Source organism: Tachyglossus aculeatus, chromosome 21 (genome assembly GCF_015852505.1).
Source record: "Tachyglossus aculeatus isolate mTacAcu1 chromosome 21, mTacAcu1.pri, whole genome shotgun sequence".
Lineage (NCBI taxonomy): Eukaryota > Metazoa > Chordata > Mammalia > Monotremata > Tachyglossidae > Tachyglossus > Tachyglossus aculeatus.
Genome location: NC_052086.1, coordinates 10,769,512 through 10,909,322, shown reverse-complemented (window position 1 = coordinate 10,909,322; position 139,811 = coordinate 10,769,512). Strand labels below are relative to the sequence as shown.

Here is a 139,811-nt window from a genome sequence, read left to right as displayed (position 1 = left end):
CCCTCCCCACTGGTCCCTGACCCAAGTCCTCACACACGACTCTGGTGCCAACCCTCCCTGGCCCCACTGCCAACCTCCCAGTCTCCACCCCGCTCACCCACCCTCCGGTCTCTGCCAAACAGTGTGCCGGCCGGGACCCGTCGCCTCTGTCCTCGGCTTCTATACCGGCCTCAACCAGAGTCACAGCCCTTCCCCTCCGCCGCCTGCGGCCTCCTCCGGGCCTCCGTGGCCCGGCGGGGCTCCGGGCGAGCCCACGGGGGGGCCCTTCTGCCTGCGCAGCCAGCCGGTGGTGCGTGAGGACTTGGACGTGGTGTCGGTGCGTTTCCGGCTACTTGACGGGCCCAGCGTGGCCGTGGAGGCCGGGCTGCCCACACTGCTGCTGCTTAGCCTCCGCTCCGGCATGGACAGCGGCGGGACCCTCGTCATCAGCCTCCTGCTCAACCAGGTGGGGGCCCGGCCACGGCCGGTCTGGGCCACGGGGCCGGGGGCTGACGGGGACCGGAGCCGACCAGGGCCCGGCACGTCTGGCGGAATTCAACTTTCCTTCACTCTGCCCCTGTGAGCCACAGCCTGGGCAGAGGAAGCAGAACCTGGGAAGAGACAGACATTAACATAAATGAGCAATTTATGATAATAATAATAATACTAATGGCATTTATCAAGCACTTACTATGTGCAAAGCACTGTTCTAAGCGCTGAAAGGTACATATATGTAAGGGCCGCGGTGTTGAGGGTGGGACGGATATCAAAATGCCCAAAAGGTCACAGATTCAAGTGCATAGATGACGCAGAAGGGAGAGGGAATCAGGGAAAAGAGGGCTTAATCAGGGAATGCCTCTTGGAGGAGACGGGATCTTAACAAAGCTTCGAAGGTGGGACGGTGGTAGTCTGGCATACATGGATGGGGAAGGAGGTCCAGGCCAGATGGAGGACATGGGAATGGGGTGAGAGGCGAGGTAGTTGAGATCGGGGAACAGTGAATAAGCTGAGGCTAGAGGAGCAAAGTGTGAAATCGGTGAGGTGAGGTAGAAGGGGGTGAGCTGATTGAGTGCTTTAATGCCAATAGTGAGTATCTGTTTGATGTGGAGGTGGCTGGGCGATCATTGGAATTTCTTGAGTAGTGCGGACGTGTGAACTTAACTGTTTTTTAGAAAAATGATCTAGGCAGCAGAATAAAGTATGAACTGGAATGGGGAGAGACAGAAAGCAGGGAGGTGAGCAAGGAGGCTGAAGCAATCATCAAGGCAGGATAGGATAAGTGCTTGGATCACCATAGTAGCAGTTTGGATGGTAGAGGAAAGGAAGGATTTTAGCCATGTTGTGGAGGTAGAAGCGACAGGATTTGCTGACATTGAGTGTGTGGGTTAAGAATAATGGTAATGATAATGAAAATACTATTGGTTAAGCGCTTACTATATGTGTCAATCACTGTTCTAAGCCCTGAAACAGTTACAAGGTAATCAGGTTGGACACGGTCCTTGTCCCATATAGGGCTCACAGTCTAAATCCCCATTTTACAGGTGAGGTAACTGAGGCACAGAGAAGTTAGGTGACGTGCCTAAGTCACACAGCAGACAAGTGTTGGAGCGGGGATTAGAACCCAGGTCCTCATGACTCCCAGGCCAGGGCTCTAGGCTTTTGAGATACAGAGGTCGGCGTTGTCTACAGTGATGGGAAAGACAAGGGGAGGCCTGGGTTTGGGTGGGAAGATGAAGAGTTCTGTTTTGGACAGGTTTAGTTTGAGGTGCCGACGGGCCATCCACGCAGAGGCTGTGGAGAAAGAGAGAGATCAGGGGCTGGAGATGTAGATTTGGGAATCATCTGCATTAAGATGGTAATTGAAGCCGGGGGAGTGGTAGATGTTCCAGAAAGGTGGGGTCTGGGGAGGCCCCGGTGACCACTGGACGTCCCCCGCAGACTTCCCTGAGCGAGGCCAATGCCACCGTGGTCGCCTGTGTGAGTGCCGGGTCGCCTGTGCTTAAACTCAACACGACACACAACTGCACCACAGGTGAGGTCCGGGATGCGACGGTGCAGCCGGGGTCCGGGTGGCGCGGGGCAGGCCCCAGGTGGTTGCTCCTTGCGCCACCGTGGGTCCCCTCCCAGGATTTTGTCACCTCAGGAAGGGGGTCTCCCCACCACCTGGGGAGGGAAGGGGCAGATGACCCAGCGTGAGGTGCCTAGGCATCCCGGGTCCTCTGTCCTCCCGGTGCCCCCCACCCCCACAGCTCCACCCCATCACCCCCCTCCCCGCCCAGCCTTCTTCCAGGGCCACCCCCTGCGGCTGGACGCGGCCTCCCCCGAGGCCACGCTGGCCGTCCCCTTCCCGGAGACCGACAACTGGTTCCTCAGCCTTCAGTTGGTCTGCCCCGAGAACCCGAGGTGAGTGACCGGCCGGCGGGGCGGGAGGGACCCGGGTGGCGTGGGGAGGCCGCTCCCCGGCCGCTGACCCCGCCTCCCCGCCCGACAGCGGCTGTCCCACGGCACGGGCCCGCGTGGTGGCCGGGGCCTACCTGACTCCGTGCCTGGACGACTGCGGCCCGTACGGCCAGTGCAGCCTGTTGAGGCGTCACGGCTTCCTGTATGCCGGCTGCAGCTGTAAAGTCGGTGAGCGGCGCCCCCCGCCCCCCTCAACGACACCCACAAAGACGCACACACAGACCCCCTTCTGCCGGCCCACGGAGCCCGTCCGGCCCAGACCCCGGGGGAACGGGAGGAAGTGGGGGGACATCCCGTCCGGCTCGGCATCCGACTCACCTTTCCGCGGCAGCCCGGGGCTGGGCGAGCCCCTCCTTCTCGCGGCTCCCCCGTCAGAGGGGGTGGGGAGGACACGGAGACGCCCTACGCCCCAACTGTCACCCCCACCCCATCCGTTGCCCCGCAGACTTCTCGCATTGCCGGGCTCAGGGCCGGGCCAGGGGAGAGGTCCCTGCCGGCCGGCCGTGCCGTGCCGGCCCGCGACCCTCCCCGCCCCGAGCCGAGCCTCCATCCCTGGACCGGCCCCCGGCCCCGTCCCGCCCCGTCCCCGCAGGCTGGCAAGGCTGGAGCTGCACGGACGACACGCGGGCCCAGTCCGTGGCCACACAGCAGGTGGCCGCGCTGCTGCTCACCCTCAGCAATCTCGTGCTGCTGCCGCCCATCGCCGTGGCCATCCACCGCTTCCACTTGGTGGAGGCCGCCGTCTACACCTACACCATGTTCTTCTCCACGGTGCGCCACCACCCCGACCGACACGGGGGCGGCTAGGGGACCCCGGGGGCCGGGTGGGGGCCGGGCCTTTCTTCGCTTCGGGACTCACGGCCGCCGCCCACGCCCCGCAGTTCTACCATGCCTGCGACCAGCCCGGAGTGGCTGTCCTGTGCATCATGGACTATGACACGCTGCAGTACTGTGACTTCCTGGGCTCTGTCGTCTCCATCTGGGTCACCGTCCTGTGCATGGCCCGGCTCAAGCGCCTGGTGAAATACGTGAGTTCGCGGGCCGGACGGGGGGGGCCTCGATTCCGGGCCGGTGACTGGGGGTGGCCTAAGGGTAATGTGATGCGGGTGGGTCCGAGCACCAGGATCGTGGTGTGGTCCAGGGTTATAGACTAACAGACAAGGACTGGGGTGGGCTGAGGGGCTTGGACTTGGGGTAGGCTTAAGAATGTAGCCCCAGGGGCCTGTGGACTGGGTGAGGATCCAGGGGGCACGGACTGGGTGAGGGTCCAGGGGTTTGGACTGGAGGTTGTGGACTGGAGGGGGGTCTGGGGGTGTGGCCTGGGGGCGCGGACCAGGGTTCGCGTTGCCAACCCCACTAGGCCCGGCATCCGGAGTGTAAGGCCTGTGGAGCTGGGGCTGTAATTCTGGGGGGCAGGGGGGTCCAGATGTGGGGGTAGGCCCCTAGGCCCCCTCAGACAGGGGTTCAGGAGCAGCGGTTCTAATCCCAGCTCCGCCACTCATCTGCTCTGTGGCCTTGGGCAAGTCACTTAACTTCTTTGTGCCTCAGTTACCTCATCTGTAAAATGGGGAGTAAGAGTGTGAGGTGTGAGCCCCTTGTGGGGCAGGGATTGTGTCCAACCTGATCTACCTTAGCACTTAGAACAGTGCTTGGCACATAGTAAGCGCTTAACATGTACCATTACTATCATTATTATCAGTGGCAGATGCTCTGTTCGGTGTTCAGGTCCTGGGGGGCTGAGACCATTCCTCTGAGCCACTTGCTGATGGTCTGAGATTCTCCCTCCAAGTCCCTCACTGCTGGTCTGAGATCCTCAGTGCAGATCTCCCCCTCAGTTGCCCCTCCCTGTGACCCCTCTCTGTTTTGGGGAGGGCTGCAGTGGGGCGGAGAGCTTTTTTCAGCCTCTCTCGTGAGAAGAAAGGGGCATGACACTGTGGGAGACCACAGCTGATTCCCCTCTCCCCTCCCCGCTGCTGTGATCCCCCACAGGTCCTGTTTGTCTTGGGGACCCTGGTCATCGCCATGTCCATGCAGCTGGACCGAAGGGGCATTTGGAACATGTTGGGACCCTGCCTGTTTGCACTGACCATCATGATCTCTGCATGGGTGAGGAGAGAAGAGACCCTCATTTTGGGGAGCCTGCCCCCATGGCAGACGGTTTTGCAGGGGGTGGCAATGGTTAGCTGCTTGCTGAGGTCCCCGTGGTGGCCATGACCCATGCCAGGGGGTCGCCTGTCTGGGAGGCGGCCTGGCAAGGGATGGGAGGGGGGCCGAGCTGCTGGGGCCCGGGTGGGTGAGGGGAGAGAGCCCATCGTTCCTGGCAATGTGGGGCAGGACGGGACAGAATGACCGGTCTGGGCTAGGGAAAGCAAAGCAACGGAGCCTGCCTGGGCCTGCCTTGACTAGGGGTGGCACCCCCCTGGGCCATCAGACTGGCAACAGGGAGACCGACCTTCCGGGCAAAACCACGCTTTCCCCAGACTCCAAATCTCTCCACTGCCCTGGTCCCCTTTCTCCGCCGCTGTTGGGGAGTTAGCCAAGGCCCTAGGCATGGTCAGGCCTAGTCTCAGGAGGTAGCCGGCTGACTCCGACTCTGGCCTTTCCTCTGCCTCCCCAAGGGGAGCCCGGCCCACCCCTTCCCCGGCATTCCCCTGTGGCCGCACCCGGCTGAGGCCCGAGGAACCGGTCTCGGAGGGTGAGGGCCCAGGTCGGGGGCTTTCCGGCTCCTTCAGGTCTTTCTGGGGCTCCTGCCTCCCAACCAGGCTGGGGTGGGGTGGATCCCGTGTCCGGCGGGTGGGGCCGGGGCTCGCAGGGGGCAGAGCCTCCAGCCTCCGGACCCCAGCCCCGGGCCCTGGAAAGTTGACCGATGAGGTTGCAAAGCGACATTCCAGGGCGGGCAGGTGCGGGAAGGGGGAGGTGAAGTCAGGGGCCCCGGACTGGGCCGGCAAGGTCGTGACCGGCGGCCGTCCCCTCCCCCACAGGTGTACCGGGGCGCCCAGCGTCGGAGCTGTTACCCCAGCTCCTGGAAGCGCTGGGCCTTCTACCTGGTGCCCGGGCTGGCACTGGCCCTGGTAGCCGTCGGAGTGTACGCCTTCCTGGAGACCAGCGCCAACTATTACTATACGCACAGCATCTGGCACGTGCTGGTGGCCAGCAGCGTGGCCTTCCTGCTGCCCCCCCGTGACGAGCTCCAGGAGCCGTGGGCCTGGCCCGCCAAGCTCACCTGCCGCTACCAGATCTGCAGGAACGACCGCGAGGAGCTGTACGCCGTGACGTGAGGCCGTGGCGGGGGCCACCGGCCCGGGGGACGCGGCCCGCTGCTCCTAGCGGAGACTGAGGACCCGCATTCCCGTTCCTCCCCACCTCCCGCCATTCCCCTGCCTCGATGCCGGAGGAAGGGCCCACGCAGACTAGAGTCCAGGCTGAATAAAGCGGCCCTGGCACGGTCTTGGTCTGGAACGGAGGGCGGGACGGTCGCAGTCGGGTTCCACTCCTGCCCGGCTGCGCTGCTGCTGGACTGAGCGCGGTGAGGGAGGGCTCCTGTTGGTTTGGGGTGCCTGGCCGTTATCGCCGCGGAGGCCGCGGTCACCCACTGGCGTGCCTGGTTGGGGGGCAGCGATCGGCTCCGGGTCAGGTGCCCAGGGCAGGGTCAACTGGAAGCAAAGACGCACTGGGCCGATGACCACATCTGGACATCTGGGCTTGTCCCTGCCCCTTTTCTGCCCATTGCTGGTGTCCCGGATTGACCCCGGTGTGCCCAGCGCCTTCTCCACTACCATCCAGTTGGACTCCAGACTGAGGTACCTCTCAGTGATGCTTGCCAAGTCCTGGACACCTGCCTGTCTGGGCACGGACATTTGATCCCTCTCTCCCCGCTCCACCTCCCCTGGGCCTAGCTGAGTGGGGGAGGCTCCGTCCTGGAGGCTCCAGGGTTCTGGGGGCCTGGGATCTGGGCCTTCTGGGATGGGCATGTCCTGGGTTCTTCCCAGGTCCTGCAAGCGTGAGTCAGGGGGTCCTGCATCCCTCCTTCCTCTCCCCATTGCATCCAGTGTCCCCCCAAGGGTGAGTGGGCTTAAGGAAATCGGGCTGAGGGACAGAGAGGAGGTCTCTGGGATCCCTGTTCAGCTCCCTCCGGCCCCAGAATCCTCCGCCCATGTCTCAATCAATCAATTAAATCAATCACTGGTATTTATGGAGCACTTACTCGGTGCAGAGCACAGAGTACAGTAGAGTTGGTGGACATGATCCCTGCTCTGGCAGTCTCACGGAAGGGGCAAACATTAAAATAAATTCCAGGTAGTCCCTGAGTCCCTGCCCCTGGGATTTGGAAGTCATGGCTTTTTCAGCTATTGGCCAGGTCCTTCCCATTGAAATCAGTTGGGCCAGGGCTTGGAAACCCCTTCCCCATGACTTACCTGTCCCCCAATTTCCTCCCCATCCCACCTCCCCCTTTGGCAGTCCCTGGAGACCCCTTCCGAGGCTGACCTGTCCCCCGCCCCCGCCTCTAGTATGCTGCATAGTGTACTTGGTAGACAGCAATAAATGTCCCTACCCTTTTCCAAGCAGGCTCTGTGAGTTACAGAGGTGGATGGGTACAGAAGACTAGTTTTAGATAGGACAAATCTTGATTTTTTTTCCAATGGTCTTGGCTGGAGGGAAGCAGCTGGCAGAATTTGCAGGGCTTTCCTGACTTAGCCACGGGGTGTGATTAAATTTAAATTATTTTATAGGATGCATTCTCCAGACCATTCTAAGCAGGCTCATGATTCCTCTCTGGTGAGGGGCTGGGAAATAAAGGATGAATTGGGCCTCTGGAGTTTGTTCTCCATTTTTTTTTATTTTAATGGTATTAAGCACTTACTTTGTGCCAGACACTGTACTTAGCACTGAGATACAAGCCAAGCAGGTTGGGCTGTAGGTTTGGGACAATCCATGCCCCACGGTCTTGATTTTCAGAAGAGGGAACTGAAGGCCAGAGAGGTGAAGTGACTTGCTCAAGGTCACACAGCAGACAAGCGGTGGTGGGATTAGAACCCAGGTCCTTCCGACTCTCAGGCTTTTTCCACTAGGAAGGCCTGATTTTGGAAGGACATGGGCCGGGGGTCGACGGCGGGACAGGTGAGAACGAGGCGGCAGCAGAGGAGCGGAGGGTGCGGGCTGGGCTGGAGAAGGAGAGAAGGGAGGTGAGGTAGGAGGAGGCAAGGGGATGGACAGCTTTGAAGCCAATAATGAGGAGTTTTTGCTTTATTTCCTAGGTTGACAGGCAACCATTGAAGATTTTTGAGGAGGGGAGTGACGTGCCCAGAGCGTTTCTGTACAAAGAAACACTCTGAATTAGAGGAGTTGAAGTGTGCTGGCTGGGTTGTAGTAGGAGAGTAGCGAAGTGAGGTAGGAGGGGGCGAGGCAATTGAGTGTTTTAAAGCCAATGGTAAGGAGTTTTTGTTCGATGCGGAGATGGATGGGCAACCACTGGAGGTCTTGGGAAGGGGCAAGGCGATTGAGTGTTTTAAAGCCCGTGGTAAGGAGTTTTTGTTTGGCGCGGAGACGGATGGGCAACCACCGGAGGTCTTTGAGTCAGAGGACCTGGGTTCTAATCCCAGCTCTGCCGCTTGTCTGCTGTGTGACTGGGCAAATCACTTCATTTCTCTGTGCCCCAGTTTTCTCATCTGTAAAATGGGGAGTCGTTTCCTGCTTTTCCTCCCTTAGTAATAATAATATTCAATCGGAGTTATTGAGCGTTTACTGTGTGCAGAGCACTGTACTAAGCGCTTGGAAAATACAAGTTTGCAACAAATAGGGACGGCCCCTGCCCAACAGCGGGCTCACAGGCTAGAAGGGGGAGACGGACAACAAAACAAAACACATTAACCAAATAAAATAAATAGAATAAATGTGTACACGTAAAATAGAGTAATAAATCTGTACAAACATATATACAGGTGCTGTGGGGAGGGGAAGGAGGTAAGGTGGGGGGGATGAGGAGGGGGAGAGGAAAGAGGGGGCTCAGTCTGGGAAGGCCTCCTGTACACTATTTATTCATTCATTCATTCAATCGTATTTATTGAGCGCTTACTGTGTGCAGAGCACTGTACTAAGCGCTTGGGAAGTCCAAGTTGGCAACCTATAGACGGTCCCTGCCCAATTATTAATCATATTAGTTATATTAATATTAAAGAGCCCGTGCTCTTTCCACTAGGCCACGCTGCTTCTGTATCTTAGTACAGTGCTCGATGTGCAGTAAGCGCTTAACTAGTACTACAAATACCACAAATACTACAAAATAAAATTTAAAAACCCATAAAAAACAGGGTGGAATGTTTCCTTCAGTTGTGGACTTTGGCCTCCAGGGTAAACATGAGCCCCACCCCTGCCCAGAAAACCTCCTGCGAGGTGCGGGGAGGGGTTGCATTGTTTCCCTGCTCACCTGAGGTCAGGTGAGGGATGGGGGGTGTCGTGAGGGACAACAGCTCTTCGAGGAAAGTAGGGTGGTCAGGTGTGGGCAGGGAGTGTGTCTGTTATATTGTTATGTTCTAATAATAACATTATTATTATTAAGATAGGACAAGATAGGAGGTCTTCCCAGACTGAGCCCCTTCCTTCCTCTCCCCCTTACCCCCCTCTCCATCCGCCCCATCTTACCTCCTTCCCTTCCCCACAGCACCTGTATATATGTTTGTACATATTTATTACTCTATTTATTTTACTTGTACATATCTATCCTATTTATTTTATTTTGTTAGTATGTTTGGTTTTGTTCTCTGTCTCCCCCTTTTAGACTGTGAGCCCACTGTTGGGTAGGGACTGTCTCTATATGTTGCCAATTTGTACTTCCCAAGGGCTTAGTATAGTGCTCTGCACGTAGTAAGCGCTCAATAAATACGATTGATGATGATGATGATGATTGAATGAATGAATGAAAGTAAGCGCTCAGTAAATACGATTGAATGAAAGAATCAAAGTAAGCGCTCAATAGATATGATAGAATGAATGAATGAAAGTAAGCGCTCAATAAATACGATAGAATGAATGAATGAAAGCGCTCAATAAATACGATTGAATGAATGAAAGCAAGTGCTCAATAAATACGATAGAATGAATGAAAGCTCAGTAAATTTGAATGAATGAATGAAGTAAGCGCTCAGTAAATACGATTGAATGAATGAATGAAAGTAAGCGCTCAGTAAATACGATTGAATGAAAGAATGAAAGTAAGCGCTCAATAGATATGATAGAATGAATGAATGAAAGTAAGCGCTCAATAAATACGATAGAATGAATGAATGAAAGTAAGCGCTCAGTAAATACGATTGAATGAAAGAATGAATGAAAGTAAGCGCTCAGTAAATATGAATGAATGAAAGTAAGCGCTCAATAAATACGACAGAATGAATGAATGAAAGTAAGCGCTCAGTAAATGCGACTGAATGAATGAATGAATGAAAGTAAGCGCTCAATACGATAGAATGAATGAGTGAAAGTAAGCGCTCAGTAAACACAATTGAATGAAAGAATGAATGAAAGTAAGCGCTCAGTAAATATGAATGAATGAAAGTAAGCACTCAATAAATACGATAGAATGAATGAATGAAAGTAAGCGCTCAGTAAATGCGATTGAATGAATGAATGAATGAAAGTAAGCGCTCAATAAATACGATAGAATGAATGAGTGAAAGTAAGCGCTCAGTAAACACAATTGAATGAAAGAATGAATGAAAGTAAGCGCTCAGTAAATATGAATGAATGAAAGTAAGCGCTCAATAAATACGACAGAATGAATGAATGAAAGTAAGCGCTCAGTAAATGCGACTGAATGAATGAATGAATGAAAGTAAGCGCTCAATAAATACGATAGAATGAATGAGTGAAAGTAAGCGCTCAGTAAACACAATTGAATGAAAGAATGAATGAAAGTAAGCGCTCAGTAAATATGAATGAATGAAAGTAAGCGCTCAATAAATACGACAGAATGAATGAATGAAAGTAAGCGCTCAGTAAATGCGACTGAATGAATGAATGAATGAAAGTAAGCGCTCAATAAATACGATAGAATGAATGAGTGAAAGTAAGCGCTCAGTAAACACAATTGAATGAAAGAATGAATGAAAGTAAGCGCTCAGTAAATATGACTGAATGAATGAAAGTAAGCGCTCAGTAAATACGATTGAATGAATGAAAGTAAGCGCTCAGTAAATACGAATGAATGAATGAAAGTAAGCGCTCAGTAAATACGAATGAATGAATGAAATTAAGCGCTTAATAGAACGAACGAGCTGCAATTACGTAACGTTACCCTCTTGCGAGGTAAAGACCCCTGACAGGAATCCGAGAAAGAAGCAAGGCGCATGCGCCGCCACCGCCTTCCCCCCCGCCCCTTTTTCTGTCCGCGGCCCCGCCCTTCCGGTTTCCGGCGGTCGAACATAAGGGGACTTTGCAGACGGTCCCTGGGGGAGGCCGCGATCGGGCATTTCTCTCGGTCCCTGAGGCGGGGGCGGGCCGAACGGGCAGGGGGCGGAGACGGACGGGTGTGCTGGCCAATAGGAGGCGGGAGAGGGGCGAGCGCGCGGGCTGCCCCGGCGCGCGACTTCCGGTTGCGGCGGGCGCGCGCGCGCTCTCAAGGCGCGCGACTTCCGGTCGCGGGGGCTGTGGAGGAGAGACGCGTCAGGTAAGAAGGCGCCTCTCCTCAGTACTCTACTGAGCGCTCAGGGGCGTCTAGTAGTAGTAATAGTCATCATCAATCGTATTTATTGAGCGCCTACTATGTGCAGAGCACTGTACTAAGCGCTTGGGAAGTACAAATTGGCAACATATAGAGACAGTCCCGACCCAACAGTGGGCTCACAGTCTAAATAATAATAATGATGGCATTTTATTAAGCGCTTATTATGTGCAAAGCACTGTTCTAAGCGCTGGGGAGGTTACAGGGTGATCAGGTGGTCCCACGGGGGGCCCACAGTCTTCATCCCCATTTTACAGATGAGGGAACTGAGGCCCAGAGTATAATAATAATAATAATAATGGCATTTATTAAGCTCTTACTAGCTTAAGAACCCGGGCTTTGGAGTCAGAGGCCACGGGTTCAAATCCCGGCTCCGCCACTTGTCAGCTGTGTGACTTTGGGCGAGTCACTTCTCTGGGCCTCAGTTCCCTCATCTGGAAGATGGGGATGGAGACTGTGAGCCCCAAGTGGGACAACCTAAATACCTTGTATCTATCCCCAGTGCTTAGAACAGTGATTGGCACATAGTAAACACTTAACAAATACCATTATTATTATTATTAATTAATGAATTCATTCATTCGATTGTATTTATTGAGCACTTACTGTGTGCAGAGCACTGTACTGAGCGCTTGGGAAGTCCAAGTTGGCAACATATAGAGACGGTCCCTACCCAACAGTGGGCTCACAGTCTAGAAGGGGGAGGCAGAGAACAAAACATATTAACAAATTAAAATAAATAGAATAAATATGTTCAAATAAAATAAATAAATAGAGTAATAAATATGTACAAACATATATACAGGTGCTGTGGGGAGGGATTATATATAAATATGATTGTTATCAATAATAGTGATAATAATGGGTATTGAATCTCCATTTTTCAGAAGAGGGAACTGAGGCACAGAGAAGTGAAGGGAGCCGGGATGAGAAGCCAGACCCTCTGACGCCCGGGCTCTTTCCACTAGGCCATGCTGTTTCTACTGTGCTTTGAGATCCCGGGATCAAGGGTGGGGATGGGGCTTCTGGTTGACCCCCCCTGCCAATCTTCCTGCCCCGTGCAGACTGACCCTGTGCCTTTTACTCTGGCAGGACCGGGCTGCCCGCCCCTCGTCTCCCCTCCGTCCCCCATGCCTCTGCACAAATACCCCATCTACCTGTGGAAGTCCCTGAAGCTGAAGCAGGGCATCTACGCCCGCCTGCCAGCCCACTATCTGCGCGAGCTGCAGGACACCCGGAAGCCCACCCCGGTGCACTACCAGCCCCACGGCACCAAGTACCGGCGCAACCCCAAGAACGGGCAGCGAGAGCGGGTCCAGGATGTTCCCATCCCCCTCTACTTCCCGCCCGAGTCCCAGCTCGGGCTGTGGGGCGGCGAGGGCTGGATCAGAGGCTACAGATACGCCAACAACGACAAGGTGCGTGCCCTGGGAGGGGCCCGGGCAGGCAGGTCGGAAGGACCAGCCGGGGTCCGGGGAGAGGGTGGGACTCCCCGGGCCTCCAGCCGTGCCCACCTTGGTCCTCGAGTCTGGAAACTCCCTGTGAACAGGGAACGTTTTTACCGACTCGGTTATGCTGTCCTCTCCCAAGTGCTTAGTACAGTGTTCTGCACACAGAAAATGCTCAGTAAATACCTCTGATGAGTCGTCATCATCATCATAGCGGTATTTGTTAAACGCTTAGCACTGTACTAAGCCCTGGGGTAGAGAGGAGATTGTCAGGTCCTTCATGGGGCTCCCAGTCCAAGTAGGAAAGAGAACAAGTATTGAATCCCCATTTTACAGATGAAGGAACTGAGTCACAGAGAAGTGAAGTGACTTGCCCAAGGTCACACAGCGGGCAAGTGGCAGAGCTGGGAGTGGAACCCACGACCTCCGACTCCTAGGCCTGTGCTCTTCCCATTAGGCCATACTGCTTCTCCCATCAGTGGTACTAGCTGGGAGAAGGAGCAAGGCCTAGATGTCAGAAGGACGTGGGTTCTAATTCCGGCTCCGCCATGTGCCTGCTGGGTGACCTTGGCCAAGTCACTTCACTCCTCTGGGCCTCAGTTCCCTCGTCTGTAAAATGGGGATTGAGTGTGAGTCCTTTGGGGGACAGGGACTGTGTCCAACCTGCTTAACTTGTATCTACCCCAGCGCATAGTAAGTGCTTAACAAGTACTGTAATTATTATGTGCAGAGCACTGTAATAATAATAATAATGGTATTTGTTAAGTGCTTACTATGTGCTGAGCACTGTTCTAAGCTCTGTGGTAATAATAATAATAGTAATGGCATTTATTAAGCACTTACTATGTGCAAAGCACTGTTCTAAGTGCTCCAAGGTGATCAGGTTGTCCCACATGTGGCTCACAGTCTTCATCTCCGTTTTATAGATGAAGTCACTGAGGCACAGAGAAGTACAGTGACTCTCCCAAAGTCACATAGCCAACAAGTGGCGGGGGCAGAATTAGAACCCACGACCTCTGACTCCCAAGCCCGGGCTCTTGCCACTAAGCCACACTGCTGGGAGAGTACAATACAGCAGAGTCTACAGACACGTTCCCAGCGGTTTATTGAGTGGCTCTGTCCGAGGGGCCACCCTAGGAAGGGACTGCTAAGCTGGTAGCCACCCAGGCTAGAAAATTAGCTCCTGGGCCCTGGGCATGAAACCCTGGGGGCTCCAGGGAGGGCACCCAGCCCCCAAACAGGGCCCTTGGCCTGCCTGGGATGGGTGCGGCGGAGGAAGACAGGGAGGAGGCACTGTACTGACATATATACAGTAATGCCCGCCCCGCTGCCCAGAGAGCCCAGCGGGTCTGCGTTCATACTGGACCACCACGACCCCAGGGCTGATACCATTCCTGCCTACAAAGCCGTGATGGACAGCAAGCCCCTATTGGGCACCAAGCCCCTCGTCGGTCTGTCAATTGTATTTATTGAGCACTTACTGTGTGCAGAGCACTGTACTAAGCCCTTGGGAGAGTATAATATAACAATAAACAGATACACTCCCTGTCCACAACGAGCTTACAGATGGGGAGACAGACATTGATAAGTGCTGTGGGGCTGGGAGAGGGGATTCATTCATTGTCATATTTACTGAGTGCGGAGCACTGTAGTAAGTGGCTGGGAGAGTACAGTATAACAAAAAACAGTCACACTCCCTGCCCACAACGAGTTTACAGTCTGAAGGGATAAATAAAGGGAGCGAGTCAGGGCGACCCAGAAGGGAGTGGGAGAAGAGGAATGGGAAGGCCTCTTGGAGGAGATGGCCCTTCAATAAGGCTTTGGAACAGGGGAAAGTCATTGTCGGATTGGAGGAGGGAGGACGTTCCGGGCCAGAGGCAGGACGTGGGCCAGAGGTTGGCGGTGAGATAGATGAGATTGAGGTTAGCATTAGAGAAGGGAAGGGTGCAGGCTGGGTTTACAGTAGGAAGTGCCTTAAAGCTGACAATGAGGATTCCCCCCACCTCGGACCCCGATCCTCCCCACCCCAGCTCTCCAACCGTGTGAAGAAGGTCTGGAAGCCCCAGCTGCTGTCCCGAGAATTGTACAGTGAGATCCTCGACAAGAAGTTCAGCGTCACAGTCACCAGGCGCACGCTGGACCTCATCGACGCCGCCTACGGCTTCGACTTCTACATCCTCAAGGTCAGGGGGGCCGGGGCCCGTGCAGAGGGAGGGAGGGAGGGGGCGGCTGGAAGCCCTGGGGACGCCCTCGCCTTTCCTCCCCGAGAAAGGGCAGCAGCTCAGCCCCCGCTGGCGGAGGGGCGGGGGGAGGGTGTCTGTCAGGAGGCCCCAGAGGAGCATCTGATCCATCTGGGGGTGGGGGGCGTCTCTCTTCAGACCCCCAAGGTGGACCTGTGTTCCAAGTTCGGCATGGACCTGAAGCGAGGAATGCTGCTCAGGCTGGCCCGGCGGGACCCCCAGCTCCACCCCGACGACCCCGAGAAGAGGGAGGCCATTTTCCACAAATACCGGGTGGGTAGCCGGCCGGGGGAGTTCTCAGGCCCTGGTGAAGCCCTAGTTAAGGGGGAGCAAAGCCAGGAGTGGACAGAAGTGGGTAGAGGTGGAAGAGGCGGATTTCCTAAGAATAATGATAATCTTGGTGTCTGTTAAGCGCTTACTATGTGCCGGGCCCTGTACTAAGCATCGGGGTGGATGCAAGCAAATTGGGTTGGACACAGTCCCTGCCCCGTGTGGGGCTCATAGTTTCAATCCCCATTTTACAGATGAGGTAACTGTGGCCCGGAAAGGTGAAGTGACTTGTCCAAGGTCACGCAGAAGACAAGTGGCGGAGGCAGGGTTAGGACCCATGACCTCCTGATTCCCAGGCCGTGCTCTATCCATTGCACCATGCTGCTTCTCAGGAGGGCTTTGGAGGCGGGGAGAGCTGGGGAAGCTCCCCGGCAGAGCAGGAGGCTGGGGACAGTAGGGAAGGCATTGTTGGAGAGAGAGCCTTGGGATTGACGGAGAGTCAGGAGGGAGCCTCCATTCATTCAGTCGTATTTATTGAGCACTTACTGTGTGCAGAGCACTGTACTAAGCGCTTGGGTAGTACAAGTTGGCAACATAGAGAGACGGTCCCTACCCAACAACGGGCTCACAGTCTAGAAGGGGGAGACAGACAACAAAACAAAACGTGGACAGGGGTCAAGTCATCAGAATAAATAGAAGTAAAGCTAGATGCACATCATTAACAAAATAAATAGAATAGTAAATATGTACAAGTAAAATAAATAGAGTAATCAGTACAAACGTATATACAAGTGCTGTGGGGAGGGGAAGGAGGTAGGGCAGGGGGGATGGGGAGGAGGAGAGGAAAAGGGGGGCTCAGTCTGGGAAGGCCTCCTGGAGGAGGTGAGCTCTCAGTAGGGTTTTGAAGGGAAGAAGAGAGCTAGCTTGGCGACTGTGCGGAGGGAGGGCATTCCAGGCCAGGGGGAGGACGTGGTCCGGGGGTTGATGGCGGGACAGTTGAGAACGAGGCTCGGTGAGGAGGTTAGCGGCAGAGGAGCGGAGGGTGCGGGCTGGGCTGGAAAAGGAGAGAAGGGAGGTGAGGTAGGAGGGGGCGAGGGGATGGACAGCCTTGAAGCCCAGGGTGAGGAGTTTTTGCCTGGTGCATAGGGTGATTGGTAGCCACTGGAGATTTTTGAGGAGGGAAGGAACATGCCCAGAGCGTTTCTGCACAAAGATGATCCGGGCAGCAGCATGAAGTATAGACTGAAGTGGGAAGAGACAGGAGGATGGCAGATCAGAGAGAAGGCTGATGCAGTAATCCAGTCGGGATAGGATGAGAGATTGAACCAGCAAGATAGCGGTTTGGATGGAGAGGAAAGGGCGGATCTTGGCGATGTTGCGGAGGTGAGACCGGCAGGGTTTGGTGTCGGAGGGCTCCGAGGTGCCCAGGGCCCGGTGGTGGGGTGCCACAGACCGTATCCCTCATCATCACCCCCCAACCCCATTCCAGGAATTCGTGATCCCCGAGGAAGAGGCGGAGTGGGTAGGGCTGACCTTGGAGGAAGCGTTGGAGAAGCAGCGCCTTTTGGAGGCTAAAGTGAGTACAGTGCTGAGCTCCCAGCTGGCTCAAGGCAGGCAGCGGGCGGTGGGCCCGCCTGCCAAGCTGGGTTAGAGGCCCAGGCCTGCCGTCTGCTGTCGGGCTGACCTCTGGCTCTTGCTCTGCCCGGTCCTTCGCGACGGACTGGCATCCCCAGCATGGGCAACTGGGGCCGGGGCTGATAAGAGGTGAGGTCCGGGTCACCCAGCCCCGGAGGAGACCGTGACCCAAACTGGGACAACGCCAGCGGGGGGTGGTTTCCTGTGGGACGGGCGGGGGTGGAGGTCAGTCGGGGTTGACCTGTGAGGGGCCCTTCTGAAGCCGCTGCCCCCAGAACCAGGAGGAGAAGAAATGTGGACGGTGAGGATTTTCAGGAAACGCGAGCTGAGCGGCGGGATCCTCGCTCTCGTCGGCTGTCCGTTTCCCTCACGGCTCGCCTCTCCCCTCCTAGGACCCCACCCCCCTGTTCAAAGTCTACGTGGACGAGCTGATTCAGCAGCTGCAGGTCCAAGCCCTCTCTGAGCCGGCCGTGATGTCAAAGACAGCGTAGAGGCCCAGAGTAGCCGCCTCATTTGCCTCCCACGGACCGCCCGGGCAATTCAGTCCTGCCAAGGCCCTGCCGGCACCAGAAACCAAGCCTTCCTGCCGGGATTCCGGCCGGGCCCCGTTCAGAACTCCGATAAACGTCCCGCTGGCCTCCTGTTCCGCTCTGTACCCAGCCAGCCGAGGCCCTGCTGGCGGCAGACACTGAGCCTTCCCGCCGGGATTCCAGCCCAGCCTCATTCAGAGCCACAGTAAATGTTCTGTGTGCTGCTCACTCGCCCGGCCTCATGCTCTGCCTTTCGCCCGACCCGTGGTTGCGGTCGCCGTGGTCGCCCCCACGGGTCTGGGGAGTCTGGGGAGCCGCGGCCTCCGCCCCCACCCTGGTGGGGATGGGGCCGGCTCTGCTTGGTTGAGGCAGAAAGGAAGACGACAGGTTTTGGGGGTCTGATCTGAGCGCCGCATTTGCTGCTGGGGTTGGCGGTGGTGGTGGTGGGGTCTCACCTGGCATAAAACGTGGGGGAGAAAGAACTCTCCCCCAGTACCACTGTACTCACTTTAGCCTCCAAAAGGTGCTGCTTCTCCAACACTTCCTCCAAGGTCAGCCCTACTCACTCCGCCTCTTCCTCGGGGATCACAAATTCCTGGAATGGGGGCGGGGGGGTAATAATGAGGGATACGGTCTGTGGCACCCCACCGTCGGGCCCTGGGCACCTCAGAGCCCCCCATCACCAAAACCTGCCAGTCTCACCTCTACACCATCTGTGAGCCCAGATGGGGGTCTGCCCAACTCCCACCCCAGCCTTCAGCCTCCCCCTAGTCATGTAAGCATTGTCCCTGGTGGCTGTGCATATTGCCCTGATCACCCACACACAGAGAGGTTGAGTGCTTTACCCAAGGCCACACAGTAATTATAGCCCCCCCCCCCAACCCTTCTTCCAGGCTGGGGGGACAGTGGCCCTTTTCTGCCTGCCCGAGCCTCCAGGGAGTTGACACTGAGACCTAGAGCTCTCGGATTAGCAGCGTGGAAGGGCGGTGGTGCCGTCGACGGTGATGGGAAAGTTTGGGGGAGGACGGGGTTTGGGTGGGATGATAAGTTCGGTTTTAGCCATATTAAGTTTGAGGTGACTGGAAGACATTCAAGTAGAATAGCCCTGAAGGCAGGAGGGAATGTGAGCCTGCAGAGAGGGAGAAAGATCAGGGCTTGGAGGTGTAGATTTGGGAATCATCCGCATCGAGGTGGTTGTTGAAGTCGTGTGAGCGACTAAGAGAGTGTGTGTAGTTGGAGAAGCTTGACCCTTTTAGACTGTGAGCCCACTTTTAGACTGTGAGCCCACTGCTGGGTAGGGACTGTCTCTATATGTTGCCAACTTGTACTTCCCAAGCGCTTAGTACAGTGCTCTACACACAGTAAGCGCTCAATAAATACGATTGATGATGATGACCCCTTGCTCTGTTCCAATTAGCCCACTTGTCCTTGCTGTCCCCCTCCCCTAACAAGCTCTTTCTGCCCCCCACAGTTGTTATGATGGCATCTCTCTCTAGTAAAGTGGCCACTGTCTTGTAGGCATCAATCAATCAGTTGTATTTAGGAAGCACCTCCTGTGTGCAGAATACTATGCTAAGCACTGAGAAGTCATTCAATTGTATTTATTGAGTTTACTGCGTCAGGGCACTGTACTAAGCACTTGGGAGTGTACGATGCAACAATAAACAGATACGTTCCCTGCCTGCAACGAGCTTATAGTCTGGTGGAGGCAGTGGGGGGGAGAGACGGGCATCAGTACAAAGAGATCCGGACAAAAGTGCTGTGGAGCTGGAAAGAGCAAAGAGGACAAGTCAGGGTGACCCGGAAGGGAATGGGAGATGAGGAAAAGTGGGGCTTAGTCCGGGAAGGCCTCTTGGAGGAGATGGGCCTTCAATAAGGCTTTGAAGGGCAGGGGAGAGTCATTGTCGGATTTGAGGAGGGCTGGCCTGCAATGGCACCAGTTCCTCACGATGGCCTGAAGTCCCTTATTCATTCATTCTAGTGTATTTATTGAGCACTTACTGTGTGCAGAGCACTGTACTAAACGCTTGGAAAGTACGGTTCGGCAGCAGAGACAATCCCTACCCAACAACGGGCTCTTGGTCTAGAAGAGAGGAGTCAGACAACAAAACAAAACAAGTAGGCATCAATAGCATCAAAATAAATAAATAAAATAGATATATACATATTAATAAATAGAATAATAAATATGTAGAAATGTACACAAGTGGGGTGGGGGGGTAGAGCAGAGGGAGGGAGTAGGGGCAATGGGGAGGAGGAGCAGTGGAAAAGGGGGGCTCAGTCGGGGTCCCTTAGCCTTCAGTAGCATCAGCTCCCTGCCAGGAGATGCTGGACTTCAGCCCTGCAATAGCCCAGCGCTTAGTACAGTACCTGGCGCATAGTAAGCGCTTAACAAATACCAGTTATTATCAGATCCCTAAGGGGGGAGCTGGCCCTTTCTCCTGTGATAATAATAATAATAATGACATTCAATCGTATTTATTGAGCACTTACTATGTGCAGAGCACTGTACTATGCACTTGGGAAGTACAAGTTGGCATTTATTAGGCACTTACTATGTGCAAAGCACTGTTCTAAGCACTGGGGAGGTTACAAGGGAATCAGGGCGTCCCACGGTGGGGGGCTCACAGTCTTAATCCCCATTTTACAGATGAGGGAACTGAGGCCCAGAGAAGTTGTGACCCGCCCAAAGTCACACAGCTGACAATTGGTGGAGCTGGGGTTTGAACCTCTGACTCCAAAGCCCGGGCTCTTTCCACTGAGCCACGCTGCTTCCCTAGTATCAGCTTCCCTCTTTGAGAGGCACCTGACCTCCGCTTGCAATGCCATCAGTTCCCCAGCAGAGGGTGCTGACCCTTTGCTGACCCTTTGACGCTTAGTACAGTGCTCTGCACACAGTAAGCGCTCAATAAATACGATTGATTGATTGACTTTGCCTGCAGTAGCCTCAGCTCCCCGCCAGGAGGCACTAGACATCATTCATTCATTCAATCGTATTCAATCACCCTGCAATGCCATCACTTCCCCAGCAGGGGGTGCTGACCTTTTGCCTGCAGTAGCCTCAGCTCCCCGCCAGGAGGCACTGGACCTCCCCCTGCAATGCCAGCAGTTCCCCAGCAGGGGGTGCCGACCCTTTGCTGACCCTTTGACGCTTAGTACAGTGCTCTGCACACAGTAAGCGCTCAATAAATACGATTGATTGATTGACTTTGCCTGCAGTAGCCTCAGCTCCCTGCCAGGAGGCACTGGACATCATTCATTCATTCATTCAATCGTATTCAATCACCCTGCAATGCCATCAGTTCCCCAGCAGGGGGTGCTGACCCTTTGCCTGCAGTAGCCTCAGCTCCCCGCCAGGCGGCACTGGGCCTCATTCATTCATTCATTCGTATTTATTGAGCGCTTACTGTGTGCAGAGCACTGTACTAAGCGCTTGGGAAGCAACATAGAGAGACGGCCCCTACCCAACAACGGGCTCACAGTCTAGAAGGGGGAGGCAGACAACCAAACAAAACGTGGAGACGTGTCAAGTCGTCAGAACAAACAGAATTAAATCTAAATGCACATTCATTTATTCAATTGTATTTATTGAGCGCTTACTTTGTGCAGAGCACTGTACTAAGCGCTTGGGAAGTCCAAGTCAGCAACATAGCGAGACGGTCCCTACCCAACAACGGGCTCGCAGTCTAGAAGGGAGAGGCAGACAACAAAACAAAACATGGAGACAGGTGTCAAGTCGTCAGAACAAACAGAATTAAAGCTAAATGCACATTCATTCATTCATTTATTGAGCGCTTACTGTGTGCAGAGCACTGTACTAAGCGCTTGGGAAGTCCAAGTTGGCAACATCTAGAGACGGTCCCTACCCAACAGCGGGCTCACAGTCTAGGAGGGGGAGACGGACAGCAAAACAAGACATATTAACAAAATAAAATAAATAGAATAAATATGTACAAGTAAAATAAATAGAGGGGTAAATATGTACAAACATATATATATATATATATATATATATATATATATATATATATATACATACAGGTGCTGTGGGGAGGGGAAGGAGGTAAGGCGGGGGGATGGGGAGGGGAGAGGAAGGAGGGGGTTCAGTGTGGGAAGGCCTCCTGGAGGAGGTGAGCTCTCAGTAGGGCCTTGAAGGGAGGAATCAATCAATCGTATTTATTGAGCACTCACTGTGTGCAGAGCACTGTACTAAGCGCTTGGGAAGTACAAGTTGGCAACATATAGAGACAGTCCCTACCCAACAGTGGGCTCACAGTCTAGAAGGGGGAGACAGACAACAAAGCCAAACATATTAACAAAATAAAATAAATAGAATAGATATGTACAAGTAAAATAAATCAATAGAGTTATAAATATGTACAAACATATATACATATATACAGGTGCTGTGGGGAAGGGAAGGAGGTAAGAAGGGGGGATGGAGAGGGGGACGAGGGGGAAAGGAAGGAGGGGGCTCAGTCTGGGAAGGCCTCCTGGAGGAGGTGAGCTCTCAGTAGGGCCTTGAAGGGAGGAAGAGAGCGAGCTTGGTGGATGGGCAGAGGGAGGCCATTCCGGGCCCGGGGGAGGACGTGGGCTGGGGGTCGACGGCGGGACAGCCGAGAACGAGGCCTAACGGTGAGGAGATTAGCGGCAGAGGAGCGGAGGGTGTGGGGTGGACTGTGGAAGGAGAGAAGGGAGGTGAGGTAGGAGGGGGTGAGGTGACAGCCTTGAAGCCCAGGGTGAGGAGTTTCTGCCTGATGCGTAGGTTGATTGGTAGCCACTGGAGATTTTTGAGGAGGGGGGTAACATGCCCAGAGCGTTTCTGCACAAAGATGATCCGGGCAGTGGCATCAAGTATGGATTGAAGTGGGGAGAGACACGAGGATGGGAGATCGGAGAGGAGGCTGATGCATCCTGCAGTGCCATCAGTTCCCCAGCAGGGGGTGCTGACCCTTCATTCAATCGTATTTATTGAGCGCTTACTGTGTGCAGAGCACTGGACTAAGCGCTTGGGAAGTACAAGTCGGCAACATCTAGAGACGGTCCCTATCCAACAGTGGGCTCACAGTCTAGAAGACTGCCAATGGCCTCCTCTCCTCTCCAGGAGACCCTAGGCCTCAGCCTGCAATGGTGCTCTTGGGTGAGAAGAGGGTGGCAATCCCCTAGGGTAAGTGCGGTTTGCCAGCTGGCTGGGGCGCAGGTTTCAAGGTACCAAAAGCTCGGCCTGGATAGTGCCAACCTGGGGACTCCCCTCCCGTCCATGTGTATGTGTGCATGCACATTCGTTCATTCAACCGTATTTATTGAGCGCTTACTGTGCGCAGAGCACTGTACTAAGCGCTTGAGAAGTACAAGTCGGCAACAGAGACGGTCCCTACCCAACAACGGGCGCACAGTCTAGAAATATGCCTGAATATGTGTGCCCGCTTGCTTGTATCTGCAGCATGGAGTTCTTGGCCCTGATAAGAATGGTGGGCCTCTCAGTGGGCATGCAATGTCCGGCCTGGGGACAGGAGTGGGGACCCTCGTGAGGGTGGGAAGAGTGGGGCAGAGCGTGGAGACGCTCCGGCCGCCGGGGACACCAGCTCTGCTTGCGCTCCTGCTGACCCCCTGTGCTTCCTCGTTGCCCACAGTGTGGAAGTCACCGGGGGACCTGCAACTTTGAGCGGGGGCCGGCAGATCCGGGGCTCAGTTGCTGCGTGATTGGTGAGGTAAGACCCGGAAGGCTGGGAGGCGGGGATGGGGGGTCCACCCCTAGTCCCCCGGAGCCCCCCACCCAGGCACAAACACACCCACCCACGTGCAAACCCAAGTACGGGCAGCCCCGCTCCAGCCGAGGCCAACCTCGGTGATCCGGAGAGCCGTCGGACCACAGGGGGCCAGTCCACCCGCCCGCCGCGGCCCTCCGAAGCCAGTTGTCATGGTGACGGTGGGCTTCTGAGGCCCGTCATCTGGTCCTCGCCCCAGCCAATCGGGGAGGCCGGCCCGAGCCGCAGGATAAAGTCAAGAGTCTCGGATCCGGCCCACGGTTCCCAAGCCCGGCCCGGTGTCGGCCCGGGCAGTGGGTGGCCACGACGGGCCCGGCGGGCCAGGCCACCCGGACCCCTGCAACGTTGGCCACCCGCCCGGCCCCCCACCGCCGGCCGCACCCCGGCCTCCCGCGCACATGCGCGCGGACCTCGGCCCGCCCCCCGCCGGGCAGCCCGAGGAGGGGGACACGGGCGGGAGACAAAGCCCCCCGCTCGCTCGGGAGAGGCAGCACGGCTGGCTCCGGCCTTTCAACATGAATTTTGCAAAGGAGCGGCATCAAAGACCCCCCGCTGGGCGCCCAGGCCTCTCCCCCCCACCGGCCCCCCGGGCCGTCCCCCACCCGGCGGTCGGCTGCTCTTTGTGGAGCCCATGGAGCAGGGAGCGCGATGGGCCGGGAGGAGGATGACCAGGAGGACGATGACGACCAGAGGGGACCCGCCCAGACATTGAGTCCGAGGGTCCGGCCCGCGACCCCGGATCGGTTCCCCGGCGATGACCTGAGCGTCCGCGATGCCGAGCTGCTCTCGGCCTAGGCCTGGGTCGGCCGGGGGCTCTGGACGGGGGCAGCCTGCACCGGGAAGCACTGGGGTGCCAGGGCGTGTGTGGTGTGGTGTTTGTGTGTGCACGTGAACGTACGTGTGTGTGCATGCGTGTGTACGTGTGCCTGTAAATGGATGTGCATGTGTGACTATGAGTGTATCTAGGTGACTATGCATGTGTATGTATGGGGGGGGCAGCCTGACATACAAGCAGGGGTGAGTGTGTGTATGTATGTGGACGCGCGATCGTGTGGGTGGAAGTAGATGGATGTGAATGGGGGATTAGGTGTGTGTGTGTACGTGTGTGTATGTGGGTAAATGGGTGTGTGAGTAGGGGTGTGGAAGGGGCTGCGTGCGTGTGGATAAGGGCGGGTGGGAGTGGATGTGTACGTGAGTGGGTCTTGGGGAGGATGTGTTTGTGTGCCTGTGTGTGTGCACGGTGGCGCCGTAGGAGGCTGGGTACCCTGGCGCTGTCTAGCCGGCACCTGCTTTGGGCGTCCCTCGGGGTCCCTTTGGCAGCATCGGTGGCGTGATTGCCCAAGCTGAGGGAGTGGTGGGGGGCATGACAGCCTGAGATGTCGGGGGCTGGACGGCGGGCTGCAGAAGCCGCTGGCCACGGGCAAGGGAGGCGGCGGCGGTGGCCAGACAGCCCACCCTCTGTGCCGCCCCAGGAGAGAGGAGGTTCCCACGCCGGGCCCTGCCACACGTCCTTCCTCCTCCCCAGAGAGGCCGGAGAGGAGGCCCTCTCATCCATCCGTCCATCCATCCGTCCACCCGAGATTCGGTGGACCCCGAGGCCGCTCGGCTCCCAACTCTTCTGGCCTGGGTGCGGCCCAGGGGAGAGGCGGAGGCCACGATAGGCCACCCTCGGCCCCTCCCCAGATCTCTATTCCGGGGGCAGGATGGGAGGCCGGCGTGTCCGATCTGCCGGCCGGCTCGGCGCCGGGAGCAGATGGCGGCACCCCGGGGGTGCCACTTTGAGAACGCGTCCCGGTGATTGTCCCGGTCTTAGGGAAGAGGCGAAGAAGCGAAGCTCTTAATCCGGTGTGGCTAATCCGGCCTTCTCCTCCTCCGCTGCCACCTCCACCGTCACCCCGCAGCCTGGACAACAAAGGCCCCGGCCCGAGAGGGACACACAATGGCGCCCGGAGGCCCCCGCCCCACGGCGGGAGGCAGGGAGAGCCCTGAGTGCCCGCGGAACAGAGCCTGTCGGGTCATGGGGTCGGGGCGGCCTCCAGCCGGGGAAGGCCCCGAGTCTTGGTCCGGGAAGAGCCGCCAGCCCTGGACTCTTAGCAGAGCCGGTCCCTGCGTACCACTGTCCCTTCCAGGGGGGCATTCCCTCGGGCCGGGGAGGATGGTTGGATAGAGAGGAGGACACGGGCCCTGGATGGCCTCCAATTGAGACTCAAACCTGGCCAGGGAGACCAGAAGAGCTGGTCTCTCTCTCGTTCTCTCCCTTAACCCTGGGGCCTTTAGGCCAGGGTAACCAGAGGGCTGGGCCAAGCGGTCATTCCCGAGTGTCCTCACTCACAGCCCTTAAAGCCCTGCTCTGGAGGACCTGTGAGCTCTGGGTCACCCTCGCCAACCCAGGACTGGGCACCCTGAAGCCGGCCGCCCAGGTAATTGGAGTTCGCCCCAGCCAAATGCTTCCCGGCTGGGGCCAGAGTAGCCTTCCGACTGCCAGAAACGCCACGGTGAGTAGCACCCCGCGGGAGCGGTCAAGGGGGAAGCGGGGTATCATCTGCATAGAGGTGATAGTTGAAGCCATGGGAGTGAATGAGTTCTCAAGGGAGTGGGTGTAGATGGAGAATGGAAGGGGACCCACAACTGAACCTTGAGGGACTCCCACAGTTAGGGAGTGGGAGGCAGAGGAGGAGCCCAAGAAAGAGACTGAGAATGATCAGAGAGGTGGGAGTCGAACCAGGAGAGGACAGCGTCAGTAAAGCCGAGGTTGGATAACGACGGCAGTGTCGAAGACAGCCGAGGGGTCAGTGAGGATTAGTAGAGGCTGTTGGATCTGGCAAGAAGGAGATCATCGGTGACCTTTGAAGAGGGCCGTTTCTGTGTGGTGTGAAGGGGATAGAAGCCGGATTGGAAGGGGTCAAGGAGAGAACCGGAGGAGAGCAACTTGAGGCAGCGGGTGTAGACAACTCGCTCAAGGGGTTTGGAGAGGAATGGTAGGAGGGAGATGGGGCGATAACTGGAGGGAGCCATGGAGGGAGTGTTTTTTTAGGATGGGGAGACACGGGCATGTTTGAAAGCAGTGGAGAAGAAGCCATTGTAGAGTGAACAGTTGAAGATGGCAGTTAGGGAGGGAAGAAGGGAGGGAGCAAGTGTTTTCATAAGGTGTGAAGGAATAGGGTCAGGTGTGCAGGTAGAAGGGGTGGATTTTGAGAGGAGGCAGGAGATCTCCTCCAAAGATATTGCCGGGAAAGATGGGAGTGTCGAAGAAGGGGCAGGAGTGGGGAAGGACAAGGGAGATTTTAGGGCGATTTCGTCTGATGGTTTCAATTTTCTCAGAAACAGTACGTGGCCAGGTCACTAGGGGTAGGGGGAGGGGGCAGGGGGACAGCAGGTTTGAGGAGGAAGTTAAATGTCGGGGGAGAAATAATTTTGCTGGTCAGAGGAGAGGGCAGAGTTCAAGCACACAAGGGTAAATTGAAGTGAACTGAGGTCAGCCTGATATTTAGATTTCCACCAGCAGCGCTCAGGCCTCCTGGAGGAAGTGAGCTCTCAGAAGGGCTTTGAAGGGAGGAAGAGGGCTAGCTTGGCGGATATGCGGAGGGAGGGCATTCCGGGCCAGGGGGAGGACGTGGGCCGGGGGTCAATGGCAGGACAGGCGAGAACAAGGCACGGTGAGGAGATTAGCAGCAAAGGAGCAGAGGGTGCGGGCTGGGCTGTAGAAGGAGAGAAGGGAGGTGAGGTAGGAGGGGGCAAGGGGATGGAGAGCCTTGAAGCCGAGAGTGAGGAGTTTTTGCTTGATACGTTGGTTGATTGGTAGCCACTGGAGATTTTTGAGGAGGGGAGTGACATGCCCAGAGGGTTTCTGCACAAAGATGATCCGGGCAGCAGCATGAGGTATAGACTGAAGTGGGGAGAGACAGGAGGATGGCAGATCAGAGAGGAGGCCGATGCAGTAATCCAGTCGGAATAAAATGAGAGATTGAATCAGCAGGGTAGTGGTTTGGATGGAGAGGAAAGGGCGGATCTTGGCGATGTTGCGGAGGTGAGAGATGGGGCATGATCAATTCAGAACATTGGATGGGGTCAAAAGATCCAAGGGCTCTGTGGGGGAATAGACAAGATCAAAGTACAATGAATAGGTTGTCATTAGAGGGGAAGGTTCAGGGGCTGGTTTGTTGTAGGAAATCAGGGAGGTAAGTTAGGAGGGGGCAAGGTGATCGTTTAAAAGCCGTTGGTAAGGAGTTTCTGATGCAGAGGTGGACGGGCAACCACTGAAGGTTCTTGAGGAATGAGGAAACATGGCCTGGATGGTTTTGTAGAAAAATGATCCGGACAGCAGAGTGAAGTATAGACTGGAGTGGAGAGAGACAGGAGGCAGGGAGGTCAGTGAGGAGGTTTGTGTAGTAGACAAGCCAGGATATGGCAAGTGTTTAGGTCAGGGTAATAGCAGTTTGGATAGAGAGGAAAGGGTAGTGCCTAGAGATCTTGTGACTGTTGATCTGACAGGATTGGGTGACTGATTGAATGTGTGGGTTCAATGAGAGAGGAATCAAGGTTAAGGCCAAGGTTTGGGCTTGGGAGATCGAGAGGATGGTGGTGTTGTTCTCAGTAATGGGAAAATCAAGGGGGAGGACAGGGTTTTGGTGGGAAGATATGAAGTTCTGTTTCAGATATGTTATCTTTGAGGGGTAAGTGAAACATCCAGGTAGAGATGCCCTGAAGGCAGAAGGAAATGTGAGGCTGCAGAGGAGAGAGATCAGGGCTGAAGGTGTAGATTTGGGAATGATCCACATAGAGATGGTAATTGAAGCCATGAGAGAGAATGAGTTCTCCGAGGGTGTGGGTGTAGATGGAGAATAGAAGGAGAGCCAGAACTGAACTCCGAGTGACCCCACAGGTAAGGGGTGGGAGGCAGAGGAGGAGACTGCAAAAAGGACAGAGAAGGAGCAGACAGAGGGAGAGATAGGAGGAGAACCAGGAGAGGACAGTGTCAGTGAAGTCAAGGCTGCGCAATGTTTCCAGAGAAAGGGGTGGTCAGCAGTGTAGGAGACAGCTGAGAGGTTGAGAAGGATTAGAATAACAATAATAATAATAATGATGATGATGGTATTTGTTAAGTGCTTACTGTGTGTCAAGCACTGTTCTAAGCAGTGGGGTAGATAATGAGCTAATCAGGTTGGACACAATCCCTGTCCCACGTGGGGCTCACAGTCTTAATATAGGTGAGGCAACTGAGGCACAGAGACGTCAAGTGACTTGCCCAAGTCATACAGTAGACAAGGGGCGGAGCCAGGATTAGAACCCACGTCCAGGCCCGTGCTCTATCTACTAGGCCAAGCTGCTTTGACTAGATTAGATTAGAGTAGAGGCCGTTGTATTTGGCAAGAAGGAGATCAATCAATCAATCAATCAATCGTATTTATTGAGCGCTTACTGTGTGCAGAGCACTGAACTAAGTGCTTGGGAAGTCCAAGTTGGCAACATATAGAGACAGTCCCTACCCAACAGTGGGCTCACAGTCTAAAAGGGGGAGACAGAGAACAAAACCAAACATACTAACAAAATAAAATAAATAGAATAGATATGTACAAGTAAAATAAATAAATAGAGAAATATGTACAAACATATATACATATATACAGGTGCTGTGGGGAAGGGAAGGAGGTAAGATGGGGGGGATGGAGAGGGGTGCAAGGGGGAGAGGAAGGAAGGGGCTCAGTCTCAGTCAGAGATCATTGATGTCCTACTATATCCAGAGTGCTGTACTGGATGCCTAATTTTTAGAGTGCTATGCGATATTGGGTACAGTACAGTGCTCTGCACACAGTAAGCACTCAGTATATACGATTGAATGAATGAATGCTGAACTGGACACCTTTTGTGTGCAGAGTAATTTACTGGACACCTACTGGACCTCATCCATTAAGAGTAAAAGAAGTGGTTTCTGTCTGCAAGTTGCTCACAACCTGCAGACAGAGGGGAGACAAGGAGTCACAGATGGCTGAACATTCACTAGGTATGAAAGGAGCAGAGATTAAAAAACGACAAACATAAAAGCAGAAGATGAAACCTGTCCCTAAGCCAATCTCCAAATGACTACTAGTGGCAGTTGATTTGATCACTTGGCCCGAGAGCTTGGGATTAATCACTCTGGAAGAAGGAGCTTTTTAGGAGGCCTTGAAGGTGGGGAGGAGAATGGGGAACATTGAGGAGAGAGTTAGTGGAGATCCTTGCAGCTGGGAGCCCGGGCCTAGGAGTCCGAGGACCTGAGTTCTAATTCCTGCTCTACCACTTTCCTGCTGTGTGACCTTGGGCAAATCACTTAATTTCTCTGTGCCCCAGTTCGCTTATTGCAAAATGAGGATTGGATACCTGTTCTCCCTCTTACTTAGACTGCGAGCCCCACGTGGGGCCTGATTATCTTGTGTCTACCCCAGTGTTTAGTATAGTGCTTGGCACATAGGACTCGCTTAACAAATACCACAGTTATTGTTATTATTATTTTGTATGGTATTTGTTAAGCACTCACTATGTGCCCGGCACAGTACTAAGTGCCGGAGTGGGTAGAAGATCATCAGGTTGGGCACAGTCCGTTTCCCACATGGGGCTCACGGTCTTAATCCCCATTTTAATAATAATAATAATAATGGCATTTATTAAGCACTTACTATGTGCAAAGCACTGTTCTAAGCGCTGAGCACTAAGTGCTGATGAGGTAACTGAAGTACAGGAAAGTTAAGAAACCTCGGTGTTATCCTCGACCCCCCTCTCTCATTCAACACGCATATTCAACCTACCACTGAATCCTGTAGGTTCAACCTTCATGACATGGCTAAAATTCTCCCTTTCCTCTCCATCCAAACTACTACCGAGTTAATCCAAGCATTTATCCTATCCTGCCTTGATTGTATTTGTTAAGCGCTTAATATGTGCCGGGCACTCTACTAAGAACCAGCTGATCCAAGTTGGACACAGTCCATGTCCCACACGGGGCTTACAGTCTAAATTGGAGGGAGAGGGATTTAATCCCCATTTTACAGATGAGGTAACTGAGGCCCAAAGAGATGAAATGAAGCGACTTGCCCAAGGTCACACGTTAGGCAAGTGGCAGAGCTGGGATGAGAGCCCAGGCCTGTGCTTTATCCACTAGCCATGTTGCTTCCACGCTTCTCTTTCTGCTGACCCAATCTGGTCTGCTTCTCTCCTCCCCCATTCCATGAATGCTGAAGCCCCCACCCTCACCCTCTGATCCTAGGCTTATTCATTCAATCGTATTTATTGAGCGCCTACTGTGTGCAGAGCACTGTACTAAGCGCTTGGCAAGTACAAGTTGGCAACATATAGAGCTGGTCCCTACCCAACAACGGGCTCACAGTCTAGAAAGGTTCTGTCACTTGTCTGCTCTGTGACCTTGGTTAAGTCACTTCACTTCTCTGGGCCTCAGTTCTCTCATCGGTAAATTGGAGATTAAGACTTTGAGCCTCATGTGACCTTGGTTAAGTCACTTCACTTCTCTGGGCCTCAGTTCTCTCATCTGTAAACTGGAGATTAAGACTTTGAGCCTCATGTGGGACACGGGCTGTCTCCAAACAGAGATTTTGTATCTACCCCTGAGCTTAATACCGCGCCTGGCACACGAAAAGTGCTTAACAGGACTGTAAGCTCGTTGTGGGCAGGGAATGGATCTGTTATATTCTTATATTCATTCAATCATATTTATTGAGCGCTTACTGTGTGCAGAGCACTGTATTAAGCGCTGAGGAAGTACAAGTTGGCAACATATAGAGACGGTCCCTACCCCTCAACGGGCTCACAGTCTAGAAGGGGGAGACAGACAACAAAACAAAACATGTGGACAGGTGTCATCAGAATAAATAGAAGTAAAGCTAGATGTACATCATTAACAAAATAAATAGAATAGAAAATATGTACAAGTAAAATGTTCCCTGCCCGCAATGAGCTCACGTTTTAGAGGGACAGGGACTGTGTCCAATCCAATCACCCTGTATCCACCCCAGTGCTTAGTATAGTGCCTGGTACATACTAGGTGCTTAACAAGTACCTCAATAATAATAATTATTATATTATAAGTCTATTATATATTATTAATATATTATTATATTAATTATATTAATTATATATTATTATATATAAGTATATTATTACTATATACAAGATCATTATACTGGACATGTGGGGCTCATAGTCTTAATCCCCATTTTCATTCATTCAATCGTATTTATTAAGCGCTTAGTCTGTGCAGAGAACTGTACTAAGTGCTTGGGAAAGTACAATACAACGATGAAGAGTGACGATCCCTGCCCACAACGAGCTCATGGTCTAGATAGGGGGAGATAGATGTCAATACAAATAAATAATATGACAGTTATATACATAAGTGCTGTGGGGCTGGGAGAGGGGGGAAGAGCAAAGAGAGCAAGTCAGGGCGATGCAGAAGAGAGTGGGAGATGTATTCTCCCAAGCGCTTAGAACAGTGCTTTGTACATAGTAAGCGCTTAACAAATACCATTATTATTATTCCTACTACCATCATGTCCATGTATGTGTTATATTGTGGTATTTCTGAAATTGATTATGTCTGATGTCAAATCTGGAGGTAAATTTGTGAACACAGTTAATGTTATATCACTCTCATCCTGTTCTTCAGTAAGCCAGTATCTTGGGATTTTTCTATTTCCTTATGCTAAGGCTGTTTGTTATTTACTCACTGATGGCAATAGTATCCACATGTTAAATGCAAAAAATGTGCCTGATCGAAATACTACTACAAGTAAATACGATTAATAATAATAATAATAATAATGGCATTTATTAAGTGCTTACTATGTGCAAATAATAATAATAATAATGGCATTTATTATGCGCTTACTATGTGCAAAGCACTGTTCTAAGTGCTGGGGAAGTTACAAGGTGAACAGGTTGTCCCACGGGGGGGCTCACAGTCTTAATCCCCATTTTAGAGATGAGGTAACTGAGTCCCAGAGAAGTGAAGTGACTTGCCCAAAGTCACACAGCTGACAATGGGCAGAGCCGGGATTTGAACCCAGACCTCTGACTCCAAAGCCCGGGCTCTTTCCACTAAGCCACGCTGCTTCTCTTGTATCGAATTGAAGTGAAATACCAAAAAATAAAAATAAATCGATTGAAAACAAAGAAGGGGACGAATTAGCGCCCAGGGACTCAGTGCTCCCAACAGGCTCCCTTTGTCATCATCAGTCGTATTTATTGAGCGCTTACTATGTGCAGAGCACTGTACTAAGCACTTGGGAAGGACAAATTGGCAACATATAGAGACAGTCCCTACCCAACAGTGGGCTCACAGTCTAAAAGGGGGAGACAGAGAACAAAACCAAACATACTAACACCTCGTCCACCTTGTCCACCTCGTCCAGTTGGTCACTGGGGAGACTCGCCTCCCAGAAGAGTTTATTGGACTGGCACGACTTATTAGGGACCGTCTCTATATGTTGCCAACTTGTAATAACAATAATAATAGTATTTGTTAAGCGCTTACTATGTGCAAAGCACTGTTCTAAGTGCTGGGGATGTAGCAAGGTAATCAGGTTGTCCCACGGGGGGCTCACAGTTTTAATCTCCATTTTACAGATGAGGGAACTGAGGCCCAGAGAAGTGAAGTGACTTGCCCAAAGTCACACAGCTGACAGATGGCGGAGCCGGGATTTGAAACCACGACCTCTGACTCCAAAGCCCGGGCTCTTCCCACTGAGCCACGCTGCTTCTCCAAGCACTTAGTACAGTGCTCTGCACACAGTAAGCGCCCAATGAATACGATTGAATGAATGAATTCCAACCCCCACTTTTGGTCGGGGGGTCGGGACGGCTGGGAGAAGTCCATGTCCCACATTTAATCCCCATTTTAGAGAAGCAGCGTGGCTCAGTGGAAAGAGCCCGGGCTCTGGAGTCCGAGGTCAGGGGTTCAAATCCCGGCTCTGCCAAGTGCCAGCTGTGTGACTTTGGGCAAGTCACTTCACTTCTCTGGGCCTCAGTTCCCTCATCTGTAAAATGGGGATGAAGACTGGGAGCCCCCCGTGGGACAACCTGATCACCTTGTAACCTCCCCAGCGCTTAGAACAGTGCTTTGCACACAGTAAGCGCTTAATAAATGCTAGTATTATTATTATTATTAGGGAGCCGGGGCCCAGAGAAGTGAAGTGACTTGCCCAAGGTCATACAGCAGACAAGTGTTGGGGTCAGGATTAGAACCCCCTCCTCCCCCTCTCCACCCCCCCACCTTACCTCCTTCCCTTCCCCACAGCACCTGTATATATGTATATATGTTTGTCCGTATTTATTACAATATTTATTTATTTTACTTGTACATATCTATTCTATTTATTTTATTTTGTTAATATGTTTTGTTTTGGTTTCTGTCTCCCCCTTCGAGACTGTGAGCCCACTGTTGGGTAGGGACCGTCTCTTTATGTTGCCAACTTGGACTTCCCAAGTGCTTAGTCCAGTGCTCTGCACACAGTAAGCTTTTAATAAATACGATTGATGGATTGATTCTGGCTCCCAGGTTTTTTAATAAATGGCATTTATTAAGCGCTTACTATGTGCAATGCACTGTTCTAAGGTCTGTGTTCTATGGAGACTGTGAGCCCCACGTGGGACAACCTGATCACCTTGTATCCCCCCAGCGCTTAGAACAGTGCTTTGCACACAGTAAGCGCTTAACAAATACCATCATTATTATTATTATTATTATTCCCTGCACGGTTCCCTCATCTGTAAAATGGGGATGAAAACGGTGAGCCCCACGGGGGACAATTTGATCACCCGCAGTTCCTACCTCGGTCGGCAGGGGCGCGGCTGAGCGCCGTTGATCGCCGCTCTCCGCAGTTCCTTAGCGCGGCCGGCAGGGGCGCCGCTGAGCGCAGTTGATCGCCGCTCTCCGCAGCTCCTAGCGCGGCCGGCAGGGGCGCGGCTGAGCGACGTTGATGGCCGCCGGGCCACAGTTCCTAGCGCGGCCGGCAGGGGCGCGGCGGAGCGCCGTTGATCGTCGCTCTCCGCAGTTCCTAACGCGGCCGAGCGCCGTTGATGCCGCTCTCCGCAGTTCCTAGCGTGGCCGGCAGGGGCGCGGCCGAGCGCCGTTGATGGCCGCCGGACCACAGTTCCTAGCTCGGCCGACAGGGGCGCGGCTGAGCTCCGTTGGTGATGGCCGCCAGGCCGCAGTTCGTGGCGCGGCCGGCAGGGGCGCGGCTGTGCTCCGTTGGTGATGGCCGCCGGGCCGCAGTTCGTAGCGCGGCCGGCAGGGGCGCGGCCGAGCTCCGTTGATGAGGGCCGCCGGGCCGCAGTTCGTAGCGCGGCCGGCAGGGGCGCGGCCGAGCTCCGTTGATGAGGGCCGCCGGGCCGCAGTTCGCAGCGCGGCCGGCAGGGGCGCGGCTGAGCTCCGTTGGTGATGGCCGCCGGGCCGCAGTTCGTAGCGCGGCCGGCAGGGGCGCGGCCGAGCGCCGTTGATCGCCGCTCTCCGCAGTTCCTTGGAGCGGCCGGCAGGGGCGCGGCCGAGCGCCGTTGATCGCCGCTCTCCGCAGTTCCTCGGCGGGGCCGGCAGGGGCGCGGCCGAGCGCCGTTGATCGCCGCTCTCCGCAGTTCCTCGGCGGGGCCGGCAGGGGCGCGGCCGAGCGCCGTTGATCAACGCCGGGCCGCATTTCGTAGCGCGGCCGGCAGGGGCGCGGCCGAGCGCCGTTGATCACCGCTCTCCGCAGTTCCTCGGCGCGGCCGGCAGGGGCGCGGCCGAGCGCCGTTGATCACCGCTCTCCGCAGTTCCTTAGCGCGGCCGGCAGAGGCGCGGCTGAGCTCCGTTGATGACGGCCGCCGGGCCGCAGTTCCTAGCGCGGCCGGCAGGGGCGCGGCTGAGCTCCGTTGATGACGGCCGCCGGGCCGCAGTTCGTAGCGCGGCCGGCAGGGGCGCGGCTGAGCGGCGTTGATGGCCGCCGGGCCGCAGTTCCTCAGCGCGGCCGGTAGGGGCGCGGCCGAGCTCCGTTGATGACGGCCGCCGGGCCGCAGTTCCTAGCGCGGCCGGCAGGGGCGCGGCTGAGCTCCGTTGGTGATGGCCGCCGGGCCGCAGTTCGTAGCGCGGCCGGCAGGGGCGCGGCTGAGCTCCGTTGATGATGGCCGCCGGGCCGCAGTTCCTAGCGCGGCCGGCAGGGGCGCGGCCGAGCTCCGTTGATGAGGGCCGCCGGGCCGCAGTTCCTCGGCGCGGCCGGCAGGGGCGCGGCCGAGCTCCGTTGATGAGGGCCGCCGGGCCGCAGTTCCTCGGCGCGGCCGGCAGGGGCGCGGCCGAGCTCCGTTGATGAGGGCCGCCGGGCCGCAGTTCCTAGCGGGGCCGGCAGGGGCGCGGCTGAGCTCCGTTGGTGATGGCCGCCGGGCCGCAGTTCGCGGCGCGGCCGGCAGGGGCTCCCCTGTCCCGGCCCCGCCCCCCGCCCCCCGCCGCCGTCCCCGTCCGCCCCGGCTCCGGTTCCCGTGCGGCAGTACCTGTCGCGGCCGGCAGGGGCGCGGCGGTGCCCGTCCGCTCGTTCGCTCGGTCGTTCGGTGTCCGGTGCCCGCGGCCCGGGCGGGAGCAGGTCGGGAACCGTCGCCGCCGTCCGTTCCCGGGCCCGCCGCGATGGGGGCCGCCCGCCGCCGCCGCCGGCGCCGCCGCCCGCTCCCCGCCCGCACGCCGGGCCGGCCCTGAGCCGCGTGGGCCGGGACCCCCGCCGGGAACGGGTGAGGAGTCCGCCGGGGCCGCGCATTCCTCAGGGGGGCGGGGGCCGCGGCGGGGACCCGCGCTAGGCCCGGACCGGGGGCCACGGCAACGGGGAGAGCCTCCGGAGGGGACGGGGGGAGGGGAGGGGAACGGCGGCCGACGGGGACCTCGGGAAAAGACACCGACCACCGACACCGACACCGAGAGTCCTGCCCGCGGGACCGGGCCGTACGGGCAGGAGCCGGGGCAGCCCTCGCCGAGACGGAGCAAGAGCGGGGAGGGGACCGGGAGGAGTGAGAATAATAATAACAATAATAATAATAATAATGCCATTTGTTAAGCGCCTACCATGTGCGAAGCGCTGGGGGAATCACGCGATCGGCTCACGTGGGGCCCACGGTCTGTCCCCGTTTTCCAGGTGAGGTCACTGAGGCTCACAGAAGTGGTGACTTTTTTTTCATTTGATGGCATTTATTCAGCGCTTACTATGTGCTAAGCGCCGGGGGAATCACGTGAGCGGCCCAAGCGGGGCCCACGGTCAGTCCCCGTTTTCCAGGTGAGGTCACTGAGGCTCAGAGAAGTGGTCACTTTTGTTTATTTGATGGCATGTATTCAGCGCTTACTATGTGCGAAGCGCTGTTCTGAAAGGTGGGGGGATATCAAGCGGTCAGCTTGCCCCACGTGTTTCAGGTGAGGTCACTGAGGCTCAGAGAAGTGGTGACTTTTTTTATTTGATGGCATTTATTAAGGGCTTACTATGTGCGAAGCGCTGGGGGAATCGCGTGATCGGCCCACGTGGGGCCCACGGTCAATCCCCGTTTTCCAGGTGAGGTCACTGAGGCTCAGAGAAGTGGTGACTTTTTTTTTTATTTGATGGCATTTATTCAGCGCTTACTATGTGCTAAGCGCCGGGGGAATCACGCGATCGGCTCAAGCGGGGCCCACGGTCAGTCCCCGTTTTCCAGGTGAGGTCACTGAGGCTCAGAGAAGTGGTCACTTTTGTTTATTTGATGGCATGTATTCAGCGCTTACTATGTGCGAAGCGCTGTTCTGAAAGGTGGGGGGGATAATCAAGCGATCAGCTTGCCCCACGTGTTTCAGATGAGGTCACTGAGGCTCAGAGAAGTGGTGAATTTTTTTTTATTTGACGGCATTTATTAAGCACTTACTATGTGCTAAGCGCCGGGGGAATCACGTGATCAGCTCAAGTGGGGCCCACGGTCAGGCCCCGTTTTCCAGGTGAGGTCACTGAGGCTCAGAGAAGTGGGGACTTTTTTTTTATTTGATGGCATTTATTCAGCGCTTACTGTGTGCGAAGCACTGTTCCGAAAGCTGGGGGGATATCACGCGATCAGCTCACGTGGGGCTCACAGTCAATCCCCGTCTTCCAGGTGAGGTCACTGAGGCTCAGAGAAGTGGTGACTTTTTTTATTTGATGGCATTTATTAAGCGCTTACTGTGTGCGAAGCACTGTTCTAAAAGCTGGGGGGATATCACGCGATCAGCTTGCCCCACGTGTTTCAGATGAGGTCACTGAGGCTCAGAGAAGTGATGACTTTTTTTAATTTGATGGCATTTATTAAGCGCTTACTATGTGCGAAGCGCTGTTCTGAAAGCTCGGGGGATATCAAGCGATCAGCTTGCCCCACGTGTTTCAGATGAGGTCACTGAGGCTCAGAGAAGTGGTGACTTTTTTTTATTTGACGGCATTTATTAAGCACTTACTATGTGCTAAGCACCGGGGGAATCACGTGATCGGCTCAAGTGGGGCTCACGGTCAATCCCCGTTTAACAGGTGAGGTCACTGAGGCTCAGGGAAGTGGTGACTTTTTTTTTTATTTGATGGCATTTATTCAGCGCTTACTATGTGCGAAGCACTGTTCCAATCGCTGGGGGAATATCACGCGATCAGCTCACGTGGGCTCACAGTCAGTCCCCGTTTTCCAGGTGAGGTCACTGAGGCTCAGAGAAGTGGTGACTTTTTTTTTAATTTGATGGCATTTATTAAGCGCTTACTATGTGTGAAACATTGTTCTGAAAACTGGGGGGATATCAAGCGATCAGCTTGCCTCACGTATTTCAGATGAGGTCACTGAGGCTCAGAGAAGTGGTGACTTTTTTTTATTTGGCATTTATTAAGCGCTTACTATGTGCGAAGCACTGTTCTAAAAGCTGGGGGGACATCAAGCGATCAGCTTGTCCCACGTGTTTCAGATGAGGTCACTGAGGCTCAGAGAAGTGGTGACTTTTTTTTATTTGATGGCATTTATTAAGCACTTACGATGGGCGAAGCGCTGGGAGAATCGCGTGATCAGCTCAAGTGGGGCTCACGGTCAATCCCCATTTTCCAGATGAGGTCACTGAGGCTCAGAGAAGTGGTGACTTTTTTCATTTAATGGCATTTATTAAGCGCTTACTACATGCGAAGCACCGTTCTAAGCGCTGGGGGGATATAACATCATCAGCTTGTCCCACGTGGGGCTCACGGTCAATCCCCGTTTTACAGGTGAGGTCACTGAGTCTCAGAAGTGGTGACTTTTTAATTTAACGGTATTTATTAAGCGCTTACTATGCGCAAAGCACTGTTCTAAAATCTGGGGGGATATCAAGCAATCAGCTTGCCCCTCGTGTTTCAGATGAGGTCACTGAGGCTCAGAGAAGTGGTGACTTTTTTTTATTTGCAAAGCACTGTTCTAAGTGCTGGTTGTCCAAGGTCACACAGCAGACATGCAGCGGAGCCGGGATTCAAACCCATGACCTCTGACTCCGAAGCTCGGGCTCTTTCCACTGAGCTACGCTGCTTGGGGCAACCGACGGGCGAGGAAGGGAACTGGAAGCATGGAAGAGACGGGTGAGGAGGCCCAGTGGGGTGGGGGTGTGGGGGGGGGGGGGCTTTGAGGAGACTGGAATAATAAAAATAATAATAATAATAATAATGATGGCATTTATTAAGCACTTACTATGTGCCAAGCACCATTCTAAGCGCTGGGGAGGTTACAAGGTGATCATGTTATCCCCCTCGGCAACCCCTTTTATAGATGAGGGAACTGAGGCACGGAGAAGTGAAGTGACTCATTCATTCATTCAATTGTATTTATTGAGCGCTTACTGTGTGCAGAGCACTGGACTAAGCACTTGGGAAGTACAAGTTGGCAACGCATAGAGAAGGTCCCTACCCAACAGCGGGCTCATAGTCGAAGATAATAATGATGGCATTTATTAAGCACTTACTATGTGCAAAGCACTGTTCTAAGCGCTGGGGAGGATACAAGGTTATCAGGTTGTCCCACTTGGAGCTCACAGTCTTAATCCCCATTTTACAGATGAGGGAACTGAGGCACAGGGAAGTGAAGTGACTCGCCCAAAGTCACACAGCTGACAATTGGCGGAGCCGGGATTGGAACTTGTGACCTGTGACTCCAAAGCCCGGGCTCTTTCCACCGAGGAACACTGCTTCTCAAGTGACATGTGAAGAGGCTGAGGGGAGGAAGAGGTGTGTGAGGACACTCGGGTGGTGGAAGAGACCCTGTGAGGAGGCGGAGGGGTGCAAGAGAAGCGGCCTCAGGCCTCTGAGGTGTTTGAGGGGTTCAAGAGAAGCGGCCTGAGGCCTCTGAGGTGCTTGAGGGGTGCAAGAAAATCAGTGTGAGGCCTCTGAGGTGTTTGAGGGGTGCAAGAGAAGTGGCGTGAGCTCGCTGAGGTGTTTGAGGGGTGCAAAAGAAGCGGCGTGAGGCCTCTGAGTTGTTTGAGGGGCGCAAGAGAAGCGGTGTGAGGCCTCTGAGGTGTTTGAGGGGTGCAGGAGAAGCGGCGTGAGGCCTCTGAGGTGTTTGACGGGTGCAAGAGAAGCGGCGTGAGGCCTCTGAGGTGTTTGAGGGGTGCAAGAGAAGCAGCCTGAGACCTCTGAGGTGTTTGAGGGGCGCAAGAGAATCGGCATGAGGCCTGTGAGGTGTTTGAGGGGTGCAAGAGAAGCGGTGTGAGACCTCTGAGGTGTTTGAGGGGTGCAAGAGAACTGGCGTGAGGTCTCTGAGTTGTTTGAGGGGTGCAAGAGAAACAGTGAGAGGCCTCTGAATTGTTTGAGGGGTGCAAGAGAAGCAACCTGAGGCCTCTGAGGTGTTTGAGGGGTACAAGAGAAGCAGCGTGAGACCTCTGAGGTGTTTGAGGGGTGCAAGAGAAGTGGCGTGAGGCCACTTAGGTGTTTGAGGGGTGCAAGAGAAGCGGCGTGGCTCACTGGAAAGAGCCCGGGCTTTGGAGTCAGAGGTCATGGGTTCAAATCCCGGCTCTGCCACTTGTCAGCTGGATGACTTTGGGCAAGTCGCTTCACTTCTCTGGGCCTCAGTGACCTCATCGGGAAAATGGGGGTTAAGACTGTGAGCCCCCCATGGGACAACCTGATCACCTAGTTACCTCCCCAGCACTTAGAACAGTGCTTTGCCCATAGTAAGCACTTAATAAATGCCATCATCATCATTATTATTATTATTATTATTATTATTGAGGTGTGTGAGGAGGCTGAGGGAGGAAGAGGCGAGTGAGAGGTGCATGAGGAGATTGAGGGGTGGAAGAGGCCTGCGGGGAGACCTAGGAGCGCAAGAGATCGGTGAGGAGACTGAGGGGTGGGAGAGGTTATTGAGGCACAGAGAAGTTAAGTGACTTGCCCACACAGCAGACAGGTAGCTGAACCAGGATTAGAACCCAGGTCTGTGTTCTATCCACTACGTCTCGCTGCTTCCCATAGCACTTAGATAACATACTTTAGTAGTAGATGCATATGGTTGTCCCTCGTTTTCACCCACGAGTATGTGTGTGGCTGAAAAGGCCAGTGAGGGGACCCACAATTCTGGCCACGTAAAAAGGTTGCCCCTTGTCATGTGTCGATACTTGATTTTTGTGGCACTTGGCGCTGTAATAGGAGTATTTTTAGGCACTTTTTGGGTGCAGAGCGCTGTACCAAGTCCCGGGAAAGCACACATATCTGTAAATTATTCATTTATATGAATATCTGTCTTCCCCTTTGGACCATAAGCTTGTTGTGGGCAGGGGCCGTGTCTACTTACTCTGTTGTATTGGATTCTCCCAAGCTCTTAGTAAAATGATCTGCACACAGTTAGGACTCAATAAATCCCATCGGTCGAATGAGTATACAGAATAAATGCCATTGAATGAATGAGAAGTGGTCACAATCCCATGTCCCTCAGGGGATTCACAAGCTTTTTAGACTGTAAAGGTTTGTAAAGCCTGATTTCTTAAGCTCTAACTCATGTTCGTACTACCGCTACTACTAATAACAATAATGATAACTGTGGTAGTGGTCAAGCGCTTATACTATATACCAAACACTGTTCTGAGTCCTAGGATTGATACAAGATGATCAGGTCAGACGCAGTCCCCGTCTCATAGGGGGCTCACAGTCCAAGGGTAAGAGAGAGAGAGCAGATATTGCATCCCCATTTTACAAATGAGGAGACTGAGGCACAAAGCGACTTGCCACAGCAGGCAGGTGGCAGAGCCGGGATTAGAAACCAGTGCTGAGGATTAGAAACCAGGGCCGAGGTGTTTCCACTAGGCCACACTGCTTCTCCTTTCTCCTGTCTGTCATTTAATTTAGCATCCGACTCACCCTCCCCGGCTGGACCGGAAGCTTCTTGAGGCCAGGTTTCGGGTCCCCTGCCCCTGCTCTTCTTTCCCGAGCATTTCGCCCACTGCTCTGCATCCTCTAGGCGCTCAGCGAATACTATATGTTGATGGATGGGATGCAGGCGAGCCCTTGCTTCAGCCCTTTCCCGTCAACAGCCGAAGACCAGAAACCCAGGCCGGGTCGTCGTGACTGATTCTTTCCTGCTGGAACCCGTCAGCCTCAAAGCCAGAGGAAGATTTCTTCTTGGTCGCAAGAGAGGGTAGAGGAAATGCACTGAGCCTTCCTCCTTCATGGAGAGGCTCTGATCATTTACAAAGGGTTTTTATTGTGGAGATTTTAGCCATTATTTCTCGCTCAATACAGTCTTAGGTTCCTCTCCTCCGCAGGAAGTAGCTCAAGTTTACCGGGGTTCACGGGGCGGGCGTTGGAAGCTCCCTATCCCATCGGATCAGGTTGGGAGAGCTGTCCGCCCCCACAGGAATCCTCCCCCCTCCGGGGGACGGTGGCGAAAGGGTTACACTGCCCCTGAAAACCCAGCGTTCCCGTTTAATTTTCAGGGGCCGGATAATTTTCCATCTCGGACCGAGGCACCGAGCGCAAAACCTTTTGGGGAAAAATCGAATTAGCGACCGTCTCGCTTCTGCGCTCTGAAACTCGGTGGACCCAGGGAATGCGCCGAGGCGGTGACTGGGAACTAAATTATACAGGCTTATCAGACTTATCAGAAAGCACATTCCTTTCCCGGGGCAACCTTGATTCTAGTGGCCGCCTCGCTTCGGTTTAGTTCTCGCTCGGTGGCGTAGGGGAAATCAGTTGACTCTTCTCGTTGAGGCCCCGAGAGTTGTGAGATAGAGCACCGCTGAGCTGGAAAAATCATATGAGGGCATCCATTTTAGTAAGAACTTAGTAAGACGTCTGCCATGGCCCGCTGAGGGTCCCAGGGCAAGTCACTTGAGTTCTCTGTGCCTCGGTTTTTTCACCTGTAAAATGGGGATAAGGGAGCTAGCTCCCTTGCTCTCCCGAGCCTTAGGTTGGGAATTGCTAGTTGGGGCGGAGATTGGGTCGGGTCTGATTTTTCTATGCAGTGCCTGGGCACCCGGTAAGTGCCTTGTAAATACCCGTTGTTATCGCTGTGTCTTTTGAGGTAAGGTTTCAGCGATCTTGTACTCATCCACCGCAGTGTACAGCAAGAAACGGAGAAGGTTTTTTCTCCTCCAGGAGGCCTTCCCTGACCAAGCCCTCCTTTCCTCTTCTCCCACTCCCTTCTGCGTCGCCCTAACTTGCTCCCTTTATTCGTCATCTCTCCCAGCCCTACGGCACTTATGCATATCTGTAATTTATTTATGTATATTAATATCTCTCTCCTCCTTTGGACTGTAGGCTCATTGTGGGTAGGGTATCGTGCTCTCCCAAGTACTTAGTACAGAGCTCTGCACAAAGTAAGTGCTCAGTAAATACAACTGACCGCCTCATTGGTGTCGACAAAGGGACATTCAGATTTGTCTGTGGTTGACCTGACAGTACAAGATCACCAGTTTTGTTGTTTGTTTTTTTCTTTTTGGTGTTTGTTAAATGCTTCCTATGGGCTGGGCACTGTATTAAGTGCTGGGGTAAGTATGAGCTAATCATGTTGGACATAGTCTGTGTCCCACATGGGGCTCACAGTCTTAATCGCCATTTTACAGAGGAGGAAACCGGGGCGCAGAGAAGTGACATGATTTGCCCAAGGTCTGGGGCAAGGTGCCAACCTTGGATTTTGAGGGAGGAGGCGGGTGGACAGAGGATAAAGACTTTTGGGGGGACGAAGCCTGAGAGGGGGCAGGCTTACAAGAGCCGACAGGGCAAGGGCGCTGCCATTTGGGTCTGGTCAGAAGGCTGGGTGGGGGACCATCACCCCCGCCCCGGACAGGGCTTTGACAGGTTTCAGATGAAGAAGCGTAAGACGGGGATCTGAACAATGTCATGGTCAGCTTTAGATAAAGTCTGTGATTCCTTTCTCTCCGTGCAGATTGCGATCGAGTGATTTCTCCGGGACAGCCGCAGAGCCTGTTGTCTGGCTCGGAGATGGCCGTTCGGCAGTTCACAGCCTACATCCAGCCTGCAAGATGATTATTTACAGCCTCTGGATAAGGTGCTTCTTAATGACCAAACCTCCTCTCGGTGATGTAAATCCAGTTGATTTTTCAGTTGACCTGGGCCACGGAAAGCTGAGGTCAGAGCATGCAGCGCTCTAGTCTTAGTACTTCTATTGTTACTCACTAATAATGAGTATTTATTGACAGCTGATTTTTTAAAATGTCATTTGTTAAGCCCTTTCTATATGCTAGATACCGTACTAAGTGCTGGGGTAGATACAAGCTAATCAGATTGTTCCCGGTCCATGTCCCACATGGAGCCCGCCGGTTGAATCCCCATTTTACAGATGAGGGAACTGAGGTCCAGAGAAGTCAAGTGAGTTGCCCAAGGTCACACAGCAGACAAGTGGTGGAACTGGGTTTAGAACCCAGGTCCTTCTGACTCCTGGGTCCGGGCTGTATCCACTACACCACTCTGCTTACTGTCTGCAGAGCGCTGTGCTGAGCACTTGGAACAGCCAGTCAAGAAATCAATGGTGCTTACGATGTGCAGAGCACTGTACTGAGCGTTTGGTAGAGTAGCGCTTAGAACAGTGCAGCTGTTAGAACAGTGCTTTGCACGTAGTAAGTGCTTAATAAATGCCATCATTATTAATGTTATTACAGTGCAACAGAATTAGACAAATTCGCTGCTCATGACAGGCTTATGGTCTGGAGATAATGGAGTTGGTAGATATTATCTCTGCCCTCAAGGAGCTTCCAGTCTAGTGAACTACTATAATCATAGTTTCAGGCGCTCACCTTGGGCCAGAGCACTGTACTCAGCACGGCAGGAGAGGCCAAAAAATGAGATCAGACATAGCGGGGGCAGGGTCCAAGTCCGAGAATCGGGAAACCTGGGTTCCACTCCTGATCGGGCCTGCTGTGTGACTTTGTGGAAGGTACTTAACCTCTCTGGGCATTAGTTTCCTCCTCCATAAAATAGAGATGGAGTTAATAGTATTCCTGTCTCTCCCTACCTCAAAGGGTTGTGGTTCGGATAAAATGAACTAATTGATGTGACAGCGCTGGGGGAAGATTTTACATATTCAGGATACTGCGCTACCTCATTGCGTTTCATTGTTTCCGTGAAAATCCAGTTCTAAGGGGGAAAGGGCCAAACGAGTCCAATGTTCCACAGGAGAAGCCTCTTGGCCTCATAGAAAGGGCCCAAACCTGGGATCAGAGGACCTGTTTTTCTCTCCCGGGCTCCACCGCTCGTCTGCTGTGTGAGGTAGGGTAGAACACTTCACTCTCTGGGTCTCAGTTGCTTCACCTGTAAAATGGGGATGAAGACTTTTAACCCCCATTTGGAGCAGGGACTGTGTCCAACCTGATTAGCTTGTATCTACCTGTGTACTAAACTGCTTAGTAATAATAATAATAACAACAATAATTATGGTATTTGTTAAGAGCTTACTATGTGCCAAGCACTGTTCTAAGCACTGGGGTAGATACAGGGTAATCAGGTTGTCCCACCTGGGGCTTACAGTCTTAATCCCCATTTTAATAATAATAGTAATAATAATGGTATTTGTTAAACGCTTACTATGTGCCAAGCACTGTTCTAAGTGCTGGGGTAGATACAAAGTAATCAGGTTGTCCCACCTGGGGCTTACAGTCTTAATCCCCATTTTAATAATAATAATAATGGTATTTGTTAAAGCGCTTACTATGTGCAAAGCACTGTTCTAAGCGCTGGGGGGGATACAAGGTCATCAGGTTGTCCCACATGGGGCTCACAGTCTTCATCCCCATTTTACAGATGAGGTAACTGAGGCATAAAGAAGTTAAGTGACTTGCCCAAAGTCACACAGCTGACAGGTTGCGGAGCCGGGATTAGAACCCGTGACCTCTGACGCCCAAGCCCGTGCTCTTTCCAGTAAGCCACGCTGCTTCTCTAGTACATAGTGCCTGGCGCATAGTGAATGCTTAACAATTGCCATCCAGTAATAATAATCATAATAATAAATGTAAAGTGCATGAATTTGTTCCCAAAGTGCTGAAAACTGACCAAAACAATCCAACTGTATGACAAAACAGCTGACAAAGCCACAGTACTGAAAGTTCCAGGATCAAATAGCAGTGGAAATGGGTATCGATAATGAAAGATTTTGACTTAGCATTTTTGTGCTTCCATGTGTAAATGCAGTTAAGTACTTTTCAAAGCATTCCCTTTCCTACCCTATTCAGCAAAAAAGGCAGTTTGTGCCAACGGGCAAGAGATGCCATTATCTGTCCTAAATGGATCTGCCATTATCTATGCTAAATTGAAAGGAGCTCTAATCACTGTATTCAAGTCCATCAGCCTCCTTCAAAGGGAGGGGAAGAGAAGCGCTTAAGCCAAGATAAAGTTTGCAGTGTGTATGGAGGCACTGTAATTTAAATTCAAATTCACCCGGAGCAAAAAGAGCCTTATAAACCCGATCTAGACTGTAAGCAATGAACGTTTCTACCAACTCTCTTAGAGTGTATGCTCCCAAGCATCTAGTACAGTGCTCTGCATCCAGGAAGCACTCAGTAAACACCATTGGCTATACTCTTAGTTCCCCCACATTGCATGTTTTTACCTCAAGCTTTGGATAGAAGGTAGGGAGTTAGATTGAAAGCTCTTTGAGGGCAGAGATAGTTTCTGCTAACTGTTATATTCTCCCCAAGTCTTAGTCCAGAGCCTGGACTGGGCAGAGCGAGCACCCAATAAGTACCATCGATAGGTGGACGATTCTTCTCTATCCAGCGGATGTGGCGTTAGAAAAAATTGGGCACATGAGTGGGGTAGAGTACTGAATGTGTTATCATTAAGTAGTCGGCCTTTCCCAGGCCCACTGAAGATTTGGAAAATGATCTTCCAAGCTCAGAGTTTTCCCAAGCCTTTGCCCATCCCCATAAAACATCGGGGGCGGGAAATGCATCTGTTATATTGTTGTACTCTCCATGCGCTTAGTACAGTGCTGTGCACCCAGTAAGCCCTCAATAAATACGACGGACTGACTGACTCTCCTGCCTCTCCTCAGAGCTCTGATGGAGTCATAGTTAGCAGTGACCTGACCTATCAGATGCTAACGAGCCTCTAACTAGCTGAAGTCCAAACTTTTTTCATTTCCCCTTCTCCCTTTCCCTTCTGCCTCCCCTATGCACTTGGATCTGTCCCTTTTAAACACCTGACAGTCACCCCGCCTTGCACTCATGTCCATAGCTGTAATTTACTCTCAGGCCTAGACTTTAAGCTCCTGCTGAGCAGGGAATGTGTCTACCAACTCTGTTGTACCCAGAGGGAGGCTGGGGCTGCCGGGGCTTCTTCCCAGGCCTCCTCTGCAGGGAGCTTTCCGACCTGCTGGGATCCTTTTGAGTGTCCCGGTCCTCCTGGGTGGCCAGGTGTCGGCAGGGCCCGGAGCCTCAGTGGGCTCCGGAGATCCCCGGGTTTCCAGATCAGAACGTGAGGTTGATCTCCCTCTCCCCATCCCCCTGCCATTCTGCCCCCGTCCCTCTGGGGCGTCCCCCCGGGCGACTCCCAACCCCGGTCCCTCTCACTCCTCCCCATTCCGGTGGTAGAGTGAACCTTTGCCCAGTAGCCAGGGAAGCGGAGGTCTGCTCCCGAACGTGGCCGAGGTCGGATTCCTCGCCCCCCGGGGTCGGTTCTGGGTCCGTCTTTCCCCGCCCGCCCCTAACCCCTGTCCCGTCCGTGGTCTCGGCAGGACGGAGCACGGCCCAGCGGGACTCTAGGACCGCCCCCGTCCCGCGGCGCCGGCCGGACAGGCCCCCAGGGCCCAAGATGAACGGCCCCAAGCCGAGTTTCGCCCTGGACCTCGGGGGACCCTTCACGGAAGATGCCCCCAGACCCCCGGTCCCCGGCGAGGAGGGCGAGCTGGTCTCCGCGGACCCGCGGCCGGCGAGCCACGGGCCCTACTGCGGGAAAGGCGAGGGGGCCAAGAGCGAGACCTCGACGGCCACCCCGCGGAGGTCGGACCTGGACCTGGGCTACGAGCCGGAGGGCAGCGCCTCGCCCACGCCCCCCTACCTGAAGTGGGCCGAATCCCTGCACTCCCTGCTGGACGACCAGGACGGGATCAGCCTCTTCCGGATGTTCCTTCAGCAGGAAGACTGTGCCGACCTGCTGGACTTCTGGTTCGCCTGCAGCGGCTTCCGTAAGCTGGAGCCCTGCGACGCCAACGAGGAGAAGAGGCTCAAGCTGGCCAAGGCCATCTACCGGAAATACGTGCTGGCCGGCGGCGGGATCGTGGCCCGGCAGATCAAGCCGCCCACCAAGAGCTTCATCAAGGACTGCATCGTCAGGCAGCAGGTCGACCCGGCCATGTTCGACCAGGCCCAGACGGAGATCCAGGCCCTGATGGAGGACAACACCTACCCGCTCTTCCTCAAGTCGGATATTTATTTGGAGTACACGCGGACGGGCCTGGAGAGCCCCAAGATCCCGAGCGACCAGAGCTCCGGGTCGGGGGCGGGCAAGAGCGGGCCCGGCTACCTGCCCACGCTGAACGAGGACGAGGAGTGGAAATGCGACCGGGCCCCGGGCGAGGACGGGCTCGGGGATCTGGCCCCGTCCAGCCAGCTCACGCAGAAGCTGCTCATGGAGACGGCCACCCAGCGAGCCGCTTCCTCCCGGAGATACAGCGAAGGGAGAGAGTTCAGGTAAGGCTCCGTCGGGCGGCGGCGTGAGGGTCTCTGTGCGTGTCCCTGTGGGCCGCGGGGCGGGGACGGGCGGGCGACGCTGCCCTCACAAAGCCAGGCCCCCGGAGTTCGGGGCCCGGCAGCCACCGGCCTTTCTGACCCAGCAGGAGGAGATGTTCTGAGCGGGGACGGGGTGGGTTTCTCCGGCCCCCTCCGTCCGGTTGCCCCGAGATCCGTTCCCATCGAGCGAGTGGTTCCGGGAAGAGCCAGGCCCGCGTCTGATTCAACAGCCGTGGCTGTTGGAAGGGGGAGACGACCCCGCTTCCCTCGAGTCTGGGGGGCGGTTTCAGCAAAGGCCTCTGGTGCTGTTCTAAAGAGAGATGGGTCAGCTCCCACCTTGCCCCGGGCCGGGGTCAGCAGCCTCAGGTGGACTCTTGGAATTAGAGGGTGAAATTGGTCGTCAAATTGAAGGCCCGCGTGGAGCCAAAGGATTGGTGGGGAGAGAATCTTTATCCGTTTGTCGTTTTCCCCTGCCACTACCGAGAGGAAAATAGCAGCCCCTAGCAGGTGATGGAGGAGAGTTAAATCTTCAAACTTGTTTTCCAGGGAGGAGAAGAGGGGCAGCTGCCAGGGAAACTGGGAGAGAGGGGAACAGAGGCAGTGTGGCTCAGTGAAAAGAGGCCGGGCTTGGGAATCAGGGGACGTGGGTTCTAATCATCAATCCCGGCTCCGTCACTTGTCTGCTGTATGACCTTGGGTAAATCACTTGACTTCTCTGTGCCTCAGTTACCTCAGCACTTAGAACAGTGCTTGGGACATAGTAAGTGCTTAGCAAATGCCGTAATTATTATTATTATTCTTAAAATTGCTGGCTCTTCCCAGTTTCCTCCTCCTCTTGCCTGAACCCTCTTTTCCTTTTCTTCAGCTCCCTCCAGCGTCGCCCTGACCTGCTCGCTTTGGTCATCCCCCACTCCCAGCCCCACACCATTTACGTCCATCTCTATCATTTAATTCTTTCTATTACTGCCTGTCTCCCCCTCTAGATCATAAGCTCGTCGGGGGCAGGGAATGCATCTGTTATATTGTTGTACTCTCCATACGCTTAGTATAGTGCTGTGCTCCCAGTAAGCCCTTAATAAATATGACGGACTGACTGACTCTGCTGCCTCTCCTCAGAGCTCTGATGGAGTCGCCCGTCACCGGCCACGGGCGGGCGAGATCTCAGGACCAAGAATCTGTGCAGAGAAATCGATGGATTGATCATATTTATTGAGCGCTTACTGTGGGCAGAGCACTGTCCACTTGGAAGAATACAGTATAAGAGACTTATTCCCTGCCCACAGCGAGTTTACAGTCTGAAGGAATCTATTGCCGTGTGCGTAGTAATAAATGCCATCTTTTAAAGTGATGATGGTGATTATTATTAATGGCTTACTGGGTACTAAACACTATGCTAAGCTCTGGGGTAGATATAAGATAATCAAGTCAGAACCAGTCTAAGGGGGTGGGAGAACAGATATTTTATGCCCAGTAAAAGATGATCATAAAGATAAAGATGAGCAGCAAGGTGTATTGATAGAGCACGGGCTTGGGAGTCAGATGATCATGGGTTCTAATTCCGGCTCTGCCACTTGTCTGCTGTGTGACCTAGGGCAAGTCACGTCACTTCTCTGGGCCTCAGTTACCTCATGTGTAAAATGGGGATTAAGACTGTGAGCCCCACGTGGGGCAGGGACTGTGTCCAACTCAATTTGCTTCTGTCCAACCCTGGCACATAATAAGCGCTTAACAAATACCATCGTTATTACTGTGCTGGACCTCCTCCATGTGCAGAGTCATCAGTCAGCCAATCAATCAATCAGTGGTATTTACTGAGCGCCTACAGTGCGCAGAGCACTGGACTAAACACTTGGGAGAGTATACTTCAACTGGGTTGGTAGACACGATCCCTGCCCACAAAGGAGAAGCAGTGTGGCTTAGTGGATAGACCCCCAGCCTGGGAATCAGAAGGACCTGGGTTCTAATCCCAGCTCCACCGCTGTGTGACTGTGGGCAAGTCACTTCACTTCTCTGGGCCTCATAGTTCCTTCATCTGTAACATGGGGATTGAGCCTGTGAGCCCCATGCGGGCCAGGGATTCAGTCCAATGTGATTATCTTGGATTTACTCCAGTGCTTAGTACAGTGCCTGGCACATAGTGAACACTTAACAGATACCATTTAAAAAAAAAGGAGCTTACAGTCAACAGGGAGAGATGGACGTTATGGATAAGGGAAATAGTAGGGTATAAGGGTACAGACATTAATGCTTTGAGCCTGAGGTTGGGGTGACTATCAACTGCTTAAAGGGGTCAGAATGAAGTACGTACGGTAAGAAGCAGCATGGCCTAGTGGCTAGAGCCCGGTTCGAATCCTGGTTCCGCCACTTGTCTGTTGTGTGGCCTTGGGCAAGTCACTTCGCTTCTCTGGGCCTCATCCGTAAAATGGAGATTGAGATTGACCTGACTTCTGTGCTTCAGTTCCCTCATCTGTACATTGGGGATTAAGACTGTGGGCCCTCTGTGGGACACGGACTACGTCCAAACCAATTTGATAGTATCCACCAGCACTTAGTACAGTGCCTGGCACATAGGAAGCGCTTAAATCCCATCATCATCATTATTATTATTATTATTACGCAGAGGGTAGATAATAGAGTGGGACTGCCCCACTCCCTTCAGAAAGCTTTAAGTCTAGTGGTGGAGTCAGATACTAAAATAAATTACAGGTAGGGGAAGCAACCCAAGGATAAGTGCAGTAGGGGTGGAGCGGGTAATTAAGTGCTTAGCGGGTAGGACTAAGTACCTAATAGGTGAAACAGTAAGGAGGGAAATTGGGTTGAGCAGATGAGAGCTTGATGCGACAAGCCCTATGTTAAACACTGGGGTAGGTACACTTCCATCAGATTGGACACAGTCCCTATTCCACATGGGACTCACAGTCTAAGCGGGGAGGGAGAGCAGATATTTAGTCCCCATTTTGCAGATGAGGAAACTGAGGCCCAGAGAGGTGAAGCAACTTGCCTGCAGTCACACAGCAGGCGGGGGTGAGGCCGGAAAAAGAACCCAGGTCTCCCGACTCCCTGTCCTGTGCTCTTCCATTCTGTGCAGTCTTGTATTGGGTCCTTACTGTGTGCAAAGTGCCTGGCACATAGTATTGTATGGATGTATTGTTTGTATTGTATTGTACCATGTCCATTGTATTGGATGCCTTCTTTGGGTGGAGCGTGGTACTGGACCCCTCCCCACGGAGAATTCCGGACTGGGCACTTAGTGCATGCCGAGCCCTGGAGCAATCAGGGATGGTAGAAGAATCGATCAGCCGGTCTCTGCCCTGTCTCTACCATAGTGGCTAGAGCCCGGGCCTGGGGGTCAGAAGGTCATGGGTTCTAATCCCAGCTCCACCACTTGTCTACTGCGTGACCTTGGACAAGTCACTTCACCTTTCTGGGCCTCAGTTCCCTCATCTGTAAAATAAGGACTGAGACGGTGAGCTGCACGTGGGATAGGGACTGTGTCCAACCCGATTAGCTCATATCCACCCCAGCACTTAGTTCGGTGCCTGGCACAGAGTAGGTGCTTAACAAATTCCATAATCATTATTATTAGTATTAGTACGGGGCTTTGCACACAGTAAAAGCTCAATAAATAGCACTTGTGGATTGATGGATTAATTGACTAGTGGGGAGTCAGGCGGACAGGCTTATCTTTTCTCTTTAATAATAATAATAATAATACTCAATCACTTTGTATGTGCAAAGCACATAATAAGCAGTGTGGCCTAGTGGACAGAGCTCGGGTCTGGGAGTTAGAGTACCTGGGTTAGAGTACCTGGCTCCGCCTCTTGCCTGCCGTGTGACCTGGGGCAAGTCACTTCACTTCCTCTGTGCCTCAGTTGCCTCAACTGTAAAACAGGGATGAAATCCCTGTTCTCCAGCGTGGCTCAGTGGAAAGAGCACGGGCTTTGGAGTCAGAGATCATGGGTTCAAATCCCGGCTCTGCCAACTATCAGCTGTGTGAGTTTGGGCAAGTCACTTCACTTCTCTGTACCTCAGTTACCTCATCTGTGAAATGGGGATTAAAACTGTGAGCCCCCTGTGGGACAACTCGATCACCTTGTAACCTCCCCCAGTGCTTAGAACAGTGCTTTGCACATAGTAAGCGCTTAACAAATGACATCATCATCATCATCCCTCCCGTTTAGACTGGGAGCCCCTTGTAGGATGGGGACTGTGTCTGCCCTGATTCACTTGAATCTACCCCAGCGCTTAGAACAGTGCTTGGCACACAGTAAGTGCTTAAAAACTACCATACAAAAGCACTGTTTCAGGCACTGGGGTAGGTAGAGGATAATTGGGGGGCGTCCCTATCTAAAGTAGGCGAGAGAAGGATTTAATCCTCATTTTGCAGATGAGGAAACTGAGGCACAGAGCAAAGTCCCACAGCAAATCCACAGCAGAGCCAGGAGGAGAACCCAGGTCCTCTGCCTCTCTGCTGGGCCACACTGCTCTCAGCAGCCTGGGCAGAGTCTCTTTCACCTGTTTTGCAGTCTCCCCGGGGGCTCCGGTTCTTGACCTCTCCAACCACCAGCGTCCGGTAACTGCTGACGATGCCGCCATCGCAGCTCATTTTCTAAAATCATTTTTTCCATCCAGGTGCCCCGGTCATAATTCGGACTTTGATCCGGGCCACCGCTGCTTGAAGGGGCCGGCAAGTGTTAGCTTAAGGGAAAGGAATTTCAATGAGCAAACGTTCCTTAGAAACTCCTGCCGTCAAACTACAAACCAGCTTCTTAAAGTTTTGCGGAAAGCTTGGATTGAGACGATGACCCTGGAGAAATCATCCCACCCCAAAAGTAGCCATGTTTGGGTGAAGACACGGCTCTTTTATATATATATATATATAATGGTATTTGTTAAGCACTTACTGTGTGCCAGGCGCTGTTCTAAGTGCTGGGGGGGAACACAAGTTAATCAGGTTGAACACAGTCCCTGTCTCACATGGAGCTCATGGTCTTAATCCACATTTTATAGATGAGGTAATTGAGGCCCAGAGGAGTGAAGCGACCCGCCCAAGGTCACACAATAGGTATGTGATGAAGTCGGGATTAGAATCCAGGTTTTCTGATGCCCAGGCCCATCCTCTACCCACTGGGCCACACCACTTCTTAAACTAGGCCATGCTGCTTATTGCATTCTTGCAGGAATTACAGATGAATTGCAAATTGGTCATCGATCGTCAACTTCGTTGAGGGGAATTTTGAAGGGTCTCAGCCTCCCAGCTTTGGCAATGAATTCCGAGGGACATTTTCATCAGACCGCCGCCTTTATATTCGTAGAAGAGATTGTAAAGGGTTTTTTCAGCGGATAGGAAGAAATGACTTTGGAGTGCTATTTACATCTCCGAGAACCGTCGTAAGCTTAAAGAAGGTCAAAGGCGTGTGTTCATTTCTTCAACCCAATGTCACCTGCCCAGAACTCCGGGAACTTCTTCAGGGACAGGGACTCGGGCTGATCTGATGATCTTATGCCTGCCCCAGGGCTTAATGCAGCGCTTGTCCTCAGTGAGCCCTTTGTAAATACTTGAATTATTTTGGGCATCTCTGCCCATCTCGTGTGTGAGGGTAATTGGCCTCTTAGTTCTCCGTCCTGTAGGTGAATGTGGGTTTGTCTGAGTTCACACTTTTGGAGCAGTCGAGTTTCCAGATTTTTGCTGCCGCGTGATAATTCTGCCCCTCGACGCGGTGAACAGCAGCGTGTGCTTGTTGAAAGAGCCCGGGCCTGAGAGTCCAAGGGCCTGGGTTCTAATCCAGCTCCACCACTTGCTTTCTGGGTGATATGATGCTGATGTCCCTCCCCATCCCCCCCACCTTACCTCCTTCCCCTCTCTACAGCACCTGTATATATGTTTGTACAGATTTATTACTCTATTTTACTTGTACATATTTACTATTCTATTTATTGTATTAATATGTGTTGTTTTGTTGTCTGTCTCCCCCTTCTAGACTGTGAGCCCGCTATTCGGTAGGGACCATCTCTATATATTGCCAACTTGTACTTCCCAAGTGCTTAGTACAGTTCTCTGCACACAGTAAGCGCTCAATAAATACGATTGAATGAATGAACGATGGTATTTGTTCATTCATTCAGTCAGTCGTATTTATTGAGCGTTTACTATGTGCGAAGCACTGTTCTAAGCACTGGGGTAGGTACAAGGTGATCAGGTTGTCCCACAGGGGGCTCACAGTCTTAATCCCCATTTTACAGATGAGGTAACTGAGAGACAGGGAAGTTAAGTGACTTGCCCAAAGTCATGCAGCTGATAAGCGGTGGAGCTGGGATTTGAACCCATGACCTCGGACTCCCAAGTCCGGGCTTTTGCCACTAAGCCACGCTGCTTCTCTAACATTGAGCAAGTCACTTCCCTTCTGGCCTCTGTTCCCTCATCTGCTGAAGGGGGATTCAATCTCTGTTCTCCCTCCTACTTAGACTGTGAGCCCCATGTGGGATTTGATGCCCTTGCCTAACCCGAGCGCTTAGTACAGTGCTCTACCGTAAGTGCTTAATAAGCATTTAACAGATACCACAGTTATGATGATGATAATGATGATCGGGCCAAGTGATTAGAGTGGCGTTTGCAGGCATGGCGGCTACGGAGTTGCCCTTCGGTTTGAAGACAAGGCTGCCAACCGTGAGAGGTTTTCCGGCAAATCACCCTGCGCCCCGGGACCCGGCTGTGTGTGCCCGTGTGCCCGCGGGAACACGCCAGGCAGCGATGAAAGGGCAGGAATGGTGCCGCTCCTGAACCCGGTGCCCAGGTTCTCGGCCTTTATCCGGGAGAACCGAGGCTCGCCCGGCCTTCCCCGACAGGCGAGCGCTTAGTTTAGTGCTCTGCACACATTAAGCACTCAATAAACACCAATGATTGATTGGGAGGCTCCATTGGCGCCAGAGACCAAGGGCATTCTGGTAACTGCCCAAACCCCAGACAGAGGACTGCGAGAACCAATTGCTTCTTATCAGCCGGTCTCCTTTGAAGAGGAAATCCATTTAGTGGGAGCGACTGGATTTCTGGCCTCAAGCCCAGTGTTTTCCAGTTGGTAGCCGTTCGGCAGTCAGATATTCTCCATGGGCTTGGTCAAAGTCATACAAGGCAAGGCAAACGTCGGCCAGAACCTTGGGCATCACCCAAGATGGACTTATTCGCCCAATTTCTGTTGGCAGATTGAGCAAAGGAGAGTTGCAATCTCCAGAAAAAAAATGGGAAGAGAGAAGGCAAGAAGCGTCAGGATTGCGGAGGCTATTGCAGTCAAAATGTGGCATGTATTAATTAAAAAAAAGGTATTTGTGAAGCGCTTACTGTGTGCTAGGCACTGTGGAGACAAGCTGAGTGGGCTGGGCACATTCCCTGTCCCATAAGGGGCTCACAGTCTTAATCCCCATTTTACAGATGAGGTAGTCAAGGCCCAGAGAAGAGTGACTTGCCCTCTGTCACGTAGGAAGCAAGTGGCACAGTCAGGATTAGAACCCAGGTCCTCTCACTCCCAGTCCTGGGCTCTTTCCACTAGGACACGTTGCTTCCTGTTTAATCAAGTGTCCACTAAGCATTAGGGGCTGTACTAAGCATCAGGGAGAGCCTAAAAGCAACAAGACACATTCCCTACCCTCGAAGAGCTATCAGTTCAATGCGAGGAGCTGACCAAAATTATGTGCAGATAGCGAAAGCGAAAGAAAGAGTAGGTATAAAACAGGAAGTCTCAGCAGCCAACAGGAAATTGGGAAGTGTTTTGGGGTTGTGGGATTTTATTTGTTTTTTCCTATATCGAGGACTGAAGAACGCTGGAGTCATAACCACCTCCACTGAAGCTGAAGCAAAAGAATCCGACCCATTCACTTAAGGGCGGGAAAAGAAAATAGAGTAAGACATTTATGTGGAGTAGCACTTTTTTTTTTTAAAAAAAAAAGATATTTGTTAAGTGCTTTACTGGGTGCCAGGGACTGTACTAAGTGCTGCGGCAGATATAAGCTAATTAGGTTGGACACGGCCCAAGTGGGGCTCACAGTCTTAATCCTCATTTTACAGATGAGGTAACTGAGGCCCAGAGAAGTTAAGCGACTTATCCAAGGTCACACAGCGGATGAGTGGCAGAGCTGGGTTTAAAACCCAGGTCCTTCTGAGTCTCAGTGTGGGTTCTATCCTTTAGGCCATGCTACTTTCTGTGAAAAAGTTAAGGGAATTGGTATGGCTAGCACACAGAGCTCGGACAAAGCCTGCGAACCACAGATGGGACAGGGACGGTGTCTGGCCGGATTAACGCATATCAACCCCGGTGCTTAGACCAGTGCTTGATGCATCAATCGATCAGTCAATGGTAATAATTATAATTATGGCATTTTTGAAGCACTCATTATGTGGTAAAGCACTGCTCTAAGCCAAGGGAAGATATATGATCATCAGGCCAGACACAGTCTGTTGTCTCAAACGTGACACGGTCTAAGTGGGAAGCAGCGTGGCCTAGTGGCTTGGGAGTCAGAGGATGTGGGTGCTAATCCCGGCTCCACCACTCGCCTGCTGCTGTGTGACCTTGGGCAAGTCACTTAACTTCTTTGTGCCTCAGTACACTCATCTGTAAAAAGGGGATTAGGACTGTGAGCCCCACGTGGGACAACCCGATTACCTTGTATCTACCCCAGCGCTTAGAACAGTGCTGGCACATAGTAAGCGCTTAATAAATACTATTATTATTATTATTAAGTAGAAGGGGGAATAGGCACTGTATCTCTATTTTACAGACAAATGATCTGAGACCCGGAGAAGTTGAAGTGACTTGTCCAAGGTCACACAATAGGCAAGTGGCAGAGCTAGGATTAGAACCTAGGTCCTCTTACTCCCACACCTGTGCTCTTCCCACTAGGCCAGACTGCTCTCTGTGATGTTTATTGAGTACTTACTGTCCACAGAACACCATACGGAACGCTTGGGTGAGTACAAGAGCGTATGGTAAGCGCTTAACGAATATCATAATGGCAATAACAAAAAGCAACAACAAGAAGCTTAGAGGGGAAGCTCCTCGAGGGCAGAGATCCCGTCTGTCAATCGTAGGTCCTCCTTTGGTGAGCGATGGATGGATCGCCGGCCAGCCTCGTCCTCGGGGAGCTGACCTCCCAACAGAGAGAGGAGCTCAGGTTGGGCAAGCCCTGCCACCCTACTTTCTTCCAGCTGCACAAAAGGGCGAATCGGGCAGCGAACTGGAGAGAAAACTCACCCACCCGTTGCCGACAGCTCAGGAGAGAACTAGACAAGTGTATATATCTGTATATACCTCCGGGTCAGGGTCCTCCTTTTCAAGAAATCCGAGCATCAGCGAACGTGGAATCATAGTGGTATTTATTGAACATCCCCTGGGCCCATCATCGTCATCATCAGTGGTGTCTATTGAGTGCTTACCACGTGCAGAGCACTAGACTAAGCGCTTGGGAGAGGACAAGGCAATAGAACCGGTAGACAGGTTCCCTGTCCACAGTGAGCTTACATTGTAGAACACGAAGTGGAGTTTACTGTACTAGATGACAGTAGGAAGGAGGATACAGGAGGATAGCCATTCCTTAATACTACTACTACTAATAATAATATAATAGTAGTAATCAATGTGGCATTTGGTAAACACCTGCTATATGCCAGGCACTGTACCAAACAATAAAAGCAGATTAGACACTGCCTCTGTCCCACATGGGGCCCACAGTCTGAGGAAGAAGGACATCAGGGTTTTTATTCCTATTTTTACAGATGAGGAAACGGAGGTCTAGAGAGGTTGGGTAACTCACCGAAGGTCACTCAGCAGGGAAGTGGCAGAGCTGCGATTAGAAGCCAGGTCTCCCAACTCCCAGGTCCGGGCTTTTTCCGTCAGGCCACAGCACTTCTTTTTTGACCTCTGCCCTTCTGCGCCTATCTTCGGTTCCCTCCATATCTTTCCCGAAATGGAATGACTTTCTGATCTTCAGAGCCCCTCTGAGAACAGCACAGAAAGGACACCACCCGGGGGGGGGGGGGGCGGGGGGGGGGGGGGTCAGGGGGCCTGGGTTCAAGTCCTGGCTCTGCCACTTGTGGATCATGTCTGACCTTGGACCAGTCACTTGGGTCTCAGTTTTCTCATTCATTCATTCATTCATTAAATTGTATTTATTGAGCACTTGCTGTGTGCAGAGCACTGTACTAAGCGCTTGGGAAGTACAAGTTGGCAACATATAGAGACAGTCCCTACCCAACAACGGGCTCACAGTCTAGTAGAATGAGAATAGATTTGTACAGATTTATTACTGTATTTTACTTGTACATATTTACTATTCTATTTATTTTATTTTGTTAATATGTTTTGTTTTGTTGTCTGTCTCCCCCTTCTAGACTGTGAGCCCGCTGTTGGGTAGGGACCGTCTCTATATGTTGCCAAGTTGTACTTCCCAAGCGCTTAGTCCAGTGCTCTGCACACAGTAAGCGCTCAATAAATACGATTGAATGAATAGGATATTGTCTCTTGACACCCTCTAGACTGTGAGCCCCCGCATCTGGGACAGGGACTGTAAAGATTCTGATCAACTTTTATCTACTCCAGCACTTAATCAATACAACAGCATCAATAGACACGTTCCCTTTCCACAACAAGCTTACAATCTAGAGGGGGAGACAGGCATTAATAGAAATAAATAAGTAATTTATAATATATAACGTAAAGGATACGTGCGTAAGGGCTCTGGGCCTGAGGGTGGGGTGAATGTCAAATGCCCAAAGGTCACAGGCCCAGGTATGTAGATGACGCAGAAGGGAGAGCGTGCCGGTGGAAAGAGGGCTTAATCGGGGAAGGAGATGTGACTTTAATAAGGTTTTTGAAAGTGGGGAGAGCTGTGGTTTGGTGTGTCTGGACCGGGAGGGAGTTCAGGCTCGGAGGAGGAGGATGTGGGAAAGGGGTCGGCGGTGAAATGGCAGAGATCGGGGCCCAGTGAGTAAGCTGATGCTAGAGGACGGGGTGTGCGGGCTGGGCTTTAGGAGGAGATCACTGAGGTGAGGTAGGAGGGGGCAGGCTCAACCTGAGCGGTATGAAGTCGATGGTGAGGAGTTTCTGTTGGATGCGGAGATGGATGGGCAACCCCTGGAGGTTCTTGAGAAGTGGGGAGATAGATACTGAACGTTCTTTTAGAAAAATGATCCACACAGTAGAGTGAAGTTTGGACTAGAGTTGGGGAGAAGCAGGAGGCTGGGAGGTCAGCAAGGAGGCTATAATAATAATGATGGCATTTATTAAGTGCTTACTATGTGCAAAGCACTGTTCTAAGTGCTGGGGAGGTTACAAGGTGATCAGGTTGTCCCACGGGGAGTCAGTCTTCATCCCCGTTTTACAGAGTAAAATACATTAAGGTGTTTATTAATACATGATAAATTACCTAATCCTCCTCATCATTATTATTTCTCACTTCACTCCTCTGGGCTTCAGTGTCCTCTTCTGTAAAATGGGGTTTCAATACCTGTTCTCCCCCCAGCCTAGATGTGAACCCTAAGGGGGACATGGACTGTGTCCAACCTGATGATTTGTATCTACCCCAGCGCTTAGTATGATAAGCCTTAAACATAGTAAGCGCTAAACGTCATCGTTACTGTAGATTTTTCTTTTTCAGAGTGACCTTAAACAGTCTCTTGAAGTATCCAATGCCACATAGTAATAATAATAATGATGGCATTTATTAAGTGCTTACTGTGCAAAGCACTGATCTAAGCACTGGGGAGGTTACAAGGTGATCAGGTTGTCCCACGGGGGGCTCACGGTCTTAATCCCCATTTTACAGCTGAGGAAACTGAGGCACAGAGAAGTGAAGTGACTTGCCCAAAGCCACACAGCTGGCAATTGGCAGAGCCGGGATTTGAAACCATGACCTCTGACTCCCAAGCCCAGACTCTTTCCACTGAACCACACTGCTTCCCATCAATAGTAAACAATCACTCCAGGGAAAAGATATATACAAATGTCATCGTTTCCTTTCTTGTCCACAGGAGTACAATTTTGTCACCTTTTAAAAATCCCAGATTTTGCCACCCATATTGATTGGCACAAGGAGTCAGGTGTTTTTTTTGGTTTCAAAAAGCTTTTTTCTTGGTAGTTCAAATGTCCAGCAACATCCTAAATGAATATGGCAGAGGTTGATCACAAAAGGTGATTTCAGTGGGGAGGGTGTCAGTTTTGCACAAAGGGGGAAAATAAGCAAGCTTGATAAGCTGGCTCCTCAAATAAGCCCTTGATATCAGTGATGTGAAAAAGCAAGGTTGATAAGGGGCAATTCCTTCTATAGTTGGCAAACACAAAAGCAGGGAGATACGGAGGCATCAAGAGCTTAAAAACCAAGCATCTGGGTTCACTGTTTGCAGAGCACCTCCTGGGAGAGTGTAATAAGACAGAGTAGGGAAATATGTTTCCTGCCTTCAAGGAGCTTACAGTCTGCAGATAAGCCTAAGGCAGAGCAGAAGCAAACAAAGGCAAATTGGCAAATGAGCCAACATCCGAGGTGCCTTCTCCCTTCCTGAGATGGCCCCAGCCTTGGAAAACAGGTTTCTCCTTCTTCTGAGATCCGATTTGCCTCTAGTCCTTCAAAGACGTCTCCATCAGCTGTCAGGGTCAGGACGGCTCTGCCTGTCTGGTGACCCCGAGGCCTCGGCTTGTGTTTTAACCACCTAAGACTGGTTTTAAGGGCGAAGCAACCCTGGAGTTAGTCCAACTGGCACAGGAATGAGTTAGAACTCACCTGACTCAGGCATTTGACACGTGACAGAAGGTTGCCCTCACCGCGCCGTTCAAGCTGCCTTCTTGACACTCTTTCCCGCTCTCGTTTTCTCTCTCCGGAGGAGGCCTTTTCTCTGGACTGCTTAGCTGGATTTGTTCCGACCTCTTTCCCACCCACCACTGAGGATGTAAGTTATTTATTTGTTTGGCTGCCTGCCTTGCCCCCTCTAGGCTGTAAGCTCGTGGTGGGCAGGGAATTATTGTTGCATCTTACTCTCCTAAGCACTTAGTATAGTGCTCTGCACACAGTGAGTGTTCAATAAATTATCGAATGAATGAATCCCCGCTCCTGACAAGTTCCATGCTACTCCCATGCGCTCTTAGACCCCTCCATCACCACCCAGAAAAGCCCTGTGGTCACCACTGCTTTTCCTCCCACCCCCGAGGGTCCCCTGCTCCCGGCTTTCTCTGAGTTGACAGAGCAGGGATAGACACTGCTCACAAGACCTTTCGAGCTCCCCTCTGGGAAAACCATGGTGGTATCCGCTGCCTTTCCTCCCTGCACTGAGGGTCCCTGTCCCCAGCATGCTCTGGGAGCACCGGGCAAGGGGAAAAAGCTGCTCCTGCACGCTGTCAAACCCCTTCATCCCCTCCAAGAAAAGCCACGTGGTCACCACCGCCTTTCCTCCCACCACCAAGGGTCTCCGCTCCCGGCTTGCTCCAAGAGCTACGGGCCAGGGATAATCACAGCTCCTGTGAGCTCTCCCGTCCCCCCCAAGAAAATCTCGGTCACTGCCTCCTTCCTTCCCACCCATGAAAGTCCCTATTCCCGGCTTGCTTCCGGCTTGCTTCCACATGCTCTCGGCCTCTTCCATCCCCACCGGGACTTTAAGCCTATTTTGTGAATTTGGGTTGGTTCTAGTGGTTCACCATTCCTGGCTGTGTCTCCAATCCCTCCTCCCCACTTCAACTCCTAGATTGTGAGTCCCCAAGAGATGGGGACTGTGTCTAATTTCCACCTGTATAATCTCTCCCAATGCTTAGTACAGTGCTTTGAACCCAATAAGTGCTTAATAAATACTATTATTCTTACTGCTTATTATGCTAACTGCAAAAAATGGGACTTGTTAAGCGCTTAATATGTGCCAAGCACTGTTCTAAGCCCTGGAGTAGATAGACGTTAATCAGGTTGGACACAGTAATTATGGTATTTGTTAAGCACTCACTATGTGTCAGGCCCTGTTCTAAGCGCTGGGATAGATAAAATTAATCAGGTTAGAATTCCTTCCCCACATGGTGCTCATAGTCTTAATCCCCATTTTACAGAGAGGTAATGAGGCCCAGAGAATAATAATAATAATAATCGTATGGTACTTGTTAAGTGCTTACTTTGTGCCAAGCACTGTTCTAAGCACTGGGGTAGATACAAGTTAATCAGGTTGGACACTGACCCTGTCCCACATGGGGCTCACAGTCTTCATCCCCATTTTACTGATGAGGTAACTGAGGCCCGGGGACATGCATAGATTTGCCCATGGTTCATACGACAGGCATGTGGTGGAGCTGGGATTAGAACCCAAGTCCTTCTTACTCCCAGGTCCAGGCTCTGTCCACTAAGCCCCAATAGTCAGGGTGGTTATTGAGCATCTACTGAGTGCAATGCACTGTACTAAGCGCTTGAGAAAGTACAGTATAAATAGGAGACACATTCCTTGGCTACAGAGAGCTTCCACTCTAAAAAAAAAAGTTATGGCATTTTTTAAGCGCTTACTATGTGCCAGACACTGTTCTAAATGCTGGGGTAGATCAAGATAGGTTGGATAGAGTCCCTATCCCGCCTAGGGCTCGCAGTCTTAATCCCCATTTTATAGATGAGGGAGCTGAGGCCCAGAGAAATGAAGTGACTCACCTAACATCACACAACAGACAGGTGGCGGAGTCAGAATTTGAACCCATGACCCTCTGACTTCCAGGCATGTGCTCTGTTCATTAGGCCATGCTTCCTTATCTTCATCACCACTGGGAATCCCACTGCTGGGGAAGAGTTTATACCTCCACATCTGGTTTGGGTTAACACAGTCCAGAGGTATTAGACGCCTTTCCATCTTCCAAGCAAGCCCACAGTGGCTATGAGATTTAGATCGTAAACTCCCTGAGGGCAGGGAACTTGTGCCTCGCTTCTGGGCACTCACAATCGGCAATACTTATCCAGTGCCTACCGTGGGCCATGGGTTCAAATTCCGGCTAAGCCAGTTGTCAGCTGTGTGACTTTGGGCAAGTCACTTAACTTCTCTGTGCCACAGTTCCCTCATCTGTAAAATGGGGATTAAGACTGTGAGCCCCAGGTGGGACAACCTGATCACCTTGTATCCTCCCCAGCGCTTAGAACAGTGCTTTGCACATAGTAAGTGCTTAGCAAATGCCATCATTGCCACATGCAGAGCGCTGTACTGAGCACTTGGAGGGGCGTAATAGAGTTTAGAGACACAATCTCTGCCCTCGAGGAGCTGACAGTTTAGCATGGGGGATAAGCACTGAAGTAATTTACAGATAAGAAGATCGTGGTGAAAAGGCTGTGGAAAAAAATGGTATTAAGCTCTTACTATGGGCCAAGCACTGTTCTAAGCACTGCGGTTGTTATAAATTAATCATGTTGGATGGGATTTCAATCCCTGTTGTCCTTCCTACTTAGACTGTGATCCCTATGTGGAACCATATGGATGATCGTGTAATAATAATAATAATTATGGTATTTAAGCGCTTACTATGTGCCAAGCAGTGTTCTAAGCATTGGGGTAGATACAGGGTAATTAGGTTGTCTCACGTGGGGCTTACAGTTTTAATCCCCATTTTACAGACAAGGTAACTGAGGCCCAGGGACGTTAAAATGACTTGTCCTAGGTCACGCAGCAGAGTAGTGGCGGAGCCGGGATTAGAACCCACATCCTCCGACTCCTAAACCCATGCTCTTTCCGCTAAACCACGCTGCTTCTCTACCCCAGCACTTAGTCCAGTGCTCGGCATGGAGTAAGTGCTTAACATATACCACAGCCACCACACTCGAGCAAGAGGGGGAACGTCCTCACGTTTGAAGGAAAGGGAGAGAAGCGGAAATAAGTTCCAGCACTGAACCAAGGTGTGTCCCCTTCCCCGTCCAGGGCTGGAATTTTGAGGGCATTTCGGGCTCCCCCCAATTCCCAGGTCGTTAAACCTCGGTGTGGGCAGGAAATCGTTTACCAACTCTGTTATTTTTTTTTCCTTTCCCAAGTGCTGAATCCAATGCTCTACACACACAGTAAGCGTTCAGTAAATACGACCAACTGATTGATCTGACATAAGACTCTAGCATGTCAAGCACAAGAAGCAGCGTGGCTTCGTGGAAACAGCCTGGGCTTGGGAGTCAGAGGACAGGGGTTCTAATCTCTGCCACTTGTCTGCTATGTGACCTTGGGCAAGCCACTTCACTTTTCTGTGCCTCAGTGATCTCATCGGTAAAATGGGGGTTAATATTGAGAGCCCCATGTGGGAAAACCTGATTTATAATAATAATAGTAATAATAATGATGGTATTTGTTAAGCGCTTACTATGTGCCAAGCACTGTTCTAAGCGCCGGGGTAGATACAAGGTAAGCAGGCTGCCCCACGTGGGGCTCACAGTCTTAATCCCCATTTTACAGATGAGGCACAGAGAGGCCAAGTGACTTGCCCAAAGTCACACAGTTGACAAGTGGCGGAGCCGGGATTAGAACCCACAGCCCGTGACTCCCAAGCCTGTGCTCTTTCCACTAAGCCACACTGCTTCTCATTTACCTCGTTTCTAGCCCAGGTCTTAGAACAGTGCTTGGCACATAGTAAGCGCTTAACAAATCCAGCGCTTAGAACAGTGCAATAAATGCCATTAAAAATACCATAATTATTATGATTATTATTATCATTGACTCGGTTAAAACACTTCAGTCCAACTGGGGAGTTTCCTTTGGGGCTAAGCCTCCATTCCCATCCGGCCTTAATCTTTCAGTCCGTGCTATTCATTGAGCGCTTCCATGCTGCAACAGAGCCGGTAGACACCTTCCCTACGCACGACAGGCTTTCCATTCATTCAGTCACATTTATTGAGTGCTTACTGTGTGCAGAGCACTGTACTAAGCGCTTGGAAAGTACAGTACAGCAATGGGCTTACAGGCTAGAAGGGGAGACAGACATTAAGATAAATGTCCGAGCACACAGTAAGCGCTCAATAAATATGATTGAATGAATGAATCAATCATATTTATTGAGCGCTTACTGTGTGCAGAGCACTGTACTAAGCGCTTGGAAAGTACAAGTTGGCAACATATAGAGACAGTCCCTACCCAACAGTGGGCTCACAGTCTAGAATGAATAAATAAATCATTTAAAAGCCCCCCAAATGATGGTGGGGTTTATCAGGCCGGTGACACTGGGGCCTGGGGATCCTTCCTCCTTCAGAGACAAGCCAGAGTTCAGAAAAACTCACCATCTCCCGCCCATCTTATTGTTTAATTTGGGCCATAAAGCCGCTTTGATGTGCGGCAGCCTTCCTTCTGGGCAGGGTACTATAAAAGTAAATAAAACTCCTGCCAGGAACTTGAAATCACATGGTCAAAATCCTCTGCGCACAGATAACTTGGTTGTTGGCGGGTGGGGCAGGGAGGATACATCTTACTTCATACTTAACTGGTAATTTATTTTTCTGTGGGCCTTTCATCTTGCGGAGACTCGGCTATCTCTGACTCTTAATCGGATGGTTGAGGCTGGGATCAAAGAAACCCAGAATATGTTGTATTTTCCCAGCGAATGAATAGAAAGTTGTGTGTGGCGCACATGACATCACCTGTCCCTGCGGCCTCCAAGGAACTTTTGAGTTATAAATAGTCTCCATAATGGCTTGGCAGAGGGAGAGCTGACACCTTTGCCCTCTCGCCACTTCGTGTTCACAGATAATAATAATAATAATAATGGCATTTGTTAAGCGCTTACTACGTGGAAAGCACTGTTCTAAGTGCTGAGGGGGGATACAATGTGATCAAGTTGTCCCATGGGGGACTCACAGTCTTAATCCCCATTTTTACAGATGAGGTAACTGAAGCTCATCATCAATCATCAATCGTATTTATTGAGCGCTTACTATGTGCAGAGCACTGTACTAAGCGCTTGGGAAGTACAAATTGGCAACATATAGAGACAGTCCCTACCCAGCAGTGGGCTCACAGTCTAAAAGAGTGGGCTCACAGTCTAAAAGGCTCAGAGAAGTTAAGTGACTTACCCAAGGTCACAGAGCAGACTTGTGGGCCTACGACGGGCACCGGCCGCGTTTCGGAGATTAGGGACGTTTACTGTTGTATTGGACTCTCCCCAGCGTTCAGTACAGCGCTCTGCACACAGTAAGCACTCAAGAAAACTGATTGACCGGTGGACTGGGTAGAGCCGGAGGGAAGGTCCTTGGCGCTTCAGTGACTGAGGTTTATTTTTCCTCTATTTCCCCCGGCCGTGGAGAGAAGCTGATCCATGGGTCCAGAGTGAAAGTTGAGCAATGTTTTTTCTGTTGTTGTTGTTTTACTTAATGGTACTTGTTGAGCACTTCTAGACTGTGAGCCCGTTGTTGGGTAGGAACCGTCTCCATATGTTGCCGACTTGTACTTCCCAAGCGCTTAGTACAGTGCTCTGCACATAGTAAGTGCTCAATAAATACGATTGAATGAATGAATGAATTTGCTATATCCCCGGTCCTTTAATAATAATGATGGCATTTGTTAAGCGCTTACTATGTGCTGAGCACTATTCTAAGCTCTGGGGGAGGTACAAGGTAATTGGGTTGTTCCACGTGGGGCTCACAGTCCTAATCCCCATTTTCCAGATGAGGTCACTGAGGCACAAAGAAGTTGTGACTTGCCCTAAGTGACACAGTGGATAAGTGTCAGATCCGGGATTAGAACCCACAGCCTCCGACTCCCAAGCCCAGGCTCTTTCCACCGAGCCCTGCTGCTTCCCTAAGCGCTAGGGTAGATACAAGGTAATTAGGGTGGACACAGCCCCTGTCCCACACAAGGCTCGCAGCCTAAGTTGGAGGGAGAAGTATTTAACCCCCATTTTACAGATGAGTCACAGAGAGGTAAAGTGACTTGCTCAAAGTCACACAGCATTCATTCATTCATTTATTGTCATATTCACTGAGTGCTTACAGTGTGCAGAGCACCGTACTGAGCTCTTGGGACAGAACAATACAAACAGTAAACAGTCACATTCCCTGCCCACAAGGAGCTTACAGTCTTGACAGGTGGAGGAGGCAGGATTGGAACACAGTTCCTCCGACTCCCGGGCCCGGGTTCTAGCGACTGGACGACGCCAGTACCTGCAAGTGAGCTGGGTGTGGCAAGCGAATACGTGCTTTCGCACACACAGACACAGATCAATCAATCGTATTTATTGAGCGCTTACTGTGTGCAGAGCACTGTACTAAGCGCTTGGGAAGTACAAGTTGGCAACATATAGAGCCAGTCCCTACCCAACAGTGGGCTCACAGTCACAAACACATACACATCTCCACACATCCAAAAGGTTTTGTTTCTCTAGCTCAATCAATCAACCAAAAGCACTGATTGAGCACTTACTGTGTGCAGACCCCCTGGACGCAGAATCCAGCATAAAAGAGTTGGGAAAACACCATCCCTGCCCTCAGGGCACGTCCAATCTAGGAGGGGTGGAGGCCTGAGGGCGTACTGTGTGCAGAGCACTGTACTAAGCACTGGGTGAGTCCAATCCAACAGAGTCGGTAAACACACCCTCTGCCCACAAGGTACTTCCATTCTAGAAGGGAGGTGGACATTTAAATCACTAACAGATAAGGGAGATATTAGAGGGATATGGACATAAGAGCTTTGGGCCTGGAGTGACATAAGAATAATATAGAGTCTAAAGATAAGATACAAGCGCAACAGGGTTTGCAGGAAAGAATTCAACTCCAGCTTCCTGATTTCAGACTTTCATTCATTCACTTGTATTTACTGAGCGCTTACTGCATGCAGGCACTGTACACTGAGAAGCAGCATGGCTTAGTGGAAAGAGCCCGGGCTTGGGAGTCAGAGGACGTGGGTTCTAATCCTGGCTGGAGACTCCATTTTGGTGGCCGTCATCCCCAAAGCACCTGTTCACTTATTGATCTTTCTCTTGTCAGCTCCCGTGGTAGCTCTCTTTTTCCTCCTAAAACTGTAAATAATTCTGTCCACGTTGATCCCCCCCGCCATTAGATCGTCAGCCCGATGAGGGTAGGGATCGCGTGCTTTTTACCTCGAAGGCCCTCTCCAAGTACAGTTAGCACTCAGTAAATACTACTGGTTGTAGTGGAAAGAGCTCTGGCATGAGTGTCAGAGGAACTGAGTTTTCAACCCAGCTCTGCCGCTTCCCTGCGTTGTGTCCTTGGACAAGTCACTTAACTCCTTTGGCCTCGTCTGCAAAAATGGGGATTCAATCCCTGTTCTCCCTCTTAGAATGTGAGCCCCATGTGGGACCTGATGTTCTTGTCTCTGCCCCAGCACTTAGAACAGTGCTTGGCACATAGTAAGCTCTTAGCAGATACCATCATCATCAATGATATTTATTAATTGCTTAACCTATGCAGAGCACTGTACTAAGCACTTGGGAGAGTACAATATAGAGTTGGCAGATGCGTACCTTGCCCGCAGTGGGCTTTACCACAGTTATTACATTATTCATTCATTCAGTCGTATTTATTGAGCACTTACTGTGTGCAGAGCACTGTACTAAGCTCTTGGAAAGTACAATTCAGCAGCGGAGAGAGGCCACTGGGGGAGGAATCGAGACGAATGGTGAACTATCCTTTGAGCTGCCTGAAAATTGGAGCTTTTCAACTTCAGCTGTTTTCTGTTTAATATTTGGCACGTATGTAAGGGAAGCTGGGTCACACTGGTTTGAAAGAAATGAGAATCATTCAAAAAAATGTCCAAGATTGAAACTCAAGTCCTCCGTCTGAGCGGGAGCCAGCACCCCCGGTTCACGTTCTAGCGGTCTCTGCCTTTGGGCCTTGATTTTTGTGGCATTTTATTTTCCTGGGTACGGTTAACCGCTTGAGGCTGGAGGTTCTTCAGGGGGCAGGAAGGGGCTAAGAGTAGTAGCGATAGTAGCAGTGCTAGTAGTAGGAATAATCGTGATAGTGGTAGTGGTAGTAATAGGAATGATGATAATAATAATTAAAATAACAGCGGAGGTATTTGTTAAGCGCTTACTATGTGCCAAGCACTGTTTTAAGCACCGGGGTAGTTACAAGGTCACCAGGTTGTCCCACGTGGGGCTCACAGTCTTAATCTCCATTTTGCAGATGAGGTTACTGAGGCCCAGGGAAGTGAAGTGACTTGCCCAAGGTCACACAGCAGAGAAGTGGCAGAGCTGGGATTAGAACCCACGTCCTCTGATTCCCCACCCCAGGCTCTTGCCACTAGGCTAGCAGTGGTAGTAATAGGGAGAGTTGTGATAGTAGTAGTGGTAGTGGTGGTAGTGATAACAGTTGTAGTTTTAATAGTAGTTATAGTGGCAGTTTTGGGGGTAATTTAGTAGCGGTAGTCATGGGCAGCAGTGTGGCCTAGTGGAAAGAGCACGGGCCTGGGAATCAGCGCCTGGTTTCTATTCCCAGCTCCATCCCTTGCTTGCTGTGTGACCCTGGGCAAGTCACTTCACTTCTCTGTGCTACAGTTCCCTCATCTGCAAAATGGGGGTTCAATTCCTGTTCTCCTTCCTATTTAGACTGAGCCTATGTGGAACCTGATGATCCCGGATCCACTCCACCGCTTAGTACACTTCACTTCTCTGTGCCTCAGTTCCCTCATCTGTAAAATGGGGATGAAGACTGTGAGCCCCCCGTGGGACCACCTGATCACCTTGTAACCTCCCCAGTGCTTAGAACAGTGCTTTGCACATAGTAAGCGCTTAATAAATGCCATCATTATTATTATTATTACAGTGTTTGGCACAATTGCGAGTGCTTAACCGATACCATAATTATTATTAGTAGTAGCTATAGTGGGGGTAGCTTTAGTAGTAATAGTAGTAGTAGTGGTATGTATCTTATCACCTTATCTGTTCTTCCTTTATTGTGAATACATAATGAGAGAAGCCAGATGGGATGAAGTCGATGGATCGAAACCATCCTCCTCTAGCTGTTTCCCACAGCCCTCATGCCCATATCTGTAATTTATTTATTTATATTAATGTCGGATTGGATGAAGTCGATGGATCGAAACCATCCTCCTCTAGCTGTTTCCCACAACCCTCATGCCCATATCTGTAATTTATTTATTTACATTAATGTCTGTCTCCCCCTCTAGACTGTGAGCTCATTGTGGGCAGGGAACGTGTCTGTTAAATTGTCATACTGTACTCTCTCAAGCGTTAGTACAGTGCTGTGCACGCAATAAGCGCTCAATAAATACGATAGAAAGAATAGTAACCGTGGCATTATCTTCAACTTCCCTCTGTCATTCAACCCACGTATTCAGTCTGTCACCAGATTATGTCAGTTTAACCATCACAACACTAAAATCCACCCTCTCCTGTCCTTCCAGACTGCTATACATTAATCCAAACACTTAGCCTATCCCACCTTGATTACTTTATCAGCCTCCTGTCTCTCCCCACTCCAGTCCGTACTTCACTCTGCTGCCCAGATCATTTTTCTACAACAACATTCAGACCATGTTTCCCCACTCTTCAAGAATCCCCAGTGGTTGCCCATCGCCTCCTCATCAAACAGAAACTCCTCACCGTCTGCTTTAAAACCTTGCCCCTTCCTACCTCACCTCCCTGATTTCCGACGACAATTCAGCTCACATACTTCATCCCTCTAATGCCAGCCTACTCACTATACCTCAGTCTTGTCTTGCCTACGTCCTTGCCTCTGACCTGACAGATACTTACATACAAATAAGATACATACCACTACTACTACTACTATTACTACTAAAGCTACCCCCACTATTACTACTAATAATAATAATTATGGTATCAGTTAAGCACTCACAATTGTGCCAAATGCTGTAATAATAATAATAATTGCATTATTCACATCTGACAGACGATCAGTCTCCCCACTTTCAAAACCTTATCGAAGGCAAATCTCCATCAAGAGGCCTTCCCCAATTAAGCTTTTCTGCTTCTCCCCATCCTTTCTGCGTCGCCCTCGCCCTTGAACTTGCAGACTTTATTCCCCCTCAGCCCCACAGCACTTGTGTTCATCTCCATAATTTGTTCATTTATATTAACGTCTTTCTCCCCATCTAGACTGTAAACTCTGTAGGTAGGGAAGGTGTTCACCAGCTCTGTCTACCAACTCTGTACCAAGTGCTCAGTACAGGGATTTGCTCACCAGCTCTGTCTACCAACTCTGTACCAAGTGCCCAGTACGTGATTTGCACACAGTAAGGTCTCAAAAAATATGATCGATTGACTGATTGATGGTAGTAGTTGTAGTGGGGGTGGTATTTATTGAGCACCCGTTGGGTGCAACATACTGAATTGTGCATCTTCCCAAGATACGACCAAAGCACAGACACATTCCCTGCCCACGAGGAGCTTCTAATCGGAGGGAAACAGACGTAAAAATATTTACAAAAAGTAGTAGAAATAGTAGCAGCAGTATGTACCGAGCACCCGCTGGGTGTACTACACTGGACCTAGTGTTTGGCAAAGAGCAACAGAAGCTCAAGGTGTGTTCCCTACCCACAAGGTGCTTACTCTGGCTGGGAGACAGAAAAATATTTACAAAATATAGTAGCCGTAATAATAGCAGTCGTAATGGTATTTATTATCTGCTGGGTCCGAAACTACTATTCATTCATTCATTTTTATTGAGTGCTTACTGCATGCACAGCACATTTGGGAGAGTACATTGCAACGGTAAACAGGCACATTCCACTATGAAACCAAGCCCCAGGGAAAGTATAACAGAAGCAAAAGTCATGTTTTAGTGTCTCTCTCCCCCTCTAGACTGTCAGCTTCTGGTGGGTAAGGATCGTATCTGCCAACTCTGTAGTGGACTCCCCCAAGCATTTAGTACAGTAAGTAGTACGCCGTAAGAGGTCAGTAAATACCAGTGATTGATTGACTGTTTGCTCACAAAAAGTAGCAGGCGAGATAGTTGGGATCGAGGTACGGTGAATAAGTTGGCGTCAAAGTAGTGAAATGTGTGGGTTGGGTTCTCTAGGAAATCAGGGAAGGATAAGAGTGGTTTGAAGCCGTTGGTAAGGAGCCTTAATCACAGCCTTAAGCACAACCTTAATCCCCAGAAGATATGATATAAAGAATATACGATCCCTGCCCTTAGGAAGCAGCGTGACTTAATGGATAGAGCCCCAGCCTAGGTTTCAGAAGCCCTGGGTTCTAATCCCAGTTTCGCCTGCTGCGCGATCTCGGACAAGTCACTTCACTTCTCTGGACCTTGGTTTCCTCAACTGTAAAATGGGGATTCAATACCTCGTCTACCTTCCACTTAGAGCCCAGGGTGGGTACAGGGATTATCCATCCTGACTAGCTTGTATCGTTCAGTCGTATTTATTGAGCACTTACTGTGTGCAGAGCACTGTACTAAGCGCTTGGGAAAGTACAATATAACAATAAACAGTGACATTCCCTGCCCACAACGAGCTCACGGTCTAGACAACTAGTTTACAGTCTAGCTTAACAAGTACTATCACCGTTGTTAGTATTACGAGCTGGGGGGAGAGGCAAACACTAAACTGATTTACAGAGAGGAGGAAGAAGGAACGAAGACTATGCCCATGAGTTAGCGCTGAAGTAAGTGCTTAGTACAGTGCTCTGCACACAGTAAGCGCTGAATAAATACGATTGAATGAATGAATACTAGGTTATAGAAGAGGTGATACCATATAAAATCTGCCCAGCAGAAATTTTCTCCCAGAATAATAATAATAATAATGGTATTTATTAAGAGCTTACTATGTGCAAAGCACTGTTCTAAGCCCTGGGGAGGTTACAAGGTGATCAGGTTGTCCCACGGGGGGCTCAGTCTTAATCCCCATTTTACAGATGAGGTAACTGAGGCACAGAAAAGTGATTTGCCCTATGTCACACAGCTGAGAAGTGGCAGAGCCGGGATTTGAACCTATGACCTCAGACTCCAAAGCCTGTGCTCTTTCGACTGAGCCACTGAGTCACGCTGCTTCTCAGAACACGGAGATCATCAGGCCACCCCTGTTTTCAGAGTTGCTCTCTGTATTGGGCCTGAAGCTGTCATCCATCAACCTTACCTTTCTTTTTTATGGTACTTGCTAAGCGCTTACTATGTGCCAGGCACTGTACCAAGCGCTGAAGTATATACAAGCTAAGCAGGTTGGCACAACCCACATCCCACTTGGGGCTCACAGTCTTAATCCCCATTTTACAGATGAGGCCCGGAGAAGTGAAGTGGCTGGCCCAAGGTCACACAGCAGCAGACCAGTGGCAGAGCCAGGATTCAAACCCAGGTCCTTCCAATTCCCAGGCCCTCTATCCGCTAGGCCACCCTGCTGCTCAGCTTTAGCACACACACTGCCATCTCAGCCCTGGCTGGTGCTTGTGTTATGCTGCTGCTTTTCATCCTGGCTGTCCACCTAATTGCTATCCATCAATCCAACAGTGGTACTTATTGAGCGCTTACCGTGGGAGAGTACAATAGACCCTAGAGACGTAGAGGATGAACAAAGGAAAAAATCCCATCGATCAGGTGCTCCCGAGGTGCCTAAGCACTGGGCTAACCTCTGGAGGTAGTCGGGTCGGACCAGGTCCCAACCCCACCCGGGGCTCCCAGCCCAGGAGGTGGGGCGAGCAGGGATCATAACCCCATTTTCCGGAGGAGGAAATCGAGGCCCCGAGCAGTGACTTTTCCCCGACTGCCCAGCGGGCCCGGGGCCGAGCTCCACTCAGAACCCAGGTCTCCCACCTTCTTGCCGCCCAGCATCCTGAGGCAAAATGGCCCGTTGAATTTTGAATTTGCAGCCCATCTCTCTGCCTCGCCAGAGCCAAGAGAGGAGTTCGAAAACAGCCTTCCCCTTGGAGCCACCGTCGTAATCTTCGCTGCACCAGGGCCGGTTTCTCCTCCCGGCCTCGCCTCTCCAACCGGCCCAAATACTCTCTTAATCGGAGCCACGTCTTTGGGAGCGGAACTTGTGACTCAGAGCGACCCTCTGGGGCAGCACGGCTTCATTGTGATTTCTATTTTCCCTCCCAGTAACATCTTCCAGATGAGAGGACACTGTAGACTTTTGGGCCGAGAGAATAAAGCGCAGACCCAGGGTTCCAGAGTGGTGGGAAGTTCTAGCGGAAAGAAAAATTAGCCGGCAGTATTGATGGAGTTCCTGATGGGTGCCGAGCGCTGGGGAGAGTGCGTAAGAGGAGAAGTAGCGTGGTCTAGTGGAGAGATCCCGGGCCTGGCAGACAGAGGACCTGGGTTCAAGTTCTGGCTCTGTCAGTTTCTTGCTGTGTGACCCTGGGCAAGTCACTTCACATCTCCGGCCCTCAGCTCTCCTGTTCTCCCTCCTACGAGCCCCATTCGGAACCTAATGATCTTGTATCTACCCCAGCGCTTAGTACAGAGCTTGGCACATAGTGAGTGCTATGCAAAAATCATAATTATCATTATTCTTCTTATTATTATTATTACCACCGTTATTGTCTAAGTTTGGCTCGCAGGAAACAGTAAATGTTATTACGACTCCTTAATACAGAGTCGAGGAATCAGAAGTGGCTGTGAGTCCGAGCTAGAAGCGGCATGGCACTTCTCTGTGCCTCAGTTACCTCATCTGTAAAATGGGGTTTAAGACTGTGAGCCCCCCTAGGGACAACCTGATCACCTTGTAACCTCCCCAGCTAGAGCCCAGGCCTGGCATTCAGAAGGACCTGGGTTCTAATCCCGGCCCCGCACTTGTCTGTGACCTCATTTCACTTCTCAGGGCCTCATCTGTAAAATGGGGATTAAGACTTTGAGCCCCATGTGGGACAGGGACTGTGTCCAACCTGATTAGCAGTGAAGTGACATGGCGCAGTGGAAAGAGCACAGACTTTGGAGTCAGAGGTCTTGGGTTCAAACCCTGGCTCCGCCAATTGTCAGCTGTGTGACTTTGGGAAAATCGCTTAACTTCTCTGTGCCTGTTACCTCATCTGTAAAATGGGGATTAAGACTGTGAGCCCCCCGAGAGGCAACCTGATCACCTTGTAACCTCCCCAGCGTTAGTTCTGGGTAGGGAATGTGTAATATTATAATATAATAATATTATTATTAGCTTGTCTCTACCCCACAGCTTAGTACAGTGCTTGGCACAGAGTGAGCACTTAACAAATACCATTTAGAAAAAAAAATAAGCAAGTATCCAAGGAGTAGGGCATAGTTTGTGTTTTGCATTGGGTTCCCAATGTAAGTAGGAGGGAGAAGAGGTATCAAGCCCCCATTTTCCAGACGAGGAAACGGAGGCATGCTGGACTGAAGCGACTTGCCCAGGTCACACAGCAGGCGACAGGCTGAGTCGGGATTAGAACCCAGCTCCTCTGACTCCCAGGATAGGGAAAAGAAAAGGGGAGAAGCGAGGGATACGACAGAATTCAACCAGGCAGTTCAACCGAGGACTTAAAACTCCATTCTGGATGGAGTGGTGGGGAAAAGAAGGAAGTACACGGCGGGGGCGGTTCGGAGGGTCATCGTCTGTGACATGCTGTCAGCCGTGATTTTCAGCCGGATGGCGGAAGAGAAAAAAGGGAAAAATCCATCTGCTCGTTCGGTGTAAGAAGAAACAGATTTTGTTTTGCTCCCTTCTCATAGTTCTCCCACAGGCAAGGAAGGAGTTTATTTTGAAGTTGGAAGAGTGAGCCACACACAACGGAAAGTAAACAAGTACAGGTCTATTTTAGGAAATGTACAGGGCTTGTAAGCTGTCCCATTCAATAGAAGAAATGGGCATAAAGTGGAACCGATATTTTCAGATGTTTAATTCACCCACAAAGCAGCCTACGTTCAACTTGGGCAAGGAATCGGGCCTCACCTGCTCAGTGACAGGGTAATATGTGATGAGATGGGAGAGAGAGAGAGAGAGAGCAAAAAATAATCCTCATCGTCGTAGTAATAATAGTTGAGGTATTCGTGAAGTGCCTAATATGTGCCAAGCCCTGGACTAAGCGCTGAGATCGACACAAGATGATAGTTGATTCATTCAGTCGTATTTATTGAGCGCTTTCTGTGTGCTAAGCACTGTACTAAGAGCTTGGGATAGCGCAATATAACAATAAACAGAAACAGACACATTCCCTACCCACAACGAGCTCACACTCTTGTGGGGTCCGGGCTTCCAGTCTAACGGGGAGGGCGAACACTAATCATACCCCTGTTTACAGAGTAGCCAAGTGGCTTGCCCAAGGTCGCACAACTGGCAAGTAGCGCAGCCAAGATTAGAACCCAATACTCCCGACTCCCTGGCCTGTGGTTTTTCCACTAGGCCATACTGCTTCCCCAGTGTGCCTTGGGTAGGTCGGGGCTGAGCACACAGTAATAATAATAGTAATAACTGTGGTATCTGTTAAGCGATTTTACCACGTGCCAAGCCCTGTACTGAGCACTAGGGTAGAAACAAGACATGGGGCTTACAGTCTAAGGAGGAGGGAGAACAGGGACTGATTTAACATGAGGGCCAGAGAAGTGAAATGACTTGCCCGAGGTCACCCAGCCTGAAGGGACGGGCCAGGGGGTGTTGACCCAGACAAGTGGCCACCCTCCTCGCTGTGAGAGGGTGAGGCGGGCATCCGATAGCCTCCCCTGGCTGGTGTTCATTTATTCACTCGTATTTATTGAGCTCTTACTGTGTGCAGAGCATTGTACTAAGCGCTTGGAAAGTACAATTCGGCAACAGATCTGCCCCCCGGCAGTCCTCCCCACACCTAGAGGGAAGCTGGGAGACCCTCTCTTCTGGTAGTTGGCCCCTGCGGGAGGGGGAGTGCTCCTGGATGGATGGGGAGAGAGCTCCCCTGAATGCCATCACCGTGCTTCACTGAGCCCTCGTGGGCTTCCTGGCACCGTAACGGCCCATCAGTCGACCGATCGATAGATCGACCGATCATTCACTGGCTGGCAAAGTGAGGTTCCCTGAGCCGGTGTGGCTCATCTCTGTCGAGACCCCCAACTTCCCGCCCCCCTGACCGGAAACACCACAGCTAGCCTCGTTGCCATGGTTGTCTTCGTCATCGCCATCATCCTTTGATCCGGCTTCCATTCCTCCTCTCCCCTTCTCCTTCCTCCCTTCCTCCTTCCCTCCCTTCTGCCACCCATTTTGGGTCCCGTGATGAAAAGTTTGCTTTCTCCCACTTGTTTGTTTGTCCTAGGAAAACTCACTGCCCTTTCTTGGCATTCCCCCTCCTGTCCTTGTCCTCGGTGCCCCCGGGCCGGACAGGAGCCGTGCCGGGGGTGGGGGCAGGGGCGCTCAGCTACGTATCACACATGGGAATCCAGAACGCTTTTGGCAGGCCTCATGGAAGGAAATAATAATAATAATAATAATTGCAGTATTTGTTAAGCGCTTACTATGTACCAGGCACCGTATTAAGCCCTGGGGTGGCTACAAGCAAATCGGGTTTGGACGCAGCCCCCGTCCCACGTGGGGCTCCCAGTCTCAATCCCCATTTTTTAGATGAGGGAACTGAGGCCTAGAGAAGGGAAGTGAATTGCCCAAGGTCACAGAGCAGGCAAGTGGCGGAGCTGGGATTAGAACCCATAACCTTCTGACTCCGAGGCCCGTGCTCTATCCACTATGCCACGCTGCTTTCCTGGGAAAGAGCTTGGGCCTGGGTGCTAATCCCGGCTGTGCCACATGCGTGATCTGTGACCTTGGGCAAATCACTTGGCTGCTCTGCACTTTCAGTGGGGATCCAGTACCGGTTCTCCTTTGATCTTAGACTGAGAGCCCCATGTGGGGCCTAATCATTTTGGATATTCCCCAGCACTTAGTACAGTGCTTGGCACATAGTAAGCACAGTCTCCTCCATCTGTGAGCTCATCGTGGGCAGGGAATGTGTCTGTTATATTGTTATATTGCACTCCCAAGGGCTTAGTACAATGCTCTGCACACAGTAAGCGCTCAATAAATATGATTGACTGGCTTAAATATTATTATTATTATCACTGTTAGCCCCATCGAACTAGGAGCTCCTTGAGGGCAGGGATGTGTCTTCTACCTCTTTTATTCTGTAATTGCATGGTACAGTGCTTTGCACACAGTGGGTACCCAATCACTACTTTCGATAGATCGATTCTAAGTTTATCACTCACTCCCAAGCACTTAGTACAGTGTTCTGCACACAGCAGACACTCAAGCAGTGCTATTGATGGATTGATTCTAACTGACTTCTCCCCAGTGCTTACTACAGTGCTTTCAGTAAATGCCATTGAATGAGCTGTGTGGCGGTCACACGTTGTGCGGTTGTGTTATTATTATCATTAATGATGATAATAATAATGTATTTATTAAGCACTGGGGTTGATACAAGATAACCAGGCTGGTCATAGACCCTGTCCCACATTGGGCTCACAGTCTAAAAGATGGTAATAATATGATTGTGGTATTTGTTAAGCACTTACTGTGTGCCAAGCGCAGTAATAAGCATTGGGGCAGGTGCAAAATAACCAGGTTGGACACAGTCCCTGACCCCCATGGGGCTCACTCCCAGGCATTATGGTAATTAATAATGGTATTTGTTAAGCGCTTACTGTGTGCCAAGCACTGTTCTAAGCACTGAGTAATAATCTAAATAATTGTATTTATTGAGCGCCCACTGGTGGCAAGGCACCGTCCTAAGCCCTTGGGAAAGTCCAGCAGTGGGACAAGACACGTTTCTTGCCCACAAAGGCTACTGTCTTAATAATAATAATAACAATAATAATAATAATAATAATAATGATGGCATTTGTTAAGCGCTTACTATGTGCAAAGCACTGATCTAAGCGCTGGGGAGGTTACAAGGTGATCAGGTTGTCCCACGTGGGGATCACAGTCTTCATCCCCATTTTACAGATGAGGCCACTGAGGCCCAGAGACGTTAAGTGACTTGCCCAAAGTCACACAGCTGATAGTTGGCAGAGCCGGGATTTGAACCCATGACCTCCGACTCCAAAGCCCGTGCTCTTTCCGCTGCTGTCTTCCCGGAGAAGGAGTCCGAGGGTCCCCCGGGTCAGGATTTCTCGGTCCCTCGGGCGGCCCGCAGCGCTAGAAGCAGAATGGACGTGAGTTAAAGAATCGGGGAGCCCACAGCCCATCGTATGACCCCGCATCCGAGCCAAAGGGTCTCGCTCAAACCTGACCCCCGCCTTGGGATGGCCTGAAAGCTGAGATGCTCCAGGGCCCCTGGGCTCAGACTGGTGGGCTCAGGAAGCCAGGGTCAGGGCCACCTTGGATATTGGGGGGCTGGGGAGAGGGGGGTCACATCTCCTCTTCTCGGGCCGTAAGGGCCGGCTTTCATTTCGAGCATGGGGATGAAAAGTGGCCTCTGACAGGAACTGGGTGGGCAAGTTCCAGGGTCTCTTCCGTAAAGTGGGAATAAAATTGACGGCGAGCCCCGCGTGAGACATCTCGTCAGCCGGTATCTACCCCAGTGCTTAGCACATAGGAAGCACTTAGTAAAAACCTTTATTAGTGGAGTCATCAAGTGTTAAGGTTTGACGTGTTGGCATTCTGGCTCGCCCTTGGAGAGACTGTGTTGGCTTCAACACCTCTCTTCCTGGCCTCCTCGGCCCTGGAGATATTTTGCCTGAAATTGACATGAGTGATTAAAGCCCATTTCAGTTTTGCACCCATTTAGCAGATCAATATGGCATAGATTATGGTTTCTCCAATCCCTGAGCCCATCTTACCTTAGGGAAAGATGATGCTATTGAAAATTAAGAACTTGAGTATGTACACATTTTGAAAAATTGGATTAAGTATCTCATTTTTGTTGCACATTTGTATGGCAACTGGACCCTGGACGACTTTAAAAATATTTATATTGTTCGGAGCCATCTCCAGTTTGCCCTAGTGGAAGAACCCCGGGCCTGGGAATCAGAGGACCTGGGTTCTAATCCTGCCTCCGCCACTTGCCCCCTGTGTGACCCTAGGGAAGTCTCTCCACTTCTCTGGGCCTCAGTTTCCTGCTCTATAAAATGAGGATTTAAACCCATTCCCTTCTGCTTAGACCGTGAGCCCCACATGGGACAGGGACTGCGTCTGGCTTGATTATCTTGTATCTGCTTTATTATGTGCCGGGCACTTCACAAATACAGTAAACATTATCATCATAATCGTCGTCATCATCACCTTTCCTCATCTCCCACTCCCTTCTGCGTTGCCCTGACTTGTTCCCTATTCTCTTCCCCCCCTCCCAGCCCCACAGCACTTATATACTATGTATCTGTAATTTTATTTATTTGTATTCATGTCTAGCTCCCCCCTCTTCTAGACTGTCAGCTCATTGTGGGCAGGGAATGTGTCTGTTGTTATATTGTACTCTCCCGAGCGCTTAGTACAGTGCTCTGCACACAGTAAGCGCTCAATAAATATGAATGAATGATCAGTGCATTTTGCCTTGTTAGAACTTTCTCCCTCGCCCCCGTTTTCAGTCGTGGAAGCCAGCTTGAACCCTCCGACCCTCACCCCAAGAGCCGAAGCCCCTCAGACAAGATCCAGCAGGGTCCGTAAGCCGTCCGAAGGACGAGATCAGAGGACTGATTCTGGGGTGTGTCTGTGTTTTGCAGGCCCGGGTCCTGGAGAGAGCCGGTGAACCCCTACTACGTGAACACGGGGTACGCCCTCGCGCCCGCCACCAGCGCCAACGACAGCGAGCAGCAGAGCATGTCCAGTGACGCCGACACGATGTCCCTCACAGACAGCAGCGTGTGAGTCCTCCGACCTCTGGTGGGGTGTAGTCTTAGGTGGGGCACAGGCTGTTCTGGGGAGCCCCCGTGGGATGCGGCGCTCTGCACCCTGGGGAGCCCGACAGGGATCCGGGCACGGCTCCTGTCCTCAAGGAGCACCTGCTCTAGAAAGGGAGGAGGAGGCCGGACCGCAAATCCCAGCTCAGTGGCGGCCAGGGGTCAGCGACCAAGCGCCCTCTCCTCCTCCCCGCCAGTCTGTCCCCTGTGAATCACGGTGGGTGACTTGTGTGAGGTGCCAACCCCTCGGGGCCAGGGTCGGCCGGTGGGGGCCGTAAAAGGCCGACGGGAGACACTGCGGCCTAGTAGAAAGAGCCCGGGTTGGACTGAAAATTGGGAGGCCCCCGCTTCTCCTCCCAGCTCCTCCACCGCCCCACAAACTGGCCCTGGGAAAATCACCGAGTTTCCAGACTTTCAGTTTCCTCATCTCTAAAATGGGGACTACCCTCTCAGGATGGCACCTGTAGAGTTTCCAGGACTCTACAGTCTCGGCTGGGGGAGGGAGAGTCAAGCAGAGGCCTGTCCATTCCATTCTTAGCTTGGGCAGTGGCTAGTGAGCGGAAGGCAATCCGCTACAGGTCAAAACTCACCTGTACCGGACAGCAGCGGCATGGGAGAGAGTCGAGGTTGGAGACTCAAGATTGCTGTGTGGAAGGAGGTGATGGTAAACCACTTCCATATTTTTACCCAGAAAACTCTATGGATCCACTACCAGAACGATTGCAGGTGGAGGTGGGGCGTTCTGGGAGAGGGGTGTCCATGGAGTCGCTATGGGTCGGAAACAAGACGAGACAACGAAAAGGGGACAAGAGACCTGCCCCTCCCTCTGTCTGAGCTGAGCTGGTCGTGTGTCGGGTAGCCGCCTCAGTGCTCAGGGAAATGCTAGGGAAGAAATCCGGATGCCAGCGGCAGGGGACTGCCCGCACTGGGATTGCTTGTTGGTCTTGCCCTTGTAATCCAAAGTTATGGCACTGGATTCCCGTGGAGCCAGCCTCACTTTGACAGAACAAGAACCGGGGGGAGATGTCCAGTCGGGGTGGCCTAGTGCATGGAGGCTGGGCTTGGGGGTCAGAAGGACCTGAGTTGTAATCCTGGCTCGGCCACATGTTTGCTGTGTGACCTTAGGCAAGTCACTTCAGTTCTGGGCATCCCCTACCTCACTGTAAAACGGGGACTAAGACTGTGAGCCCCATGTGGAGCAGGGACAGTGTCTAACCTGATTAACTTGTATCTACCCCAGTGCTTAGCACAGTGCCTGGCACATAGTAAGCGCTTAACAAGTATTATTGTTATTATTCTTATTATTATTTTCACCCTTTCGGACCTCCGGCATTGGGCTCAGTGCACCTTTTGGAGGGTTTCCCTGGCATTTCGCTGGCCGGATAGCCCCAAGAGGAGTCTTGAAGATTGCCATCTCGTGTGGGTGACAGAGACCCCCGCTGTCACCAGGGCAACCGCCGGCCGGGCCCAGTACCCCCAACACAGCGTCGGCCGGTAAGGGGTCCCGTCTGGGCAACCGTGCCCTTGCTGTCAGTGCCACCCCCTATCTGCTCGTTCACTGGGAGCCCAAGCAACCCAGCGGGCACCCACCGGGAGAACGCGAGTGCCCAGCTCAGACCCTGATTGCACTAGTATCCACTGGGCCAAGCCCTGTCCCAAGCCCTGCCGCAAATCCTGGGAAATCATCTTTATCATCAATCGTATTTATTGAGCATTTACTGTGTGCAGAGCACTGTACTAAGCGCTTGGGAAGTACAAGTTGGCAACACATAGAGACAGTCCCTACCCAACAGTGGGCTCACAGTCTAAAAATGATGCGTGGATGAGAATTAGGCCCGGCCCCTGACTCCCAGGGACCTCACGTTTTAGGGACAAGGAGGTGGTTGGCGACAGACACGTGAGGAAAGATTAAATCAATCAATCAATCAGTGATATTTATTGAACTTACTCCATGTTCTAAGCACTTGGGAGAGGACAGTGCCAGAGAAATTAGCAGTCACATTCCCTGTCCAAGCGATAAAAACAGAAAAGCCAAGTAAAAGACACGGAGGTGCCCCATTCCCAGGTGCCACAGCCTTCCCAACGCACTAAAAGTTGGTATGGACAACCTCCCTCTTCGGCCTTCCTAGCTGGAGCAGGGCCTGACGGAAGCCCCGAGTGGGGTGGCGTGGGATAATAATAATAAATGAAGTATTTGTTAAGCGCTTACTATGTGCCAGGCACTGTACTAAGCACTGGGGTAGATACAAATTTGTCAGGTTGGGCACAGTCCCTGTCCCGCGCGGGGCTCACCGTCTTAATCCGCATTTTGAAGAAGAGGTAAGTGAGACCCAGAGAAGTGAAGCGGCTTGCCCAGGGTCACACTGCAGAGAAGTGAGATTAAAACCCGAGTCCTTCTGACTCTTAGGCCCGGGCACTATCCACTAGGCTACGCTACTTCTCCTGCGTGGGGTGGGGTGGGGCCTGAGAAGCAGAGCAACGGAAATAACAACCGCTGTCATTCCGCCAGTCCGTGGTATTTATTGAGTGCTCGCTCCGAGAAGCCCCGGTGAGAATACAGTGGAATAGTGGATGTAGTGCCACTCCTCAGGGAACTTCAAATCTCACGGGGGAGACAGGGGCCAAAATACATTTCAAGAAGGCGGGCAGCTACAGAGTTTCTAGATATGGATGTGAAGACTTTCATTCATTCATTCATTCAATCAATCGTATTTATTGAGAGCTTACTGTGTGCAGAGCACTGTACTAAGCGCTTGGAAAGTACAGTTCGGCAACAGATAGAGACAATCCGTACCCAACAACAGGCTCACAGTCTAGAAGGGGGAGACAGACAACAAAACAAAAGAAAAAAAAACTGAGGGGAAGGGGGAGTGGGTGACGTCACCCGGGGTTCTCGGCACTAAATCCTTGGAGAAAGAGCCCCTGGAGTCCCGTTAGGAGCTACTGGGTGGCTGTTAGCCTCAGCTGAGCCCTAAGATGCATTGGGTCTTTCTTTCCCAGGATAGGCGGGATTTGAAGGCCGCCCCTTATCTCATGCCTGGGCGTCCCCCCAAAAGCCAGCGGATCACTTAGGGACCAACCTTCCACACCCCTCCCGAGGCTGCCTACAGAAAGCATCCCCTCATCCCACGACTTCCCAGGTCCAACTACCTGGAACCTTCCCCCCATCCAGGGCCATAGCAGATACCGAGAGCGGAGAGCGCCGTATGTTTTAGCAATCAGTCGATCGATCGATCGATGGTATTCATTGAGCTAGTCCGGTGTGCGGAACATTCAGCGCTTGAGGGAGGGCGATACGGTAGAGGGGTAGGCAAGATCCCGGCCTTCGAGAAGGTCGTAGGCTAGTGAGGGAGATGGACAATAAATTAAATCACAGGTAGGGGAAGCGGCCAAATAAAATGATAATAATACTAATAATGATGGTACTTGTTAAGTGTTTACTATGTGCCAGAGTAAGTGGCACTAAGTGCTGTGGGTGAACGTCGAAGAGCTGAAGGGGTACAGATCCAGATGCAGAAGCGATGCAGAAGGGAGGGCGAATAGGGAAGGCCTAGTCAAGTCTTACACAAGCAATTTTGGAATATTCATTAGGTAACAAATAAACAGAATTCCAATCCAAACCACTTTTCCCCCGGGACTCGCTCTGGTTTTTTTGTTTGGTTTGGTTATTTTGCCCTTTGGTGTTTTTTTTTTCATTTAATTTTAGGGTTTTTTTTTGCTTTTTGATTTTTTTTAAATGGTATTTGTTAAGCATTTACTATGTACCAGGCACTGCACTAAGCACTGGGGTAGATACAAGCCATCAGGTTGGATACAATCCCTGTCCCACATGGGGCTCACAGTCTTAATCATTTTGCAGATGAAGAGACTGGGGCCCAGAGAAGTGAAGTGACTTGCCTGAGGTCACACAGCAGACAAGTGGCGGAGCTGGGATTAGAACCCAGGTTCTTCGACTCCCAGGCCCTTTGTCTATCCACTAACTACTCTGATCAATCAATCAATCGTATTTATTGAACACTTACTGTGTGCAGAGCACTGTACTAAGCACTTGGGAAGTACAAGTTGGCAACATATAGAGATGGTCCCTACCCAACAGTGGGCTTACAGTCTAGAAGGGGGAGACAGAGAACAAGACCAAACATGCTAACAAAATAAAATAAATAGAATAGATATGTACAAGTAAGATAGAGTAATAAATATGTACAAACATATATACAGGTGCTGTGGGGAAGGGAAGGAGGTAAGATGGGGGGGATCATGGCCTCATGAGAGTTCTACCAAATTATGGTATTGTACGCTTCCAAGTCCATGGTATAGTGCTCTGCACACAGTAAGCGCTCAATAAATACCACTGATGGGTTGATTAATTGGTAGAGTGTGCCGCGAAGGATTTTTTTGGAGTTGCCAGACAGGTTCCTGTTGGATATTTTCAGTGATGACGATGGTCTTTGTTAAGCGCTTACTATGTGCCAAGCACTGTTCAGTCCTCTTAATCAGAAGAGAGAGCCATATGCACCCAGAAGCAGCACAGCCTAATGGAAAGAGCTTGGGCTGGGAGTCAGAAGGTCATGGGTCTGATCTTAGCTCCACCATTTGTCTTCTGTGTGACCTTGGGCAAGTCACTTCACTTTTTGGGGCCTCAGTTCCCTCATCTGCAAAATGGGGTTTCATTACCCGTTCTTCCTCCTGCGAGCCCCCTCTGGGAGCCGATGATCTTTTATCTACCCCCGCGCCTAGTTCAGTGCTTGGCACATAGTAAGCGCCCAACAACTACCACAATCATTGTTGTTATATCCTGCCCCAGTTGAGTCTCCCAGGTGCTTAGTACAGTGCCCTAAACTCTGTAGGTGCTCCATAAATGCCATCAGTACAGCTGCTGCTGTTCGGCTCTCTCCATTTGTAGTGGTGTTGATTAGCACTTAGAATAGTGCTCGGCACATGTAAGAGCTTAACAAATACCATAATTATTATTATCCCTTCCAAATCTTTCCTTTTCCCCCGGGCCCATGTTCACTTTCCACTGCCACTTCTCAGACTGTGAACGAAAGCAGACCCAAAATGGTGAGAGCCACGAAAATGGTGTTTTCCTAGAGAAGCAATGTGGCCTAGTGGAAAGAGCACGGGGTTGGTGGTCAGGGGACCTGGGTTCTAATCCCGGCGCTGTTGATTGCCTGCTTTGTGGCCTCGGGCAAGTCACTTCCCTTAGCTTCAGTTTCCTGGACTGTAAAAAGGGGTTTAATGTCTGTTCTCCCTCCTATGTAGACTATGAGCCCCAAGGAGATAGGGACTAAGCCGACGTTATTATCTCATACCTAAGGGAAGCAGCATGGCCTGGTGGATAGAGCACGGGTTCAGAAGTCAGAAAGACCTGGGTTCTAATCCCGCCTCCGCCACTGGTCAGCTCTGTGACCTTGGGCAAGTCACTTCACTTCGCTTGCCTCAGTTATCTCACCTATGAAATGGGTTTTAAGACTGTGAGCCCCATGTGGGACAGAGACTGTGTCCAACCTGATTAGCTTGTATTCATTCAGTCATATTTACTGAGCGCTTACCCTGGGCAGAGCACTGTACTTGCATCTACCCGAGCACTTAGAACTGTGCTTGACACATAGTAAGCACTTAACAAATACCCTCATCATTATTATTATTATTATTAATACCCCAGCGTTTAGAACAGTGTTTGCACATAGTAAACGCTTAATGAATTCCAGGATTGTTATTCCAGCACCCCCAGAAGCACCCGGCCTCCTCTTCTCATCTCCCCTCCTTCCTGTCCCCCTCCTCCCCCTCTCCATCCCCCATCTTACCTCCTTCCCTTCCCCATAGCACCTGTATATATGTTTGTACATATTTATTGCTCTGTTTATTTATCTTACCTGTACATATCTATTCTATTTATTTTATTTTGTTAATATGTTTGGTTTTGTTCTCTGTCTCCCCCTCCTAGACTGTGAGCCCACTGTTGGGTAGGGACTGTCTCTATATGTTGCCAACTTGTACTTCCCAAGCGCTTAGTACAGTGCTCTGCACACAGTAAGCGCTCAATAAATACGATTGACGATGATGATGATGATCTGTGCTCCTGGCAGCCCGAATTATTTAGGTGATTTTACGTCCACTCTGGCGCTGCCACGTTTTCACACGGAGAGAAAGTTTCAGGTCCCTTTGAAGTTTCTCATTTATTAGGACTCACCCCCAGATCGCCGGTTCCTTTGGCGGCGGGAGGACGGGCCCCGGTTTCTGGCCGAATCAGGCAATCTCAGGGCCCCTCCGAGCCGGCTCTGGAGGAAGAGAGTCAGTCAGTCATCAGTCGCTCGTATTCACTGAGCGCTTACTGTGTGCAGAGCACTGTACTAAGTGCTTGGGAGAGTGCTTGCCCCTGGAGGGCACTCAGCCAATGTCCAGTGGTATTTATTGAGCACTTCCTGGGTGCCGAGCACTGGACTAAGCGCTTGGGAGCGCCCGGGGCAACGGAGGCGGTAGGTACGATCCCTGCCATCCAAGAGCTTCCCGTCTAGTACACCATCACCCCTGCCCCTGGAGAGTATTGTGTGGACGGCAGGGTCCACCTGGGGCTCTCATGGTTTTCCAGACATGAGAGTCTGTGTACCTAACGTCCCCAGAAGCCAGCCAGGACCATAAGGGCAGAGGAAAGGAGGCAGGGACACCATAGATTGTGAGCCCCCTGTGTGACAGGGACTTTGATTTGATGATTTGGTATCTTCCCCAGCACTTCGAACAGTGCTTGACGCAATAGTGAGCGCGTCACAGATATCACAGTTATCACAACTCCAGCTGGCCTCCCACAAGGTCCTGCAGAATGGAGGCTCCCTGCGGGCAGGGAACGTGGCACTGGGTCGTCGTGTTTTTCCGAGCACTCGGTACACTGCGTGCGTTCATTCATTCAGCTGTATTTATTGAGTGCTTACTCTGCACAGAGCACTGTACTAAGTGCTTGGGAGAGTACAGTACAACAGAGTTAGCATCCACATTCCCTGCTGATAACGAGCATACAGTCTAGAGGACCCATATTCCCAGAAGCAGTGTGGCTTAGCGGAAAGAGCCCGGGCTTGGGAGTCAGGGGTCGTGGGTTCTAATCCCGGCTCTGCCACTTGTCAGCTGAGTGACTTTGGGCGAGTCACTTCACTTCCCTGTGCCTCTGTTACCTCATCTGTAAATTGGGAATTAAGACTGTGAGCCCCACGTGGGACAACCTAATTACCTTGTACGTACCTCAGCGCTGAGAACAGTACGTGGCACATAGGAAGTGCTCAACAAATGCCATAATTATTAATTATTATTAAATCTCCTTTTACAGATAAGGGAACTGAGGCACAGGAAAGTGAAGTGACTTGCCCAAGGTCAACACAGCAGACCAGTGGCAGAGCTGGGATGAGAACCCAGGTCCTCTGAGTCCTAGGCCAAGGCTTCTCCCAGCTAGTACAGTGCTCTGCACATAGTAAGCGCTCAATAAATACGATTGATGATTATGCTCAGCTTGGGTGGAGGCCCCTGGGCATTTAACAGGGTAATGATGATAGCGATAATAATAAATGTGGTACTTTAAGTGCCTACTCTGTGCCGAGCATTTTTCTAAGCACTGGGGTAGGTACAAGTCAATCAGGTTCATCACAGTCCCCGTCCCACATGAGGCCCGCACCTTTAATCCCCATTTTCAAGCTGAGGTAACGGAGGCCCAGAGAAGTGAGGTGACTTGCCCAAGGTCACACAGCAGACAGGTGGTAGAGCCGGGATCAGAACCCAGATCCTCCCGACTCTATCCACCAGGCCCGGCTGCAGACACGTTTGCGGCCCTCCCCGCCGAAGGCGGAAGGCCAGAGCAGCAACGCCCCATTCCAGATCTCCACCCCGGCCACGGAGGCAGCTCACACGGTTCGGCTTTCGTCCCCAGCTCGGCTAAGCAGGCTCGCTCTTTGTTTCTCCCCACAGAGACGGGATTCCGCCCTACCGGATCCGAAAGCAGTATCGCAGAGAGATGCAGGAGAGTGCCAAAGCCAACGGACGGGTGCCCCTACCTCACATCCCTGTAAGTAGCCGCCCCCCACTCAGTCTGCCCGCTCCCGTCGGCCGAGAGCTTCTCGGGGCCGGAGGCTGCTCCTCCGGTGATCAGGTGCTCCCAAGGGACGACTAATTACGAGGATGGTGCTTGGGGTTTTGTATGGTATTCGTTAAGCACTCGCTATGCATCAGACACTGTTCTGAGCGCTACGGTAGGCACCAGTTAATTAGGCTGGACAGAGTCCCTGTCCTGCTTGGGGCTCACAGCCTAAGTAGGAGGGAAAACCCTTATCATATGCCAAGCCCGGTTCTAAAACCCTGGAGAAGATACAAGGTTATCAGTTTGGACACGGTCTCTGTCCCCCAGGGGGCTCTCAGTCTAGGTAGGAGGGAGTTGGATTTAATCCCCAATTTACAGGTGAGAAAACTGAGGTACAGAGAACGATAATAACTAATAATAATTCTGGTATTAGTTAAGCGCTTACTGTGTGCTAGGCACCGTACTAAGTGCTCGGTGAATACCAGCAGATGGGGGTGAATGAAGTCCCTGTCCCAAGTAGGGTTCACAGTCTCAATCCCCATTTTACAGACGAGGTAACTGAGGCCCAGAGAAGTGAAGTGCCTTGCCCAGAGTCCCACAGCTGACAAGTGGCGGAGCTGGGATTCAAACCCATGACCTCTGACTCCCAAGCCCGGGCTCTTTCCACCAGGCCCCGTCTGCACCTCCTGAGTGGTCGACACTTAGGAGGCACCCCGACCTATGCCCCACACCCGATGAGTGCTCAGTACAGTGCCCTGCACCCAGTAGACACCCAATTTGGTGCCCTGCACACAAGAGGCCCTCAATTAGATGCCCCGCACAGAGTAGATGCTCAGTTCGCTGCCTTGCATGCAGTACTTTTCTCAGTTACCATCGTCATCCTGGCCAGTCGTATTTATTGAGCACCTACTGTGTGTAGCTCACTGAACTCAACCCCTGGGAGGGTCCAGTAAAGGAAAAGGCCCGGCCCCTACCCTCGAGGGGGTACAGGCATTCCCAAAAAGATTTCCAAATCCTGGGAAGGGCTGGGAACACAGCCTTTCAGCGGCCTGGAGGTTGCTCCTAAAAGGGTGTTGAGTCGCCATCTGCTTCGAAGGGGAGCCGAGGGGGCGGGTGGGTGGGGAGACAGTTCCGAAGCCATTGGAAAAACTCGGGATTTCTGTCCCACCGGGTGGAGTCCAAGGTGAGGACTATGAAGAAGTCTTGGAAAGCCCCATCTCTACCTATTTTATAAGGCTAAATCTAGTAGTCGATCGGAGGTATTTAGGGAGCACTTTCCGAGCGTCAGTCAGTCAGTTGTATTTATTGAGCGCTGACTGTGTGTCGGGCACCGTACTAAGCACTTGGAAGGGGACGGTGTAACAATCTAACAGACACGTTCTCCGCCCACAAGCAGAGCACCGGTCTAAGCACGTGGGAGAGGAAAACGCAAGAGTTGATAGATCATCATCATCATCATCAATCGTATTTATTGAGCGCCTACTGTGTGCAGAGCACTGTACTAAGCGCTTGGGAAGTACAAATTGGCAACATATAGAGACAGTCCCTACCCAACAGTGGGCTCACAGTCTAAAAGATAGATACGTGAACTATCGTACTATATTTGTTCCTCCTTCTCAGAATAACACTGGATTCAATCCACCTATCCAGTATTTAGTGAGCATTTCCTGGGTGCGGATCACTGGACAAAGTGCTCGCGAGAGTCCAGTAAAGGAGTCGGTAGACACATTCAGCGTGGCTCAGTGGAAAGAGCCCGGGCTTTGGAGTCAGAGGTCATGGGTTCAAATCCCGGCTCTGCCAACTGTCAGCTGTGTGAATTGGGGCAAGTCACTTCACTTCTCTGTGCCTCAGTTCCCTCATCTGTAAAATGGGGATTAAAACTGTGAGCACCCCCAGGGGAACCTGATCCCCAGTGCTTAGAACAGTGCTTTGCACATAGTAAGCGCTTAATAAATGCCATCATTATTATTATTATTATTATTCCCTGCCCACAAGGAGCTTAGAGACAAACCGCCTTTCCTGACATTTTGTGGAAGCATCTGTCATCAGTGGTATTTATTGAGCACCTCCCATGTGCTGAGAATTGTACTTTGCGCTCGGGAGAGTCCCGTAGAAGGAGTTGTCCGGATCCATGCCCTCAGTCAGCTTTCCGTCTGGCCGGTGGAGACTGACAAACAGTTAGCAGCGTGGTGTAACGTCTAGGACCTGGGCATCAGAAGGTCCTGGGTTCCAAGCCACTTGTCTGCTGTGTGACCTTGGGCAAGTCACTTCACTTCCCTGGGCCTCAGTGACCTCATCTGCGAAGTGGGGATTGAGACCATGGGTCCCATGTGGGACAGTGACTGTGTCCAACCGGATGTGCTTGTTTCCATCCCAGCGCTTAGTATAGTGCCTGCCACATAGAAACTGCTTAACAAATATGATTTTTATTATTATAATAATGTAATAATAATTCTTGGAGAGAAGAAACAGATTCATGGATAAGAATTGGCAAGCCTCAGGCCCCTCCCGGCTCCCACAGCCCGGCAGTGAGCAGCGCGGGTGGCTTCGGAGTTCGGCAGTGGTTAGAGACGTTCCCTGTCTCCTCTGGTCTGCTGCACCCCAGCAAGTCCAGTAAGAAGGACACTTTCCCTCCTCCCCTTTCCCTCCTTTCCGCCTGGCCCTCATTTTCCTCTTCCTCCTTTTTCCTTGGCCTGTTTTTTTTCCTACGTTTCCCTTTGCCTGTTCAACTCACCAGTGATTTTTGCGACTGGCGAGGCGTCCCGGAGCTTTGATCGCCGGCCCCTTCCCCCGTCTCGTAAGTCATCCTTCCGGGGCAGAGGTGGTCGGAGAGGCTTCCCGGGGTTCCCCCCTATTCCCTTCTCCCTGTCAGTGCCGGGATTTTTCCGGGAGGCGCTACTTGGTCGGGGAGGAGCCGTGAGGCACGGCCTTTTCCTACGGTCGAATGTGTCGGGGCCAACCCCTAGATCGTCCCTTGAGTTCAGAGCCGGGGGTCGGCTTCCCCACTCCGATGAGAGCAGTCAAGGTCCGGGGTGGAGAGAGCCCCACCACTCTGCAGGTGGTAGCCTCCGCCACCCTGCCACCCCCGGGGCGTCTCTCCCCCGAGATAAGCGAGCCGGTCCACGAGTGGGTATGGAGAGGCAGGAGTTGGTTTCGGGGCAGAGGGGATCGAGGGCGTAGGAGCAAGGAGAGAGAGGACACAGCACGAGGTCATTATACTTGAGAAGCAGCGTGGCCTAGTGTGTAGATCAACGGCCTTGGGAGCCGGAGGACCTGGGTTCTGAGCCTGGCTCCGCCACGTACCTGCTGGGTGACTTTGGGCAAGTCACTTCACGTCTCTGTGCAAAATGAGGATTGATACTTGTGAGCCCCACGAGGGACAACCTGATGGCCTTGTATCTACCTCAGTGCTTAGAACAGTGCTTGGCACCTAGTAAGCGCTTAACAGATACCATCCTTATTATTCTCCGTGCCTCAGTCCCCTTATGTGCAAAATGGAGATTAAAGCTGTGAGCTCCATATGGGACATGAAGTGTGTCCAGCTTGATTATGTTGTATCTACCCCAGGGCTGAGTACAGTGCTTGGCACACAGTAGATTCTTTACAGATACCATAAAAAACGTCTGTTTATACTCTTAATACTCTATTACTCCTGCTATTTTTAGTTTATTTGAGAGTCAGTCTCCCTCTCTAGCCTGTTACCTCTAGCAGGCAGTAATTCATTCAATCGTATTTATTGAGCGCTTTCTGTGTGCAGAGCACTGTACTAAGCACTTGGGAAGTGCATGTCTTCTCCTTACTCTCTAATACCTTCCCAAGTGCTTAGATCAGTAGACGCTCCATAAATACAACCTATTGATGGAATACAACCATTGATGTATTGATGGATTGGTGGATTGAAAGAGCACAGGGTTGGGGTTCAGGAGACCTAGGTTCTCATCCCAGCTCTGCCACGGGCCTGCCGTGTGGCCTCAGGTAAGTCGCTTGACCTCTCTGGGCCCGAATTTCTCCATCCAGAAAATGGAGATAAGGTACCCGCTCTCTCCAATCGTAGATTGTGCCCCCCATGCGGAACTGTGTCCATTCTGAGTAGCCTAGCTTTGCTCCAGCGCTTAGCACAACTTCATCATCCTGAATGTACCCCAGTGCTTAAAACGGTGCTGGGCACATAATAAGCACTTGATGCCACAATTATTATTCTAGTAAGCAGTTAATAAACTGTTTTTCCATGGGTGAACTACCTCAGCCCGGCGAGGTAGCACGGTGCTGGCTGCGTCTCGAAGCCCCTGGTGGGCTGCCTCTGCCCACCGCCATCTGCTCACCGGCTCGGGTCCACCTTCTCTGCCTCCAGCGCAAATACCAGTTGCCAAAGGATATCCACGTGGAACCCCAGAAGTTTGCCGCCATGCTCATCAACCGTCTGGAGGAAGTCCAGCGGACCCGGGAAGCGGAGGAGAAGCTAGAGGAGCGCCTGAAGAGGGTCCGCGCGGTGAGTCAGCCCTGCCCCACCCGGCGGGCCCGGATCCTGAAGCCTGGGCGGGCAAGGCCACGGGCCCGATGCAGCCTCCCCAGTCAGGAGATGGCTCGATTTCTCAATCCATCCGTGCTGTGTTTTAAGCGCAGGGCAATGGACTGAGCATTTGGGAGAGTCCAGTACAACAGGGCCGGTAGTCACGTTCTCCGCCCACAAGGAGCTTACGGTCCAGAGGGGGGAGGCAGCCATTAATAGAAATATTTATGGCATATAATTGATCGATGTCTACGTGGTCACCGTAGGGCCAAAGGTGGGGCCAGTACTAAACGCCCAAAGGGCACGGATCTGAGGGCATAGAATGCACCTTCCAAGGGCCAGGTCAACCTGGCGGCGGGCACAAGTGCCCGCTCCAGGGGGCATCACGGGCAGTGGTCCCCGTGGCTATCTGAGTCGGACACCCAACCTCACTCAGCCCGGCCCTCTGACCAGATCTGAGAGTTGCCCCTGAGCCCCCAAAGTGCGACGACTTCCTGGCCCGGTCGCTCTTCGAAGCCTCCAAATCCTCAGCACTCCTCCTCCCCTCCCCGTAAAGCCCCCGCCCCCTCTTTGCCCCCACATCTGTAGTGAAACATTGAAACCTGGAGTCCATGAAGAAAGAAGGGAGAGGCAGAGAGGGGTGCAGGGTATAGGACTGGCCAGTGGTGCTCAGCAGCCCATGGCCACTTAGCCAGTCTTCGGAGATGCTCCCTGATTCCTTGTCTGCTGTGTGACCTCAGGGCAAGTCAGCTCCCTTCTCTGGGCCTCTATTCCCTCATCTGTAAAAATAGAAATTAAGACTGTGAGCCCCATGTAGGATAAGGATTGCGTCCACCCTGATTAGCTTGTATCCACCCCAGCGTGCGCTACAGTGCCTGGCACAGAAAAAAAAACAAAAAAAAATGGATGCAAGTGCCAGCCCGGCAGCCCAAGCCCACCAGCCCCGGGCGAAAAACGTCACCTCGGAAGTAGCCAGCCCCTTCATTTGTAACCTCTTCCCCTGCTCCTCTTTACTCTGCACGTAGTAAGCGCTCAGTAAATACAGTTGACTGACTGACCTCCCACCCGGTTTGGCCACAGGAAGCCGATGGGTCCCATCAGCGTCTCCCGTTTATTCTCTTCCCAGAGCTTCACGCCTGCCACCGGGCCCCAGGGCGTGGTTCTGGCACCTGCCTCCGAGCCTCACAGCCTCCAGGGTCAGCAGCGGCCGGCCTGAGTATTCGTGAAAGGCTCCTCTAGTCAGAAACTCCCCTTCCTCCACCCCAGCATCCCTGCTGTGGGTGAGAAATTCCCCATGCCCACAGAGCACCGCACCGAGCGGTTGGGAGCAGGCGGTCGAGTTAGGAGACGCAATCCCGGATCCCTGCCCTCAAGAAGCTCTGGGTCTCGTTCACAGTCCAGGGCATTCACGCCCCGGCCCCCAAGGCTGAGGACCTCTGGGTTTCGGCGTCAGGTGCTGGTTACTCGTGGAATGGGCAGTTTGGGCCCTGGGCCTGTGCTCTCTCTGGGACCAGTCTCTCAAGAAACCCAAGTTGCAGGTCACAAGCCAGAAACATTCGGAATATTTTCAAATTCACCTGCCACCTCTGGCCTCCCTGCCTCCGGAAGCTAGTCCTTGGCTGGAGGGGTCGCCCAGAAATAGAAATAGTCGTGGCGGCGGTGGTAGTGGTAACAGTAGCCGTGGTGGTACTTATGGTTGGTAGTAGCAGCTGCAGTGGTGACAGTTGGTAGTAACACAATTATGGTATTTGTTAAGCACTTATTATGTGCCAAGCTCTGTCTAAGCGCTGGGGTAGATACAGGGTAATCAGGTTGTCCCACGTGGGACATGCAGTTTTAATCCCCATTTTACAGATGAGGGAACTGAGGCACAGAGAAGTTAAGTGGCTTGCCCAAGGTCACACAGCAGACAAGTGGAGGAGCCGGATTGAGAACCCATGTCCTCCGAATCCCAAGCCCAAGCTCTTTCCAGTGGTAGTAGTAGCAGCATTGATGGTGGCAGGAGTAGCGGTGATAAGTGGGAATAGTACTAGTAGCAGTGGTGGTAGTATTAGTAATAATAATAATAATTATGGTATTTGTTAAGCACTTAGTAAGTGCCAGGCACTGTACTAAGCCAGTAAATCGGGTTGGACACGTTCCCTGTCCCATGTGGGGCTCACGGTCTCAATCCCTATTTTACAGATGAGGTAACTGGGGCCCAGAGAAGTGAAGTGACTTGCCCAAAGTCACACAGCTGACAGTCGGTGGAGCCGGGATTTGAACCCATGACCTCGACTCCCAGGCCCGGGCTTTAGCCACTACACCATGCTGCTTCGTAGTAGTAGTAATAGTAGTGGTGGTGATGGTGGTAGTGGTAGTGAGGGTGGCTCAGTGGAAAAGAGCCTGGGCTTTGAAGTCCGAGGTCATGGGTTCAAATCCCAGCTCTGCCAGTTGTCAGCTGTGTGACTTTGGGCAAGTCACTTCACTTCTCTGGGCCTCAGTGACCTCATCTGTAAAATGGGGATTAAGACTGTGAGCCCCACCGTGGGACAACCTGATCGCCTTTTTTGAGAAGCAGCGTGGCTTAGTGGAAAGAGCACGGGCTTTGGAGTCAGAGGTCATCGGTTCAAATTCCGGCTCCACCAACTGTCAGCTGTGTGACTTTGGGCAAGTCATATAACTTCTCTGTGCCTCAGTAACCTCATCTGTAAAATGGGGATTAAAACTATGAGCCCCCCGGGGGACAACCTGATCACCTTGTAACCTCCCCAGCGCTTAGAACAGTGCTTTGCACATAGTAAGCGCTTAACAAATACCATCATTATTATTATTATTCCCTAGGTGGGGAGGGCAGGTTCATTCATTCAGTTGTGTTTATTAAGCGTTTACTGTGTGCAGAGCACTGTACTAAGTGCTTGGGAAAGTACAGTACAACAATTAATTGGCATTCCCCTCCCACAAAGAGCTCACAGTGTAGAGTTGGGGCCAGTTGCCCCAGGGCCTGGCTCCCCGGGGCCACAGTTGCGGGGACCCTTGAAAACCTCTCCCCCAAGGTGGCACAGTCCGATGAAGGAATTCCAGGCTTCCGGACCCCTGGGAAATGCCTCCGGTCCCGGCTGGGAATTCCCTTCCGAAAAAGCGAGGCGGGCGTAGGGCTGAGCGGGCATCCCCGGGCCGGATCCGGCCCTCGGGACAACCCACTGTGGCCCGGCCAACGCCTCCCCACCCAACCTGCCCACGTGGCTGGCTGCCCGCCCTGCGGCGGGAATACTTGGGAGTGGGAGATCCAGGGGGCCGGCCCTCGGAAGGCAGCTCAAGAGTGGCCCGCCCCGGCCCCTCCGTGGCTCGGCCTCCCAGCCCTTTCCACTGCCAAGCGAAGGACCCGGTGGGGACAGGCCGGAGGGGTAGGGGGCAACTTTCCCCCTTCTAGACTGGGAGCCCGCAGTTGGGTAGGGACCGTCTCTAGATGTTGCCAACTTGTACTTCCCAAGCGCTTAGTACAGTGCTCTGCACACAGTAAGCGCTCAATAAATACGATTGAATGAATGAATGAATTGGGTTTCCGAAGCCCTGTGCCCGGGGGCTGTTCTCCCCTGTGGCCACCAGAGGGCGCATTGTGGGGGCCGTTCCCCTTGTGGTGACTAGAGGGGGGCGGTTAATTCATTCAGTCCTATTTATTGAGCGCTTACTGGGTGCAGAGCACTGGACTAATAATAATAATGACGGCATGTATTAAGTGCTTACTGTGTGCAAAGCACTGTTCTAAGCGCTGGGGAGGTTACAAGTCAGTGGAAAGAGCACGGGCTTGGGAGCCAGAGGCCATGGGTTCGAATCCCGGCTCCGCCACTTGTCAGCTGTGTGACCTTGGGCAAGTCATTTAACTTCTCTGGGCCTCAGTCCCCTCATCCGTAAAATGGGGATGAAGACGGTGAGCCCCACGTGGGACAACCTTGATCACCCTGTATCCCCCCCCCAGCGCTTAGAACAGTGCTTGGCACATAGTAAGCGCTTAACAAATGCCACCATTATTATTATTATCAGGTTGTCCCATGGGGTGCTCACAGTCTTCATCCCCGTTTTACAGATGAGGTGACTGAGGCCCAGTGAAGTGACTTGTCCCCAGAGTCACACAGCTGACAGTTGGCGGTGCCGGGATTTGAACCCGTGACCTCTGACTCCAAAGCCCGGGCTCTTTTCCACTAAGTCCCCGCTGGCCCAGGCCCAAGGGGAGGGCTAATCGAGGCAGGTCCGGCGGACTGCAGAGGAAGGAGAGGTGGGCTGGGGGGCCGGGGTCCCCACGCGGCGGCGCGGGAGGGGCGGAGGCCTGACGGACGCCACGTCTCTGTTCTTGTCCTCCCGGCAGGAAGAAGAAGGCAGGGACAGTCCCGTGTCTTTGGGCCCCGCGGGTGTCGGCCACAAGCTGCCCCCGGGCCCGGCGGCACCGCACTTCCCCCCGGTGCGGTCGGCGGAGGCGGGCGGCGTCGGGGCGCCGGTCCGCGACGTGCACGAGGAGAACCCGGAGAGCATCCTCGACGAGCACGTGCAGCGCGTCATGAAGACGCCGGGCTGCCAGTCCCCGGGGCCCGGCCGACACTCCCCCAAGCCCCGCTCCCCCGACGCCGGCCACGCCGCCAAGGGCCCCGGGACCGCGGGCGCCGGCCCGCCCGGACACGGCAAGCCGAGCGGCAAGGCGGGCCCGAAGCCGGAGCCCGCCGGCGCGTACCACCACAAGCACGTGTACCACCACGTGCACCACCACGGCCCCCTGAAGCCGAAGGAGCAGGTCGAGGCCGAGGCCGCGCAGAGGGTCCAGAGCGGCTTCGGCTGGAACGCCGACTCCCACGTGTACCCCGGCAAGGCTCGCAACTGCGCCGAGGGCGGGGGCTGCCCGGGGGGCCCCGGCCCCGGGGACGGGCTGCCGGGCTACAGGTCAGTGCCGCCGGCGGGAGAGTCTGCTCTGTTCCCGTCTTGCCCCCCAACTCCCAGCCCCGTCCCCCTTTTCCCCCCCTCAGCCCCTACTCCTGCCCCCCGTCTCCACACCATCCCTCTTCACTACTTCAGACCCTGCCCCTCTCTCCTCTCTCCGCCCCATCTCCCAACCCTCTCCCCCAGCATGGCCTAGTGGATAGAGCACGGGCCTGGAAGCCAGAAGGTCATGGGTTTCAATCCCGGCTCTGCCACTTGTATGCTGTGTGACATTGGGCAAGTCACTTCGCTTCTCTGGGCCTCAGTTCCCTCATCTACAAAATGGGGATTGAGACCGTGAGTCCCACATGGGACAGGGACTGTGTCCAACTCAACTTGCTTGTATAATAATAATGATGGTATTTGTTATGCACTTACTGTGTGCCTGACACTGTTCTAAGCGCTGGGTCGGATCAAAGATAATCGGATTGGACACAGTCCCTGTCCCACCCAGGGCTCACAGTCTTAATTCCCATTTTAGAGGTGAGGGAACTAAGCTACAGAGAAGTTAAGTGACTTGCCTAAGGTCACTCAGCAGACAAGAGGTGGAACCGGGATTAGAATCCGTGACCTTCTGACTCCCGGGCCTGTGCTCTAGCCATTAGGCTGTGCTGCTTCTCAGCCTGCTGTATCCAGCCCTGTGCTTAGTGCGGTGCCTGGCACATAGTAAGCGCTTAACGAATACCATCATTATTATTATACAAGCAAGTTGAGTTGGACACAGTCCCTGTCCCATGTGGGACTCACTCCCCCTTTTAGACTGGGAGCCCACTGTTGGGTAGGGACCGTCTCTATATGTTGCCAACTTGTACTTCCCAAGCGCTTAGTACAGTGCTCTGCACACAGTAAGCGCTCAATAAATAATACGATTGATTGATTGATTGAATACCAGAATTATTAATATCAATATTGTAGCCTCCCATCTCTGCGCCCTCACCTGTCACGATGCTGGACTCTGTCCCTTTCAACTCCCTGCACCCCCATCCCTTGGCCCTGTCCCCCATCTCCCCACTCAGCCCCGATCCTGCCTCCCATCTCTGCGCTGCCCCATGTCCGTCACCACGCCGAGACCCTATCCCTCTCTCCTGTCTCCACCGTGTTCCTCTGCCCCGATCCCATCCCCTTCCCAGCTCTCTTGCTCCTGGCTTCGTTCTCTGCCCCTTCCCCCATCTCCACTCCTTCCTCCCGCCCCTGTGTCCCATCTCTACCCCGCCCTCCGCCCCCCAGCTGCCCGCGCTCGGTCTGCTGATCGCGAAGGAACTTGTCCTCAGGTTGGACAAGTAAAGGCAAGCGGCTCTGCCCCCCAGCACGGCTGATCACGGCCCTGGGTCCCCAGGACTGGTTCCCCTGTGGCCCCCCGGCGCTCCCCCAGAGCTCACAAGCAATCCAGGGCTCATACACCGGTCGGTCCAAACCGTAGACCCCTCCACAGAGCCCCCACCGAATGGAGCCCCTGGTCTCTGGGGGCTCCTCGTCTCCCAGGCTGGGGTTGGTGGGCGGGGGAGGCTGGGGACTGGGGAGAGCAGGAGGTGATATCTCTCAGGGCTTCTGGTGTCCCAGGCCAGGAGGTTCGGGGGGATGATGTCTCTGGGAGTTCTTAATGTCCCATATCGGTGGAGAGCCGGGGTGACGTCTCTCGGGGCTCCCGATGTCCCAGACCGGGACATCCGGGGGGTGACATTTCTGGGGATGCTTGGGTTACTGGACCGGGCACACGAGGAGGTGACCCTTTTCTGCCCTTGCCCTTCCAGCGGGAAAGCGGGTTTGCTGTCGAAGAGGAACTCGAAGAAGACGGATCCGGGAAAGAGCGACGGGGCGGGCTACGAGATGCCGGCCTTCCCCGAGGATGCCGAGAGGAACCAGAAAATCCTGCAGTGGATCATAGAGGGCGAGAAGGAGATCAGCAGGCACAAGAAGACTGTCCACGGGTAGGGATCCGGCCCCCGGTAACGCCCCGGGGCTTCCTGGGCCAGTGGCTAGCTCCCACCCCACCCCGACCCCACCTCGTCCTCGGCTCCTGCCTGGTTCCCCAGCCTCACGTGATTGGGGGCCGAGAGGCCGCCTGGCAGAGCACGGGAGTCACCATCTCCTTTCGGGGGCTAGAGGGGGGACCAGGGCGCAACCTACAACAGGCGCCGTGAGGTAGCCCTGGCGTTGAGCGAAAGACCGAGTGGCCAGGCGGGGAATGGATCGGGGTCAGCCACCGAGTCTGCCCTGCCCCGGGACCCCCGGACCGTTCCCTGGTGGGTTCTCCAAGCCATCCTGCCACCTCGCCCTTTCACTCTTGGGCAGTCAGCCTGGGAGGGTCCGACTCTGCCGGGACGCGTGGTTCTGGCGCGCTCTTTCTCTAGAACCTGAAAGGAGAGCCAGGGGACCTTCTTCCCACAGTGCCAGCCTCTTCGGGTAGACCACCATCCCTGCAGGGGTCCCAAGAGATTATTAAGAATAATAGTAATGATGGTATTAAGCACTTACTATGTGCCAAGCACTGTTCCAAGCGCTGGGGGAGATACAAGGTAATCAGGGCGTCCCACGTGGGGCTCACAGTCTTAATCCCCATTTTACGGATGAGGTAACTAACTGAGGCACAGAAAAATGACTTGCTCAGTGGTGACGGAGTTGGGATTAGAACCCACGACCTCTGACTCCCAAGCCCGGGCTCCTTCCACTAAGCCGCGCTGCTACTAAGCCACTAAGCCCGTGGGAGTCTGGGGGGTGGCGTATTGCGCCCGGCCGGGCTGGGGACCAAGGAGGCTCAGCCGAGAAAGTGAGCGAGGGCGGGCACTATTTTTGGCACTTCTACAGGATTGCTTCAAGGAAGTGCCCAGGGGCAGTCCTTGCCCCTTTGGTTTTCAGGTCAAACTGCTAAGCATTTAGATCATGAGGAAATTTACTTTCACCCAGGGTGTCCTTTCTGAATCCCATCCACCCCTACCCTTTTTTTTTTTCCCTAATGGTTTTTGTTACGCACTTACTACGTTCCGGGTACTGTACTAAGTACTGGGGTAGATACAAGCTCATCAGGTTGGACACAGATCATTTAATTCTATCTGTTCTGACGATTTGGACACCTGTCTGTTTTGTTGTCTTTCTCCCCCTTCTAGACTGTGAGCCCGTTGTTGGGTAGGGACCGTCTCTATATGTTGTACGTCCCAAGCGCTTAGTACAGTGCTCCGCACACAGTAAGCGCTCAATAAATGCAATTGAATGAAGGAATGAATGACCAAGGGAGAAGGGTCGGGCCTGTGGGCATAGCCCCGGGTCTGCGGCCACCGCTTTGGGCAGTGGACGTGGCGGTGAGCGCGTACATGTGGCATCAGTTGCCTGGGCTCCGGACTGCTTCCCTTTCTGGACTCTGCCTCAGTCTGCTTGTACCCACGGGAACGTTTTGGAGGTTTTGCAGTGGTGCGGCATTGAGTACCGTGAAATGGCAGCACGTGGCTGGGGTCGGGGGGAGGCGTTCGGCTCGTGGCAGGACCGATGGGGAAAGAGAGGGATTCATACTGAACCCCATCAGTGCCCAAGCCCCCGGGCCTTCTCCTGTTTCCTCAGGCCCCTGAGATCAATCAATCAGTGGTAGTTATTGAGCGCTTACTGTGTAGACAGGAGCAGCATGGCTTAGTGGAAAGAGCTTGGGCTTGGGAGTCAGAGGTCGTGATTTCTAACCCCAGTTCCGTCACATATCAGCTGCGTGACTTTGGGCAAGTCACTTAACTGCTCTGTGCCTCAGTGACCTCATCTGTAAAATGGGGATTAAAACTATGAGCTCCATGTAGGACAACCTGATGACCTTGTGACTCCGCCAGTGCTTAGAACAGCACTTGGCGCATAGTAAGCGCCTAACAAACACCATCATTATCATTATTATTACTATCATTAGGCTGTGCCCCTCTGGATTCTTAAGTCCCCTCTGTAGACTCTAAGCTCGTTGCGGGCAGGGAATGGACAGTGCTGTGCACACAGTAGACTCTCAGTATGTCCAGTGCCTCAGCCCGGATCCATGGAGGGTGTGGCGAGGGGCCCCGGGGGGCCGGGCTCACCGAGCTGCCGCCTCTTTGACTGTAGGTCTTCGGGAGCGAAGAAGCAGATGAGCCACGACGGGTCCAGACCTCTGTCGATCGAGCGGCCGGGAGCCGTCCACCCCTGGGTCACCGCCCAGCTGCGGAATGTGGTCCAGCCTTCCCACCCCTTCATCCAGGACCCCACGATGCCCCCCAACCCCGCCCCCAACCCCCTCACGCAGCTGGAGGAGGCACGCAGGAGGCTGGAGGAGGAGGAGAAGAGGGCCGGGAAGCTGCCTGCTAAGCAGAGGTAGGGGATGGGCGGGATGGGGTGAGGAGGAGCAGAGGACCCCCCTCCTCCCTGGCCCCATGAGCGGGCACCACGGCCCTCTGGGGACCACGGGGACCCCCCCGCTGGCAGTTTGGGGCTGGCGTCCAGGCGTCCAGGTCCCCCCCACCCCTTCTCCGCTGCTCTTGGGGCGGAGCGGCCAGTGAATTGGCCTGGTGCCAGTTCACAGCCAGAGAAAAAAAGCCAAACCCTGACTCGGGAACAGCTGGGAGGTGAGGTCTGGAGGGGCTCCCGGGGGCTGCGGCGACCTCTCTGACACCCCATCATGGCTCAGACACTGGGAAGGCCCCGAGGGTCCCGAGGCCGGCCGGGAGCTGAGACCCCTCTCTTGGCACACTTAGACACTGGCCCTGCCCGGGTCCGCTCCGGCCAGCAGCGTGTCCGGCCATCGGAATCCCCCTCCGTGCCCTGACTCAGGGAGCGGTGTAGTGAGGTGTGGCGGGTGGAGGTGGGAGTTGCCCCTCACGGCTGCTAAGGGCCGCTGTGGGGAGGGAGAGGAGGAGGAGGAAGGGGACGAGGTCCGCCTGTCCGTAGCTGTCGGCGGGAAATTGGGGGATCCTGAGGGCTCGGAGGCCCGGGTGGGGGCCGGGCGCCTCCTGCGCTCATCTGCGGGGCCTCGGCGGGCGAGAGCCGGGTCCCTGGGGGCCGCCGTCTGGGCCCGGGCCGGCCGGCCGGCCTTCTCCAGGGAGAGTGACCGACGGCCCTCCCGCCGTTTGCATTCCAGGGCGAAGCTGCAGAAGCGGGCCGGCGGGAGCGGGGGCGGCTCCCAGCCCTGTGACGGCATCGTGGTCGCCTATTACTTCTGCGGAGAACCCATCCCCTACCGGACACTCGTCAAGGGCCGGGTGGTCACCCTGGGCCAGTTCAAGGAGCTCCTGACCAAGAAGGGCAACTACAGGTGGGTGAGCCCCGACCTCTGACCCTCTCAGGTGGCCCCAGCCCCGCCGTCCTCTCCCCCTCCCACAGGCCTCTACTGACCCGACTAGAGGGCGTAGAAGTTGGGCGAGGGGGTGGGGGGGGGTCTCCCTGACCCTCGCCACCTCATGTCAGAGCCCACCTCCCCCTCCCCGCCCCCCCAGGTATTTCTTCAAGAAGGTGAGCAACGAGTTTGACTGCTGCGTGGTGTTTGAGGAGGTGCGAGAAGACCAGGCCGCCCTGCCCGTCTTCAAGGAGAAGATCATCGGGAAGGTGGAGAAGGTGGACTGACCCTTCCGACGGCCCAGGTCACGGGGCGGGGGCCGGGGGGCCCGGGGGGTCCGGGCGGGCAGCACCTCCTCCCCCACCACCCCCTCCTCACCCGGTCACCCCCGACCAGCCGCTCGGAGGGAGGAGGGCACCCCTCGGAGGGGGCTCACTGTAATGTAGCACTGTACAGTTGTATTAGAAAGTATAATATGGCCTTGTTTACTAAAGCTCATATTTTTGATATATTGTAATACACGGGGCGGGGGGGGGTGTTTCCCGGGTCCCAGTGCTCTTATGTAAAGGGAAGACTCGCCGGCTCAGGCCCGCGCAAGCCACCAAATGTGTACAGCTCTCTGCCCCTCCGCCCCCCCACCCCGGCCCAAGCTGGGCCAGGACCCCCGCCCGGTCTGGACCGAGGAGGAGGCAGGGCCGGGGCCGGAGGCGGGCGAGTGGCGGGGCCCCGGGCCGGAGCCGCCGTCCCCTCCCTCCTTCCCGCCCCCCGCCTCCCAGCCGGCTGCGGATGGGGGCACCCCGGAGGTGAGCGAGGCCCTGCCCGGTCCCGGGGCTCGGTCGCCGGCCCCCCCCTTCCCCAGAGGGCAGACGGGTGGGCACGGGCTCTGCCCTCTGCTGCCCCCAGATCTGGCGGGCTCCGTCCCCCTCCACCTCCCCACCCCCACCCAGGGAGAGCGGGCGGGCAGGCGGGCAAGCCGGGCCCCTCTCCGTCCATCTGTCCGTCCGTCCCATGTGTCACAGAGTGCCTTGACCCGGCCGCCAGCCCCCCACAGCCCCCTTACCGGGAACCCCCACCCCCTCCGGGAGCGGGGTGGTGAGCGGCCCCCACGCGTCCTCGCCCCGCTCCGCCCCAGAGCCCCAGATGGGCCGGGCATCCGAGGCTCCGCCCCCACCCCCCCTACCCCGGCCGGAGAAGCCGCTGTAAATATGTACATTTGGGGGATGGGGGGGCCTGGCCCCCCTTCCCATTTTTCATGCGCTGATGACTTGTACAATGATCTTTTCAAAGGTACTTGGAAAATAATAAAATCACGTAAAATTGGGAAACCCCTCCCCCTGGCTGCTCTTCTGCCTGGGCACCTGGTGGGGTGGGGGCGATAGGCCCAACCCCGGGGGTTGCCGAGGCGGGCGTTGGCAGGACCCGGCTGGCCGGGGCCCATAACGGGCAGGGTCCACCCTCTCGCTCCCACCCAGGACCTTGCCTTCTCGGTGCCCGTGAGCTGGCCCAGTCTTGGGGACCCTCTAACCCCAGGCCAGGGCATTGAGTTTCTCCCCTTTTGAAGCCCCCACTCTCCCAATAATGAATTAGGACAGCGGTGAGTGGTGAGCACTTACTACGTGCCACGGTCCACCCTAAGCATTGGGGTAGCTACTGTCCGATCGGATCCTGTACCCACGAGCCCCCTGGGGTGGGGATGGGGGGCAGGCTGGGGCCGCTCCGTCCAATTCCTCCAAGACAGCAGCAGCAGCTGTGAATGGTTGGAATGTTTTATTTGCCGGCTGAAGCCCCCTCGGTCCTGGGGAGGCCCCCCCTCAGAGAGGGTCACCCCCAGAGGGGAAGGCGAGGACCCTCTCGGGGGGGCCGGAGGGGAGAGGTTCTTCACAGTTCATCTTTGCTCCCGTCCGAGCTGTTAGTCCCCATTTCCTGCAACAGCAGAGTGACTGAGTCAGTGTTCCAGGGGGGTGATGCTGGGGGGGGGACCCCTGACCCGACCTGCCCCGCCCCCGGGGAGCCCCGAGACCGTGAAGGATGGGGGAGGAGGAGGAGGAAGAGGGTCGTGACATACCGAGGGCTTGGGCTCCTCAGTTGGCAGGACGCCACCGCTGTCCAGGAATTTGGAAAAGGCCTCCAGGTCCCGGGCACCTTTATACTCCACCACCTGCAGGGCGGGATGGAGAGTGAGTGGGCAAAGGGTGGCAGGAGGGTGGTCCCAGCCCCCGGCCCCCTCCCCTGCCAATCCCGGGACACTTACAGACCTACGGGTTGTTCTGGAAACATTACCCAACCTCGGCTTCACCGAAACCGTCCTCTCGTGGTTCTCCTCCTAGCTCTCAGGCCGCTCGTTCTCAGTCTCCTTCGCGGGCTCCTCCTCTGCCTCCCACCCCCCAACTGTGAGGTCCCTCAAGGGTAAGTTCTGGGTCCCCTTCCAGTCTCCATCTCCACCCGCTCCCTCAGAGAACTCATTCGCTCCTATGGCTTCAACCGCCCCCGCCATGTGGATGACTCCCAAATCCACATCTCCGACCCCGATCTCTCTCCCTCTCTGCAGTCTCACGTTTCCTCCTGCCTTCGGAATACCTCTACTTGGAAGTCCCACCAAACCTCAAACTAAACATGTCCAAAACAGAGCTCCTTATCTTGTCACCGAAACCCTGTCCTCCCCACGACTTTCCTTTCACTGTTGACAGCACCGTTCATTCATTCAGTTGTATTTATTGAGCGCTTACTGTGTGCAGAGCACTGTACTAAGCATCCTCCCTGACTCTCAAGCCCGTAACCTTGGTGTTAGCCTTTACTCTTCCCTTTTTTTCAACATGCAGAGTATCGAGTCTGCCGCCATATCCGGTCTCATTTTCCCCGGCATTTCCAGAATCCATCCCTTCCTCTCCACCAAAACAGCCACCACACTGGTCCAGGGACCTTTCACATCCTTCCTTGGCTACGGCATCAGCCTCCTTCTCGCCAACCTCCCTGCCTCCAGCCTCTCTCCACTCCACCACCCTTCACTCTGTAGCACAGGTCTCTTTGCTTTTTTTGGTTGTGGTTTTTTTTTTACATCGGTCTGCCCAAGTCTCAGTCCCCCGAAGCCTCCACTGGTTACCCGTTCCTCTCCACATTATGTAGACCCTCCTGACCACTAGCTATAAGTCACTCCGTCGGTTCTCTCCCTCCTATCAATCAATTCTCTCCCTCCTATCAATCAATTAATGCTATTCATTGAACTCTTACTGTGTGCAGAGCACTACACTAAGCGTTTGAGGGATTACAAGCATCTGGCCTAGGGGATGGGGGAGTCAGAGGACTTGGGTTTTAATCCGTGCTCCGCTACTTGTCTTGTGTGTGACCGTGGGTGAGTCATCTCACTTCTCTGGGCCTCAGTTTCCTCATCTGTGAAATGGGGATTAAATCCTACCACCTCCTACGTAGACTGTGGGACAGGGACTGTGTCTAAACTTGATAATCTTGTATCCACCGCAGTGCTTAGTACAGTGGTTGGTTCGTAGTAAGTGCTTAATGAATATCAAAATTAATTACAATACAAAAGGGTAGACGGGGAGCTTTCGTTCTAGTTGGGGAAGACAGATATTAGCCTACAGATAGGGAAAGCAGCAAGTGTAAGGATATGTACATACGCGCTACGGGGCTGAGATGAGTAAACCAGTGCTCTCTTTTTTATGGTATTTGTGGTAGACACCAGTTAATCGGGTTGGACACAGTCCGTGGCCCACACGGGGCTTACAGTCGTCTTCTCCATTTTATGAACGAGGGAACGGAGGCACAGAGAAGTGAAGAGACTTCCCCAAGTTCACACAGCAGACAAGCGGCGGAGCCAGAATTAGAACCCGGCTCCTTCTGACTCCCAGGACCGTGCTGTACCCACTAGGCTAGGCTGCTCCTACTTATCTTCAGCGGGGCTCAGTGGAAAGAGCCCGGGCTTTGGAGTCGGAGGTCATGGGTTCAAATCCCGGCTCTGCCGACTGTCAGCTGTGGGACTTTAGGCTAGTCGCTTAACTTCTCTGGGCCTCAGTGACCCCATCTGTAAAATGGGGATTAAAACTGTGAGCCCCCCGTGGGACAACCTGATCACCTTATAAGCTCCCCAGTGCTTAGAACAGTGCTTTGCACATAGTAAGCGCTTAACAAATACCATCGTTATTATTATTTGGAGTCAGAGGTCATGGGTTCAAATCCCAGCTCTGCCGACTGTCAGCTGTGTGACCTTAGGCAAGTCGCTTAACTTCTCTGGGCCTCAGTGACCTCATCCGTAAAATGGGGATTAAAACTGTGAGCCCCCAGTGGGACAACCCGATCCCCTTGGAACCTCCCCAGCGCTTAGAACAGTGCTTTGCACACAGTAAGCGCTTAACAAATACCATTATTATTATTTGGAGTCAGAGGTCACGGGTTCAAATCCCGGCTCTGCCGACTGTCAGCTGTGGGACTTTAGGCAAGTCGCTTAACTTCTCCGGGCCTCAGTGACCTCATCTGTAAAATGGGGATTAAAACTGTGAGCCCCCCGTGGGACAACCCGATCCCCTTGGAACCTCCCCAGCGCTTAGAACAGTGCTTTGCACGTAGTAAGCGCATAGTAAATGCCATTGTTGTTATTATCGAGAGGATCCTTCTTTTACAGGAAAGTAGGGAAGGCTTTCTGAAGGAGGTGGCCCCGCCTCCGGTCCTCACCTGGGCCTCCACTTTCCTCCCCAGCCCCAGCCTGGGTCCCCACCTTCCTCCTTGCCTCCCTCTCCCCCCGTCCCGACCCTGGCGCGGCCCCTCACCTTTCTCCCCGGCCCGGCAGGGAAATACTTGAGAGTCGGGAAGCCAGAGATAGGAAAGGCTTCGAGCTCATTGGCGGTGGAGTCGAGCTCGGCGATGAGGAGGCCCTCATCCTCCTGGTACTTGCCCGCCAGCTCCTCCCAGACCTGGGCCATCTCCTGGCAGTGGGTACACCACGGGGCATCTGCGGACGGGCTCGTTGCATGAGGAGGAGAGAAGAGAGGGGCAGGGGAGAGTTAGGGTCCGGCTCCCGGCACTCCCTGCCACCCTATAACCCGGCTGGCTCGTGCCACCAACTCCTACTATCTTACAGAGAAGCAGCGTGGCTCAGTGGAAAGAGCCCGGCCTTTGGAGTCAGAGGTCATGGGCTCGAATCCCGGCCCCGCCACGCGTCTGCCGTGTGACCTTGGGCCAGTCCCTTCACTTCCCTGAGCCTCAGTGACCTCATCTGGAAAGTGGGGATTAAGACCGTGAGCCCCGCGTGGGACAACTTGATCACCTTGTATCCCCCCCAGCGCTCAGAACAGTGCTTCGCACGTAGTAAGTGCTTGACAAATGCCATCGTTGTTATTATTATTACTATCCCAATTGATGAATCAATGGTATTTACCGGGGGCAGAGCACGTATTAAACTCCATTTGGGTCCACCAATCGCTGGTATATATTGAGCGCTTATTATAGGCAGAGCGCTGTACTAAGCACTCTGCACACTAAGGGTGTCCCACCGGCCCCTCAAACCCCCGGTGCCCAAATCTGACCCGATCACCTTCCCTTCTAAGCCCTCCCCTCACCCCCCTCCCGGTTCTCCTCCTATCTCTCTGGCCGCTCCTCCTCTGCCTCCCACCCTCTAACTTTGGGGGGGTCTCTTAAGGCTCAGTTCTGAGTCCCCTTTCGTTCATTCAGTTGTATTTATTGAGCGCTTACTGTGTGCAGAGCACTGTACTAAGCGCTTGGGAAGTACAAGTCCCCTTCTATTCTGGGGAAGCAGCGTGGCTCAATGGAAAGAACCCGGGTTTTGGAGTCAGAGTTCATGGGTTCGAATCCCGGCTCCGCCAGTTGTCAGCTGTGTGACTTTGGGCAAGTCAATTCACTTCCCTGTGCCTCAGTTACCTCATCTGTAAAATGGGGATTAAGATTGTGAGCCTCTCGTGGGACAACCTTATCATCTTGTAACCTCCCCAGCGCTTAGAACAGTGCTTTGCACATAGTAAGCGCTTAATAAATGCTATTATTATTATTATTATTATTATTATTATTATTATTATTATTATTATTCTCCATCTAAACCCACTCCCTCAAGGGGCCCATCTGTTCCCTTGGTTCCAACCCCTGAATCCTATCAGCCTGGGAGTCAGAGGACCTGGGTTCTAATTCTGGCTCTCCCACTTGCCTGCTGTGTGCCCAGGGGCCAGTCACTTCACTTGCCCCTCTAGACTGTAAATCCTTTGTGGGCCAGGCACTTGTCTTCCACTCTGTTTCACTGTACTCTCCCAAGCGCTTAGTACAATGCTCTGCGCACAAGTAGAATTGAATAAATTCCATTGATCGATTGATTATAAGCCTCAGTTTCCTTGTGTACAGCGGAAATTGAATACCTATGCTCCCTCTTCCCTAGACCTAGAGCCCTGAGCGGGGCAGAGATTGTGTCTGCCTTGATTAAGTTGTACTTGTCCCAGCGCTTAGTACAAGCAGTGTGACTTGCCCAAGGTCACACAGCGGACAAGTGAAAGTGGGGTCATCCGAGGACACAAACGGGGTCAGGGAGAGTTTGTGAGGCCATCTGAGGACACGAACGGGGTCACGGAGAGTTCATGGGGTCATTTGAGGTGAAATTGGCCATTTAACTGCTCTCTGAAAATTTTTTCCAATGTAATAAGTGAAAGTGGGGTCATCCGAGGACACAGACGGGGTCACGGAGAGTTCGTGAGGCCATCTGAGGACACGAATGGGGTCACGGAGAGTTCGTGGGGTCATTTGAGGTGAAATGGAGCGTTAAACTGCTCTCTGAAATTTTTCCCTGTTTAATAAGTGAAAGTGGGGTCATCCGAGGACACAAATGGGGTCACGGAGAGTTCGTGAGGCCATCTGAGGACACGAGCGGGGTCACAGAGAGTTCATGGGGTTATTTGAGGTGAAATGGGGCATTAAACTGTTCTCTGAAAATTTTCTCAGTTTAATAAGTGAAAGTGGGGTCATCCGAGGACACAAACGGGGTCACGGAGAGTTCGTGAGGCCACCTGAGGACACGAGCGGGGTCATGGTGAGTTCATGGGGTCATTTGAGGTGAAATGGGGCATTAAACTGCTCTCTGAAAATTTTCCCTGTTTAATAAGTGAAAGTGGGGTCATTTGAGGACACAAATGGGGTCACGGAGAGTTCGTGAGGCCATCTGAGGACACGAACAGGGTCACAGAGAGTTCGCGGGGTCATTTGAGGTGAAATGGGGCATTAAACTGCTCTCTGAAAATTTTCTCAGTTTAATAAGTGAAAGTGGGGTCATCCGAGGACACAAACGGGGTCACGGAGAGTTCGTGAGGCCACCTGAGGACACGAGCGGGGTCATGGTGAGTTCATGGGGTCATTTGAGGTGAAATGGGGCACTAAACTGCTCTCTGAAAATTTTCCCTGTTTAATAAGTGAAAGTGGGGTCATTCGAGGACACAAATGGGGTCACAGAGAGTTCGTGAGGCCATCTGAGGACACGAACGGGGTCATGGAGAGTTCGTGGGGTCATTTGAGGTGAAATGGGGCATTAAACTGCTCTCTGAAAATTTTCCGAGTTAAATAAGTGAAAGTGGGGTCATTCGAGGACACAAATGGGGTCACGGAGAGTTCATGAGGCCATCTGAGGACACGAATGGGGTCACGGAGAGTTCGTGGGGTCATTTGAGGTGAAATGGAGCATTAAAGTGCTCTCTGAAAATTTTCCGAGTTAAATAAGTGAAAGTGGGGTCATCCGAGGACACAAATGGGGTCATGGAGAGTTCGTGAGGCCATCTGAGGACACGAACGGGGTCACGGAGAGTTCGTGGGGTCATTTGAGGTGAAATGGAGCATTAAACTGCTCTCTGAAAATTTTCTCAGTTTAATAAGTGAAAGTGGGGTCATCTGAGGACACAAATGGGGTCACGGAGAGTTCGTGAGGCCATCTGAGGACACGAACGGGGTCATGGAGAGTTCATGGGGTCATTTGAGGTGAAATGGGGCACTAAACTGCTCTCTGAAAATTTTCCCTGTTTAATAAGTGAAAGTGGGGTCATTCGAGGACACAAATGGGGTCACAGAGAGTTCGTGAGGCCATCTGAGGACACGAATGGGGTCATGGAGAGTTCGTGGGGTCATTTGAGGTGAAATGGGGCATTAAACTGCTCTCTGAAAATTTTCCGAGTTAAATAAGTGAAAGTGGGGTCATTCGAGGACACAAATGGGGTCACGGAGAGTTCATGAGGCCATCTGAGGACACGAATGGGGTCACGGAGAGTTCGTGGGGTCATTTGAGGTGAAATGGAGCATTAAAGTGCTCTCTGAAAATTTTCCGAGTTAAATAAGTGAAAGTGGGGTCATCCGAGGACACAAATGGGGTCATGGAGAGTTCGTGAGGCCATCTGAGGACACGAACGGGGTCACGGAGAGTTCGTGGGGTCATTTGAGGTGAAATGGAGCATTAAACTGCTCTCTGAAAATTTTCTCAGTTTAATAAGTGAAAGTGGGGTCATCTGAGGACACAAACGGGGTCACAGAGAGTTCGTGAGGCCATCTGAGGACACGAACGGGGTCATGGAGAGTTCGTGGGGTCATTTGAGGTGAAATGGGGCATTAAACTGCTCTCTGAAAATTTTCCGAGTTAAATAAGTGAAAGTGGGGTCATTCGAGGACGCAAATGGGGTCACGGAGAGTTCGTGAGGCCATCTGAGGACACGAACGGGGTCACGGAGAGTTCGCGGGGTCATTTGAGGTGAAATGGGGCATTAAACTGCTCTCTGAAAATTTTCCGAGTTAAATAAGTGAAAGTGGGGTCATTCGAGGACACAAATGGGGTCATGGAGAGTTCATGAGGCCACCTGAGGACACAAATGGGGTCACGGAGAGTTCATGGGGTCATTTGAGGTGAAATGGAGCATTAAACTGCTCTCTTAAAATTTTCCGAGTTAAATAAGTGAAAGTGGGGTCATTTGAGGACACAAATGGGGTCACGGAGAGTTTGTGAGGCCATCTGAGGACACGAATGGGGTCATGGCGAGTTCGTGGGGTCATTTGAGGTGAAATGGAGCATTAAACTGTTCTCTGAAAATTTTCTCAGTTTAATAAGTGAAAGTGGGGTCATCTGAGGACACAAATGGGGTCATGGAGAGTTCATGAGGCCATCTGAGGACACGAATGGGGTCACGGAGAGTTCATGGGGTCATTTGAGGTGAAATGGAGCATTAAACTGCTCTCTGAAAATTTTCCGAGTTAAATAAGTGAAAGTGGGGTCATTCGAGGACACAAATGGGGTCACGGAGAGTTCGTGAGGCCATCTGAGGACACGAATGGGGTCATGGCGAGTTCGTGGGGTCATTTGAGGTGAAATGGAGCATTAAACTGCTCTCTGAAAATTTTCTCAGTTTAATAAGTGAAAGTGGGGGTGTCCTCATCCGAGGACACAAATGGGGTCACGTAGAGTTTGTGAGGCCATCTGAGGACACGAGTGGGGTCACAAAGAGTTCATGGGGTCATTATTTTATTTGTACATATATACTATTCCATTTATTTTGTTAATAATAATAATAATAGTAATATTTGTTGAGCGCTTACTACATGCAAAGCATTGTTCTAAGCGCTGTGGAGGTTACAAGGTGATCAGGTTGTCCCCGGGGGGGCTCACAGTTTTAATCCCCATTTTACAGATGAGGTAACTGAGTCCCAGAGAAGTGAAGTGACTTCCCCAAAGTCACACAGCTGACAGTTGGTGGAGCTGGGATTTGAACCCATGACCTCTGACTCCAAAGCCTGGGCTCTTTCCACTGAGCCACGCTCCTTCTCTAATGATGTGCATCTAGCTTTATTTCTATTTATTCTGATTCATTCAATCGTATTTATTGAGCGCTTAGTGTGTGCAGAGCACTGGACTAAGCACTTGGGAAGTACAAGTCGGCAACATATAGAGACGGTCCCTACCCAACACCGGGCTCACAGTCTAGAAGGGGAAGACAGACAACAAAAATCATGGGGACAGGTGTCAAGTCATCAGAATAAATAGAAATAAAGCTAGATGCACATCATTAACAAAATAAATAGAATAATAAATACGTACAAGTAAAATAAGAGTAATAAATTTGTACAAACACATATCCAAGTGCTGTGGGGAGGGGAAGGAGGTAGGGCGGGGGGGATGGGGAGGGGGAGAGGAAGGAGGGGGCTCAGTCTGGGAAGGCCTCCTGGAGGAGGTGAGTTCTCAGTAGGGCTTTGAAGGGAGGAAGAGAGCGAGCTTGGCGGATGGGCGGAGGGCGGGCATTCCAGGCCCCGGGGGATGACGTGAGCCGATGACTTGACACCTGTCCACATGTTTTGTTTCGTTGTCTGTCTTCCCCTTCTAGACTGTGAGCCCGTTCTTGGGTAGGGACTGTCTCTATATGTTGTCAATTTGTCCTTCCCAAGCACTTAGTACAGTGCTCTGCACACAGTAAGCGCTCAATAAATACGATTGAATGAATGAATAGTACGGTGCTTGGCTCAAGGAAGCCCTTTACAAATGCCGTAGTTATTACTATCATTATTATTATTTTTAGTATTATGATTATTAGCATTATCCACCCAACAGTGACCTCCATCCAGTACTTGGCATTCAGCACGGGTGTACGTGAGTATAATCCATCTGTCAGTTTCTGTTTTCCTATTCCACGGATCTGGCATAACTCAATGACGATCTGAGAAGAGACTGGGTCTGGGAGTCGGAAGGCCCTGGGTTCTAATCCTGGCTTCGCCACCTGCCTGCTGTGTGACCTTGGGCAAGTCACTTGGCTTCTCTGTGCTTCAGAGTTCTCATCTGTAAAATGGGGCTTAAATCCCACTCCCTCCTACTTGGACTGTGAGCCTCAGGCGGGACAGGGACTGTGTCCTATCTGATTAACTTGTATCTAGTACAGTGCTTGGCACATAGTAAGCGCTCGACAAAGACAATACTAATCATAATTACGATTCCGGGGGGGTCCGGCCCCCCCCCGCCCAGAAACTTCACAACTTCACCCCGGAACGTCACTCACAGAACTTCACAAACACGTTCTTGGTCTCGTCGAAGGCCACCTGCTCGAAGTTCTTGCCCACCAGGACCTTGACTGGCCGTTGGTCCCAATCTGGGGGGATCTCCTGACTCTTGAGGTAATGCTGAGTGGGGGGAGCCAAAGGTCAGAGGTCAGGGTTAGGAGCTGGGAGCCCCCCTTTCATCCACCAGGCAGTGGCGGTGCCCTCCCAAGGACTCGGGGAGAGGCCGGGGGCTGGGATTCGGGGCCCACCTTGATTTTGCCCCCGAGCACGTCCTGGCAGAAGGCGGTGACCGAGGATGCGGTGACGGGGCCCGGCTGGGGCATGTACTTCCTGGTGGTCTCGACGTTGATGAAGCGCAGGGTGGGGACGGCCGTGGCGTTCATGCCGAAGTACTGCAGCACGTGGTTGTTGTCCCCTGCCACGTCCAACACCACAAACAGCACCTGGGACAACCGGGGTCTCGGCATCCCCTCCCAAGCCTGCCCCCGCCCCCCGCCCGGCCCCAGAGGGGACACCGGGAAAGGAAGGGAGGCCTGCAGGGGGGCAGAGTATTGATGAGCAAAGGGTGGGGCAGGGGGAGGCCTCTCCTCTTCCAGCCTGTAGATGTGGGGGAACTATAGGAGCTTGGGGGAGGCTGACCGTAGGTGCCACGGGGAGGAGGATGTTGTCCCAGGTACGTGGCAGGGAAAGACCGTCACTGCCTGGGGGGCGGGACGGGGGAGATGGACGGTAGGTACGTGAAGGAGACAGACCCTACATAAATGGGGAGAGTGGACTCCGGGCGCCTGGGAAGAACGGCCCACAAATGCACGGGGCGGTGGGGGGACAGACAGGCCGCAGGTGCGTGGGGGGGTGGGGAGTGGGGACTGCAGCTGCGAGGCCGGGAAATAATAATAATAATGATGATATTTGTTAAGCACTATGTGCCAAGCACTGTTCTAAGTGCTGGGGGGATACAAGGTAATCAGGTGCCCCGCTTGGGGCTCACGGTCTTAATCCCCATTTTACAGATGAGCTGAGTCCCAGCGAAGTGAAGTGACTTGCCCAAAGTCACACAGCGGACAAGTGGATTGTGACTTAGACTGTGAGCCCACTGTTGGGTAGGGACCGTCTCTATATGTTGCCAATTTGTACTTCCCAAGCGCTTAGTACAGTGCTCTGCACATAGTAAGCGCTCAATAAATACGATTGATGATGACGAAGTGGCGGAGCCGGGATTAGAACCCACGACCTCTGACTCCCTAGCCCACGCTCTTTCCACTGGGCCACGCTGCTTCTCTTGACACTTGTCTGCCGGGCGGCCTTGGGCAAGTCTCTTAATTTCTCCGGGCTCCGCTACGTCATCTGTAAAACGGGGATGAAGACCGGGAGCCCCAGGTGGGACAGTCTGATTACCTTGTATTTGCCCCAGCGCTTGGAACAGTGCTTGGCAGAAAGTAAGCGCTTAACAAATATTATTATTATGGGGGAACAAACCATATGGTGTATGGGGAGACGGGCCATAGGTGCATGGGGCAGATGGATCTTAAGCGCGTTGGAGGCCCGGGCCATGGGTGGATGGGGGGGACTATAGATGTAGGGGAGGCCCTGGCGCTCTCCCGGTCCCGCACCTGCCCGCGGAAGGGCACGGCATCCCCAGGGAAGGTGGGCCACGGGGACTGATGGGTGCCCAGCGTGGCAGGGAGGGACCCCAGGTGTGCCATACCTGCCCGCGGAAGGGCGCAGCGGCCTCGTAGAAGGCCGGCCGCAGAGCCCGGTGGGAGTCCAGCGTCTGGTTGACGAAGAGCAGCATGTGGTTGAGGACCTTTGCCTCAAAGATCTTGGAGGATGTCTGAGCACAGGGAAACAAGGGAGTTAAAGGGGGCTGGGGTGCCAGCTCCCACCTACATAATCAATCAATCAATCGTATTTATTGAGCGCTGTGTGCAGAGCACTGGACTAAGCGCTTGGGAAGTACAAGTCGGCAACACAGAGACAGTGAGGAGGCCCCTGCCCTCATCGCCGTCTTCATAATAATAATAATAATAACAATAATAATAATGGCATTTATTAAGCGCTTACTATGTGCAAAGCACTGTTCTAAGCGCTGGGGAGGTTCCAAGGTGATCCCCCCCTTCTTACCTCCTTCCCTTCCCCACAGCACCTGTATGTATGTATATATGTTTGTACAGATTTATTACTCTATTTATTTATTTTACTTGTACATATCTATTCTATTGATTTTACTTTGTTAGTATGTTCGGTTTTGTTCTCCGTCTCCCCCTTTTAGACTGTGAGCCCACTGCTGGGTAGGGACTCTCTCTGTATGTTGCCAATTTGTACTTCCCAAGCGCTTAGTACAGTGCTCTGCACATAGTAAGCGCTCAATAAATACGATTGATGATTGATGAAGACAGTCCCTACCCAACAGCGGGCTCACAGTCTAGAAGGGGGAGACAGAGAACAAAACCAAACATACTAACAAAATAAAATAAATAAATAAATGATATAATTACAGCATTTGTTAAGCACTTACTAAGTGCCAAGCGTTGTTCTAAGCACTGAGGTATAAACCAGATAATCAGGTTGAACACAGTCCCTGTCCCACGTGGGGCTCCGCAGTCTTAATCCCCATTTTGTAGAGGAGGTAATCGAAGCCCAGGGAAGTGAAGCGACTTGCCCAAGGTCACACAGCAGACTTGTGGCGGGGCCGGGAGTAGAGCCCACGTCCTCTGACGCTCAGGCCCGGGCTCTTTGCATTACATTCATTCATTCAATCGTATTTATTGAGCACTTTCTGTGTGCAGAGCACTGTACTAAGCGCTACATCATCCCTCCCGCCCACATCCCCAACCCTGGCTCAAGACCCTCCGCGAACCCCACATTTCATCCCAAACTCCCCCCCTCCTGGGGGGCAGGGGGGAAGAACAGGGGACGGTTTGGGGGGAACTGGGAGGCCGGATGGGGAGGGGTCTCACTTGGCTGTTGTACTCCATGACCAGCTCCAGGCTGTGGCTCAGCAGGAACTGGGAAAACTCCTCCAGGTCCAGATCTCCGTCCACCGGGAAGTCCACCCGGCCCTCATCAAACTGCGGGGAGGGAATTGCTGAGGTGGGGAGCCGAAGCCCCTCCACCATCTCCCAACACACACTCTCTGGCAAGCGCCCCAAGGCCCAGAGATGGGGGAGACTTGCTTAGCTTCACCTGATGCGTTAAGGAGGAATCAGGTTTTCCGGCCCCCTCCCGCCACGAGTCCAACCTGCCCCGGCCCCTCTCCCACGCCCACCTTCTTGAACAGGACGACGGTGTCCCGCGAGACCCCGTATTTCTGGAAGAGCTCGGGCCGGTCCGTGAGGCCAAAGGAGAAGTCCACGGCGTCCTCCGCTATGGTGGTGACCACGGCCGCGTTGTCGCTTTGCAGGTCCTGCCCCGGGACGACGGCCGGAGTTGGGGAGGCCCCGGGCGTCCCCCAGACCCCGTCGCTTCCACCCTCTCCCTCCAGACCCCAAGACGGAGGCCAACCCTCTCTGTATCTGGCTCGGGACTGCTGGCTCGGACAGGTTGGGGTTTCCTCCCCACCTGGCCGGTCCCCGTCCTCCTTCCCAGAATCTTCCCCTGAGGTTGGCCGTGCCAAAGCCGAGGTCACCGGGTGAGCGATTGGCACATAGTGCAAATAAGCGGGACGGCGCAGAGTGTACTAGAAACACCTGGGCCTTTACCCACGTCTCTGGCGGCTGGGGTCAGAGGCCCAGGGGAGCCCCCAATCCCTTTGACAAACAAGACCGAGGAGTGGGGTGAGGGGTGGGAGGTGGAGGGGGGTGGTGAGGACTCATCGTGGGCACAGAATCTGTCTACCAACTCCGTTGGAGTCTACTCTCCCAACCCCTGAGTACAGTGCTGTGCACAAAGTAAGTGCTCAATAAATACCCTCGATGGTAATGAAGGGAAGCAGGGTGAGGGGCGAGAGGTGAAGGGACGAGGGCGAGATGAGAGGTGGGCAGGGGCTGGGGAAGGGGAGGGGAGGGTGAGAAGAGGCCCGGCTTAGTGGAAAGAGCACGGGCTTGGGAGCCAGGAGGACCTGGGTTCTAATCCCAGCCCCACCACTTGCCTGCCGTGGGACCTTGGGCAAGGAACTTCATTTCTCTATGCCTCAGTTACCTCCTCTGTAAAATGGGGATTAAGACTGTGAGCCGCACGTGGGACAACCTGATGGCCTCGTATCTACCCCACAGCTTAGAACAGTGCTTGGCACAGACTAAGTGCTTAACAAATGCCATCATCATCATTATCCTTAAGAAGGGAGGCAGCGTGGCTCAGTGGAATGAGCCCGGGCTTTGGAGTCGGAGGTCATGGGTTTGAATCCCGGATCCGCCACATGTCTGCTGTGTGACCTTGGTCAAGTCACAACTTCTCTGAGCCCCAGTTCCCTCATCTGTAAAACGGGGATTAAAGCTGTGAGCCCCCCGTGGGACAACCTGATCACCTTGTTTCCCCCTCAGCGCTTAGAACAGTGCTTTGCACATAGTAAGCACTTAATAAATACCATTATTATTATTATTAAGGGGGAAGGGGACGGCGTGAGGACAGGAAGCAGAGGGGAAGGGAGGAGGTGTGAGGGATGGGGAGCGGTGTAAGGTGGGGAGGTGGAGAGGCGGGGAAGAGGATGCCTGGGGGCCCAGGGGAGGGTCCGGCCGATGTCCGGGCGGCGGGGGTTCCTCTCACCGAGAAGAATCCGACGACGACGATGACGGGGTCCTGCGAGTCGATGAAGCGGGCGGCCGTGGCCTCGTCCTCCAGGAGGGTGGTGCTGGGCCCGGCTTTGCGCAGCAGCCAGCGCACGATGGCCCCCGCCTCCCTGCGCCCTAAGGGGCAGCCATGGCCTGGCTCAGTCCCGGCCTGCCCCTGATCATCAGCCCCACCTCAGACCCCTGCCCCAGCTCAGCTCTACCCTAGACCCCCCCAGGCCTGCCCTTTCCCAGCCCAGGCCATCCCTCCTAGAAGCAGCGTGGCTCAGTGGAAAGAGCCCGGGCTTTGGAGTCAGAGGTCATGGGTTCAAATCCCATCTCCGCCAATTGTCAGCTGCGGGACTTTGGGCAAGTCCCTTAACTTCTCTGGGCTTCAGTTACCTCATCTGTAAAATGGGGATGAAGACTGGGAGCCGCCCGTGGGACAACCTGATCACCTTGTAACCTCCCCAGCGCTTAGAACAGTGCTTTGCACATAGTAAACGCTTAATAAATACCATTATTACTAATATCATTATTATTATTACCAACCCTCACCAATTCAAGCCCAATCCCAGCTCTAACCTCAACTCCAGCCCTCCCCGAGCCTGGCCCAGCCCCAGGACAACCTGCCCAGGGCCAGCTCCCAGCCCCAACTCTCCCCCAGCTTAACCCACCCCCAGTTTAGAGCCGGTTTTTGTTCTACAAAACAAAACTGTACAGGGTACAGTGACCTGCACACAGTAAGCGCTCAATAAATACAATAAATTGAATCAAATAGTCCTAAACCTGCCTCGGAGCTTCAGTCTTATCTCCAGCCCTCCCCTAACCTATCCCCACCTGCACCACAGCCCCAGCCCTGACCGCAGTGGCAGCCAACCCGCGGGCAGTCCACCCCCAGCCCCTCACCTGAATAGTCCACGGGGTCCGATCGGTTGCCAAGCTTGAAGAGTTTAAGAGCCGGGAAGCTGCCGACGGCGAACTCCTCGCTCAGCTCCTTCTCCACCACGCCGTCCACCTTGGCCAGGCGCAGCTCAGACGACACGTTCTTCAGCAGGGCGGCCGCCTTGGAGAACTCGGGGGCCAGCGCCTGGCAGTGCCCGCACCCCGGGGCATCTGGGGGCCGAGCCGAGCACGTTGGCCACAGGCTGCCCCGTCCCCACTGTGCCCCCGCGGGAAGGGCTCGGCCCGGCCTCTTTTCCCCAACGGGGCCTCCACGGACAAGCCGGAGGCCCTTGGGAAGCCCCCTCTAGGCCACCCCCACAGCAGTGAACTTATACCCAAACACATCCCTCTCCTCCTCCACAATAAGAGCACTTGCCTCCTCCTGGAAGCCCACCCTGATTAGCTCCAGACCGACCCAGGCCCTGTGAGGACTCAACCTCCAATAGCCAACCCTTGCGTCATCGCTGCCCACTCTGGTTTCTGCCACTTGAATGCACCCGTTCTGTCTCCGCGTCCACTCATGAGCCCCGTGGCTGCATTTGCACTGATGCGTGGGCATAGAATAATAATGATGGTATTTGTTAAGCGCTTATTACATGCCAAGCACTGTCCTAAGCGCCGGAAGCATATGTGTACACGTGAGCTTGTGTAGCTGCTCTCTCCCACCATCATCATCATCATCAATCGTATTTACTGAGCGCTTACTGTGTGCAGAGCACTGCACTAAGCGCTTGGGAAGTGCAAATTGGCAACATATACAGTCCCTACCCAACAGTGGGCTCACAGTCTAAAAGGGGGAGACAGAGAACAAAACCAAACTAACAAAATAAAATCAGGCCACCCTTCCAGGTCAGGGATGCCAGGCCCTCAGGACAGACGGACCCTGGCAGACGGCCTGCCGCTGCTTTAGGACATGAGAAGCTGGATCGTGGGAGGAGCTGGGAAAGGGGCACAAGCAACCTCCCCCGGACCAGGGGGCGGGAACTGGTCCCGGAGTCCCCCTCTTCCATCAGACCCCTATCTGCGGTGTGTGTATTTTTTGCAGTATGTGTACAGTGTCTGTGCACCTATCTGTGTGTATGGCCAATGAGGTCCGCAGGGCGAGGGGGCCTCTGCCCTGAGGGTCTCCTCTCCTCAGTGTATCTCAGCCCCCCACAGCCAAACTCCACAAGTCCTGGGAACGAGTGAGGCTGCTGCTGTGTGCTCTGTGTGTGTGTGTGACTGACAAGCTGTGCGTGCAGATGTGTGATTGTGTTGCGGGGCCCGGGTGAGAATGTGCACATGTGACCGTGGGTGTGTGAAGGTGGCCAGGTCTCAACCGGCAGGAGCTGGACCTCTGGGAAAGCAGCAGCTGGTTGGGGCGGGTCGAAGGAGTGCCCACCCCTTAACCCCCCCAAGACAAGACGGCTCCTCCGATGACCAGCCCCCCCAAGCCCCCCACACCACATGGACCCTCTCCCGGCAACAGGGAGCCCCCCCTGGTCCCCAGGGTGACAGTGGAGACCCCAGCCCAGCCAGCGCCCACCCCCGCCACTCACAGAACTCCACCAGCAGGTATGGATGTGCCCGCAGGGCCCGATCAAAGTTGTGGCGGTGCAGAACGAGGATGTCACCCTCTTCCAGGACCTCATCCGCAGGGGGGCTCCCCGGCCCGTTGGCCTCCTCATCTGCCAGGGGTCCTCCCGTTCCCACGGCCTCCTCGCCCGCCCCTCCGGGGGCCGGGACCCCCACCAGAGTCAGCAGCAGCAGCAGCAGCAGCAGCCATCTGGGACGGTGCATCGTGTGAAGGCTCAAAGCAAGTGGGGAGGAAGGCTCAGCTCTCGGGGAGAAAGAGCCGGGCCGGGGGGTGGGCCGGGAGCCTGGTACAAACCCCTGGCCGCCACGTGGCAGTCGTTCCTGCCTGGGGCGGGCATGGGGAGGTAAGGCCGGCGGCGGGGTCAGAGAATCTCCGGGGGTGGGGTGGGAAGCCCTGGACCGCTCTTCTCTCCGGCCTTGCCACGGGGGTGGTTCCGAGCCCTTGCCCAGGGCTAGCCCGGGAGGATTTGGAGGGCATTAGGGGGCAGGAGGCCTTCCCCCACCCGGTTTACCTCAGCTTTAGCTGCCGCCTGCTTTCTGGCCACCTGCTCCCTGAACCCGCACACCTCTCACCCCAACCTCCACCAGCCCCTGGGCTGACCCGACCCGCAGAAACAGGGGGCTCGGCCCTGCCCCGGCAACTGGGCCCGGCTCAGGCCTTCCAGCCGGTGAGGTGCCCACTGCTGGAACCATCTTGAAGCAGGGGAGGGAGGAAAAAAGAGAGGGAGGGAGGAAGGGGAGGGAAAGACTGCTCCGGCCAGACCCGGGACACCAAAACCCCCATGAGTGGAAGCTCCCTGTGGGCGAGGAATATGCGTGTGTGTCTGAAGTCTCCCCCAGACGCTCAGTACAGTGACCTCTGCATGCAGCGGGCACTCGACACACCATCACGGCGTCTGCAGCAGGAGGGAGCCCAGTCTTGGGGGGCAGGAAGTGGGGCAGCCCAAAAAGGGGTGAACATCCCAGGACCAGTGCAGGACAAGGAACCGGAGTCCAGGTTTGCCCAGGTCGGGGGTGACTAGAGAGTGGGAGAGGCGCCCACAGCCCTGCTGGGCACTCCGCTCCAGGCCAGAGGCTCTGGGCGCGGGGCCTCTGAGCAGCGGCCCCAGAGATGGACAGCGCAGCCACGAGACAGAACCCGATCGAGTTTAATGGGGTGGACGTGAACACAGACAGGCGCGGTGATGGGGTGGGTGGGGGGCAGCGGGTGGGTGAGGGGAGGGAGGTGGGGGGAGAAACGCGGTGCCCCGAAGCTGGGCCCCGACAACCCACACCCCCATGGCATTCGCACACAGCACCGCCGGGTCCGGTCCCCACCCCCCGGCCTGCCAGCTGGGCAACAGCGGACGAGAAGGGACTGGGGCCTGACAGAAACCACACAAGGCAACTCAAAGGAACTTTGGTACAGAGGAAATGGGCTGTGGGAGCGGGGGAGGGCCTTCCCCCCAACCGCGCCACACCGGGTGCCACGGGCCGTTGGGCACCGGGCAGCAGGAGGGAGTGGGCGGGGGCACCGGCCGGTCCCTCGGGCCGGCTCTGGCCGGGACACAGAAGACAGGGTTTGCATAACTGGGCAGCACAAGGGGCGTGAGGGCCCCCTCTCCACATTGGCCCCCGCGGGGTCTGGGCAGAGAGCGGGGTGGGCGGCGGGGGGGGAGCTCCCTCACGCCACCTCACTCCCTGCCCGAGCACAGGCCAGCGGAGTGGGCGCCCCCGCCCCCAGCAGGACCCCTCCCGCTCCGGGGCACGGGGGTGGGCGAGGGGGGTGGGAGGGGACGGGGTTAGTCTTTCCAGTCCTTCTTTATGTGGAGGAGCCACTCCCAGGAGAGGTGGTCCGTCTTGTCGTCGTCGGTGAAGAAGGATTTGATGCGATAGTGGCCCCGGACCAACACCCCCCTGGGCGCCTCCTCCAGCGGGGTCTGGTACTCGTACTCCTCCGCCCGCGGCCCATAGCTGCCCACCATGTACACCGCCTTGTCCACTGCAGGTGCCCACCCGGGAGAGACAGCGGGTGGGGGGAGAGGGAGAGGTGGAGAGGACAGTGGTGTGCATGAGTGGGTTTTTTGCGTGTGTGTGTGTAGGCGGGCATGCATGTGTGCTCCCCACCTGCCTGGCAGCCTCTCTGGGACACCCTCTGCCCCTCCCCTAGCGCTCCCCACAGCAGGCAGATTGCTCCGCTGAGGACGGGGGTCTAGAACCCTGGAGCCCCGGACGTGAGGGTGGCTACCCCGGGGGTCCCTCCGCACCCCCTCGCCCCTTCCTCTTTTCTTCCCCGTCTGTCCCCCGTCCTGGCGCCAGCTAACTCACCACGCAGTCCCTTGCGGTACGTGTGGTGCAGATATTTCAGGCCGCAGACGATCTCTTTGTTCACCTGGGGGTGGAACGTGGCAACGGGGACAGGGGGATTAACAGGGCCCTGGAAACAGTCATTCGCCTGCCAGCCCAGGGGGAGCCACGATGGATTCTGCCTAGTCAGTATGGACCGCCGCCGTTGTCACCACTGACGATCCCAACTGGGCCCCCTAATCCGGCCCGGCGGGGACTGAGACTCTGGGGAGAGAGACTGCATTTGGGGGCTGCCAATCCTATGCAGATTTAAGCTTTCCATGATATGCCAATTTCAGCTTTTATGGCGGAGGGAAAGGGCAGAAGAGGCACCCACCTTGAAGGAAATCTTCACTCTGTAATCCACCCCCTCCTTCAGCACAAAAGCCTGGTTCTTCAGAGCCTCCAGGTCGCCTGCCACCACAGGGAACACCGGGAATGGGATGGGGGGAGGAGGGAAGAGGCACTGCCTCCACCCGGCCCCGCCACCGGTCTGGACCGTCCACTTCCCAAGACAGAGAGCAGGGAAGGGCACCATCCGGGCCTACAGTCTTGGTTTAGGGAAGGAGCCCAGCCCGGGGGGAGTAGGGAGAGGAAGGGAGGAGAAGCAACGTGGCCTAATGGATAGAGCAAGTCAAAATGACCAATGCTCCGCCACTGGTCTGCTGTGTGACCTTAGGTGAACCACTTCACTTTTCCGGGCCCCAGTCCCTTCATCTGTAAAATGGGGATTAACAGTGCGATCCCCAAGTGGGACATGGATTGGGTCCGACCTGATTAGCTTGTAACTACCTAAGCGTTTAGTACAATGCCTGGCAGAGAGTAAGCGCTTAACAAATACCATGATTATTATTAATATTTTCTATTTCAGTGCTTAGTACCGTGCCTGGCAGATAGTAAGTGCTGAAACACCATAATTATTATTATTACTACTAACTATTCCAGTGCTTAGTATAGTGCCTGGCAGATAGTAAGTGCTTAAACACCATAATTATTATTATTACTACTAACTATCCCAGTGCTTAGTACAGTGCCTGGCAGATAGTAAGCACTTAAACACCATAATTATTATTATTATTATTATTACTATTCCAGTGCTTAGTACAGTGCCTGGCAAATAGTAAGCGCTTAAAAATACCATTATTATTATTATTATTATCTATTCCAGCACTTCATACAGTGGTGGCAGATAGTAAGCGCATAACAAATACCACGATTATTATTATTATCTATTCCAGCACTTAGTACAGTGTCTGGCAGATAGTAAGCACTTATCACCATAATAATTATTATTAATATTATTATTATCTACTCCAGTGTTTAGTACAGTGCCTGGCAGATAGTTAGCACATAAATACCATGATTACTATTATTATCATCATCATCATTATAATTATCTACTCCAGTGCTTAGTACAGTGCCTGGAAGATAGTAAGCACTTAAATACCATGATGATTATTATCTACTCTGGTGCTTAGTACAGTGCCTGGCAGATAATAAGCGCTTAAACACCATAAAAAAGGAGGAGGTAGGGTGGGCTCATGAGGATGGGATCCCAAGGAGAGGGTCCTGGGGGTCTCTGGGGTGGTCGGGGTTACCTGCCAGGTCCACGGTCATGGCTTAACAAATACCACGATTATTATTATTATCTATTCCGGCACTTAGTACAGTGCCTGGCAGATAGTAAGCGCTTAACACCATAATAATTATTATTAATATTATCATTATCTACTCCAGTGTTTAGTACAGTGCCTGGCAGATAGTAAACACATAACAAATACCATGATTATTATTATTATCATTAGCGTTATCTACTCCAGTGCCTGGAAGATAGTAAGCACTTAAATACCATGATGAAGAGCTTAACAAACACCATAAAAAAGGAGGAGGTAGGGTGGGCTCATGAGGATGAGGGTCCTGGGGGTCTCTGGGGTGGTCGGGGTTACCTGCCAGGTCCATGGTGATGGGGCCAGGGGCCTCTTCGCACACCAGGGTCAGACGGATCACCTGCACACCGGGCAGGCTGGGGTCTGGGGACAGAGGCAGGGAGCGGTGTGACCAACCCTGGCCCTGGTGGTCTCCTTCCTTCCCTCCCTCCGGCCCTGCCTCCGTCCGGCCCTGCCTTATAGCCACTCTCCCGGCCCTCCTGACCCGATGCCAGGCTCCCGAGCTGCCACGCTTTCCGGGGAGAAGGGGTTGGAAGGTGGGCCAGTTGGCCAAAGGACTCACCCAGCCAGCTGGGGAGAAACAGAGAGTCCCAAGAGGTGGGGGTGGAGGCCACCCTAATTTGCAGCTCTGGGGGAAGACCCCAGTCCCCCAGACAGATGGGGAGAGAGCTGGGAGCATCCCAGGACCCCCTTAGGGGAGTCAGCTCTTCGAGGGCAGGGATCGTCTCTCCTAACTTTGCTGGACTCTCCCGAACGCTCAGTACAGTGCTCTGCACACAGCAGGCACTCAGGAAGTTAGATCGCTCGGTTGTGTGCTTGGTCCTGTCCGCCCTGTCCTCTACGCACTTGACTTAAACGCTCCGATAGTCACCCTAGTGTTCTAATCCCGGCCTGGCTCAGTGGAAAAAGCCCAGGCTTTGGAGTCAGAGGTCATGGGCTCAAATCCCGACTCCGCCAATTGTCAGGCTGTGTGACTTTGGGCAAGTCACTTCACTTATCTGTGCCTCAGTTACCTCGTCTGTAAAATGGGGATTAAGACCGTGAGCCCCCCGTGGGACAACCTGATCACCTTGTAACCTCCCCGGCGCTTAGAACAGTGCTTTGCACATAGTAAGCGCTTAACAAATGCCATCATTATTTTCATTATTATCTGCTGTGTGACCTTGGGCAAGTTGCTTCACTTCTCTGGGTCTCAATTCCCTCACCTGTAAAATGGGGATTGAGACCGTGAGCCCCGCGTGGCACAGGGGCCGTGTTCGCCTCGTACCCAGCCCAGCACTTAGCACAGTGCCTTGGCACACAGAAAGTGCTTAACAAATACCACAGTTATTGTTATTTTATGCCTGTCTCCCCCTCTAGACTGTAAGCTCCTTGCAGGCCAGGATCACACCTACCAACTCGGTTGTATTGTGCTTTCCCGAGCATTCAGTGCAGTGCTCGGCACACGGTAAGCGTTCAACAGATCCCACCGAGTGGTGGCCTGCAGCCCCTCTTTGCCGCCGCCCCGCCACGGGGTCCCGGGATCCTACCGATGACCTCGGGCACGGGTCCCAGCAGCGCTTGCTTATACTTGGCGAGGCTCTCATCGTCCTTGTCTAGCTGCTGAATCTCCTGAAGGCTCTTCTTCTCGGGGGCCTGGTAGCCCAGCTCCACCTCGTCCCCCTCCTCCTCCTCCAGGGCCGCTCGCACCCCCTCCTTGCCGGCCATGAAGCCTGCCCGGAGGGAGGGGACAAGAGGGGTAAGGGGGTGGGGGGGTAAGGGAGACCATGAGCCTGTTGTTGGGTAGGGATTGTCTCTATCTGTTGCCGAATTGGGCTTTCCCAGCACTCAGTACAGTGCTCTGCGCACAGGAAGCGCTCAATAAATACAACCGAATGAATGAATGAATAAGGGCGGGAAGGTTGGGGGGCTGAGTCTAACCCAGTAGAGAACCAGCATGGCCTAGTGGAAGGAGCCCGGGCCTGGGAGTAAGAGGACGCGGGTTCTCATCAGGGCCCCGACACTTGTCTATGTGACCTTGGATGAGTCACTTCACTGGGCCTCCGTTTACCTCCTCCGTAAAATGGGGTTGGAGACCGTGAGCCTCACGCAGGACATGGGCTGCGTCAAAGCTTATACCCACTCCAGTACTGAGTACAAAAGTAGAGAAGCAGCATGGTTTGGTGGATAGAGCCTGGGCATCAGAAAGTCATGGGTTCTAATCCCGGCTCCACCCCTCGTCTGCTGGGGGACCTTGGGTAAGTCACTTCACTTCTCTGGGCCTCAGTTACCATATCTGGAAAATGGGGATGGAAACTGTGAGCTCCATGTGGGACGGGGACTGTGTCCAACTCAATTTGCCTATATTCATTCATTCAAGCATACTCATTGAGCACTTGGGCAGAACCCTTGGAAAGCACAATACAGCAATAAAGAAAGACAATCCCTGCCCACAGTCTAGAGGGGGGGAGGCGGACATCAAAACACGTAAACAGGCATTAGTATAAAAACAAAGAATTATAAATATATACATAAGTGCTGTGGGGCAGGGAGAGGGGAGGGAAGAGCAAGGGGAGACAGTTGAGGTGATGCAGAAGGGAAGGGGAGCTGAGGAAGAGGGGGATCAGTCTATACTCACCGAGCACTTAGTACAGAGCCTGGCATTTAACAACTACCACCATTATTACTATTATTATTGCCGTGCCCGGCATTTAAGAGCTTAACCAAAAACAATCAAACCAAAAAACCGTCCAGTGGAGACTCCTGCCCCATTCCCCGGTTGACTGGCAGAAAGAGGGTTGGGGGGAGGCCAAGGGGGGTGTACCACCTCCGCCACCCTTTCACACACACACACTTTTCCTCCCCCACACCAGGTGGCTAGCTCCCTTAGGGCACCAGTTCCCTGGGGGCAAAGGGGCTGGGGACCCCCAAGTCCCCAGATGCTGGGCCAAAGCCACTAAGAAACAGCGTGACATAGCAGAAAGAGCCCTGGCCTGGATTCTAATCCCGGCTTGCCTCTTTCCCGCCGTGCGACCGTGGCAAGTCACTTCACTTCTCTGGGCCTCAGTTTCCTCACGGGGGAGCCCTGTGCGGGTCAGGTTATCTGAGGTTATCTACCCCAGCGCTTAGTGCAGTGCTTGGCAACCGAGAGGACGATTTCCATTGCAGGGGAGGGGTGGAACCCGGAGCAGGGAGAGGGTCACGGAGGGTGGGAAGCAGCCGATCCAAGGGGCTTCTGCTTCTGGGTGGAAGTTGTCCGGTCAGGTCGGGGACCTGAGGGAAGCAAGCCTGGGGGTTCAGTCCAAGCAGCTGGGGAAATTGGCACCTATGCCACTCCCTCACCCGAAATGGCAGTGGACTGCCCCTCTCGCCTGCTACTTACACTCCAAGGCACTCTTCCTTTCTCTCCACACCTTTTTTTGGGGGTGGGGGGGGCATTTGTTAGGTGCTAACCACGCGCCAAGCACTCTACCAAGCCCCGGGATGGATTTAAAAAAAAAAAATTAATGAAGTCGGACACAGTCCCTGACCCACGTGGGGCTCACAATCTAAGGGGGACGGAGAACAGGAATGCGATTCTCACCCTTTTACAGGGGAGGACACCGAGGCCTCAGGAAGTGACATCCACAGGCACAAAGCAGGCAAGTGATGGCGTCGGGATTAGAACCCAGGTCCCCTGAGTCCCAGCCAGTCTCTTTCCACTAGGCCCTAAGGGGTTGAAGTGAGCCAGGAGTTCAACCTCTCCTCTACCACCTGAGCTCAGTGAGCGGGGGGAGGGGGAGCAGGAGAAGCAGCAGTCACAGCCTGATGTGTAGGGAGACTGTGCCCTTGTTGTTGAGTAGGGATTGTCTCTATTTGTTGCCATACTGTCCTTTCCAAGTGCTTAGTACGGTGCTCTGCACAGAGTAAGCGCTCAATAAATACGATTAAATGAATGAATGATGTCTCCCTCAGAAGACCCTCCCCCTTATAGGCCTCCAGCTGGTGCCCCCCCAGACCCCCAGATGCGGGGCCAAAGCCACCGAGGAGCAGCATGGCCGAGCCCAGGCCTGGGTTCTAATCCTCTTGCCTGCCCTGTGACCACGGGCAAGTCACTTCACTTCTCTGGGCCTTACCTTCCTCACGCGGGAGCTCGGTGCCGGTCTGTGTTGGACTCTGTTACCTTTTATCTCCCCCAACGCTTAGTGCGGCGCTATATGTTGCCGACTTGTACTTCCCAAGCGCTTAGTCCAGTGCTCTGCACACAGTAAGCGCTCAATAAATACGACCGAATGAATGGCAGCCAAGATGACAATTTCCGCTGCATTCCTGGGGCCCAGCTCCCCCCCACGTGCCCTGGCTTCCAGCTGGGGCCTCCAACCCTTGCCTGGCACGGGGGGAAGACCCCCTGGGGGAGGGAGGGGAGCTAGTGCCAATACCTTAAGGGTTAATCAAGGAGCACCTGCCTGGCTGAAGGGGCGGTGCCTCGGTTGCTTGATAACAGCACCTGGCCTTGCTAATGAGGGGACAGGTGGGTGGCTGATGCAACAGGGTGAGCTAAGACTTGCCGGGGGGTCCCAACAGACTCCCTGCGGACACCTACAGGATGATGGGGCCCAGGGGGGTATCCCCCCAACTCCAGCCCAAGGGGTACCCGGCGCCCCGACCTGGAGGGTGGCACAACTGGGCACTCATTTCTCGCTCCCCCGCCCCCCCCCCCCCGAATTGTACTTTCCAAGCGCTTAGTCCAGTGCTCTGCACACGCTCAATAAATACGATTGAATGAATGAAATTCCCCAAGAACACGGATGCATTTTCGGGGTTCGGAGAGGGGGTGCCCCCTTCCCAGCAGCCTCCCGGCCCCGTTGACCCCAGCTCCGGCCCCGAGGGGGGGAAGGTCAGGGGGCCTGGACCTCCCCCCTACCCCCGGTAGCCCCTATCCCCTTTTGGGAACAGGAAGTCTCACCAACTAATGAAGCGGTCGGCGTGGGGGGGACACAGGCGGAGGAAGCCCCAGGGACCCCAGGGCAGACAATAGTGGGGGGTGAGGAACCTTCGGATCCCCCAGGACCCTCCCCACTGGGCAGAGGCGCCCAGTCTGGGATCAGGGTACCACCCCCGGCCCCCCAGCTTGGGCGGGCCTGGGGCCGGGCGGAGAGATGACTCCCCATCTTCCCCCTCTCCTTAGGCGCCCCCCCATCACCCCCCACCCCTCGACGCCCCCCATCCGTCTCCCCGCAGGCTCCCCCGGGTTGGGGGAGAGGCTCAGAATGAGGGGAGACGCCTCGGCCCGCCTGAGCCTCCCTCCTAGCAGGGAGCCCCTCTAGATCCCCCAAACATTAGTGCTGGTCCTCTAAATCCCGGGGGGCTGACCATCAAAGCCCCCCTCGATCCCCCAGGCCCACCCGGGGGCCAGCCGTGCGGGAGGCGGGGGAACCCTTCTTGGGCCGGGGGTCTCGCCCAGCACCCGGGAAGTCGTGTCTTGATCCCCCCCAAATCCCCCCAAACATTGCTGGGGTTGGAAGGGCGCTGTCTGCCACCGAGGGGCATATGGGGGAGCCCCCAGCCCGAGCCTCACACATCTGAGTCGGGCAGGGGGTGGGGTCCTCGGGATCCTCTCTCCCTCTCCGTCGTTCCCACTCCTTCCATCGGGCTCCGAACAGTGCTTGGCACATAGTAAGCGCCTAACAAACACCATCATCATTCTTCTTATTCTCCGGGCCGGGCGGAGGAGGGTGGGCGGTGAATAGCAGGGACCGACACGGGGGCAGCCCCAGATCTCGGGGTGGGGGGCTTTCGCCCCTCCCGAGCGGCGCCCCCCGCCCCCGCGCCGAGCCGGCCCGCCCTAGGGGAGGGCATCAATGCCCACGGGGAGGCCCGGCGGGCTCCCCACCCACAGACAAAGAGCCCAGAAGGCGCTGCCAGGGTAGTGCCAGGGCAGCGGCGAGGCCGGACCGCCCCCCTTCTCGTTTCGGGGCGCAGCCAGGAGGGTCCCCCGCCCCCCACCGCCCCCCGGGGCGGCGGCCGGGGATGCCCAGACCCTTCCCCCGGAGGGAAGCCGGGTTGGCACAACGGCCCGGCTCGGGGGTCGCGGCCGGGGCTCCGACAGCGCTTGGCCCGGCGCTGTGCACACGGTCGGCGCTCAGTAAATAGGACTGACTGAATGGCAGGTCCGGGGTGGGGTGCGGTGGGGTGGGGTGGGGGTCCCCCCCCCGGGCCCGGCTGACCTCTGGCGCAGAGTGTGAGCCGCACCAAGTCCAGCAGCTGGCCGCCCAGTTCGCAGACGTCCGAGCCGAGCATGGCGCCCCTGGGCCGGCGGCCGCCGCCCCCGTCCCCGGACAGGCCTCGTCGTCGTCGTCGTCCTCGTCCTGCTCCTCCTCGTCGTCGTCGTCGCCGTCGCCGCCGCCGCCGGCCTCCTGGGCGGCCCGTGGACGGGCAGGGCGGCGCCCCCCGCGCCTGGCATCCGGGGGGCGGGGTCCTGCCGGGCCCGAGGCCCATTTGCCGGCTCCTCCCGCCGCCCCCCGCCCCATCGGCCGCCGCTGCCAGACTGCAGTGAGCTCATGTCTGCGCCGACCCTGCAGGCCGCCCAAGGACCGGGCACCGGACAGCAACGGGCATCACTGGGCACCGCTGGGCAGCACCGGCCAGTAACGGGCAGCACTGGCCAGCACCTGCCAGTAACGGACAGCACCGGCCAGTATCGGTTAGCTCTGGGCAGCGATGGGCACCACTGGCCAGCACCTGCCAGTAACGGGTAGCAGTGGGCAGCACCGGGTAGCACTGGGCAGCACCGGGCACCACTGGCCAGCACCTCCCAGTAACAGGCAGCATTGGGTAGCACCGGCCAGTAACGGGCAGCACTGGGCACCACTGGCCAGCACCTGGCAGTAACGGACAGCACCGGCCAGTATCGGTTAGCACTGGGCAGCAGTGGGCACCACTGGCCAGCACCTACCAGTAACGGGTAGCACTGGGCAGCACCGGGCACCACCGGCCAGCACCTGCCAGTAACGGGCAGCACTGGGCAGCACCGGCCAGTAACGGGTAGCAATGGGCAGCAGTGTGCACCACTGGCCAGCACCTGCCAGTAACGGGCAGCACTGGGCAGCACTGGCCAGTAACGGGCATTGATGGGCAGTAGTGGGCACCACTGGGCAGCACCGGGCACCACTGGCCAGCACCTGCCAGTAACGGGCAGCACCGGGCACCATTGAGCAGCACTGGGCACCACTGGGCAGCACCAGCCACTAATGGGCAGCAATGGGCAGCACTGGGCAGCAACGGGAAGCAACAGGCAGCACCAGGCACCACTGGGCAGTACCGGGCCCCTTCCCACCCCACGCACAAAGAAGTTTAGTGACTTGCCCCAAGTCACACAGCTGACAAGTGGCGAAGCCGGGATAAGAATCCCGGACCTCTGACTCCCAAGCCCATGCTCGTTCCACTGAGTCACGCTGCTTCCCTTAAGTTCTTACTGTGTGCCAGGCACTGTACTGAGCGCTGGGGTGGATACAAGCAATCCCTGTCATTCATTCATTCATTCAATCATATTTATCGAGCACTTACTGTGTGCACAGCACTGTACTACAAGTTGGCAACATATAGAGACGGTCCCTACCCAACAGCGGGCTCACAGTCTAGAAGGGGGAGACAGACAACAAAACAAAACATATTAACAAAATAAAATCAATAGAATAAATATGTACAAATAAAATAGAGTAGTGAATATATACAAACATATATACACAGCCTCCATCCCCATTTTCCAGGTGAGGGAACTGAGGCCCAGAGAAGTGAAGTGCCTTGCCTGAGGTCACACAGCGGACAAGTGGCGGACCCGGGACTAGAACCCATGACCTACTGACTCCAAGGCCCGGGCTCCAGTCACTAGGCCACGCTCCTTCTCAGCAGCCTTGGCACGGAGTGCGGGCAACGGGGGTCTCCTGCCCCAGAGGGCTGGCAACCTGGGACCAGAACCTGGAGCCCAGGCGGCAGGGAATCGGCTCTTGCAGGCTCTAGACTGTGAGCTCATTGTGGGCCGGGAATGCACCTGTTTCTTGTTGTATTGTCCTCTCCCAAGCGCTCAGTACAGTGCTCTGCACAGAGTAAATGCTCAATAAATACGACTGAATGAATGAATGAGCAGGCAGAGAATATTTCCGGGCCTTTCTCCCCACCTGCCGCACCAGAGATGTGGACAGCAATAAATATGATTGAATGAATGAATGGAGAGACATCAGACCAGGGGAGCGGGGGGATTCTGTCTGGTAGGGCCCCATACCCCCTACCCCCACAATCCCGAGCAGCGTCGGGCCGAGGAATCGGGGCTCCCTGCTGTGCAACCCTGCACAGGTCAGTCACCCTCTCTGGACCTCCGTCTCCTCAATCTCCGCCTCTCCCCCATCCTTTCCTGGGGTGATGTGAAGACTGAGATAGGGTGGGAGCTTGCTCTATGAATTATTACTATAATATTAGTAATAATTCTGATATTTGTTAAGTGCTTACTCTGTGCCAAACACCGTAGTAAGTGCTGGGGTAGATACAAGATTATCAGGTGGGACATAGTCCCTTGTCCCACATGGGACTCAAAGTCTAAGTAGGGGGGAGAACGGATATTTAATCCCCATTTTACAGAGGAGGACAGTGAGGCCCAGGGAAGTGAGTGACTTGTCCAAGGTCACACAGCAGGCAAGTAACAGAGCCCAAATTAGAACCCAGTTTCTCTGGCTCCCACGCCTGGACTCTTTCCACTAGGTCTCGTGAAACTGCGCCTCTCCAAACTGCATCTCTCCCAGGCTGCAGGAGGTGATGAGCAGACCCCAGAGGGACGTCTCCAACAGAGGCAGAGGTGTCTCACACACACACTCCGGCCCCTTCCTCTGCCCCCTCCCACGCCTCCCCTGGGCTCCCCATTCCACCTCAGCACGACCTAGACCCTCCACAGGGGTGGGGGTGGCAGGTGAATGGGTCCTTCCAGAGAGGTTGGGTTGTCACCTTACCCTCTCCATCACCATCATTATCATCAATCGTATTTATAGAGCGCTTACTGTGTGCAGAGCACTGTACTAAGCGCTTGGGAAGTACAAGTTGGCAACATATAGCGACAGCCCCTACCCAACAGTGGGCTCACAGTCTAAAAGCTCTCCAGTAGCCCCATGCACAGCACAGGCCTAAAAATCAGAAGGACCAGGGTTCTAATCCCAGCTCTGCCACCTGTCTGCTGCGTGACCTTGGGCAAGTCACTTTCCTTCTCTGTACCTCAGTTCCCCCATCTGTAAAATGGGGATTAAGATTGTGAGCCCCGTGGGGGCCAGGGATTGGGTCCAACCTGATAACCTTGTAGGTACTCCAGTGCTTAGAACAGTGCTGGAACCATAGTAAGCGCTTAACAAATACCATCATTGTTATTATCACCTATCACCAATCCTCGGGCTCTGGGCCACAAGTCCTGCCCAGCCTCGTGGGCAGCGGGAGTCTGACCCTGGCCTCTGGGCCCCACCTCTGCGGTCCACGCTAGGCACGGCCCATTTCCGTGTCCAGCCGGGGCCGGCCGTTTGAGTCCTCCGAATCCCCAGGGCACGGACCAATATGCCAGCTCGACTCAGTCCACCATCAGGGAGAAGAACTCCCAGGACCCGTCCCATCCATAGCCGGAATTAACCGGGGAGGTGGGCACCCACCCCCCCGCCATCCCCTACCCACAACCGTTGGCACCCCTAGGCTGCTCCTGGCCCGATTCAGGCAGCTCGCTGGGCCGTGGCAGAGATGTGTCTTGGGGAGCCCCCTCCGCTTGGCCCCTGGCTGTGCCTTACCCCAGCCCGACATGCCCGCCTTTGCCTGTCCCACGATGCCAGGGCATCTGGAGGGATGGCACAGGCTGGCAGTTGCAATATCACGGCCCTCAGTGGGGCGGGAAGGCTGTGGTGCATGGAGCCCGTCGCCCCCTCCTCCTCCTAGCTCAGGTGCCAGGCCAAGTAAGCGCTCAATAAATACGATTGACTGATTGATTGATTGATTGAGAGCACCGTTGGGACACACACATCTGCCTGCCCGCAGTGGGTGGGGGGAGAGACGGAGTCAGAGAGTGCAGAGAGACAGAAAGAGAGAGGAAGAGATGGGGGTGTGGGGGGCAGAGAGCCAGAGAGGGAGAGAGAGGGAATGCTAAAGTGCTAAAGAGCTCGGTCCCTGGCGGGTGCCAGGAAACCAAGCCCAAGGCCAGGGACAGTACCAGACGTGCCCAGGAGACCTGGGTTTCCTGCCTGGCGCGAGGCCCTGGGCCGCGCCCGCTGAGTCAGAGGAGGAGGAATGTGTGCGTGGGGCGACGGGGCCGGAGCCCGGACAAATCCGAACCCAGAGCCCCCCCATCCTCCCCCCTTACCCACCCACGACCCATGAACCCGAGGAGGAAACGGGAGAAGGTGCTGGCACTGCCAGCTGGTTGTCCTCACCGTGCCCCTGATTATTCCTTCCCTCCTCCCACCCAGAGACCGCCCCCAAAGCCGGGGAGAAGTGGCCTGAAGCCTGGGTGGAACTCAGCTCTTACTCTATATTTTCTGGGTCTGCCCCCTGATTTTCTTTTGGACTCACCTGATTTTTTCCAGGGTGGTGGGGGAAGTGTGAAAAGAAAGCAGGGTCTAAGGCAAAGCCTCTCAACTGGGAGCAGGAAAGAGGTCAGTGTCTCCCACCCCCAGGGCCCAGAGAGGGACACAGACTTTCCCTGTGGTACACAGCAATTGGGTGGGGGTTTCTGACCCCAAGCCCGAGAAGAGGAGTGGGGCACAAGACCGGGTCGGGGGGAGGGTCCCAAGGTGGCTACATCAGCATTGCTCAAACTTCATCTCCCCCCGACCCTCTCCTGCCTCTCCATAGAAAACACTCCACCCAAATACCCGGCCCCGGTGACCTGGAGGGAAAGGAGGCGAGGGAAGGGTCCAGCTTGGGAGTCAGAGGATGTGGGTTCTAATCCCTGTTCCACCACTTATCTACTGGGTGCCCTAAGTCACTTCTCTGGGTCTCATTTGGAAAATGGGGATGAAGTCTGTGAACCTCATGTGGGACGAGGACTGTGTCCAACCTGATTGCCTTGTATGCGTCCAACCGATTTGCTCGTATCCATCCCAGCGCTTAGTACAGTGCCTGGCACTCGGTAAGCGCTTAACAAATGCCACAATTATTATTATTATCTACCCCAAGGGTTCAGAACAGTGCTTGGCAGAGAGTAAGTGCTTAACAAATATTATTACTATTACTAGGTTGGAACACTAGCTTGGCTCTGAGTGGTTGAGGTAGTTGCCATGCCCAGCCCACTGCCCCCTGACCCATTGTCCCCCAGCCCATTGACCCCCAGTGACTTATAGTCAGCCCAGAATTGCAGCTGAAGACATCTAGCCTCAGCCCCATCAGGGCCGCTTGGTCACAGCTAATTATACCGACTGGAGAGGGCCCCACGAAGTAGAGTCCGTGGCCGTGGGCAACCCGAGACGTGATGGCCACAGTGCCCGGCGGGCAGCGGTCCCCATCTCCGCCTCTCACCCATCACAAATACAAATGGCTTCCACAGCTCAGGCCTCGGCGGATCCCCCAGCACGTCGGTGGGCACACACGTGTATACCCGCGAGCACACGCAAACACCCACAGAACACCCCTGCTCCCCTCTGTGGGTTGGACAAGGGTGCGTGTGTGGGGAGCCACACCTGATCGGGCTGGTAAACCCGTGTGCACCCATTGGGGCGTGCCTGGGTCCCCTGGCACAACTCTGTCACTAGTGCACATGGCTCTGAGTGTGCATAGCCGTGTCCATCACCACCACACGCATCACCAGGATCGGCTGAGTAATAATAATAATAATAATAATGATGGCATTTATTAAGCGCTTACTATGTTCTAAGTGCTGGGGAGGTTACAAGGTGATCAGGTTGTCCCACGGGGGGCTCGCAGTCTTAATCCCCATTTTATAGATGAGGTCACTGAGGCACAGAGAAGTGAAGCAGACAAGTGGAAGAGTTAGGATTAGAACTCTCAGTCATCAGAATAAATAGAAATAAAGTTAGATGCACATCATTAACAAAATAGAATAGTAAATATGTACAAGTAAAATAAATAGAATAATACATATGGCTCAGTGGAAAGGGCTCAGGCTTGGGAGTCAGAGGTCATGGGTTTGAATCCCGGCTCCACTTCTTGTCAGCTGTGTGACCTTGGGCAAGTCACTTAATTTCTCTGTGATGATTTGCGTGGAAACAGAATTGGGCGAGGGGAGGAGGGAGGACCAAGGCCAGCTAATGTCACGAGCGAAAAAACAAGGGGTGAGGGGCACATAGGAGTGGGGTGGGGTGGGGATTGGAGGCCAGGGTGCTCCCTCTGGCAAAGAGGGATAGGAAATCAGGCAGTGAGGGGGTGAAAGCAGGCGGCGGGGAGTAGTAAATCAAGCAGAAAGAAAAGGACTCGAAGTTTGATTTGGGGGTTTGGGTGAAGGGGAGGTGGTGGTAGATAGGGGCCCTGGACCTGGTGGGGAGGAAGGGGGGCTGGGGAGGGCGGCCAGGAGGGAGGAGGATGGAGAGCCCTGGGCTTCGGAAAGTCACACACACAGTTAAATCAGCGACTGTGTGCGTGCGCGCCGCTTGACACCGAGGGTGGGATGTGTGTGTGTGTGTGTGTGTGTGTGTGTGTGTGTGTGTGTGTGTGTAATAATAATAATAATGATGATGATGGCATTTAGTAAGCGCTTAATATCCCACCCTCGGTGTCAAGCGGCGCGCACGCACACAGTCACTGATTTAACACGGACACTTTCTCCCCCCAACCCACGGGCACTGTCCCCCTCCATCCCACGGATCAATCAATCAATCAATCGTATTTATTGAGCGCTTACTGTGTGCAGAGCACTGTACTAAGCTCTTGGGAAGTCCAAGTTGGCAACATATAGAGACAGTCCCTACCCAACAGTGGGCTCACAGCCTAAAAGGGGGAGACAGAGAACAACGGCTACTCTCTCCATCCCACGGACACTCCCTCCATCCCACAGACACTCTCCCTCTCCCTCCCACGGACACTCTCCCTCTGTCTCCAACCCAGGCATCCACTGTGTCCATCCCACGCCCCCTCTCTCCCTCCATCCCACTGACCTGCGGTTCTGCGGAGGGCCGGACAAGGAGCGGACAAGGAGCGGCCGGGCCGTCGACTCGGACAGAAGCGTCTTCTCTACTCCCTGGGTGGGGCGGGGGGCGGGGCCGGGGAAAAAAGTTGCTAACTTCCAGCCAATCAGCGGGCGTCCCGCCCACCCCGAGCTGTCGGGAAGGTCCCACCGACCCGGCCCCGCCCTCCCAGGGATGATGATGATGATGATGGTAATAATAATGATAACAATAATGGTATTTAAGCTCTTCCTATGTGCCAAGCACTGTCCTAAGCACTGGGGGAGATACAAGGTAAGCAGGTTGTCCCACATGGGGCTCACATTCTTCACCCCCATTTTACAGACGAGGGAACTGAGGCCCAGAGAAGTGACTTGCCCAGGGCTGACAAGTGGCGGAGCCGGGATTAGAACCCACAACTTCTGACTCCCAAGCCCGGGCTCTTTCCACTGAGCCACGCTGCTTCTCGTGATGATGATGATGATGGTATTTGTTAAGCGTTTACTATGTGCCAAGCACTGTTCTAAGCGCTGGGGTAGAGACAAGCTAATAGATTGGACACAGTCCCTGTCCCACGTGGGGCTCACAGTCTTCATCCCCATTTTATAAGTGAGGGGACTGAGGCACAGAGAAATTAAGTGACTTGCCCAAGGTCCCCGTGGGACAACCTGATCACCTTGTAACCTCTCCAGCGCTTAGAACAGTGCTTTGCACATAGTAAGCGCTTAATAAATGCTATCATTATTACAATGCAACAAAATTAGCAGATATGTTCGCTGCCCGTAACGTTGTCTGCTGTGTGACT

At 53.6% G+C, this 139,811-nt stretch overlaps 5 protein-coding genes and 1 non-coding gene across 10 annotated transcripts in view; 4 read left to right on the top strand and 2 right to left on the bottom strand.

The window, feature by feature from the left end:
* Positions 1-7,255, top strand: part of PGAP6 (post-glycosylphosphatidylinositol attachment to proteins 6) — a 13,053-nt gene extending 5,798 nt beyond the window's left edge. Inside the window, exons 6-13 of the mRNA XM_038763757.1 lie at positions 123-445; positions 1,918-2,011; positions 2,259-2,382; positions 2,471-2,607; positions 3,032-3,210; positions 3,321-3,467; positions 4,429-4,545; positions 5,421-7,255. Coding sequence (XP_038619685.1) covers positions 123-445; positions 1,918-2,011; positions 2,259-2,382; positions 2,471-2,607; positions 3,032-3,210; positions 3,321-3,467; positions 4,429-4,545; positions 5,421-5,717 — 1,418 coding nt within the window. The 3' untranslated portion in view covers positions 5,718-7,255. The remainder of the gene's footprint in view (positions 1-122; positions 446-1,917; positions 2,012-2,258; positions 2,383-2,470; positions 2,608-3,031; positions 3,211-3,320; positions 3,468-4,428; positions 4,546-5,420) is intronic.
* A 3,789-nt stretch (positions 7,256-11,044) lies between these two features.
* Positions 11,045-17,509, top strand: MRPL28 (mitochondrial ribosomal protein L28). The gene is made up of 6 exons (XM_038763060.1): positions 11,045-11,101; positions 12,248-12,573; positions 14,634-14,786; positions 14,982-15,116; positions 16,603-16,689; positions 17,141-17,509. Exons 2-6 carry the CDS (start codon positions 12,286-12,288, stop codon positions 17,237-17,239), a joined length of 762 nt encoding a protein of 253 aa, XP_038618988.1. The 5' UTR covers positions 11,045-11,101; positions 12,248-12,285; the 3' UTR covers positions 17,240-17,509.
* Positions 17,510-25,387: 7,878 nt separating this feature from the next.
* On the top strand, positions 25,388-104,986 carry AXIN1 (axin 1). Of its 3 annotated transcripts, none has more exons than XM_038763634.1 (11): positions 25,388-25,541; positions 43,399-43,521; positions 47,200-48,154; positions 80,720-80,860; positions 88,847-88,943; positions 93,307-93,444; positions 97,811-98,376; positions 100,164-100,340; positions 102,478-102,723; positions 103,487-103,660; positions 103,842-104,986. In XM_038763634.1, the coding sequence occupies exons 3-11, from the start codon at positions 47,277-47,279 to the stop codon at positions 103,966-103,968; spliced, it is 2,544 nt and encodes an 847-aa protein (XP_038619562.1). In that variant the 5' UTR covers positions 25,388-25,541; positions 43,399-43,521; positions 47,200-47,276; the 3' UTR covers positions 103,969-104,986. The 3 variants fall into 3 exon arrangements, with proteins under 3 accessions (XP_038619562.1, XP_038619561.1, XP_038619563.1); XM_038763633.1 differs by lacking the exon at positions 25,388-25,541 and adding an exon at positions 35,754-35,778; XM_038763635.1 differs by lacking the exons at positions 25,388-25,541; positions 43,399-43,521 and adding an exon at positions 43,522-43,602.
* Positions 81,340-81,476, top strand: LOC119943142. The gene has a single exon (XR_005455618.1). It is a non-coding gene; the product is annotated as a small nucleolar RNA SNORA7 (small nucleolar RNA).
* A 457-nt stretch (positions 104,987-105,443) lies between the features above and the next one.
* On the bottom strand, positions 105,444-123,034 carry PDIA2 (protein disulfide isomerase family A member 2). Of its 2 annotated transcripts, none has more exons than XM_038763948.1 (11): positions 121,887-123,034; positions 120,313-120,519; positions 119,402-119,541; positions 117,966-118,103; positions 117,658-117,768; positions 116,406-116,531; positions 114,949-115,143; positions 114,700-114,820; positions 108,460-108,652; positions 105,747-105,839; positions 105,444-105,604 (listed from the first exon to the last, which is right to left on the bottom strand). In XM_038763948.1, the coding sequence occupies exons 1-11, from the start codon at positions 122,125-122,127 to the stop codon at positions 105,493-105,495; spliced, it is 1,677 nt and encodes a 558-aa protein (XP_038619876.1). In that variant the 5' UTR covers positions 122,128-123,034; the 3' UTR covers positions 105,444-105,492. The 2 variants fall into 2 exon arrangements, with proteins under 2 accessions (XP_038619876.1, XP_038619877.1); XM_038763949.1 differs by having other exon boundaries at positions 105,465-105,604; positions 108,460-108,641.
* Positions 123,035-123,097: 63 nt separating this feature from the next.
* On the bottom strand, positions 123,098-139,078 carry ARHGDIG (Rho GDP dissociation inhibitor gamma). Of its 2 annotated transcripts, none has more exons than XM_038762919.1 (6): positions 138,998-139,078; positions 127,445-127,627; positions 126,195-126,278; positions 124,586-124,662; positions 124,231-124,294; positions 123,098-123,904 (listed from the first exon to the last, which is right to left on the bottom strand). In XM_038762919.1, exons 2-6 carry the CDS (start codon positions 127,620-127,622, stop codon positions 123,705-123,707), a joined length of 603 nt encoding a protein of 200 aa, XP_038618847.1. In that variant the 5' UTR covers positions 127,623-127,627; positions 138,998-139,078; the 3' UTR covers positions 123,098-123,704. The 2 variants fall into 2 exon arrangements, with proteins under 2 accessions (XP_038618847.1, XP_038618846.1); XM_038762918.1 differs by lacking the exon at positions 138,998-139,078 and adding an exon at positions 132,101-132,330.
* Positions 139,079-139,811: the final 733 nt, after the last annotated feature.

Coding starts and splice junctions, on each gene's coding strand:
- MRPL28 (XM_038763060.1), top strand. CDS start 12,286: ATGCCTCTGCACAAATACCCCATCTACCTGTGGAAGTCCCTGAAGCTG. Junction 14,787..14,981: donor TCGACTTCTACATCCTCAAG/GTCAGGGGGGCC, acceptor GTCTCTCTTCAG/ACCCCCAAGGTGGACCTGTG. Junction 16,690..17,140: donor AGCGCCTTTTGGAGGCTAAA/GTGAGTACAGTG, acceptor CTCCCCTCCTAG/GACCCCACCCCCCTGTTCAA.
- PDIA2 (XM_038763948.1), bottom strand. CDS start 122,127: ATGCACCGTCCCAGATGGCTGCTGCTGCTGCTGCTGCTGCTGACTCTG. Junction 105,840..108,459: donor CTGCCGGGCCGGGGAGAAAG/GTGAGGGGCCGC, acceptor CCCGCCCTGCAG/GTGGTGGAGTATAAAGGTGC. Junction 105,605..105,746: donor CTGAGGAGCCCAAGCCCTCG/GTATGTCACGAC, acceptor CTGCTGTTGCAG/GAAATGGGGACTAACAGCTC.
- AXIN1 (XM_038763634.1), top strand. CDS start 47,277: ATGAACGGCCCCAAGCCGAGTTTCGCCCTGGACCTCGGGGGACCCTTC. Junction 102,724..103,486: donor AAGCTGCCTGCTAAGCAGAG/GTAGGGGATGGG, acceptor TTTGCATTCCAG/GGCGAAGCTGCAGAAGCGGG. Junction 103,661..103,841: donor ACCAAGAAGGGCAACTACAG/GTGGGTGAGCCC, acceptor CCGCCCCCCCAG/GTATTTCTTCAAGAAGGTGA.
- ARHGDIG (XM_038762918.1), bottom strand. CDS start 132,173: ATGCTCGGCTCGGACGTCTGCGAACTGGGCGGCCAGCTGCTGGACTTG. Junction 124,663..126,194: donor CATCACCATGGACCTGGCAG/GTAACCCCGACC, acceptor CTGTGGTGGCAG/GCGACCTGGAGGCTCTGAAG. Junction 124,295..124,585: donor GAGTGAAGATTTCCTTCAAG/GTGGGTGCCTCT, acceptor TTCCACCCCCAG/GTGAACAAAGAGATCGTCTG.